This window comes from Hyaena hyaena, unplaced genomic scaffold, assembly GCF_003009895.1.
Source record: "Hyaena hyaena isolate Hyena2069 unplaced genomic scaffold, ASM300989v1 scaffold_52, whole genome shotgun sequence".
NCBI lineage: Eukaryota > Metazoa > Chordata > Mammalia > Carnivora > Hyaenidae > Hyaena > Hyaena hyaena.
In genome coordinates this window covers 1,651,605-1,776,600 of record NW_024080684.1, presented here as the reverse complement: position 1 = coordinate 1,776,600, position 124,996 = coordinate 1,651,605, and the positions used below count along the sequence as shown (strand labels likewise).

The following is a 124,996-nucleotide window of genomic DNA, read 5'->3' as shown; positions in this document are numbered from 1 at the left end:
CACTGGGAGAAATTGAAGAGACCATCGTACCCGCCTTTGACAGCAGATGACAGTTAAGGGACATAACCAAACATCTGAAGATTTAAAAAATTCTGGAATTAAATTAGTAAACAGTTAAGTGCTCTGGTTAGACCCATAATAAGTATTTACTGAATTGTGCTAAATTTTTTACTATGTAAAATGTTGGTGCTATTAAAAAGTAATGATTAAAGAGGATTAAAAAGTAATGATCTCTTGGGAGAACCTATGTAGCTAAAGAGTTTTAACATATAGTGCCGTATAAAATGTTAAAGGTAAAACCAAGTACCTGGAAAAACACAAAGGGTAGCTATAATTTTTGCCTGAGTTGGGGGAGTGGCTTGGGGTGGGGTATAAAAAGTGAGAAGGCATTTTGAGCTGGGCTCTGAAATATGTAGGAATACTTATCTGTCTATTTATCTACATATCTATCTCTATCATCTATCTCTTTATTTTTATTTTATTTTTAATTTTTAAACGTTTATTTATTTATTTTGATAGAGAGTGGGAGGGGAGGGGCAGAGAGAGAGGAGGAGAGAATCAAGCTCCATGCAGTCAGTGCAGAGCCTGACTCAGGGCTCAATCTCATGAACTGTGAGATCATGACCTGAGCCGAAATCAAGAGTCAGATGTTTAACTGACTGAGCCACCCAAATGCCCCTATCTATATTTACATTTTTAAATATATTTAATATTTTTATTCATTTTCTAATTTACTTTATTTTTAGTTCAACCTAGGACACAGCACAATTGAATGGAAAGTCCATATACACCCATACACACCCTGGCCCCCCACATATATAGCCTTCCCCATATCCACGTCCCCCATTGGAGTGATACACTTGTTACAATCCATGAACCTATACTGACACATCATTATCATCCAGAGTCCATCTTTACATGAGGGCTCACTCTTGGTATTATGCATTGTACCTGTTTGGACACATTTGTAATGATATGGATTCACCATTGCAGTATCATACAGAATAGTTGCACTGCCCTAAAATTCCCCCGTGTTTCACCTAGTCATCCCTTCCTCCCTCTGATCCTGGGATCCACTGATCTTTTTGCTGTCTCTATAATTCTACCTTTTCCAGAATATCATATATTGGAATCATACAGTCTGGAGCATTTCAGACTCATTTCTCCCCCTTACTAAGTGTGAAAAGCTCTATAGCTCATTCTTTTTAGCATGGAATAATATTTCCCTGTCTGGATATACCACAGTTTTATTTATCCATTCACATGCTGAAGAACATCTTTGGTTGTTTCCAAGTTCTGGCAGTTATGAATAGAGCTGCTGTGATATCCACATGAGGGTTTCTGTGGGGACACAGCTTTGAACTCCTTCAGGTAAATGCCATGGAGGACTGATAGATCAGACTATACGAGTAGGTTTAGTTTTGTAAGATATCAACAAACTCTTCCGAAGTGGATGTGCTAGTCTGCGTTCCTGCCAGCAATGAATCAGAGTTCCTGTTCCTTCACATCCTCACCAGCATTTGGTGTCAGTTCTGGATTTTGGCCACTCTGATCAGTGTGTAATGGTATCTCACTGTGGTTTTAATTTGCATCTCCCTGATGACACGGTTGTGGAGTATTTTTCATATGCTTTCGCCATCTCGAGATCTTCTTCCGTAAGGTGTTTCTTAAGGTCTTTGGCCCATTTTCAATGAGTTGTTTGTTTAATTACTGTTGAGTTTTAAGAGTTCTTTGCATATTTGGATATCAGATGTTTCTTTTACAAATATTTTCTCCTGGTCTGTGGTTTGTCTTTTCATTCTCTTGACAATGTCTTTCACAAGGCAAAAATTTTTAACTTTAGTGAAGCACGTCTATTAATTTTTTCTTTTGTGGATTGTCCCTTCGGTATTGTATCAAAAAACGCATCAACAAACCCAAGTTCATCTATATTTCTCTTATATTATATTCTGATAGTTTTAGAATTCTTAGTTTTACATTTATGCCTGATCCAATTTGAGCAAATTTTTGTTAAGTATATAAGATCTAGGTCCTTTTTTTTTTTTTTTTTTGTATGTGGATGTTCAATTGTATCAATGCTATTTGTGGAAATTTCCGACTATCCAGTTAGAGTATGGAAAATAAAAGGTTTCATTTAGGCATAATTCTCATCTGATCCCAATTGTCTCTAGTGCTTGAAATATACCAATATGTTGTTGACAGCAGGTGAGCTAACCCAACTCTCTAGTTTACATATGAGGAAGCGGAGAGAATCACTGTTTTGTTCGAGGAGAACTTGCTTGTTAGTTATGATGTCAGATCAAGTCAAGAGCTCACATAGCCTTACTCCAAACTGATGTGCTGTTGGATATATTCAAAGGTAAGTTAAAAACAGGGTGTGGGGCTAGATGGAGAGTTAAAGAGTGGAAATAAAAATTAGGGCATCATTTATAAATGTTATTTATAGCTGAAGCTGAAGCCATAATTATAAGACAAAGCCTTGATTAGCAGGAATTAGTCCAAAAAATTAGAATCTATAATATCTAAAGTGTATCCCATATTCTACTTATGGAATAAGTTTTTTTTTTTTTTTAAATCTAACCGTTTCTATGGGAATCCTTTAGAACAGTACTAACTCCATCTATAATATGGTAAGATGAGACCTTATTCATTCATTTTTCAACATGTATCTATTGAGCTCCTGCTGTTTACCAGGTGCTGGGCTATAGCAGTGAACAAAATAAAATTTCAGCTCTTAGGGAGTTTATTTTCTATTGAGGAAGACAGAATATATAAAATGAATATGTCAGATGGTGATAAGAGTTTGGGGAAAGTTAATAGGGGGATAGAATAACAGTGGTGGGCAGGAAGGGTGCAAGTTTGTGTAAAATGCTCAAGAAGTCCTCACTGAATAGCCAGCACTGGAGCTGAGGCTCCAAAGAAGTGAGGCGGTGGGCCATATGAGCATCTGGAGCAAGATTATTATAGGCAGATGGAATAGCCATTTCAAAGGTCCTCAGGAAGCGTCTTTGGCATGTTCTAAATACAAGAAGCTCGCTGAGGATGAAACAGAGGAATAGGGGGGTGGCGTGAGTGATGAGGACACAGGCCACAGAGGCTCAGTTCAGCACGGGCCTCCAGTCTTCATGAAGATTTAGGTTTCTGAGTGAGTTGAATAATCACGAGAAGACTTTGCAGAGAGCTGGGACATTATCTGCATGTTTTAAAAGGATCGCACTGGTGGCTCTGTTGGGAAAAGAGTCTAGGAGGCCCTCACAATGACCCAGTTAAGATGATCATGGCAGGGATGAGGTGGTAGCTATGGAAGTGATGAAAGTGGTTGTAGTCCAGGTGCATTTTGCAGGTGAGCTGATGCCTTAGAGATGAAGGGTGAAAGAAGAAAAAGACATGAAAAAGGCTACAAGGGTTTTGGCTTGAGCAAGGGAAAGATGGAGTGCTATTTGTTGATACGGAAAATAGTAGTTTTATTCTTACACTATTCGTTAACAAAACTCTCAATTAAAAAGTATACTTTAGGGGCACCTGGGTGGCTCAGTTGGTTAATGTCTGACTCTTGATTTTGGCTTAGGTCATGATCTCATGATTTGTAAGTTTGAGCCCCATGTTGGTCTCTGTGCTGACAGTGTGGAGCCTGCTTGGGGGTCTCTCTCTCCCTCCCTCTCTCTCTCTCTGCCTCTCGCCTGCTCACTCATGCGTGCTCTTTTTCTCAAAATAAATAAACATTAAAAAATTTATAAAAGAAATGTATTTTGTTTTTTGAAAGTTCTGGGAGAGGACTTTACTACTTATGATGTTACTATTCCTTAAAAAAATTTTTTTAAATGTTTTTTTATTTCTGAGAGAGAGAGAGAGATAGGCAGTGTGAGCAGGGCAGGGTCAGAGAGAGAGGGAGACACAGAATTGGAAGCAGGCTCCAGGCTCTGAGCTAGCTGTCAGCACAGAGCCCGATGCGAGGCTCGAACCCATGAACCAAGAGCCGAAGCTGGACAATAAACTGACTGAGCCATCCAGGTGCCCCTGATGTTACTATTCCTTTAGTGGGCATCTGTAGCCAATACCATGGACATGAACTCTGGAGAGCATTCTTGGTAACGCCTCCCATCCTGCTATTAGGAGATGCTAATATGCCCAGGCTTGCCTGCAGTGTGATTATAAAGGGTGGGTGGGATTTCAGCCCTAGTGTCTCAGTGATGTTTGTTGAAGGAGCAAGGAGGGAAGGAAGGAGAGAAAGGGTTGGGGAGGGAGGGAGGAAGGAAGGAAGGAAGGAAGGAAGGGAAGGAGGAAGGAGGGAAATTTAGGAACCATTTCACCCCATCTTCTAAAAGACCATCAGGTCTGTTTATGGTCCTCTTGAGGCAGGTGAAGACTTTCAGTGGGAAAATGTATGTCACAAAGTGCTATTATATTAAAGTTACGATATATTAAAATGTGTGGGCAGATGCCATCCATACTATCATTTCAGAATGAGGTAAGCTCATCTTTAAAACCCTTGAAGAACAATGTATCAGAACTTAAATGACAATGTTCTTCATTCTTAGGTGATTTGATTAATAGGCTAAAAAGAATGAAAGTGAGTTCTGCCATGCTGAGTTGGCATCCTTAATGATAAAGACTTCTAGTGTATTTGCAAACCCTCTGTCAATAGATAGCGAATCTTTCACTGTGTGGTAAAACTGATTATAAAATTACATTTTTGGTTTTTAAAGATGTTTCATTTATGACTTTCCGAGGGCAGTCTTTTACTACAATACAAACACTCATTCCTTCTGTGGCTCCAAGCTGGCATTTCAGCATTGGATTCAAATTTAGATCAAAATATGACAATCTTCCAAATAAAATTGGCAAAGAATATGGTCACCTAAATTTAGTAAGATCAACAGAACTGCTTTTTATACAATATTCTGGATATTTCAAATCAACAGAACTTATAGAAGTAAAGTAGAAGTCAAACGGAATGTTTTCTTTTGGTACATGATCCGTGTTATTACCCTGAAAACTCAGTATCCTTCTTTGACTTCTGGCAGTGGTTCTCAAATTTGCACCCTAGGAAATACTTAGTGATGTCTGGAAATATTTTTGGTTGTCATAACTTGGGGGGTGGAGTCTGCTACTGGCATCTAGTGGGCAGAGGTGAGAGATACTATTAAAGATCTTATAATGCACAAGACAGCCCCCACAAGAGTCATCTGGCCCAGAATGTCAGTAGTGCTGAGGTTAAGAATCTTATTTATGTCATTGTTCACTGTTCATTCTATAGCTCCTATGACAATTGCATTCCTTATTGAACTGTTCAAGTCAATATTTGAATATGAAGGTATATTGGTGCTATGATGTATTCCTGGAATGGGACAGACAGTCCAATAATGTTACCAATAATCAGGTAACCACCATTATCTGATTATTGGGTGGTCATTACTTGAGTTGAAAGACCACATGATTCTTTATTAAAAACTGGCAAGTGTTCCAGATTATGGCTTTTCATAAGCCTATCATAAAGGTTAACAAATTTTTGAAAGGTAATAGCCATCTTGTTTCATGTCTAAGAACTTAAATCAATACATCGTTTAGTCATTACACTTCCATGGCTATTTCTTCAGATGAGGGGAAACTACAGTCAGTAATTCCAGGTGCTACATTTAAAATATTTATTTTTGGAAGAGCACAAGTAGGGGAGGGCCACAGAGAGGGGGACAGAGGATCCGAAGTGTGCTCTGCACGGACAGTCTGACAACAGTGAGCCTGATGTGGGGCTTGAACTCACAAACTGCGAGATTATGACCTGAGCTGAAGTCAGACGCTCAATTGACTGATCCACCCAAGTGCCCCTAAACTGTGGCTTCCAGGTAGCAATGAGATTTACAGGCCCACAGCACAATATTCTCTACAATGTGTGCCTTATAATTTGAAGACCATCTGTCTCATTTTAATCTAGAATAGTCTCTGCCGAAGATCTGCATGCCATAAGACTTAAAAAAATGCTTTATGCTATGTTAAAAGGTTTTAAAATATTTTTTTGTTGAGAAAGAATTCACATGCCACAAAAGCCATAATTTAAAGGGGAGCCTGGGTGGTTCAGTCGCTTATGTGTCTGACTCTTTCTTGATTTTGGCTCAGGTCATGATCTCACGGTCGTCGAGCCCTGCGCTGACAGTACACAGCCTGCTTGGGATTCTTTCTCTCCCTGCCCTTTCCAAGCTCATGTTTTCTCTCTCAAAATAAATAAACTTGAAAATATATACAACTCAGTGTTTTTTACTATATTCAGAGTTGTGTAACCATCACTGTGACCTAAGTTTAGAACACTTCCATCATACTATAAGGAAACCTCATAGCCATTAACGGGCACTCCTTGTACCCCAGCTCCTCTCCTGGCCCTAGGCAGCCACAATTGTACTTTTTGAGTCCATAGATTGAACTACTCTTGTTGTTTCCTGTAAATAGAAGCATATCCTATTATATTACTGGGTCTTCCACTTAGCATTACATGTTGACAAGATTCACCCTTTTGTAGCATGTATCTTTTTATATCTAAATAATATTCCATTTTAAGTATATACTACATTTTGTTTGTCCATTTACCAGTTGACAGAGATTTGCCTACTGTAAATAATACTGGTAACAACAAGTTTTAGGGTGAGGTCCTTCTCTAAAATGACTAGTGTCCTTAGAAGAGAGATGTCAGGGGTGCAGGCACTCAGAAGAGAGACCACGTGAGAGACAGGGAGAAGCCAGCTGTCTATAGCCAAAGGGAGGCCTCAGAAGAAACCAGACCTACCAACACCTTGGTCTTTCTAATTCCAGCCTCTAGAACTGTGAGAAATAAATTTCTCTCGTGTAAGCCCGTCAGGCTGGGGTATTTTGTTATGGCAGCCATAGGAAAATAATACCTATGAGGGAAGTGCTGGGTAACTGTGTTTAACAATGTGTAGAACTGCCAGACTATTCATATGCCAGTCTTTGTATGGATGGATGTTTTCTTTCTTTTTAAATATTTTTTAATGTTTATTTATTTTGCGAGAGAGAGAGCACGAGCAGGACAGGGCCAGAGGGAGACACTGAATCTGGAGCAGGTTCCAGGCTCTGAGCTGTCAGCACAGAGCCTGACACAGGGCTTGAACCCACGAAACACGAGATCATGACCTGAGCTGAAGTCAGGCACTCAACTGACTGAGCCGCGCAGGAGCCCCAAGAAACTAGATTTCTAAGGAAATTCGGGCACAAATGTTTACTCCATAAGGCACTGGAGGGGTTGTCAGTGATCAGTTTTGTACTGGCAAACAAATTACAGACCTGAAAAGACTTCACACATACAAATTGGTCCTTGGACAATACTGTCTCTTGCCCAGGCTCTATCTGGGGTATGACGTGTAAATAAGAACAGGTTTCTGGGAGAAAAAGGTGCCAAAGAGCTTTGGAGAAAGACCTTTAAGAAAAGATTGAAGGGATCGGTTGACAGGAAGAAAGAAAAGGTTACTGAGAAATTTAATAACAATAGATACCTGTATAAAGGATCATCGTACAGATAATGGAGGCTAAAGTTTATTTCTAGCTTGCAAGGAAAAGAACCTGCATACATACACTGAAGTACAAGAGATTCAGTTTCAATTTAAAGATGTCAGTTTCAACAAGCAAAATCAGTTTTGAGTCCCTGATACTAAATAATGGAGCAGGATCTGTGGGATGGTGTGGGACCTACAAAGACAAGACGTATGTGTCCCTGAAAGGCTGGCTGAAGAGAAGGCTGAAGTTCCCGTGCTAGTTTCTGTATGATACTGCTTGTTCTCTAACTCAGATGCAACGCCGCATACCTATCATGAGGCCTGGAGTTCTCCCTGGGTTATCAATGATCCCCACAGTCCTCTAAAGAAAGGCTTGTGAGTGGTTCATATTCAACCCTTAATATGAGGGCACTCTTGTGAGCTTCATAATGTAACAGAGGTACATGGAGATTCTCATACAGTTAATCCCATTTTGAAGAAATTTTATTAAAGATTAGAATTCCTTTATCAGAGTAGATAGGTTCAAAATGAATTGTTTGCACTGGTATGCCAGTTAAAAACTATGAATTGACATATTACTGGGGGATTTTGTTTAAATTCTAGAAAAACTGAAAGATACTTTTTTTTTTTTAATAAAGTAGGCTCCACACCCAACATGGGGCTCAAACTCAAGACCCTAAGATAAAGAGTTAGTTGCATGCTCTACCTACTGAACCAGCCAGATGTCCCTGAAAGACACATTTTATTCAATTTAATTATGCCTGACGTCATTCAGCATTGGCGATTTTTACATTTCACAAACATTCTTCTGTAGTTTAATGAACATTAAGAACTCAAGCACACTAAATCTTTAATTTACTAAATCTAATAGATGAGAGCAGGAGATGACTTAAAAGATAATTTGTTCCTTTGTCCACCTGAAAGTGTTGCTTAAATCGATGGCTAATTAATCTTGTGTTGTTAAATTCCAATCCTAAATATTTTGATGAGTCCAGTTAGATAATTATTTGTGAAGTATTTGTGGTTATATGTTGAATTCTCATGTCAATAGTTTTTAGTCTGTTATTATTAAGATGACAAGAAAAGGATGAATTCCTAAAAAAACAAATGCATGGATCATTCTGCTGAAATCACATACAAAGAGAAAAGCCGAAGCTGCAATCAACATAGCAAAGCTATCTGGGTTGGAAGCAAATGATTATGGAATTAGGCACATGTATTTAACACCAGATGTCACTATACCTTTTCAGGCGTAAGAAGCTCACTTGGATTCATGCTTCCCCAGACCCAAATACATTTAAGCTTTAAGGATTGGGACAATCTCATTTTTTCTCTCTCATTCATTAGTACAGCACCCACTTAAGAACAACTATTTGTGAGCACAGTGATAGGTTAGAAAATATAAAATGAAAGAATAAGGAAGCAAAAAAGCCCTTTGTTTGTAGCCAAGAAGATGTGGGGATTAAATCTATATTTCTTTTGAGCAACGTCTGGAAGAATTGCCACACCTGTTTTGTAGAAGTAATAAATGTCTATAAAATATGGAATTCTATAATGTAAACAATTTTGACATCTTTTGTTGAGGGATCAAAACAAAAAAAAACATACTGTATATTCTGTGGCTTGGAAATTAATAAATCCACAAATTTCAATTTCCACTAAAATATCTATTTAATTAATGATATCTTACAGAAATAAATAAGAACAGTTTTTATCTAATACAGATAAGTATATTTATATAATTCTTTCGTTTTGTACAAAATCGAAGCATATCAAATTGTTTTCCCTAAAACTTTAGCTCAAAAAGGAATACTAGGAAACAAACAGAAATACTGAAACATGCTCACCATTAAATTACAACCATGGGCCTTCTGAATCTTAGTATGACACAAGATTTACAGAAAGACCATGAGATTTGGAGTCAGGGGACCTGGACTCCACTGTTTCCTTGCTACGTGTCGTAAGAATGGGTCTCTGTATTTCTGAACCTTGGTTCTCCAACTTTAAAACAGGAATGATAATATTTATATCAACTTCACAGGATTATTGGGCAAATTAAAGCTGAATGTGAATGTATAGGAAGGCTCTTTATAATATGTAAAGAGCTACAAAAATAATAGTTTTGTTTAATTTCATAAAAAAGAATCGATGCATATCTTCCTTCAACTGAGGAATAAGCACCAAAAACAAGTGTGTATTTTCTTCAGTTGAATTATGTCACCCTATAAACCTAGAATAAGAAAATGCACCTTAACTAAGCACCAAAGCTTCTTGGACAAATGTGATATAAGGGATATTTCTATTACAGTTTTCTGGGCAGCTGAGTAGGAGCTAATGAGTCCTGAGGGTCATTTAAAACTCTGAAGGCTCAAAGAATACAACACAAGAACCTTTGTATTACATCAAATGGCTAGGATAAAACAATCTACTCCTTCTTTAGTGATTTCAAAGTCCATTAATTCTTCACAGAAGAAGAAACACTCAGTTGTTATCAGTTGCGATTATTTGCTTATGTAAATATGACATTCTCTTGTTCCAAAGATCACATACTAGTCCTTGAGAGAAGTCCTAGTGAAATAAAATAACAAATCATCACAAAGTTAGTGGTTAAAAGTCTAGTTTCCCAAGAACACGGGAAAGGAAAAGAACCCAAAACATCAGTATAATAATGATTAAAAAAAAACAACCCAAAACAAAAGTAAGAAAACCCCACAAAACCCTGCCATAATTTCCACATTATAATGATCAAGAACTAAAATTATAAAACTTGCAATATTTACAGATACAGTGATCTGAAAACAAGTAAAAACAATATGAAAAATGAAAAGTAGAGAAACAGTTTAGATAATTTTATGGTAAACATGAAAACACTAAAAATGCTATTTAAAGTTCACTGCTTATGCTGACACTACCTAACACATCATAGAAATAAGAAGTGTTCAGTGTTTCAGTTTTTAGTAGCAACATACAGAGAAAAGAAATACTGGCCTAATATTAACCTACTGTTAGGAGTTGTATTACTGTAAAGTTACTATGCATGGAGTTATAGTCTAAAACTACTCAAATAACTAGGAGTTAATATAATTCACCATGTACTTAAAATATTACTAGCAAGATATTGGTGAGTCATGTGCTAAAGATACTGAAGGCCCTTCCAAAACTGAGATTTATGTGGGTCAAATATACTAGGTCATATAAAACTAGATCAGTTTACTTTCTCCCTTCCTCCAACTCTTTTTAAGACTGATCTTATCAAAAGAAAATTACATGTTACCTCTCTTAATTCCCTTGACTCATCAGATACAGATGTTCCTTGGAACAAAAATAAATGTCTTATTAGGAGTGTAAAATTAAAAATCTCTATAGATCTTTTGGAAACAAGATATTGGAAAGGACTCAGTAACTTCTAGGACACTGTACAACTAAAAAAAAGAAAAATTCATTCAGTGAAGAACAGTGTTTACTGACATCTACTGGATTTTTTACTTATAACTTGCTCTATAAGCTATGAAAAAATTTAAATACATTAAAGTCTGTGGACTGAATCAGGTGTACTTCATTCAAGTTCTTCAGTTTCTTTGGTAAACAGGTCTGCCAGATCAGCCAAGGTTAAGACAGAAGCTTCTGGATGCTTCACCGACGAGTTTGTGTGACTGCAAGATTTTCCAAGTGAGTAGTCAGAAAGAAACCAAGGGATAAATGATTACATTTGTCTTATATTTTGCTCCAGTCCTATAATAATCTAAGACATAATGAGATAAAAATATAATATTCTTACAATATAAAAACATATTTGTTGATAAGTGTTTGTAAACTCTGAGTAGAAAGTTGGTGAAAGATCATTATTACTTCTTGTCAAAAATCAGTGAAGACTTCCATATAGTACTTTCAAGCTTTGTTATAAAATGTCCTTTTTTCTCCATGATTAATAAAACAAAGAAATAAAACCCATGCCAATAGCTACCAAGGCTCTCACCTTCTTACTAACCAAAGTTAGTGTTTTTCAAGAGAATTTCAACAGCTCTTCTAATTGCTACGTCATTTAAATGGCTTAACTATAATCACTGAGTTCTGTTACACATGGAAACAACATTAACAAAAAGCCTTCATGTCTGATGCAAACAGCTTTCGTGGTAGACTCTTCCCTTCCCATTAGACCGCAGAAGGAAGGAGATTTCTGGTTTTAAATTGCTTCTTTGCTATGCACAGTACCTCTGTAGAGACATCCCTTTTTAGGGCAATTATTCTTTTGCATTTTCCAATCATATCTATTTTATAAGGCTGTAGTAAGGCATTAGTTTCTATTTCAAAATGATTTTAAAAGAAACCATAGAGTCAATATTAGAAAGTTTTATAATTCTAAAGTTAAGTTTTTAAAATTAAGGCTACTTTGGTCTCTCTGGTTCTGTTGTGTCTTTGGAGCCGATATCACAATTCCCAGCTGAGTTTTAAGTCCAGATCTTCCTATGTGTATGTAACTAAGATGTGTGATGTATAAAGCAACTCTCTAATAAGTTTCCTTTTACAGATACCAGACTATGGCTGGGGCATAAAGATAGATTTCTTTAAAAAGTAATCCAATATGGCAAAGAAAAATAGGACAGTTTAAATATTTTTATACATTATAATCCCTATTAATAAATTAAATCAAATATAGGATGCCCAGAGCATTAACTGGGAACGTTCACATGGGTAATATGTAATATGTCTCATCTTGCTTTAAAAAAGTATTTGCACTTAACAGTTTTTGGTTGACTAAGTGGTCATCTAGGTGAAGAAGTCCCAAACACTCACACAACTTCATGTAAACAGGAAGCACCCATTGGCTTGGATAAAGCATTACCTACCTCTTCTCAGCAGTTTTCAGCATGGCTTGCATTCTCTCTTCTATTGTTGCCTTAATTAAGAATCTGTGTACAATAGTAGGTCTAGAAGGTACATAACAATGATATGTTTAAAAACATCTTAAAACTAATTAGGACAAAGAAGACTTCGCATATCACATACTACATCAGTCACTTGGTGCCGACTGGCAGGTACTCAGTGTGCTGGTGGGGGGGGTTGGCAGTGAATAAAACAAACTAGTCTTAATGAACTGACATTCTAACAAGGGGAGACACACAATAAACACATAAATCAGATGGTACAGATAATGCCATGAGGCAGCTGAGACACAGGAGTTAAAACATGACTGATGAGAAGGAGGTCACTCAGCAATGGAGAAGCAGGAAGAGCATCAAAACAGAAGAAACGATAATTAAATGCAAGCTCCTGAAACATGCTTGAAACAAGCCTAAAATGTTTGAAGGGCAGAAAGGAGGCTGACGTGGTGGAAGTGTACTGTAACGTAGGGGTAGAGTGGGCAAGGACCAGACTGTGTGGGGCCTGGAGGGACATAGCAGGAATCTGGATTTTACTGTGGTTGTGGGGGGAAGCCATCCATGGGTTTTATGCGTAATTCCATTTGTACTCGTTTATACTTTAGACATCTCTTTGGCTCCTGCATGGGGGATGGACCATTAGATAGCAAAAGTTAAGGAGTTCTGTAAGAGTCCAGGAAAGGGGGTGGGCTGTACTCTGGTTGGATTAGTAAGTAGCAGAAGATTTGGAATTTCTGGCAAGACAGAGCTGGCAGGTAGAGCTGGCAAGACCTCAGTGATGGTGTGCACATGTGGACAAAGAGACAAATCTGGAGGAGTCCTAGATTTCTGGTCTGAAAAACTAAAGATGAGAGAGGCAGACTATAAGACGGGGAGGGTTTGGGGTGGGTGGGAGCGCAGCCCATGGTAAACCGGAGGTTTCCATTAGCTAGGTATCCAGGGGAGGTGGAGTCCAGGGATGTGTGAAGCTGCAGAACTAGGTGTATGGGTCTGACATAGGAGCTGAAGGGGCATGTCTGGACCAGGGACATAGGTCTGAGAGTCATCCACACAAAAATGCTTCTTTAGAGCTCTGGGACTGGATGAACTCATCTAGGAAGCATAGATGAGAAAAAAAGGGCCCCTAGGGTACCACTGGCAAGAAGTAGGTCATTAATAGCATTATAGAACCTCATTTGGGTGGCACCGTGAGGACCAAAACCTCACCAGAAAGGCTGAGAGCGGAGGGGTCAGGAGGTGGAATGTAGGGGAGTGTTTCTACAGATGGGTGAGATTAAGACATATTTATGTGGTCATGGGTTACAAGAGGAATGTCCTTGTGAATATGAGAAGGGATTGCACCCACGACAAGAGGAATGGCTGGCTTTTGAAAGAAAAGGGACACTTCTCCCGCTGTAATAGAAGGGAGGGAACATACTGTGTCTTCCTGCTTCTTGCTACAGAGGAAACATCTCATCCCAACCCACCCCACCCCCTCCATGACCAATGCCTGCACTTGAGCACTGTTCTACACTCTCTCTTCTGCTTTACTAGTTGGTTCTGTCTTTAATGAACCATTCCTTTATTTCTCCCATATGAAAAGAACAACAACAACAAAAAAACCCCTCTTGATCTCACACTCTTCCTCTTCTCTGCTCTTTGCAGCAAAACTGCTCAAAATACTAGTCCAACCAGCGATGCAGAGGCGGCCATGTATTGTGCTTACAAGCAGGCACTGGGAAGGCAGAGCAGCTGTGTTTGAAACCTGCCACCACTTTTGCTAGCTAATGTGATCTTGGACAAGTGACTTAACCCCTCGCTGTTAGATAAGTGTTTGTTAATAAATAAATAAAACCCTATTCTCTCTTATACTCAAATCAGACCATCGCCTCCCCTACTGGCTCTCTGACTTCATCTCCTACTTGTCTCCTCTTTGCTTATTCTACTTCAGTAACTCTGGCTACTCGCTATTCCTCAAACGTACCCGGTATACTCCTGACTTAGGTTCTTGGCACTGAGTGTGCTTTCTACTTGAATATTACTCTCTATGACATCTGCATGACTTTCTCATCCCTTTCAACTCTTTGTTCAGATGTTAACTTCTCCATTCAAATCTTGCATGCCATCCTGCGCAGTCAAATGTCCTCTTAATTCTCCTACCCTGCTCTACTTTTCCAGCTCCTAACTTAGTAGATATTTTCTTCTTTTTGTTTTTTACCATCTCTTTACTGGGTGTCTCATAACTAGGATTTAAGCCCCACAAGGGCATCTCAAATACTTGAAACAGTGCCTGGCACACAGAAGGTGCTCAATAACAATTACTGAATGAGGTATATGGGTACTCATGCAGGTAGGCTGCTCAGGCTGGTGATGGAGAGGAGATGCTTCAAATCTGACGTATCTGTTTTTAACATGTAAGGCAAGACTGCCATCAGTGGGGGGCAGGAAGATACAAGGGACATTTAAGATCATCTCTTCAGAAAGTGGAACAATCTATTTACTAGGGAAGCATAGTAAGATTGTCGGGTACTGATGAATGGCCTTTTTAGACTGTGTCCTTCCTTACATCTGAGCTGAGTCTAGTCTATGCCTTGGAAAACACTGAAAAGATGAGAAGTCAATGTTTAAAAGTATAAGAAAAAAACAAACCAAAAAAACAACCTAATAAGATATAATTGCATTTTAAATGATACTCGACAGCACTTGGAACAAGCGTGCATTTATTATAGTTATGTTACTTTGCCATATTTTACTAAGGGTTTATTTGATGAACATGTCTCTTACCTGCTGAAAATTAAAAGTTCTCATTTGTTCTCTTGGCTATTGCTTACAGAGCCCTTCAGGACTTTGAGTAGCACATGTAAGATTGGATCTCCTGACACTTGTCTTCACAGGCTCTATACCCCACAATTCCAAACTCCTTCCAGTCCCTAGGAATATCATGGTGCTTATCTGTTCCGCGTTCCTCCTACACATGCAGCTCTCTTTGGCTGTGTGACCACCCTTTTCGAGCCCAATTTTGAAATGATTATTTCTTCAGGACACAACCCAATGAAGCCTTCTCTGACTTTCTAGGCACAAGCGATCAGCCCCTTCTTCTGTTACACAGTACTTCTGTTGTATTTTTGCACATTCTACTGCAGTATGTCAATTTTCTATTTCTGGTACTACACAGGGATCTCCTTGGGGGAGTAGGTTCTGTCTTAGTTTAAGTCTTCAGTGTCTAGAACAATGTATGACATCCAGTTGCTGCTCAATCAATATTTATTTAATGAGTAATCAGTATGGATTTTTTCTATGCATTCAAGGTATCTAATATCTAGGAGGCAATACATCTAAGAGGTCTTATGAAGGATAATTTTCTGTTCTGATATTTGAATAAAAGTAGCAGATATTACATAGTATTCACTATTAGGTTTGCTTGGGTATAAAATAAATCTAATTATCTCCTAGAGTGGACCTAAGGGACTGTCTTTTCCTAAGGGGAAGGATTTAAAAAGGAGTCATGAATAAGATATGCCTTCTTTTAAATACAGGCTACTTTAGACAATCAAAAATCAAATTTTCTCAACATCACAATGGATATCTTCAACTCTGCAGCTGTCTTAAATATTTTAAGAAACTGTTTTGGTAAACTGATCAGGGTAGAGTCTGAAGATAAAAATCTGGGAGAATTTGGGATTTTCTCATGGAGGGCGGGCTGGAAATCTAAAAACGTCTGTTGGCCATATACTAATACTTGAAAATATAATACATAAGAACATTATTAAAAATGAGTAGGTTCTTAGGAACATAAATGAAGAGCTTAAACACTGATTTGCATCTTAGAAACTTGAAGCAAAAGTAAGTGATGTTAAGTTTAGTCCTTACTTGGTTTGTCCGATTCGGTGCACCCTCCCAATGGCCTGAAGCTCGTGGGCAGGGTTCAATATGGGCTCCACCAAGAGAACATGAGTTGCTTCAATGATAGTTAATCCGTTAGAACCTGTGTGCAGGGGCAGCAGCAAAATATTGATTTGGGGGTCATGTTTAAATGCTGAGAGGTTCTCCTAAAAAAAGAAAGGTACATTTACATTTTAGCTGCATCAGTTAAAAATCAGAGTGGTATATTATAGCTTGTATTAAAAAAGTGTAGTCGTATCCAGGTCATTGTGAAATGTCATAATTAAGAAAAGTAAATGTAAAGTTACCAATTTTAGAAAATGTAAACTTGTTGCTTGACTTCATTAGGAAAAGTATCACACAAGCCCTCTTATTCATTACAATACAATGGAGGTGCAAGATACATGTATGTGATGGATGCAGATTAAACTACATGAGTTTGGAGGAAAAAGAGAGAGAGAAGGAACGTGTTAAAAGGGAGGATGAGGTCAGAGACATGAATCTGCTACATTTTCACTTGGTCTTTTTGTTTTTTGCCTCGTAGGCTCTGTGCCTGTCGTTGTGCTGAGTGTAATGTAAAGACTTTGGCCACACAGTTTTGCCTGACACAGAGTCTTGAGAACCTAATCCTAACGTGATGGCCCTGTCCATTCAAAAGGTGAATCACAGAACGTCTATTCCTCTATTAAAGCTAACAACCTCAAGGCAAAAGATCTTTAAAAATAAATGATCTTGCTACAGGTATAACTGAATAGACAGAATATTAACTACAGTTTCTCCCTTTACACAAGACAATAAATGAAAGGAAGCTAGTTAACAGTAGTTTAAATTTGCAACTAAATCCCTGCCTCCCCAAACACAAGTAAAATCTTCTTGACATACCTGAAATGTCTTAACACGGCTAATCTGAGCAAATTCCATGTTGTTGTCAGTGAGGGCTTTTGAAATAATATCTAATACATCTTGCCACTAGAACACATAAAATAATAAGAAAACGAATATTTACACATAGCTTTCACATAAAAAGGAGTTGAAAAGGGACTAACTGAACATAACTTTTGTACCTCAGAATTAAAAAAAAAAACCCTTCAAATGTAGTACCATCAATATTATTTAGTTCTATCAAAATGGTAGTGTTTTCTTTTTTTTGAGATCCAATGCTGGTTAAAGACAGGGTAAAAACATGACTGTCTTTGGGAACTGAAGGAAGCTAAAGAGAAATAATAGAAAATAAATAATGGAGTGCTTAATGGATGTAGCTGCTTACCATTTAGAAATGAAAACTAGAATTTTACTCAATATATATATTTTTTAATGAGCAGCAGGCAGAAATTTAATTCTTAGAGATCACAAAGGAAGAACAGTATGAATGTTCTCTTTACAGAGAAGGGACATTCAAAACTCAAAATTTTATTCAGTAGATTTTCTTTATCTTAAACAACCAGTTTCATTTGTGAAATGAGACATCAAGGCTATAGGTTCCAATTTTTAACATATTAATATTAGAAATCCCCATAAAACATTAACAGGACATGTAGCTGTAGAAATTGTCTTAGGAAGCATTACCAAATTCCTCTAAAAATAATTCTATCCTATGGACATATGAAAAAAAAAAAAACACAAACAGGGAAATCTAATAGTAATTCTAAATCTCCACTCTATGAGGGTAAACATCTAACATGAACTCTCAGATATAAGCCGATTAGAGCCAGAAAGCTAGTATGGGTCAAGACCAAGGAGGGACATGGTGACTGTACCGTTGAGAAGACGAGTGCTTTAGCCCCTGGGTCTCTATGCTGAATTCGCATCAGAGTTCTGACCACAGCTTCCACTTTTGTAGAATGGCTACCCTTTGAACACAAAGATGAAAACACGTCACTACCATATTAAATCTAGTTTATAATGGAAAGGAAAACCAATATAATACACGTCTATTGCCAAAACTACAGGTGCATCAAAACAAACTATCAGATACTTATGTGTTTACTTCTTTATTTTGTATTTGCTCGAAGTTTTCTTTAGCCTCAAATTGTAGAAGTCATAGAATTTACACCCAGGGAAAGTCGGAGTATGAAATATATCAGAAAGTTACACAGTGACAGACCTTGAAGAGAAGATTCTTAGGTTATAGTGGTTAGGTTTTGTGGTTGCAAGATTTTGTTATTTTAGATAAGCAGAATTTATATAGAAAACACTCTTTGCTTCAGATACTACGGCATTAGCAATGTTAAGAATACAATGAATCAAAATTCTAATGTAAGCAAACTGTGAAGAATCCTTTCTTGCAAGGGACTTACAAAGGACAGGGACAGAGGTACAAATGACAGCCACTTGGACAGGAGCTGATTTCTACAAAGTTAGATAAACATTTAACGAGTGGTTTTTGTATCTTCCATAACCATTTCCATCATAAAAGTATGAAAATGTGAAAAAAAAAAAAGAAGTAACAAAATGAGGAAATGAGCCAGTGTTTTTGTGGCCTTCATAGAGAAACTTTTTCTCTTGGAATGCATGGGGAGATGGCATGACATGAAGAAATTAAAGTCATGGGATTCTGAATGAGACAAATCTAAATTCAACAGCTAGTTCTGCATTTTGCTAGTTATACAGACTAACCTTTCTAAGTCATAGTTTCATCATCTGTCAAGCAGGGATAGTTTTATCTACTTCCAAACATTGTTCCATGAGAAAATACATGTATAACATTTAAGTCAAAGCTGGCAAAGAGCACTCAATACCTTATTATCTTTCTAAGACATTACATATGAGCACTATAATGACACAGATAACCCCATAGTGGCGCAGATCTAACCAAGAAGAAGTAAAAACTTTCCCATAGCAGTGTTATTCTTCTCCTCAAATTGACTCCACTTGCTACTTTTACACAGAGACACTCAAGAGTAAAATGTGTGAACAAAACAAGAAAGAAAGGCATAGCATTTTCAAGTTAGCAAGATAGAATTATGAAAGAAATTTTAAAATTCTAATATTAAAATCCTAAGTCTACACATGCAGATTTTTAGTTATACTTAAAAGTATGCAGATTTTCAATTATATATGAAGGGTTAAAAAAATAGAAAGGAACTGTTTCAGTCTAAAAATTGTCTTAAATAAGAGCAAAATTATCTCAAATAAGAGAAAACCGGGAATCAGCATAAAGCAATTGTTTAATGAGCTTAGACAGAAACATCCATATCCTTGCAAGGTCTCATTTTCAAAAATATTTTCGAGTGAGATATCATGATAACTATTAAGCTGCTTTTTATGAAAAGGTTCAAAAGAAAACAGAATAATCTTCTATGAGCAACATTCCAAAGTAGAGTGCTAACTCTCTGAAGGAAAAGACCAGAATATTCGCTTTGATCAAAGTTTGGCCAGTTCAGTGGTAGCGCTCAATGAGCCCCTGCAAATGTCACAGCATGGAACTATTTGGTCCTAGTCCAGTTACTCCCAATGAAAGAAGAATAATAAGAAAGTCTCAGAAATCCAAAGCTCTGCTTGGCAAAAAACTACATGGGGAGTGAGGCTACCTTAATACCCTTTTCTTCCAGATGGACAGAAAGTGGCTACTGACAATGAGAACAATAGAGGAAGTAAGAGATGGCCTACATATACTGGCAGGTCTTGGTTTGAGCATGCAAGCTCTGCATAATTAAAAAAAACAACAACAAGCCCAATAAATGCAAAATCCTTATGTAAGGCCAATATGTTAAGGTAGTTTCTGTCAAGACAAGAAAGATTCATGTTTTAGATTACTTGAAGACATTTATCATAAATGGTCATTAAAAATGCTGCCTCAAGTTGAAGGATATGTTGAGTTTATTTTAATAACAATTCCTAACTTGTTGCTAAATGAAAAGAAAATACTATGCACAAGGAAGGATTACCAATCGAAAAAGTTAACAGAGAAAGACAATAAGCTGTAGGAGAAAAACTGAATAGAAGTTACAGAAGGATCTGGTTTCTATCTTACTAAGTTTTAGATAATTTACACATATTTTAGACAATTTAGACCTTCTTGGGCATTTTAGAAGCCTACATAAATATGCATACATACTCCAAAATATCTGTAAATATGTTTTATAAAATGGCCTTATCACTTAACATTGATCTTAACAATCTATTCACGTAGGACCTTTCTATTTACCTGACCTCAATGGCTGCACAATGTTTAGGGTACAACAATTTATTAAATATTTGCTTACTAGTATACATTTAGACTCTTGCATTCTTTTTTGCTCTTACAAACAGTACTTCAGTGATACTTCTACTTACAGCTTTGGGTACATGTGTGAGTACTTTGTTGGATAGACACATCAAAGTAGAATTGCTGGTCAGAGGCTCAAAGAACTTATTAGATATTTGGATTTTGGTAGATTTTGGTATATCAAGTTACCCTCCAAAAATGTTGGAAATTTTAACTACCAGTAGTTAAAAATGCTTCCTTCTTTGTACACTTGTTAAATTTTAATTTTTTGCCAGCCTGATAGGTGAGATGAGGGGTCGAATTTTCATTTAGTCTACATTTCCAAAGGGTGAATTTGAATACCATTAATTGGCTATTTAGAATTCCTCTTCTGTAAACTGTATTCATATCCTTTGCCAGTTAAAAAAAAAAACTTAAGTTTTCATTTCTTGCTGATTTATACGACCTCTCATATACTGCACATGTTAAATTTATGTTGTAAATGTTTTCCAACCTCTCTGTATGTAGTTCACAGTTGTGTTAAATGCACTAATGTCTGCAAAAGTGCTATATTAATACATATTAGTTACAGTAACTCACAAATGTTTGATGAATGATAACTGGATTTAAAAATGAGGTGTTCTTTGATTTATTCATTAGATTCTTCTGTGCTTGACATTTACTTGTCTTTCATAAGGGAAAGATGAGAGAGATTTTATTTGGAGAAGAGCAAGTTTTCCCTCAATTAAATTGCCCAATTAACTTTAGTTTTTAATTTATTTTAAGAAGGCTCCATGCCCAATGTGGGGTTTGAACTAATCACCCTGAGATTATGAGTCACATGCACTACCACCGAACCAGCCAAGTGCTGCTGTCATGGTTCTACCTAGTATGATTTCATATAATATTATATCATATTTCAGAGTATAGTACACTTGTCATCAGTCATGTATTGTTTGAAGACAAGGACCAAATGGCATTTACTTTTATATCACCTACAGCCTGGCATGATCCTTTGTAAACAGTGTACACTCAGCTTATGTAATGCAAAATTAATAATAATACTAATAAAAATATTTACATTTAGGCTTCTCAATCCCAAACATGCTTAGTAAAAAAATGAATAAAATTAAAAGGGGGTTAGAATACAATTTAAAACTCCCAATCTATTTTTTTATTGATTCAGAATGATCAACAATAGGCAAATCAAATCTTGTGATTGACCTCTAGCTTTCCTACCTAAACTAGCTAGAGACTCAGACAAGAGCAGACATGAAAGACAGGGGGATTTGATCTAGCATAAAGCAAGCTGTAGGTGAATTCTGTATTAAATACTAGGTAATGAAATCACTTGAACTGGTCTTAAAAGAAGCCTGCAATTGGAGAGTGGTGCCATTTCATTATATATAGACTGATATATATATATGTATTTTTTTTTAAAACCAAACTATCAGGAGCTACAGGAGAGGATAATAAAGTTGGCAAACCCAGTAGGCTTTTATTTTCAATCTTTAGAATCTTAGATTCCCACCACATTGTGCCCTGATTCATGAACTTTTCTTTTCTTTCCTGCTTGTGCTTTTTACTTCCAAATGAAAAAGCAAGATTCCCAAAATAATACTGAAAAGACCACGGTTGTTCTTAGAGCAAAATCAATGGAAGTGAACAAAGAGGACAGACTTTCTTCTCCATTTTCCTCATCACTCAAGTCCCTGCAACATTTAAAGCCAGTTCATAGTGGATTATTCAAATCATTCATTTATTTATTCAACAAAATACCAAGAACTATATTAGGCACTTGATATACAAAGATCAAAAGATACACTTTCTTACTCTCCCAAATATACAGTCTAGTGCAAGTTACAGAATACAGAGAAAAACAAAAACGATGGTTTATACTGATGGCTTGTCCTGGGTGCAATTTAAGTGAATGTTTTATTATGTCCTCTTAATGAGTTCTACATACTCTACTACTCCTTTTGTTTTTTACTTATTTTTAAAAAATGTTTATTTTTGAGAGAGAGAGACAGAGCATGAGTGGGGGAGAGGCAGAGAGACAGGGAGATAGAATCTGAAGCAGGCTCCAGATCAGAGCCAATGCAGCACAGAGCCCAATGCAGAGCTTGATGCCACGAACTGTGAGATCATGAGCTGAGCAAAGTCGGACGCTTAACCAGCTGGGCCACCAAGACACCCCTCTACTACTCTTTTTAATGTTTCTATATTAAATGCATAAATGAACTTTGGCTCAAATCTGTCAGTTTCTGAGGAGACTATTCAACGTGGCCACAACTACAGAAAATAAATATTTGTTAAAAAAGGTAAAAACAGGAAGGGGATGCGTTACATGACAGGCAAGTCTGAAGGGATCAGAGAAGAGGCACAAAAGAGATAAGGATGAGGAAATGTGGACACAAATCTATCTCTACGCAAGGTGTTACCAAAGTAAAAAAGCATGACTATTCTCAACACAGGTAAAATGGTAGCCTCATTCCAACTTGGCTTTTTTTTTTTTTTTTTAAGCTATATCAGTAAATAAACAGATGCAAAGATAGGCTGGAATGATATATATTCATGAGGAGGGTACATGGAGATGGAAATCCCGCAAGACTGCTAGATCACTTCTTCATATATTAGGTTGGTAAAGTTATGTTTAATTATAAGCACCTTTGGCATCTTCTGAAATTTTTCTCCCTTTCCTCATTCCCATCCTTTCTTGATAGTCTCTTCAGTTTTTCCAGATACATATCCACCAAACCTGACTTTGTGATCAATGCTTGGCTTTTCTTCAAGTTTCTGAAACATCCGTGATAAAGGCCCAGCTGTGGAGGAAAGACACCTTATGTGTCCTCTGCCTTCCCTTGACCGTATCTTCATGGTTGTTCTCCCTAAGGCACTAGTTCTAAGGCCAGCTGGAGAACCAGGATGGGAGGTGTGTAAAGTGTCAGCAGTCAGATCGGGCCAGTACCTCTCCTAGTGTTCCACTCGTGAGATAAGCAGTCAAGAAGACTGTAACAGTTAATGAAGAAAAAGGATGGATTTTTCCTTCTTTATAGCAAAAGAATCACAAAATGTTCTTTATGAAAATCTTTGCTCCCTTGCTTGTAATTTAATCAACAAAAAACAAATAAGGTCTCTAAGCTACATATACAGCAGGACTTTCATTTTCTGGAAAATAAGCTGCAAAGTTAAAAGCTCTAGACTTATGGGTAGGAAGCCAAGGCAAAAAAAAAAAAAAAAGCAGATACCCATCTGCACCAAAGGCCAACAAAGACTATTTTTTTTATTTACTTTTTTAATGTCTATTTATTTTTGAGAGAGAGAGAGAGAGAGACAAAGTGTGAGTGGGGAGAGGCAGAGAGAGGGAGACACAGAATTCGAAGCAGGCTCCAGGCTCTGAGCTGTCAGCACAGAGCCCGATGTGGGGCTCGAACTCAGGAACTGTGAGATCATGATCTGAGCTGAAGTCAGGCGCTCAACAACCTGAGCCACCCAGGCGCCCCATATTTCTTACAAAGTCTGGCTTACAGGTTGTCTAGTAGCATAACTAAAGATCAGAAATGTCATCCTCCCTCTTAATCTACTTTAAGTAGGTGCAACTAGCTATTTTCATCACAGAGTTGAACTTCATTGGAGGTAGGTAGTCCTATAGTCTTAGGTTCCTGTAAAATTCTGAGAACCTAAAGTTTGAATTAAAATTTGTTAAATGTGTTAAAAGGATGGAAAACTCACTTTTGTTTTTGTCATATATTCACTAGATTGAAAGAATTCTTTTTTTTTTTTAATGTTTATTTTTGAGAGATAATGTGAGCAGGGGAGGGGCACAGAGAGAGGGAGACACAGAATCCATTTCCGAGGTGTCAGCAGAAAGCCCGACGCAGGGCTTGAACTCACGAACTGTGAGATCATGACCTAAGCTAAAGTCAGACCCTTAACCAACTGAGCCACCCAGGCACCCCAAAAGAATATTAATAATTAAGCAATCAAGTAGTATCTGATTTAGACACTGATCAACCCTTTCTGTCCAGAATGGAACTAAATATTTCACCAAGTCATTCTTAGAGTGAAATACTGCTTTTCATTCTCTGAAGTCTTATTATGGGGGAAAGAGGAGGGAACAATAGGTAAAATTCTTGAGTATGGTGTAGAAGATATGCAGTGGTTGGCTTTAGTCTAGTCCCTTCACATCCATTTCCTATTGCTGAGAATCCTTACTTAGGGAAGGTAGGAAAGGAAGGAGAACAGATATGAGATCTCCCTGCTTCAGCAGCAAAGTGCTACTTACACTTGATTTATATAAATAAAACTAGTGTTCTATGACTGGAGAGTTATTATTGCTTTGTATTATATTCTTTTGTTACCAGTTTGTCCTTTTTCTCTTGAGAGCCTCTATTTTCTATATTTACTTAATCTGTTCACATTGATCTCCCACTTTTTCTCCGCATTATCTATGGATTCTCATGGTCATGGTTTGCTCCACTGGTAGAATTAAGGGCTAACGTGGATGTTGGGTCCTGAAGAATGTCAGAAAAAAGTAAAAACAGTGGAGATGATGAATGCACTCAGTCTTATTTTTCATCAAACATTAGAGAGAATATTCATGTTTAGAGACTACTTTATGTCCACACACAGGCATATCTTTATCACAGGCATGAGATTTTACATGTATTGTATGTATTCCATATATGTGAAATACATACACACTAGTTTATGGGAAACATTTCAAATCATGTCTTATATCAAAGGGGCTGTCATTTTTTGAAATTTGCCATTCACACACTCATCATGCTAAAATTTCTTGAAGCAGGATAGCACAGTGAAAAAAAGAATATAACAATGAAGATTACAAGGATATTGGTACCAGATGAAGTTGACATAGATATTAAGGAAGCTTTCTAAAAAAAGTTCGAAGTTCCATTAGACTGGGGTTCTTGGAAAGTTTTTCTTTGAAAACCAAGTTTAAATCTACAGGATTAGAATTATATTCCCTTCCATATGTCTTCAATCACTCTACCTGGTTCTACAGAGAAAATATCACTCACTATTTACTGGCTTTCTGCAGATATGGAAGACATGTCTATAACTGGGTAATAAATAAATAAAATAAATAAATAAAAAGTGCATACTATAAATATAAGAATGATACCATTAACAAAAATTAGGATGTGGAAGAGAGAAGAAAGTTTGAAAGAGGAAGAGATGCACTAATTTCCACATATTTTAAAGTGAGGGGACAGCACATACTGCCTACAGCTAGTATTTTAAGAAACCTAGTCTATCTGTATTACTGGAAGTCATAGAGGTGATCTTTACAACTAACAATACAAACTGATCATCGTGGTAAGACAAAGAAGGGAGAATGGAGGACAGCATTACTTTTCATTGTGTGCCATTCCATTTGACTCTGAATTTAGTTTTCTTTCTTTTCTACCCTTATTTATTACAGATGGACAAGAGATTTAGGGGACTGGGTGGAAGGTCTGTAATTCTGGGACATTTTTAACTTGTTTGCTCCACGGTACGACAGCACTGTGTTTATCCAATTGGACTGGCTCTCTGAATTGTGTGAGTCCTCTAACGTAGCGTGCTCTCGCACCTGCAGTGCCTCTCCCTGCTCTAGGGTCAAATGGATGCCTAACCTATGCTATCTGCCGCAGACGAGGAGTTTCAGCTCTGGGGGAGGTGAGACAATCATGTCTGAAACAGAGCACGGACTTTATTTTCATTTTCCAGTTACTAGATAGATTGATTTTTGCAATCTTTACAACAGTCTACATACATGAGTCAAAGGTCTTGAGATTAGAGGTGTTTTGAAGATTTCATTTGACCAAGAAACATCACTTTAAAGATGACAAATTTACACAACCTAGCCACCCTCCACCCCCCACGAAAGGGAACTATGTTCTCTCATCAGTAATATGACCAACTAGGATTATAACATGATGACAAATAATACAGTTTTTTTGTTTTTTTTTTTTAGGTTTCCTTGATGGGACTGTAATTTGCAAATAACTTGATAATTCAGTACAAAGAAAGTCATTTCTGTCTTGATATTGCCTGACTTTGAGTACTTTTATTTGGGACCTTTCTTTTTGAAAGAGAGCTAACTGTTTGAGTGTGCCTGTCCTGTCAATAGTAGTTTCTGCTGAGTAAGATCAGTTAACATTGTTTTATTTCTGTCTGTACCTGTTCACCATGGTAAAGACCCATGTTGGTAGTGACAGATACAATTTAGTGCAGTTACACAGTTTGGTCTGATTGGTCTCATGAAGTAGTAGTGTTTCTCAAGCATATGTCTGAGGCAAATGTTGGGGTTCTTTAAGCATTCACATATTACAATCAAGTTCAATGGAAACAGCACCTATGCTGTGGGAAATCTTACAAGTGCACTAGGCCACCAAAATATCATTGCGTCCCTTTAAACACTTTGCATAAGGATTTCAAAGGTAGATTAGCAACTGCTTTAAAAAAGTTGAAAATCTGGGGGCTCCTGGGTGGCTTAGTGGGTTAAGTATCCGACTCTGGCCCAGGTCACAATCTCACAGTTCATGAGTTTGAGCCCCGTGTTGGGCTCTCTATTGTCAGCACAGAGCCTGCTTCAGATCCTCCTCGGTCCTCCTCTCTCTCTGCCCCTCCCCTGCTCATGCTCTCCCTCCCTCTCAAAAATAAACATTAAAAAAAAAAGTTAATAATTTTGTTGTATCCAAAGGCTTTTCGGGATATTATATGTAAATACTATTCAATTGTTTATGTCCATCTGTCTGTCCATCCATGACACTATCCACCTACATACTCAGTACCTGTTACATACAGGCATTGTTCGAGATGCTGGGGATATAGTAGTGAATAAAACAAAGTCCCCACCTCATGAAAAATGTCCTTTACACATTTTAAAGAAGCATATACCCTCCAAAGTGCAAGTTTTTCAGAACTTGCAAGTAATTTCATTATGAGAACTTATAGTTTGTATCTTAGAAGTCTCTATTGTGTGCTTGATGTTTACAAGCTATTGCTAACTTTAACATGAGATTCGCAGTTCAGAATCACAAGTGCTAATTTGGCCAGTAAATATAAATTGTTTTTTGTGATCATAATTGTACTTTGTCATGACATTTTCTAACAAAAATACACAAATACATTCTAAAATTACCAGTTAATATTGATATGCAAGTCTCTTATATAAAAATATTAGGTAAGTATATTGAAATATAATTGCTTGTGGATTATATTCATCAAATTATTTTAGGATCAGTCAGAAACCTGGAATCAGTTTTTTCTCATCCAGATGTTTAATTACATTTAGGAAGTATTAAGACAGATTTCACAAATCACCCTTGAATCAACTGAACAAAAACTCAAAAAAGAAAAGGGGTGCCTGGGTGGCTCAGTCGATTAACCGTCCTAACTCTTGATTTCGGCTCAGGTCATGATCTTACAGTCCTGGGGATCAAGCCCCATGTCAGGTGTTGGGCTCTGTGCTGGGTGTGGAGCCTGCTTCAGATTCTCCTTCCCTGTGACCCTCCCCAACTCACACCTGCTCTCTCTCCCTCTCAAAAAAGAAAAGAGAAAAGAAAAGGAACAACAGAATTCTACACAGTCTCACACATGGTATTGCTAAAATTCCCTGGGAATCTGAATGTAGAAATATAGTTATTTTGGTTTTCTCTGCAAAGAGGCTGTGTAAAGACATCTCTGTTATCAATGAATTTACTTGTTAAGAATGCAGATTCCTGGACCAGATTCCAGATCTAATGAGTTAAAATTTCAAGGGGAATGGGGCAGGATAAAAACATCTTTCTTTTAAGAAGCAGGCCAGCTATTAGACACTCAAATGTCTGAGAAGATGCGCCTGTGCAGGATGGTGGGAAGGCTCTTTCACTGTGACTAAACCCATGTAGTGTATTTTCTCCTGGGCAGAAACTTCTTATGACCTAAGAACCCTGTCCATCATATGGACAGGATTTCTACTGACCAAAATGCTTTGTATGAAACCACTCCAAACTTAGAACACAGGAACATGCCACGTGGGGCATATGTTCTGCCAGGAAGCCTGCTTCACATCCAAAATGCCTGGCAGTTGTCAGAACTTGCAAGGGGAATTTTGTTTACTTTGTGAAATGTCCAGTAGGTTCCAAGGGTCATTCAGGAATACTGTCACACAGCCATTAGGGTAGATACAGTCTTTAACTTAAGTGCATCCACTAAAGGAAACACTGATTCAGTTTATTTCTCTGTCCACCAAACAGATTCCTTATACTGTGAAATACCAGTAGAAAAAAAGTCATATTATTTAATATTTTTTGTTTTCCAAATATCTTTTATCCAAGACCAGCTATATGATTAAGCATTATGTATGATACATTGTCTGCTTTGTTTGAGAGTCTGGACATGAATAGAGTGAAATAAACATTTCAAATACAAAAATTTCAATGAAATAAAAAAATACTTCTCAGCATTGTTTAAAATTTTTTTTTTTTTTTTTTTTTATTTCTAGGAGAGAGAGAGAGAGAGAGACAGCATGAGCAGGGGAGGGTCAGAGAGAGAGAGGGAGACACAGACTCTGAAATAGGCTCCAGGCTCTGAGCTGGCAGTCAGCACAGAGCCCAACGCGGGGCTCGAACCCATGAACCGCGAGATCATGACCTAAGCGAAAGTCGGACGCTCAACCGACTAAGCCACCCAGGCGCCCCATTCTCAGCATTGTTTAATAAAGGCCAGAGATTTGATAATCCACAATAAAAAAATGCCTAGGTTTAGCAATGGTTGGATGTAATATTTACAAAATTTCAGAATAATGCCATAATCATTTACGTAGCCATCTTTATTTTATATATGTTACAACAGATGATGTGACTATTTAGTAGGGTGGTTTCAGATGCAGTGAGTCTGAGGAAACAATAGGCAGATGCTTCAAAGAGAAGGTGGCAGACAGTAGGGTAGAGATGTGACAATAGTCAGAAAAGGGGGCAGGGAGCAGAAGGCAGAAGTGGCAGACACAAATGGTGACAGAAAAGGCAGTGAGAAGCAGAAGGAAATGTGGCAAGAAGCAAAACCTACAAGCATAACAGGTCCAATATACAGTCATGTGTTGAACAAGAAGGGAATACAAGTCTTTATGCATCTATGATAAAAGATAAATTAACTTTAGTAAATTCTGTAATCTTATAACTTTTTATAAGATGCTTCAATTAATTCGTGTGTTCATCAGTACCTAGCTAAGAAAGGAAGACGTCAGAGTATAATAAACAGCATTTGTACACTGATCTTCCTGTCCCAACAGGACAGCAAATGTAACGGCCTTGATCCCTCTCCTGTGTATCTAGGAAAGGTGCCATAATACGAACAGGTGTTTGGGTTTGATGGGCTCAATGACTCGGTTTCATAGAGGCCGTGCTGTTTACTGGTAGCTACAGCAATCGCTTCCTCAACTTCACGGCACGAAGCCTGACACAGCACTTCTTTCTCACACTCATTCTTTACACTGTGACGAATGCTTTTATCTAAGGGTGGACAGCCCTTCTTAGCCATGAACACCATCTGTGGTCTTGGGATGCCTAAGGCCACAGGTAGAATTAGAAGAGAAAGAAGGGCTAAGAAAGACTATTTTTAAGGGAAGAAGGAGAAGGAAACTGTAGGATTGGGAAGAAAGGGAGAGAGGGAACCTGGGAAGAAAGCAGTTCTTTGGGAGGGGAGGGTCAGGTCTAACCATGAAATGCCTCAGGGCTGGTCAGCAGACTGCAGCATAGACTACCTTCCTCTTCACTCAGTAACCCTTTGGCATTTGGTTTAAAAATACACATTTTTCCAGGGGATTCACAAGGATCAGGGATACATGATGCCTTTAAGTCATGATCCTCTCATCACTCACTCTGGCCCATTCTGTTAACTCCCATACTGCTCTGCGTTCTCTCCCACTCCCCACCCTTCCTTGTCTCTTTCTACTCCCAAACTCTGGTGGTTCCCCAGGAATGAGTGCTTTATGGTCAACAAACTCTTCTACACTTTTAACCTTTTGTGGACATGTTGCTCCCCATTTCCTTGCGTTAATTAGAACCCAGCTGTCCTCTGAGCACACCCCTCTCCCAGCAGGCCTCCTGATGCAGACAGCCACTCTTCCATATTCTTTGCACTATGAGCACTGGTATCCTCTGGTCCCGGATGCAGGTTTCAGGTCATTATTTCTCATTTTTGTAAAAATTTCCATTCTTTTGGGCCTCATGAGGCCCAGTTGCTGCCATCATTTACTGAACACTATCTCTCATTCACGAAAGGATTCTGGTGCCTATCTCAAAATCGTTAAATCTATACCTCAGCTGACGATAGGGTACACAGTCCACGTGGACAACCCTTCAACACTGAAGCCTTACACTGCATCTTCTGGCACCTTTTCTCCTGACTTGCGTCACTCACTTCTGCAGCCACATCTGGAGTACTGAATACCTCTCCTTTCTGAAATGACTATAATATCCCATCCACTGACAAGTACCCTTATAGCTTGTTTGCTCAGTAGTAGCCCAACCTCTCTGTTATGTAATTCCAATGGGATCTCCTTTCTCTTTTTATGTCAACACTGTCTCTTCAAGAAACTTACACTGCAGATTATCCCTTGTCTCTTCAAACTTTCCTTCTTTGCCAGAGATTAAACATACTCAAGAATCTTTATCTTAAAAAAAAAACCAAAACCCTAAAACAAAACAACCCCCCTCCTGCCACAAACCCCCTTTCTGCACTTTGTATCTCCTGTTGGTTACAATTCTCTTTTCTACTTCAAAGCTAAATTTATTATAAAATATCTGGGCATTTTCTTTATTACTCATTTCTTATTCATTCCTCATTCCCTCCCAATCTGCTTTCTGCCTCTACATTTCCAGGGAAAGAGCTCTTTCTGAAGTTATCAATGACCTTCATCAGCCAAAATGGTCCCCAGTGTAGTTGAGCCACCTCCAACATCACCGATACAGCTGATAACTGCCTCGTGACTGAAGTAGTTCTTCTGTGGCTTCTGTTGACAGCACACTCTCCTCAGCTGCCTGTGTCCCCAGGGGTTCCTGGTCTCCTTTCCACTCCTCCCCTTTTATTCTACCTTTAAAGAGCCCTAGAGGGGCGCCTGGGTGGCTCAGTCAGTTAAGCATCTGACTTCCACTCAGGTCATGACCTCCCAGTCTGTGGTTTCGAGTCCCGCGTGACACTTAGTGCTGACAGCTCAGAGCCTGGATCCTGCTTCAGATTCTGTGTCTCCCTCTCTTTCTGCCCCTTCCCCACTCACGCTCTCTCTCTCTCTCAAAAAAAAAAGAATAAATGTTAAAAAAAAATTTAAAGAGTCCTGGAGTCCTACAGGACCTGGTCTGAAGCTAACTTCTGTGTCTTTCCTCAGGTAATCTCATTCACTTCCATGGTTTCAAACATCACTTATGCCAGTGACTCTGAATTTTCAATCTCCTGCTCTGCACAGCAGTACTTTGCTGCACAGCTGTACTTGGGTATCTTAGACATTTCAAACACAGTAGGTTTAAATGTACCTTCTTCCAAATACCTTCTACTGGTAACTGTACTATTGTCCACCTGAGTTTTCACTTCAGAACCCAGGGGGGTCACCTACGAAATCTGTTTCATCAATTCCTCCAGCATTCTGTCTTACTACTCAACCTTACTTCAAATATCTCATGACTAGATCTGCTTCTTTCTATCTCCACGACCAGAAACCGAATCAAAGCCACCATCACTATGGCTGTGGCCCCCTGAACTGGTCTCTTCAACATTTTCCCATTCCTTTCTATTCTTGCTAATCTAATTTCCACACTGCAAGGAAAGGGATCTTTTAAAGATTCAAATCTAATCATGATATTTTTCTGCTTATAACATGTAATGCATTTCTGTTTACAAGAAAAGAAAATTCTCAAATCTTCAGATGTTCCTTCAGCATGTGGCCCCTTTTTGGTTTCCAGACTCAATTGATCCCATTGTCCCTTGTGCCATCTACGCTGTAGCTATTGAGTTCCACTGAGTTCTTTCTTGTCTCAAGAATTTCTACTTATTGTTTTTGTTTGCTTTTGTCTGCAGACTCCTCCCACTAGTTCACTTCTCTCAGCCCAGCTGGGTTAATTCATTCACCTTTAGACATCCACTCAACTGTCATTCCCTCAGGGGAGCCAGGCTTGATTTTCTTTTGTAGGACTTATCACAGTTCTAATATAGTAATTATTTGGGTACTGTCTGTGCTTTCTGCTCCAACTCAAATTCCTTCCAACACTGCCAAACTATAAAGTCCACAGGGACAGCAATCATATGTTTTGTTCAGGAGTGTATGATGTATCGGTGAGGCCCAGTATACTGCCTGACGCCTACCATGTATCCGATAAACATGTATGGAATGAATGAATGAATGAATGAATGAATGAAAGGAAGTTCATTTCAACTTCGGGATTCTGTTTATCTCGTAACACTAGAGAGCAATGTGATTGGCATTTTCAGGTTTTACTCAAATAATAGTAGGAATAAACAGCAATTACATATTCTTTAATTCAACCACACTTTTCGCAGGAAAGGGAGTAGTAACACCTGCCAAACTCCTGAAAGTTTCAACCGTAGTTAATTTTCCTCAAAAAATACAATCTTTAAAAGTAAGGAGTTTTAACTCTCAACTGCTCCTTCAGGCCTATATTCCCTACTACAATCATATATTGATTTGTTCTTTGTCTAAGTTTGGTTATGGAGGAAAAAGAAAGCATGTTTAAGGAAGACAGAGAACAAAGAATTCAAGTAAAGGTTGGTCGCTAAACAGATGCTGCTTAGACAGAAAATCCAAGTATAGATCCTATTTGGATTTCAAATTCTAGTCACTTTCTTAAAATTTTGAATGAAGCATGGGAAAAATTAGGAAAATAAAGCCAAGTTTTGGCTATACCATGAAATATGAATCCATGTCAATTAAAAGTATATTATCTCCCTCTTGGGGCACCTGAGTGGCTCAGTGAGTTAAGCATCTGACTCCTGATTTTGGCTCCTGTCATGACTGAGACCCCAAGACAGGCTCCCACGATCAAGGGTCGTGGGATCAAGCCTAGTGTGGGGCTCTCCCTCTCTGCCCACCCCTCTCCCCCAAATAAGGAAATAAACATTTAAAAAAAAAAAGTATATTATCTCTTTCTTGTGACAGCCTTAATTTTAGTAACCACTGTATTTTTTTTCTCCACTTAGGAAACCTCTAATTTAACTACTAATTGTAGTAGACAAAAATATTATCAAAGGTGATGGGGAACTGAAATTCTAAGTTGTTACTTTTTTGCCACAGTGGACCTGATTATGGCTAGCCGTGTCTGAAAAAGTGTTCTTGTGTTCCTCCCACACAGAACGTAAAGATGGGGAAGCCGAGGCTTTGGGGCAGTGTTCCCACAGACAGAACAGTGGTTTCCACATATTTATGGTGCTAGTCTTGTTCTGATTCTGTTGCTCTCACTGCTAGAGACTGATTCCTACTACATTGCTCTGACTATGCTTCTATATGTTCTTCACCTCCTTTACCTTCACAGGGATGTCCTCTTCCTGGCTGGCTTTCTCGGAGGTGAAGACGTAGGAGATTTCTTTGTGAGATGTGGTCTGGCGGCAGATGGCACACTTAATGGAGCTCCTGTGAGACCCCACGCTGTACTGTTCAATAATAATTGAAATGCATTCATTACAGAAACAGTGTCCACAGGTCAGTACTGCCCACTGAAAAAGAAAACACATAGAACATACCTCAGTGAGATGCTATCAAAGATGCCTTCCAATCTATAAACATATTAAAAGGAGAAGGAAGTCATTTCACTTCCTAAATGTTTTAGGACATTAATATTCTCTAACTCAAAAACGCTAAGTTGTACTCTAACTATTTTTCAGTCTGACTAGAGTAAGCTTTCACAGTCTTTAGTTCCACTCACACTAACCATGAGCATAATAGCCAGGCACCATTATTTTCTAAGTTGGTGTTCTCATTTCAGTATTTAAGAAGACTGAAAATTACTCTTAAAAAAACTTTTTAAAATGTTTATTTATTTTTGAGAGAAACAGCACGTGAGCAGGAGAAGGGCAGAGAGAGGAGACACAGAATTGGAAGCAGGCTCCAGGCTCTGAGCTGTCAGCACAGAGCCCAGTGTGGGGCTTGAACCCACGAGCTATGAGATTATGACCTGAGCCAAAGTCGGATTCTTAACCATCTGAGGCACGCAGGCACCCCTTTAATTATGTTTTTAGCACTGTAATAGCAGATATAATGGAAGGACTGAGAACACATTAATTTGAAGATAGTATCATCATCAGTATATTCTATATAACTCATTAAATGGATTTACATCTTCACATGTTACAGTATTCATTATATTGAAAATGAGATGGGCTAGTATCTCAGATTTATTTTAAAAGCAGTTCTGGGGGACAGCTGGGCAGCTCAGTTGACTGAACATCTGAGTTTGGCTCAGGTCATGTTCTCTCAGCTCATGAGTTCAAGCCCCACATCGGGCTTTCTATTGTCAGTGCAGAGGCTGCTTCAGATCCTCTGTCCCTCTCTCTTTCTCTCTCTCTCTCTGCCCCTCCCCACTTGTACTCTCTTGAAAATAAATAAAACACTTATAAAAAAAAAAAGCTGTTCTGGATACATAAATAAAAACAATAAATAAATAAAAAGATATTTTTGAAATCCCTTTGTCCTATTTCAAGAAAAGTACAATAATTCTGACTCTTGGAATATACCATGGAGACACCCTGTGTTTGGCAATGAGGATGCATAAGAGTATCGGTTTTAGGTGATGTGTCAGTTCTGAAAGCTAGGCATGTTAAGGAAATTATTTAACTCTTCATCCCTTGTTAACAACAATTGAGTGGTGTTATGAGTGACTAGGTCCCTAAGCACTAAGCTTTATTTTTCTAGGGTTTGGACGTGTATGGACGTGCATGGAAAGTAGGTGTATGGCTGGACCCACCTGACGTACTTGGCAGGACAGACTAAGAAGCCCCTTAGAAAAGAATTCACACTCAAGGAAGAGAAAAATGAGGCACAGCAACTTGTTTTGAATATAATTTTTGCAAAGGGGAAGGGGCTGTTTGGGGCTTCACTGGCTGATGCTGCTGATCTCATTGTTTAGCTGCACATAGGCTCTCAAGGACTCGTGTCAGTCGTCAGGGGTTGAGGCTACAGTAAAATTAAAGAGCTGTTTCATGAGCGTTTCTGCAGACACAGCAGTGCTCTGCTGCACCTGTGTACCTTCAGTGCCAGTGGGGGTGAAGGGCACTTCCTCCGCTTGAGAGAACTTTCAAGAGAGCTTTGCACGGACAAGCTGCCCAAGACAAATTCCTCTACATCTGCAAATCAGGAGACACCAGAGACACCTGGCACCAGGGCCTCAGGGGTGACTGGAAGTTAACGGAACCAACCCAAACCCAAGGCCAGACAAATGGCAAAGGCACCAGGGGTGTTAGCCAGTTTCTCTGATTGACTGTCTAAATTAGGAGGGGAAGAGGAACTGGGAAGCTAAAAAGGATCTAGGTTTCCTAAGATTGTGGTTAGGAACAGAATTTAAAAAGTAAAGTTTTGTTACTCTTATTAGAATGCAGAATGTTCACCTAAGTGGAAGAAATATGGGTTATACTACAATATAAGTTGTGCTAAAATTGATGAAATAATGTATATGAAAGCACTTTAAAAACTGGAAATGTTTAAGACATAAATTAAACAAAATTTCTGATTTCATTCCAGTTGCATGAATTTCATGAACACTAAAAGTAGCAGAGATATTACTTACATCATGATTCTTCCCAGTTTTATCATTTTTACCACATTTTTATCAGTGATTTTTCTCAGAAATCACCACTGTCTATACATTTCTATTCTCAGTTTCCAAAGTAGCATCTATCTGTTTAAGATTTATTATCAATAAAATGTCCTTTAAAAATCTCACTCTTTCCATAACTTGTGGAGACTAAAAGGTACTTTTTTTCCTGATCATTGCTGGTCAGAATGTGGAGCTCATATATTTAACTTTTTACTTCTCAATTCCATAGAAAAAAGAGCCAAGAATACTTTTACTCATTTCAAATTTTGAGAAGCAATTAAAATTAATACTGTATATATTGATTTATCATACAAAGCAGAAATTTATAGTTTCAAAAATCATGGTTGGTAGAATAAAATAATCTGAGGAGAGCTAATATGGTGCCATTAATTTTAGAGACATTTGTACACCAATATTCAAAAAGAAATATTTACTCTTAACAACTGACATAATAGCCTTGTAAAAATCACATCTAAATTCCCCCAGGAGAGATATTATTTATATTTAAAGCCTGGTAGTACTAGGCATTAATAATCCCAAGTAAAAGCCATGTAACTATACCTTTGTAATATCTTCTTTAGTAAATCTACATATGCTGTATTTCTGTACAATTACCAAATAAACATGTTAAACTGACAAATTACTTAGACTTGATCTTGTGGCTGGAGATAATAAGCACAACTATGCACCTTTAATGAAAATCATGGGGCTATTCTAGAAATATGTTTTCACCCATCATTTGAGGAGGAGCACTGCTCAAGCATGTGTAGCACTAAAGCATGTCACCTAACCGTTGGCCCTATTTTTAGATGGAGGTATTTGTGCCTTGGACATAAAACTGTAATGAGAGAAAAAGAAAGATATTGTAGGTAAATTCCTTTGAAAAGCATAAAGTGTTTTATAAATGCATATGATATTTATTATTATTTCACCTGTTTTCCCAGCTGCCGAGCACAGATTGGACAAGGTTCTGGATTAATGCCTCCTGATGTTTTATCTTGAGACTGTTTGAAAAAATAAAAACCAGATTAGTTGCATTTTAAAACCTGATATGCATTTTATAACTCATTTATAAAAGTAAATGCTGGCAATTGGTATTTAAATAACCTACTAATTAATGTTATTTAATAATATATTACTTAGGGGTGCCTGGATAGCTCAGTCAACTGAGTGCCGACTTTGGCTCAGGTCATGATCTCACAATTCATGAGTTCGAGCCCTATGTCAGGATCCGTGCTGACAGCTTGGAGCCTAGAGCTTGCTTCAAATTCTGTCTCGCTCTCTCTCTCTCTCTGCTCCTCCCTAGCTCACACTCTGTCTCTATCTCAAAAATAAACATTTAAAAATTAAAAAAAAAATTACTTAATATTAATATTCCCAGGATTTACAAATAACATGTAAGGAACAAAAACAACAAAAATGGAACTAACTTACATTAGAGTTTGTTAAAAGTTATCATACTACTCCATATGCAACTACTGTGGCAGGCAAAATGAAAAACAAAATGTGATACAACAAGTAAATTTTCAAAATTTTATTTTCAAGCTAAATTTTCTTATAAAGAAATATGTGTTATTTTAAAAAAATGTTATTTGGAACTTTGAAATAAAGGCTCCTTAAAAACTTATGATCACAGACTTGGGAAGAAGCAACATTTATTTACAGATCTGCTTAGGTTTCTTCTCAGTATGCTTTTGTAATCTTATTAGGGCAAAGCAAATAACTAGAAAAGCAAAATATCTTTGATTTGAGACTTATTTTTACCTGAAAATTATACTGAAGTATAAGACAGATCTCTTCAAAATCTCTTTATAAGTATTTCAAAAATTTCTGAGCTTCAAAAACTCACCAAATTGTCAGGTTTTAATGTTGAAGAAAACAGAAAGTAAATTAAACTCACAGATCACTGAAGCTTTAAGTCTGTGGTTTCACTGACCACCTAGAAAGAGCTCTTCCTTCCCTACAACATCATTTCACCTCAAACTTTTTGCTTCTACAAGTCTCTGCTGTCTTTAAAAACAGAATGTTAATAAGATAATGGCAAGACATCACTGCTATTGCCATAAAGAAGTAACAGTCCTCAAATCAATAGACTACTAAAGATAACATGTGGTTGTTTATTCAGAAAATTTCTTCTGAACAACTTATTTTTTTAACTGAGATATAGTTGACACATATTAATTTCAGATGTACACATAGTGATACAACATTTATGTACAGGACACCTTCTTTATGCTTTGAAATCTTATTGGAAATTTACCAGTTTTTCTCTTACTTGATACTGAAAACTGCTGATCAACAATATGACATGTTCATCTTTTAAATTTCTTCAGAGCTCTTGAATGTATGCCACTCTGCTTTAAGTGATGAATTTACATTTTATTTCTCAAGTTTAGTTGACTCGCTAACATCTTATTAAACCACTATTTGATCAGTGCTTATGATCTGTCCACATCAAATTGTATCAAATTACATACATTAAGTTCCTTGAAGCTAAGGACCAAGTCTGTCTATCTCAAGCTCCTACTATAATGCATATACATCCTAGGTGCTCAATAAGTACCTGGTGACGGCCAGAAAATTTTAAAAACTTGCTTAGTTTATTATTTTTTATTTACTTTAACTAAACAGTCACATAAAATTAGGATTATACTCCATTCATAGTTTTATTTTTTGTTTAATTGTGTTATTTTTTTCTCTCAGCTTTTTTATTTTAATTTGAGAGAGTGATAACAAATGTAATGTTGCAATATATATCCTCATATCTAATTTACTCCCCAAATTTCTATTTACTTAGAATATTCGGGAAAAGTTCTAAGAATTACTGAGTCAAAGGATATGAATTGTCCAAAATTGTTAATATCTGTCAAAGTATTTTCAGGAAAAGACTATATAAATTTATATTCCCATTGGTAATACATAAAATATCCATTCACTGCCCTTTCACCACTGTGGAGTGTTAAAGATTTTTTTTTGGTTTATTTTTGAGAGAGACAGAGCGGGAACATGAGTGGGGGAGAGGCAGAGAGAAAGGGAGACTGAGAATCCCAAGCAGGTTCTGTGCTGGCAGTGCAGAGCCCGATGTAGAGCTTGAACTCATGAGTCATGAGATCATGACTGGAGCCAAAATCAAGAGCTGACACTTAACCAACTAAGCCATCTAGGCACCCCTGTAAAGTGTTATTTTAAAAATCTTTGCCTATTTGTTGGCAGGAAATGGTATGAACTTAATTTGATTTTCCTTTGCTTATAGATTAAATGTTTTTTCCTTATATTATTAGCTGAACTGGATTTTCTAGGTAGATTATATATCCTTAGATTTTTAGTTTTTAAAAAAACAATTCAACAAATACAGGATATCGATTTATATCCTATAACTAAGTTATTTCTTACTTTTGACTTTCACATTTAATGTATAGATATCTAACATTTAAAAAACTCACATTTAAGAATATTAAGAAATTTTTTCCAAATGTTATTTCTCTAATGCTAGCATTTTGCATGAGACTGACTTTTAAGTTTTTTCCCATCTTCTTCTCCTGCCAGGATAATAGTAGTCATCATAGTAAGATCAGTAACAATATAATAATATTAATAGCAAAGACCTAGCAAGTGCTTAATAAATTAGGAAATTTTCCTATATGAATTTATACAGTCTTCAAAAGAGCCCTGCAAGATAATGTTATTATTCTTATCTTATAGATGGGGCAAAGAGAGGTAAATAACTTAAATAAAGACCTGTATGTAGAAAATAGTGGTGTCAAGGTCCAAACCTGAACTGTCTGGATCCCAAAGATATCTTCTTAACCAATGTGCTGTTTTACTTATAATGAATGTTCAACTTTTCATTTTATCGTCACTGGGATTTATGGATCCACTTACATGTATTTTGTATCAGTTTTCAGGACTAACTCTAGTCTACTGCTTTCCTTCACTTGTCCTATCCAAAAATCTATTATATCTCTTTCTGTAAAGCACTGCCAAAAGCCATTTATCCTCTCAGTAAAATGGAATTACATTCATCAATGTCCAATATATGTTGCTCACAACTCAGAAAATATGTTTTGAATTACATTAAATAATTGTTATATTTTCTGATTTAGTAGTCTTCCAAACATTTTATAGTTCCAAATAACAAATTAAAAATCTATTTATGTATTAAGGAACATACACACACACACACACACATACACACACACACACACACACACACACACAAACACACATACAGAGAGAGAGGGAGAAAGATTATACAATGTAATCTTTGCCTAGAGGTATGTTGTAATACTTTTTACTATTTAAGGTTTTGAACTACAATCTGTTTAGATTCTTCCATACTCCACAGTATATACCCTTTCTGTGGGAGCCCGACAGTGACCACAAGAAAGCGTGGTTAGGGACGCGAAGAAGTGCCTGCAAACGGGATTCTCTGCCTGGGCAGATCATGCCTGCAAACAGGATATTCTGCCAAGGGGCCTGCACACAATATCCAAGGTTAATGATCCGCTCGCATACGAGGGAACATGCCCTCCTTAGAAATAAGGAGGAGGCTGGAATTGTGAGCAGGCCTCTTAGTAAACATGTTGTAGTCGCTTCCTCCCTTTGCTCCCCTCTGTCCTTGAAATGTGTTTGGCGACTTGCCCTTATTTGGTAAAGGAATGCATCTTGTAGATTTCAGTATGTATCCAGCTACTGGGGTATAAAATAAACCGCAAGAAGGGCTTGCGTGGAGTTTGCTCCCTCCGGCCGGAGTTGTGTCTGTGTCTGTCTTTTGTGTGTGTCTTGTCTTTGTGTCATTTCGTCTGCAACACTTTCTATAATTTGTATAACACAACATCATCTGTTGTGATATGTGTAGCTAGTGTAAATATAACTAGTGTTTTGACAGATATAATTAATACAAACAAAAAAAACTGATTAAAAAAACAACCCTGTACCATTAATTATGGGACTAATAGATTAAATGATAAGAGTCATGAAGGTTCACTGATGTACAGTATGGGAAAAAGGAGCATCTTTTAAACACAATACCTTCTCCAAGTTAGTTAGGTAAAGAAGCTGCCCAAGTTTCTTCTGAAGTTGTGATGTAGCAACAGCTTTATCATTTAGTAGTTTTATACGATTTTGTTCTACCTAAAAAACAAAACAAAACAACTTCTTTATTCTCTCTTAGAGATGGTAAAATTATATTCAACATACACAATTCTTCCTCAATAATTGTGTCCTGTTTTAAGGAAACCCACTGACATATGAAAACTCAAATTTGCAAAATAAACACTAGATATTTCAAAAGGAAATATCTATCATCTATCTATCTATCTATCTATCTATCTTGCTCTACAGAAGACAAACTTCAACAAATATGAAGTTTCCCTATAAACCTGAAGTTGGATAAAAATCAACCCAAATTCTATTTATGTACCATTTTCAGTAATACCCATGAGATAAAGAAAAACTAAGTGATTTGCTGCTTTGGTCAGAGTGATTTTATGAAACCCAGGAAGATGCTCCCTGTCCACACACACTTACATTCCCATTCCCACCCCATCCCTCCTTTGCCCAGTAAAAAATAGCAGACAGAAGATTATTTTAAAAAAGAGGAATTTGGTTACATAGGAAAAACTTACAATTCATGGTTTAAAAGTTGAGATAGAATAAAATGAGTATTTCTAAGTTTTTCTAAAGTAAAGTCTCCAGGCTTTAGAGAAACAAAGATTTAAAAGATATAGCACATACAAGGAATAAAAGTATAAGGGAAATTATATTTTAATATGGGAGAGAAAAGGTTGGAAGAGTCATTTTTTTATTCCTGGGATATAAAGGATTTATTAGAAGATAAGTTATCAATATCTGTTCATCATTGGTAAAGGAAAATTCCAAAAGAAAGTTTTTTTTTTATGTTCATTTTTAAGAAAGTGAACGTGTGTGTGTGCCTGGCTGCACACCTGTGAGCAGGGGAGGGGTAGAGAGACAGGGAGACAGAGGATCTGAAGTGAGTTCTGTGCTAACAGCAGAGAGCCTGATGGTGGGCTTGAATTCAAAAACCATGATATCATGACCTAAGCTGAAGTTGCATGCTTAACTGACTGAACCACCCAGAAGCCCCACAAAAGAAAAAGTTTTTGATTGTTCTTACGGAAGCTTTTTCTATTTCTGAAAAAACTGGCAAGAAGGACTTAGGTTTAAAAACTGATGAGACACTTTTAGGTTCTGGCACACAGAAGGTGCTCAAATAAAACCCACAAATATGCAATATGAAGAGAAACAAACCAAAATAGTGAATTCTACGCATAGGTTAGATAGGATATTGTTCTCAATAACTATTTTAACCTACAAAACCAATCACTTTTATATGGCTTAAACTAAAAGCAGAGATTAACTACATTCTTATGGAAAAGATTACTGCCTTGATTCTCTCTTCTATGGACCCTGGATTTCTGTGACCCCTATTGGCACAATTGTGCTCTTTTCTGTGATTTTACTTGCAAATTACCTCATGTGGTTCAATGATATGAAGAACAGGTGGACTGGGCTTTGGCTCCCTAGGATGGCGCACTCTCAGTCGCTCTGTAGCCATTGCAAGTTCGTCAATAGCAGACACACGATTCCTTAGAGCCATCCAATATTCATGAAGCAACTGGAAAAACAGAAAACACCAAATCAGTGGTTAATTAATGCACATAATTAAAACTGGTTAAAACCACCGAAATGTGCCATGATCAAAAGTCTTCAGGGGTGCCTGGGTGGCTCAGTCGGTTAAGTGTCTGACTTTGGCTCAGGTCATGATCTCGCGGTTCGAGCCCTGCATCGGGTTCTGTGCTGGCAGCTCAGAGCTTGGAGCCTGTTTCAGATTCTGTGTCTCCCTCTCTCTGCGCTCCTCCCCTGCTCATGCTCTGTCTCTCTCTGTCTCAAAAATAAAATAAAAACTATAAAAATTTTTTTTTAAAAAGTCTTCGGTGAAGACTAAGACATTCACATTTTTTTCAGTAAGTGTCTAAGACACAAGCAATTTGGGGGCCATTTTTTAAGGTGAAAACACATGACGCAATAATCTCCACAGGCCACTGCAGAATACGTTATCTTTAGAATCTTAGGCACAGAACACCCACAAATATCTTGGTGGGACCACAGATCTTTGTAGTTCATTATTAGTTTGGTGGAATCTTTATTTTTTTAAGAAATATTTTTTAATTATAAACTATTTCACATTTTCAAAATCATACATGTTTGTATATCTTTATGTTTGTGTGTGTATATATATATATCTTTTATGTATATATATATAAAAGATCATGAGAACACTAAAATACACAACTGAGCACTCAACATCCAATTTAAGAAAGAGCAATAACAATGTCCTGGCGGGTCCCTGTGCTCCTTCCCAACTGTATCACTCTTTCCTCACATATTCTTCCCTCACACCTTCAGTAGACTAACCACTGTTCTGAACTAGACCCACTATTCTGTACTTTTCACTGGAACTAAACTAATCTATATATTCTTAATAATTTGGTTATACATTTTTCTGAAATTTACAGAAATGTTAATCAGTCAGCATAAAATCTTTGATATGCTTTCTTCACTAACATTATGCTTTGAGGAAGATTCCAACTGATCCATCTAACAGTAGCTTATTAATGTGCATTGCTATTCAAGAGTTCAGTCTGCAGTGTTATAAAGAAAACATTCACAAAGATCTGAGAAAACTGAGACATAGAAGGTCATCAAAATAAGCCAGAGAAAAAATGCAGGGGCAACTGGATACTGTACAGAGTACTGTCCTCTTCCAATCACTTGCTGTAATTAACTGGGTTAATGTGCTTTTGCATTTGGAATAGTAATGTGAGAAGAAACAATTTACTATGAATCAAGGATTTCAACTTTAAAGGATAATTCCCCCAATTTTTCAAACATATGAAATGATATTACAGATAGCATACTTTTAATTTGTGGATATTTTTATCTTGCCTTAAAAGTCAAGAACTTCAGATTTTTTAAAAAAATATATAAAAGGAATTATAATATTATAAATAAAACAGTTCTTTCATTTCCTCACAGATTTCACCTTCAAAGCAGGATAAGGGATAACAAATCCAAATATAAAGAATAATTCAAAATCAATGAATTTTGGAATCTCACTTCAAGTAAAGTTGTAATATGATAAAATTATCAAAATATAAAGGGTCATGTTCTACTTTATTAACTGCAATGGTTTCCAGCGTTATAGGTTGAGAAATATTTACTGTATTCTTCAATCTTTGAAGTTATTGGTGTTTGGTTGTTATTCACACAGAGCAAAACAAAACACAACAAAAACAAACAAAACTCTAATTTCACAGAACTGCAGTGTTAAGATCAAGCTAATAATAGAATGAAACATTTTCACAGCTAAGTTAAAAGGCTTCATATCAATTTCATTTTAATAACAACTTTCTTTTAGTAATTTAATACATAGAAGTTCCTTATTTGTTCAGTATTATTGTATTTATTATTCTTTACTATAATCATTACATTTTAGGGAAAGAGAAATTATGATACTTCAAGTCTCAAAAGCAGATTTTTAAAAAATAAAGAGAGAAAAGTAGTAATAAAGCAAAGAAGAAAAATTCTTAAAATTGGAAAAAATATTAAAATACCATACCTTATATTCCTTTTTCCAGGCCTCAAAAAGATCCATTGAAGTACTTCCTTCATCAATGAATTCAACATCAAATCTATGTGATTTTGCAAATGATAGCAATGCTTTCATAGATCGCTCTGTCTCACTTACTGCCCACAAACCACGGCTGGTGGTGGGTATTCGATCATCCACCAGTCCTTCTTCATCTTCTATCATCTCCTCAAATATTGCAGTCTGGCCTTTGACTCTGAGAACACATGAGAACAAAACAAGAGTAACTACTGTTAGGGGATAACAAGCATGGCAAAAGTCCTACTGAGAGAGCCAACAGAGAAGCAAGGTCATTAACTTTTCATCAACAACTTTTAATATCTTGTCTACAAGATCATTCCTGCAAGTCTTCAGAAAACAGCAGCAATTCTGAAAATGCTAGAGGCATAATGATAAATTTGTCCAGTGTCTTGACTAATAATCTGACATAATAAAAAAAGACTATAAATTTCAGGCTAAAATCTAGCTATGAGAATTACCATAATATAAAACACTACCACCAACTATGGAAAAAACAAAACAAAACAAAACAAAATGATAAGATGACCTCAAAGTATACTGTTGATGTCTTTTTTTTTTAAGGTGATCAGAACTTAGCTTTTTCTCAATTTCCATGTTTGTAAAATAGGAATAATTTTGCTAATACCACAGCTGTTATGATTCACTAGGTATCTTAATTCTTGACATGGATGAATGAAAACTTCAAATTTGTGTTGGAGAAAGTATATTGAGAGCTAACCTTTTATAGAACTCTTACCATGTATCACACACTATACTAAGGAATTATGTACATTTTAAATTTAATATTCATAAAAAACTCAATGAGGTAAGTGTTGTTTTTATCATTTCATGAATGAGGACACTGACACTTAGAGAGATAATTCACCAACAGTGAGAGGAGGGACATGAGTTAAAATGTGTTGGACTTGAGAGTCTGTCACTCCTGTAAACTGTCCCTCCATTACACATCATGAGATGACATGAGCATTTGGGAATAACTTTTACATAAGTGAAACTGAGCATGTTAAATGATCACATGCTCAAGTTCATTTAATTGATATAAAGAAAAAACACAGGAAGGCCACTGTGAGGAAAACACAGTCTTATAAATCAAAACACCAAGTCTTGTAATAGTTTCACTTTCCTGATGGTAATCAATCAGAGAACTCACGTGTGGGAAAACAGCTTTGATTCATACTCTGTGAACAATTCATCCGCCTTACAAAAGACACAGCTGAAAGAGAAAAAAATGATCAGAGAAATATTCGGAAACATAGCAATCAGGTAATTTCTAACAGAGTCTTATTAGTATTTTAAACGTTTTTTTTTTTTTTTTTAATGTTTTTTTTATTTATTTCTAGGAGAGAGAGAGAGACAGCATGAACAGGGGAGGACCAGAGAGAGAGGGAGCCACAGACTCCGAAACAGGCTCCAGGCTCTGAGCTGGCAGCCAGGACAGAGCCCGACGTGGGGCTCGAACCCACGAACCGCGAGATCACGACCTGAGCGAAAGCCGGACGCCCAACGGACTAAGCCACCCGGGCGCCCCAATATTTTATACTTCACTGTTTCTTTACAACAAATATGCCATTTAAGAAAAAAATTACATACTTTTCAGTATGTGGTTCTTGAGAATTTTTTAAAAAGTACATTAATAATGTATCTCTTTCCATTTCTGCCTGAATTTAAATGAAGAAACTTTTATTAGATGAGCCATTGTCCATTGTTTCTTCTGTCAGAACTTTAGCAAAATGGAGTAATGCCATTTCACTGCATGACTTCTCTGGTCACCTACCAGTTGAGAGGAAGTCTGGTTGGTCGGAGGTGGCAGATTGTTGCGGATTCAATAACATTACGAGATGGAGGTCCCTCCAGATTTTTTACAGCCTCTCTTACTAGTTTCTGGAATTTGTTCAGCTCTTCCATTTGTGTTGTAAGTAGGAACTGAAGACCTCTGCAGTCATGGAACCTGATTTCCATCACCAGCATCACACACAAGGCAAACAAGAGAACAGTGAGTCAATTTCCTCAAATTCAGAAAAATATTGGAAAACATCCTCAAATTCAGATTGCCAAATAAAGTGTTAAAGAAATTGTGCAACATTTTATGTAGCCTACCTATGTTCAATCTACTAGGAGACAAGGTAGAACACTGGGTTACTTATTGTAAAAGATATCAAAATTCTGATAGTCCCCGACCTCAGGAGCTAAAACAGTCTGTAAAATCTCTCTTCTCAGCTGTCTTTGAAAGACCAAGATTGCCACATTCTTTCTTTTTTCATGCTGATTTACTACAAATGTCCCTTCTGAAATCCTTGCTTTATATGGAAAGGGAATTACAGGATGAAAAATAAAGAGAAAAATTGAGAAGAAAAATAGCCAAGAGTTATAATCCTGGCTACAAAGAGTTTATGAATACATACATGTGTAAATGTATGTATACACATACTATCACATATATTTTATAATATATATTATTTACACATATATACATTTTATTAAGCGTTCACTATATGATGCCAGGCACTTTACCGAGCTCTTTCCCTACATAATCTCAAAGATAAAATTGCGCTCATGTTATGGGTGAAGCCTAATGAATTAAAATAATTTAATTAAAGTTACAAAGTTATTATGTACCAGAGTTAGGAGTTAAACCCAAATACAGTGCTCTTAACTGTTTTTGATAAACTGAGTAAAATGTGCTAAGGAAAGAAATACATGGGTGTGTGTGAATGGGTTTATCAAATGAGAAAGAAAGCCTAGAATAATAAGAATTAGAAAATGAAAATACAAATGGGATTTGTTGGCTTTATAAGAGTATATCCTTCTCCTTCCTAAAATGCCATGAACACTTTTCTCCAAAAAGTTCAAAAGAGTTCACTCTTCTTCCTAAAGGCTTTCTCAGTATTTTACAACACTAATCTATGTTTCTTTCTGTCCTTGAAGTTTACTGAAAATATCATTCATTTTAGTACATTGTCATCTTCAAGTTTTTATACATACTCTTATTTCTCAAATTGTTCACAGGTTTGTCTTCTCATTAAGTTAGTATTTAGAAGATAAGAATTAGATCATATCTTTAAAAAATATGTAATACTGGGGTGCCTGGGTGGCTCAGTTGGTTAAGAGTCCAACTTCAGCTCAGGTCATGATCTCACAGTCTGTGGATTTGAGCTCCGTGTCGGGGTCTGAGCTGACAGCTCACAGCCTGTAGACAGACTGCTTCGGATTCTGTGTCTCCCTCTCTCTCTGCCCCTCCCCAACTCATACTCCATCTCACAAAAATGAATGTTAAAAAAATGAAAAAAGAAATAAATTTTAAAAATATGTAACAGGTACAACAGATGCTCAATAATTTGAATTCTGAAAGAATTTGCAAAGGGATACAAGAACACATTAGGTTGGGAATTAATATTCACATCAATATTATTCACAAATTATGTGATTCGGGGCTAAAAAGTGATCACAGATCAGCATTTAACAGTCTAAGCAATATTCTCTCCTGTAGGTCCTTTAAGTTAAAAAGAACACGTAATAATTAACACTATACTAAATGGTATGCACTCTTCTAAGTATGAAAGCACCTTGCAGATACTAATTTAGTAATCCTCACAATGCTGTGTGGTTTTATAGATGAGGAAACTAAGGCACAGAGAGTTTAAATAACTTTTCCAAGGTCACAGAGCTAATAAGTGGGGGAGTTGGGATATGAACACATGCAGTCTGACTCAAGAATCTCCCTGTGCTCTTAATCCCTAAGAGTTTCCTTTCTTAAGAAGTGTTAAGAAACAAACATGAATAATCTGACTTCTGAGATCCTGATCTCACTGAAAAACACAGCAGCAGTGCTAAAACGATCTCTGAATGTACATGCAATATAGAAAATGTTAACTCACCTAGATGTAAGTTATACATTTAAAAAATTTTTAATTTATTTCCAGTATAGTGAGCATACACAGTGTAAGTTACACCTTTTGAAAGGGTTTTGTTTCGTATTGATGTCTCCTGTTTCTGAGAAAAATGTATAATAAATGGTGTGTTTTACATTACCTATAGGTCCTATTATAGCCCTGGGACCTACTTTTAACAGGACTACGTTCACATACACAGGAATTTGCAACTTTTAAGTAGTTTCTATGTGATTAAAAAAATAAAAACCTTCAAAATAACTTTAATATTTTCTTATCAGCTAATTCCATAATTCTGGCAGAACACATCAGTATATAGCTTTAAAGCTAGGTAACATGAATCATGACTTAAATGACAACTTATCCTGCAATGGTGACTCTGGGGTTTAAGAGAAAAAGGAAGTGCATTCAAGAGTATAATGTACTGCATATATCTCAGAAATGAAGCCCGCCAAGTTCTGTATGGTGAAAACGAGGATGACTGCACCTGTGAATTAATAATGACACATGGAATATGTAGCAGATCTCTTTAGGGTTTTAGTAGACATTTGGAAAGGTTTTTACAAGAGTAAATGCAAACACTTTACAACATTGTAAAGATATTCTTATGCTGAAAACTAACATTAATCCCAAGGCTGACCTTATACTGGGATATGATCTGAGAAGCAATAAAAGATCCTCTCTCTGTCCCCTCCTGCCACACCACCTCAATTTGCCACATTAGACCAACATTCCTTTGGGTTAAACCAGTGAGTTATTTTTGAAAAAAATACTTCTGGACTTATAGGATTATTCACCATTTCTACATCAAGAGCAATAATCCAACTTCCCTACAAAGACCCTGAAGAATACTGAGTGTTGATAAGAAGAGAGAAGGATGGGGGAGACAGCAGAAAACCCTACAACACAAACTTGGGCCCCTGTGGTGCCCTGATACTTAGCTCTTTGGGTGTGAGTTACACAGTGGAAGCATTAATGCCTTACTTCAAGGACAAAATTCTCCAAAACGAAGTTTATTCAAGACTTTGCTGAGAGTTGGCTTTGGGTGTATGCAACAAAGATAGAAAAAATATACCTTAAGTATATTTTTTAAAAAGCACTAAAAAGGGAATATTTAAAAATGACTCCTATATAGAAAACAGGTTTCCTTTTTCAGACTTATACGTAATGTTTTAGTTTGAAATGTACTCTTGAAAATATATAAAATCCAGATGTTCATAAACACAGCATGTTCTGATATTTAATTGTACCTTTTAACATTAAATGATCTGAGTATTTGAGGTCACTACTTATAAAGTTATTTTATTTTGTACTCTTTTCTTACTTCTCTGACATAGAGAGCTTGCTAGTTTGTTGCTTGTAGTTGCTGGTTATTTCATTTCGTACTCGCTGAACAAGTTCCTCATCAATAGAGAATTCCATTGCTCTGTGGATCACATTCAGCCACCAAGGAGAATTAGAATAAATCTGTAAAAAAGACAACAGCTGGCAGTTCATATTTTTTCAATACTATGATTATTTTAACATTTAATTATTTTTGAAAGACAGAGAGACAGAGCACTAGTGGGGGAGGGGCAGAGAGACAGCAAGACACAGACAGGATCTAAAGGAGGCTCCAGGCTCTGAGCTGTCACCCCAGAGCCGGATACAGGGCTTGAACCCTCAAACTGTGAGATTATGACCTGAGCCCAAACTGGACCCTTAACCGACTGAGCCACCCAGGTGCCCCATTACTCACTATGTTTCTATCACTAGGAAACTTGCTGTGAAAAATTCAAAGGAAGCAATAAAATGCTACTCTTGAAGGGACTGTAACAGTGTATACGCTATAGATACAGGAGTATACTACTTTTGTATCCATAAATGAATACTTACCTGTTTCCTGACTACGGTGGATAAATGAGAATTTATTGTATATACTTGTGTAACAAAGTCATGCTAAAAAAATACATTACCAAAGTGAAAACTCAGTAATCACTGTATATATTTGAAAAGGTGGCAGGTCTCTTTCTCAGCATAATAAAGACATCCTGCTAATCTTCAGCCAACAGAACGAGATTCTATTCCATAGTACTCCATGATACCTAGCAAAATTATATGCCTGAATACTAAATAATTAATGCACTAGGAAGAATAAAATGTGGAGTAACTGGTTAAAATAAAAAAGACAGTGTGTTCTGTGTAGCCTCCTCTTTAGGCTTGCTACTGATTTCATAAAAAATATTTGAGAAAAGACAAATGGCACGTATTCCATAAGAAAAATACCCATGTTTCTAATGTTCTGACATCTTAAAAAGATTTTGTAAATATACATATCTAAGATCAGAAGTAGGTTACAGAAGTCTTTACTTTCTTCAAAAGACAATTTCTCGGGGCACCTGGGTGGCTCAGTCGGCTAGGCGTCCGACTTTGGCTCAGGTCATGATCTCACGGTTCATGGGTTTGAGCTCCACGTCGGGCTCTGTGCTGAGAGCTAGTTCAGAGCCTGGAGACTGTTTCAGATTCTGTGTCTCCCCCTCTCTCTGTTTCTCCTCTGCTCACGCTGTCTCTCTCTCTCAGAAATAAATAAAACATTAAAAAAATTAAAAAACAAAAACAAAAGACAACTTATTGTCACAAGATAAGAGAATACCATCAGAGCTTAAAAAAAAAAAATGAAAGGGAACAACTTCCAAATGGGGATTTATCTATGCATCTGCTCAATCCACAAACACTGCTAACAGCAAATACATGTTTGTTATGGGACAGGCATCACACAAGGTGCTAAGAGTTACAAGGTGAATAAGAAAGTTCAAGTTCTCCAAAGCAAGACACAGCCCGAGCTCCCGGAGACCAGCACAGGTCGGGGAGCCCTTCTGGGGCCAAACCTTTTTCTGCAGCTCCCGTATGGTCTGCTGCACAGGCTGCACAGCTTGCTGGGCTTCCGCAACTTCTGTGTTACACTTGCTCATGTAATGCTCTCGCAGTTGTTTGGCCTGTGTTGAAATAGGAAACAAATATAAACTGTCATTCCAGGCCTAAAAAAGAATTCAGTATAATGCTGCAAGAACAATGTGGTTATTTTATATATGTAAAGCTACTTAACACAGTTTAAGTATAAAACTTCCAAGTATACTGTCAAAAACATGCTAGTAATTCCTATGGTGTGTGTGTATATATATATATATATATGTGTATATATATTTGTGTATGTGTGTGTGTGTGTGTGTGTGTATATATATATATATATATTTTTTTTTTTTTTTAAATTTCTGAGAGAGAGAGAGAGAGAGATAGAAAGGGAGATGGCATGAGCAGGGAAGGGTCAGAGAGGAGAGGGAGACACAGAATTGGAAACAGGCTCCAGGCTCTGAGCTGGCTGTCAGCACAGAGCCCGATGTGGGGCTTGAACCCACTAACAGTGAGATCATGACCTGAGCCGAAGGCACATGCCTAACTGACTGAGCCACCCAGGCGCCCCACCTATGGTATATATTAAAGAGACCACATTTACCTGTAAGTCACAAAATTTAAGAAATCCCAAAGGTTTGCTTCCCAAACTTCTATCTAATTTTAACTGGAAAAAAAAGGGAACAGGAAAAAAGTAGTATTTCTTTATGAGAAATTATGAGACAAAGCAACCTTTTAGAATTTGTCTGACTTATTTATTTCAATGTCTTGGAATTACTTCAGCTTAGAAATAACACTTGAGTATAATATACAGTAACATAGGCATTGTGGACTAAACTGTGTTCCCTCAAAAACTGTATGGTGAAGCCTTAACCCCTAATTTGGAGACAGGGCCCTTTAAGGAGGTATATTAAATTAGTAAATATCGTTAAATGAGATTATATAGGTAGAGCACTAATCAAATATGACTAGTGTCCTTAAGAAAAAAGAAAAAAAGAGAGAGAGACAGCAAGGATGCAATCACACACAGAAAACGTCATGTGAGGACACAAATTGAAGGCAGCCATCTACAAGCCGAGGAGAGGGGCCTCAGGAGAAACCGCCCCTGCTGGCACTTTGATCTTGGACTCACAGCCTCCAGAAGTGTGAGAAATAAATTTTTCTTGTTTAAGCACCTAGCCTATGGTATTCTGTTAGGCAGCCCTAGCTGACTAATACAAAAGGATTTAAAAATTCTTCCCCTTTCAACTTTCCCAGGTAAGAAGGATCACATTACTTGCAAGCAAAAAAAATACAGAAAAATTTTATCCTTATTAATTCCCATTAGGAAACTTATACAATTCTTCACTTTCTTCCATTTAACTGAAATATTTAACTGGTTCTTGAAACTACTTTACGAATAAACAGAGGGGATTAAAGGTGATGTGGGATAGTGGGAGGAAGAGCAGAAAGGCTACTGAACAGGAAATCCTAATGTTTCCATTTAGAATTGGGTTGAGCCATGTGAAGTTGTCAACACTAGACCCTTGGACTTATAAAAATAGCAATTTCATGAGGTTCTATTGAACAGATACATCTCTTTGGATTAGCTGTTTCACTTCCCTGGGCTTCTGTTATATCATTTACAAGTGTTGAAGGCTGAAGTAGAGAATTCCTCAGCTGTGGCTTTATATTCTACGGGAGTCAGGCAAAAGTGATTATATGGTCTCCTTGGAAATACATCTATACAGTGTGATACACTTTTCCTTTCCTTCTCTCATGATGCATTCTCTTGTTCCTGTCACAAACTTCTAATTACTTTTTTTTTTTTTAATATTTTTATTTATTTCTAGGAGAGAGAGAGAGAGAGACAACGTGAGCAGGGGAGGGTCAGAGAGAGAGGGAGTCACAGACTCTGAAACAGGCTCCAGGCTCTGAGCTGGCAGTCAGCACAGAGCCTGATGTGGGGCTTGAACCCACAAACCGCGAGATCATGACCTAAGCGAAAGTCGGACGCTTAACCGACTAAGCCACCCAGGCGCCCCAACTTCTAATTACTTTCTACTAAAATTCGTTGGCTATAATTATTTGATCATCACAGCTATCTACCAACAGGCTGGACGGTCTCCCAGAGCTTTCTGTTGCTGAAGGGATTTAAACAAAGAACGACTGATTGTATGTAAGATGAGATGTCTCCACAGGGAAGAAGATTCTACTCTAAAATTTCTGACACTCAGACTGCTATCTAACAGCAAGAAAGGGCTGTAAACACTTCTGTAATCTCACTTTGTATCTTAATTCAAATAAAAAAGGTCCCATTTGCAGGTTCAATTCATTTCAAACATTATCTACTATTCTTTTGATTTTAGCTTTGTCATCTCTCTTTGACTTTTAAAAAGGCAAAAATCCATGGGGGAACTAGTATATGAGGCTCGTTAACAATTTACAGTGAAATAATTTTCACCATCCTTTCTATTGAGGCAAGACTCACTGCAGAAGGAACTTCTTTGAGAGGACATAAGAAATACCACTGAAATACTGAATTTATTTATGTGTTAGGTACTATACAGAAAGGTGGAAGAAACATGAGACTTTTTATTCTTACTAACCCATCTCTTTCGCAGGTCTGTCACTAGATCAACAAGGTCTCCTTCCTTCCTTTTTCCTTCCATGTGCTGCTGGCTACCAACAGCCATATCTACAAAAGCAGTTACCATATATCTGCGAGTGGCTTACAAGAGAGACAAAATAACATGGAGTACTTCAATTCTCTACCTCCAAAATTTCTATTGCAATTCTCTACCAACCAAAGCAAAGTTTGGAACACAAAAGCAGCAGGAAAACATCTGATTACTTTGATTTAGATGTTGTATACCCTAGGAAATATTAGCAAGATGGATTATTAATATTAAACGAGATGGACAAATACTGAGATGGATAAAGTCTGAAAAAAAATCTTTTATAGACCAAATAAAAAAATTATTACCTCTTCCTCAAGTCTGCAATCTCGTAAGGTAGGAGGTATTCCCGGGTGCTTGGCTACCAACAGTTCCATCAAGTTATGAGTAGCATGAAGTCTCTACAAACACACAAAAGGCAGTGATTTTGAAAGCCAATGCAGTGGACTCTAAAGGACAAATCTACTATTAATATGGCATACAGAATACTAACACATAAAGATCAGGTCACTGAAAACTTTTCCTCTAACACAATTTAAGCACCAACTTCCTCAGAGAAACCCAAAATCAGTTTCATAGTAAAGATCTTAATTCATAATGACATAAATTTTCTTCATTTAAAAATATGCAGTCTTATGAACTATGTCTATGCATTTAGCAGAATGTCTGATATAGGTATATGTCTTCTATTACATGTGCATATGTCTATATATGGAACTATGTATGATTATGCCAAGTAAGCCCAGCAAAGTGGGAAGGCTGACTGCACAGACTTGGTTCCTCTTCTGGGAAATGAGTCTGCATGAGCCTAACAATTACATTATGATAAAAGTAAGGATAATGAAATACATAGGAAAATAGGGCTGTGACCTAGATCTGTTGAACTGAAGGGTTGGAAAGGGGAGAAGCTGGAGGTAAAGATGGTATCGGAAGAAGAAGATAATTATCTTTTATCTCTGTATTCAGTAAAGCCAGGCTTCTCACTATGACACTGAGACTGCAGCTGGTTAGAGGCTCCCCCTGGAGTCAAGGGTTGTGAGAAGAAATAAAGTGAAAGTAATTTCTATCCTGTGAACTTGACTCTTTACTTGGGAAGACAACTAAGAGCTAAAGAATTATCAGGAAAGAGTCCTGGTAAGTCCTGACTTGGTGCCAGTGAATTGAGACTATAGAGGTTTATTCTGTCTGTCTACAGATTACAGGTCATAGTACAGATCTTTGTAGAGTTAATCTTTGAAGAGTCACTTCAAATGTCTTAGGGCTTTTCAACATGGTCACATGAATAATACAATCAGCAACACTAACAGATTTAGTAGCAACAACAAACTTGTGAATAACATTACGGAAACAAAGTGGTAGAAACTCAGCTCCTCTTCTCCCCGTGTGCTTGTGGAAGGACTGCTTCCTAAACAAGGTGGAGGAGTGGACTGGGATGAAAACCAGTCTCTTTCCACCCCCTTAAACATTTTATTCCAAGGGAGGAGAGTGGCTAATCTGACTGAATAGAGCAAAACATTCAGTGGGCCATGGTTTACCACCAGCAGATGGGATTAACTGAAAGGAAGAAACATGCTGATTGCTTCCTCTTCACTCATGAACACTGGCACACTGGACTTATCTGTCTTCTTGCTCGGTTTTCTATTTTTATTTCTTTTATTCAGGAGCATGTAATCTTTGTACTTCTTTTTTCTTCCATGAGGCAAATACATTTGCCCAAGGTCTAAATTCTATAATTCTGATCCATACAGAATATACATAGGCTTTTATTTAATTTCCTCCTCTCCCCCAAAACTTCCTAATACTCATTGAGGCACATGTGAACATGTGGGTCCCCAGGTCTAGATTCTGAATGATAATGAAGTTCCATTAGGGACTCAAGTCTAAACTTACTAAGATTAAAAAGTAGTTCTTATTTACCATTTAGCTAGAGAGCCTTGTCTATATGATCCACTGGAAAGAGTTAAGAAAGAGATTCAATATTTAAATAAATGTTGAAATTCAAATATCCAAATCTTCCTAAAAGGCCTCCGAAAATTAAATCAGAAGATTACTGGAAAGGTTTTATTGCAAAGTTCCATTGCTTAGTTTATAGCATTTTCTTCTTTCACTAAAAACTGTATTGATGTGTTGACGATTATATGCAAAAGTGATAAAACTCATCCCATTCTTTGAAGCACAAATACTTTAACCTGTTTTTCTATTGTAGGTTAGATGTATTCAGTCAGCCTGTGTCAACAGCAGCCTGAGGTATATGGAATAGTAGTGATTTTCAAACTTTCATCTGCCTACAAATCACCGTGAGTGCTTATTAAAAGCACTGAATCCAAAAGTTCATCCCCAGAGATGATGACTCAGTCCATCCATTTTGTTACCCTTTATCATCTTAAATATTCAGAAAAAATATTTTGTAAAAAACAAATAGGTTATATAGTTGAAATGGTTTAATTTTTACTTACCTGAAGGGAATCGGTTTTGAGTTTTCCTTTGTGTTCCTCAGATGAACGCAACACTTCTCTGTACAGTTCTGCTGCCAAGGCATACTCACCTGAGGAATTAAGGTAAACTTAAAGCATAAGAAAGTCCTCTATTTAGCTTCCAATGTGATCTAGTTATCTGGTATCTAAAAATATCTACTATAAAAATGTAATGATTAAAACTCACTTTTTTTTTTAAAGAAAAGGAATTTGACTTAATAGTAATATGAATGCCCCAATAAAGAAGCTGCTTTTGTTAACTCAGTAAGCACAGAACACAAACCAGATATGTTTATGCTTTAAAATTATACGGAAAAACAAACGGAATTAACTATCAATTTAGACAAATGATTTTCCTCTTACTAAAGTTAAAGGGTACCAATTAGCAGTCATTTTCATATTTGAAATTAAGGACAAATTTATTTTTTTTTTATTTTTTAATTTTTAATATTTTTATTTATTTCTAGGAGAGAGAGAGACAGTGCGAGCAGGGAAGGGTCAGAGAGAGAGGGAGACACAGACTCTGAAACAGGCTCCAGGCTCCGAGCTGGCAGTCAGCACAGAGCCTGACGCGGGGCTCGAACCCACAAACCGCGAGATCATGACCTAAGCGAAAGTCGGACGCTCAACCAACTAAGCCATCCAGGCGCCCCAAGGACAAATTTATAAATAAATATTCAAAACACTATGATCAACTTACACAGAATTCTCAGATGAATAAAACACTCTTCTTAATAGGTACTGTTCTTCTTGGTGGCCAAAACGATTTGCAATGAAAAACCTATTTCCAAAACCAAGGGATTCTTCTTTCTATTTCTGGTCACATTAATCTAAATCAGTCTGAGATTAATGATGTTTTTTATTATTCATAACTAGCAGCTCTTCAAATAAAGTAACTTAAAAATATCAAGCAAAGTACAGGCCCATGGGTCAATCTAACCCTCTGCATTTTTCTAGGGTCCATGGGTTAAGAATGGTTTTAACATTTGGGGTCCATGAATGAAGTTTTATTGGAACTAGGCAATGCTCATTTGTTTATGTTGATAGCGGTTTTCGCATTACAACAGCAGAGTGGAGTAGTTGCAACAGATCTTCTAGCTCAAAGCCTAAAATATTTATTATCTGGTTCTTTCAGTAAAAGTTTTCTGATGCTTCAATAAAAGGAGACAGGAAATATTTTAAATGACTTGAATAATAGAACTTATATATGCTGCCTGGGGAAAAACTCAAAACTGATTATTTATAAATATAATTAAAATAAATACCTAACAGTAGTAAAATCACAAAATACAAAAAAAGAGGTTCTTGCTTTTGTTTGCTGAGAAAACGTTTTTCATAATTATCATATATATGCTTTTCTTTTCTCAAACTAGTTTTATTAATATCGTGGATTTAGGACTTTGTTCACAGCCACAATGAGACATATATAAATAAATAATGTTGGTTCTCTCTCTTTTTGTTAAAGCTGATTATATACATAAATATATATACTCATTTTACATAAAACTTACCGTATCAACCACTCTTAAGTATGCAGTTCAGTGGCATTAAGTACATTTATGTTGTTGTGCAAAACATTTACTTTTATATCATTGCTTTGTATTTATTTCTATGAGCTTCCAAATACAAAGTTTTCTAAAGCACACATTTCATAGTATTTTACAATCAATTTCTATTCACTTCGATAAAGAACAACATTATTTTTGCAAAAATAACATCACATTATAATGTAGGATTAACACTCAGTTATCTTCACACAAGAAGCTCTCTCTTTTTAGTTTTGAAGATTCTTCTGAAGGTCTTCAAAAGACTACAGAAGATTCTACTAGTATTTATGCGATCACTTACAGAGAATAATTCATTTAACAATTCTTTCATAATTACTATGCTTTTTAAAGATGGTTGGCCTATAATATAAACAATTGAATTTTAACTATTCCGTATAATGCTTTTTAAAATGTTTATTAAAATAATATATGCTTTCAGGCACCTGGGTGGCTCAGTTGTTAAGTGTCTGACTCTTGGTTTTCGCTTGGGTCATGATCTCATGGTTCATGAGTTTAAGCCGCACAATGGGCTCTGTGCTTTGGATTCTCTCTCTGCCTCTCCCTTCTCTCTCAAAATAAATAAATAAACCTAAAAAACATATGCTCTAGGGAAGACAAAAAAATATGCATGTTCAAGAAGTTATACAAGTTTAAACCAAATTTAGAAATACCCATTCTTTGCCACTTGATGGCAGTAGCCTTTTAAGTAAACAAAGAGTATTGAATTTGATACTTGCCAAGCTAATTTTCTCCAAAAAAATATATGCAGAGAAAACACTGTATAAGATTGTAATAACACCATGTTTTTATTAACAGCATGATCAGTGAGGCCCTTAGAATATGCATTGCATATCATACACATGTCTGTATATAATATAAGCAAATCCCTCGAGTTTGCAGTTAATTTCATATTTCGTTTAGAAGTCACATCTTCACTGTCTGATTTTTATATTGGAAAATATGAAAGCTTTTTGAAAAGAGCAATGAGGTACCTCCTACGTTAGGCCCTAGTTTGGTATTTTGCCACACAGCCCACTGCACACTGACCCTTCCAGAGTGCTACATACAGTGCTTAGAAACGATCAGATGAATAGTTCTTTTTAAAATCCTCTACCATATATAACTTCATAGCAGGGAAAAGGGGGTAATAAATATGAAAAGGAAACTAGAAAAGAGGCCAAATGAAGAAATCCATTCACTCCCTGAGCTTGAATCATAAAAATATAGAATAAAATTAAGATTACAGTTTTAAAATCAAGATGGGAAAATGAAATTTATTATTGTGATAATCTGCAAGTAATATATTACTGCATTTTAGAAATTTTTGATGAAGAGCTTTAACGTACTATAGATAGCATAATATTGAGGCTGAAAATGTCTATTTGATAAAAAAGCAGACATAGTATAATAAAAAATTAATTTTTAATCAAAAGATTCAGGGCAAATTCTCTGTCACTTATTAGCCATAATCTTCAGACACTAACTAAGCCAGAATTCTGAACACCACTTTTCTTATGTAAAATGGGACTAATACTTCAATGTTTGGGCAATAATGAGGATAAAACAGAATATATACATGAAGGTGTTAGGTATAATACCAAATGCTTATAGAAAATGATCATTTCTCAGATATGATGCTAGATTTTAATGACTTGAAAATATTTTAAATAGTACATTCATTATTCACGTATTTCTAAGAAGAGGCATATTATTTATCTGTGACACTCAAGTATTCTATAGATTTTACTCACAATTATCCCACTCAATTAATTTGGGATTGTGACAGAGTGTTATTAGTAGGAGACATAACTTCCCAATTTGTGCCTAATTATTTCTTAGCTGAAATAAAGGAAAGTTTAATTTTTTGAAAAAAATTTCCCATTAAAAAGTTGTATGGTTTAAGATGGTAGCTACACTTGGGATGAGCACAGCATCGCATATAACATATAGAGCTGTCCTATTACTATATTATACGCCTGAAACTAATGTAACATTGTGTTTCAACTACAGTTCAATTAAAACAAACAAACAAGCTGCCTGACAGCCTTTCATTATGCATTTTGAAGGACAGATCACTTAAAATTTTAGATTGAAGCCAGGAAGACTACAGTCACAGGCACACTTAGTAATTGAGAGGGCAATGACAATGATGGTGATGATTAAGAATTATTTGAGAAAATCTAAATTTGCAAACCCTGCTAGCTACAGTAAGTATTTCCTAGGCAATGTCCTAGAGAGAAGATTTGCACATAGAGTTGCATGTACTATATTTGTACAATTTATCAAGAATATATAATAATGTCTTTTTCCTGTTATTAGTTACTGATAATAAAAATCTGTATATGAACAGGTTGAGAAGTGGTAAGAATCTGAGGTTACTTCATATTACCATAGTTAGTAATACCACTCTTCATTTATGTTTCTATTAGTTTTCAGTGTATATCCACACTTCACATTAAGAATACTAATACTTCAAGGGGGCTAAACAAGTGGCACTATCTGTATTTTATTGATAAGGAAACTGAGATCCATCACTTCACACAACATACACAAGTTCAGAGTGCTACAACTATAGCAAACAAGAAGCCCCATCTTCTTCACAGTTCTTGTCTAGAGCTACTTCTACTCAGTTTCTGTGAGTCTTCTGAACTCTATGCCAGTCAGGACAAGAGACACTTTCTAGTTCTGGTCCTGTTATTCTGAAAAGCTAATAACCAAAGACAGACCACTCAGTTCAAAGAGGCTTAGAAGATTTGTTTGTATCAGACAAAAACACAAATTTCTCTGGGCAACTAATTTCTTTAAGGTGTTATTAGGTAAATGAGAAAAATAGTAAATTCTTTCCAAGAATTTACTTGGAACTGTGTGTGTACCCAAGGAGACTAATAATGGATTAGTAATCTTTGTGGGAAGGTCAAAAGAATTGGAATTTATCACAATATGCCTTTCTAGTTCTAACAATGAAGAGCTATATACACAAATTTTGTGAGGAATGTAGAAATAAAGTAGCATTTGCATATCTTGAGTTATCAAAGTGGTTAAAACTGTACTTCAGCATTATGAAATACTTATATGATTTCAAGAACTATATTCCACTGACTTTTGGAGAGACTAAAATCAAATGATCTAAACCAAAGCTATTAGAGAAGGTTTTAAAGGTCATTTTTTAAAAAGGCACATTTACATCAGTAATTTTCCCATTATTTAAAAGAAAGCTCTTAAAAGTCATTATAATACAAAAGCTATAAAACTATGCAATATTATATTACAAATGCAGTAACAGACTAATAACAATAGATTCTGTCAAAAAGAATATTCTGTGATTCACTACAGTTGCAAAAAAAATAACACTTTTTAGGTAGCCAGAAAAGTTACCATAAAAATTTAGAATAAATTTCTTCAAAGAATGGATGCTTCTAACATAAAGATGGAGGTACTGTGCTTATTGCAAATTAAGTATAAAAGTCAAAGTCATGGAAATGAAGCTACTGAGTAAATGAAATAATAGAAAGCCGATGTACAATTTTATATTCTCAATAGGACTGTATGAATGAGAATTCCAGTTGTTTCTACATTCTTGCAACATGTGATCTGTTTAATTTAAGCCATCTTAATAACGGCATATAGGGGTGTTCTTGTGTTTTGAATGTGTGCGTACCTAATGACTAATGATGATGAATATCTACCTTTTCCTATGTTTTTTGGCATCTCTATATATTCACTGCAGTCTCTGTTCAAACATTTTGCCTATATGCATTGGCTGTTTTCTATTATTGGTTTTTAATAGTTCTTTTCATATTCAGTAGTCCTTTCTCAGATATGTGATTTGCGAATATTTTCTCTATTCAATGACTTATCTTTTTATTTTCCTTTTTTTTTTTAAGTGTTTATTTTTGAGAGAGAGAGCAAGCATGGGGAAGGGGCTGAGAGAGAGAGAGCAAGCATGGGGAAGGGGCTGAGAGAGAGAGAGAGAGAGACAGATGATCTGAAGCAGACCCTGTGCTGACAGCAAAGAGCCGAGCATGAGGCTAGAACTTAAGAACTGAACCATGAGATCATGACCTGAGTCAAATTTGGTCACTTAAACAAGTGAGCCACCCATGAGCCCCTATCTTATTTCCTTATGCCTTCTGAGGTGTAGAGGTTATTAATTTTGATGAAATTAAATGTATCAATTTGGTGTCATCCCTCAATCTTTACCTACCTAACCCCAAATCATAATTTTTTTTATCCTTTGTGTTTTTTTCTAAGTTTTATAGTTTTAGGCTTTAATTTCAGTTTACTATCCTCTGTATTATGAACTGTTTATATAGTGCAATGATGAAGTTTAGTTTTTGAGTATGGATATCTAATTGCTCCAGCACCATTTACTGAAAATATTAACTTTTCTCCACTGAAATACCTTTGCATCTTTGTGGAAAAATCAAATGATCATAAATAAGTGGGACTATTTCTGGACTCTATTCTGGTCCATTGGTCTATTTGTCTATCTTTATGCCTATGTCGTACTGTCTTGATTACTATAGTTTTAAAATATGGCTTGATTCAGGTAGTATAAATCTTCCAATTGTTTTGTTCTTTTCTAAAGTTGTTTTGATTATTCTAGATGAATTTCAGAATCAGCTTCTCAGCTGCTAGAAAATAGCCTATTGACATTTTGACTGGAAAATTCTGATTGCATTAGCTATATATTAATTTAGGATGAATCAGCACCTTAACAATAAAGTTTTCTGATCCATGAACATGGTATAATTAGGTGTGCTTTAATTTCTTTCAGCAATGTTTGCAATTTCAGTGTTTTTGTGACTTTTGTAAACATCTTACACATATCTTTTCAAGCTGATACTTAAGTATCTCATATTTTTTTGATACTACTAAGAACAGTATCATCATAATTTCTAATTATTCATTCCTAGCATATAGGAATAAAATCAACTTTTATATACTAATCTTGTATAATGCAACTTTGTAGAACTCACTTATTAGTTCTAGTAATTTTCCTGCTGGATAATCATATTAGCAAATAAAGACAGTTTTACCTATTTTTCCTATTCAAACTGGTAACTTTTATTTCTTTTAATTGTCTTATAGCACTGGAGAGAATTCAGGTATCATTCTGAACAGAAATGGTGATGGGACATTCTTGATTTGTTCATGATCTTAGAAAACATTCAGTTGCCAACAATAAAGTGTAACATTAACTATAGGTCTTTTATAGATGCCTTTTATCAAAGTGAGAAAGTTATCTTTGATTCCTAGATTGCTAGAGGTTTTTATCAGGAATGGATGTTGAATTTTATCAAATACTTTTCTTATATTTATTGAGAGGTTGACAAGGTTTTCCCTTCTCAGTTAATTTCATGAATTACATTAATTAATTTTTAAACATTAAACCAAACTTAAATTCCCAGAATAAATTCTACTTGGTCATAAAGCATTATTTTTTAAAATGTATTGTTAAATTCATTTTGTTAAAAAAATTTTAAAGAATTTTCTATGTTCTTGAGTGATACTGATCTCTGGTTTTGTAATCAGGATAATGGTGCCTCAAAATAAGTCGAGAATTATTTTTTCCTTTTTAATTTTCTGGAAGAGTTTATATAGATCTGATATTATTTCTTCCTTAAATGTTTGGTAGCATTCACCATTGAAGTCACCTGGGCCTAGAATTTACTTTGTGGTTAAGTTTTCTAACAGTAAAATTAATTTCTTGAGTAGATGCAGGGCTATACAGTTTACTTCTTATTGAGTTGGTTTTGGGAATTTGTGCCTTCTAAAGCATTTGGTCATATATGTAAGTTGTCAAATTTCTGGCATAAAGTTGTATATCAGATTCCTTTATGATTTTTTAAAGATGTGTAGACTCTGTAGTGATGTTACCTCTCTCACTCACGATTCCTGATAACAGTAATCTGTGTCTTTTCTTTTCCCCTAAAATAGTTTGACTAGAGGTTTATAACTTCTCACTGATCTTCTCAATTAACCAGCTTTTGATTTTATGGTCTCTTTCTACTGGATTTGTTTTCTTTTTAATTGATTCCTGCATTGCTCTTTATTATTTTCTGTCTTTTCGTGACTTGGTACTTCATTTGCTTTTTTTTTTTTAGTTTCTTAAGGTATCAGCTGAGGTCAATGATTTACAATTTTTTCCCAAGTTGGTGGTCAGTCCTATAAATTTCTCTTTAATTACTGATCAAGGCTCCACAGCTCTTGATATTTTCATTTTAACCCACTTAAAAATATTTGCCAGTTTCCCTTTTTATTTATTCTTTAACCCAAGGATTACTCAGAATTATTTTAATTAGTTTCAAATTATTTGGGGACTTTCCAGTAATCTTTGATATCTAATTCCTTTGTGGTCACAGAATGTACTTTTTAAGACTTGAATCCTTTTAATTTTTTTTAACGTTTACTTATTTATTTTCAGAGGGAGAGAAAGAGAGCGATCAGGGGAGAGGCAGAGGCAGGGCGGGGGGGGGGGGGGGGCAGGCTCCAGGCTCTGAGCTGTCAGCACAGAGCCCAACGCAGGGCTTGNGGGGGGGGGGGGGGGGGGGGGGGGGAGAAAGAGACTCATAAGAGGGCTCAAAACAGGGCTCAAACTCATGAACTATGAGATCATGATCACAGCTGAAATCAAGAGATGGATGCTTAACCGACTAAGTCACTTAGGTGCGTCAAGACTTGAATCCTTTTAAATTGCTTTACAGCCCAGAAAATGCTCTGTCTTGGTATGTAAGCATTCCGTGTGCACATGAAAAGAATGTGTATTCTTTGGTGGGTTAAAGTGTCCTATAACTGTTGACTATGACAGTTAGTTGTTACTGTTGAGTTTCCCATGTTTCTATTTTCTGTCTTCTTGTTCTATCAATAATTAGAAGCAGGATGTTGAAATCTCGGACTAAGATTATGGATTTATCTATTTCTAATTATAGTTCTATCAGTTTGTGTTTTATTTATTTTTAAGCCTTGAGTTTTAGTGCATAAACATTTAGGTTTATTTTCCAGGGTAACACTATATCCTTAGTAATACTCTTTGCCTGGTGATAATATAATCACTCCAGCTGTTTTTGATTAGTGTTAATATAGTATATCTTTTTTCATCCTTTTACATTTGCATCTTTAAATAAAAAGAGGGTTTCATATAGATAGTATATTATTAGACACCGCTTTTTTAAAAATCCATTTTGAAAATCTCTAATTGGGGCATTTAGAACATTTGCAGAAGCAGCAAAGTAACAGAGAATGAATTTACCCCTCCTTTCTGACACAAGTAAAACTAGCATACAAAATATATGAAACAATAGACTGTAAACCACCAGATACTGGCAATAAAAAGCAGTAATCCCTGAGAGATGGGAAATACCAATTAAACATCTTTCCATGAAATATAAGATTCTCTATTAACATGCTTATTTTTGTGCATAATGGATAACACCATAACTATGTCTATACATATTGTGTTTGTGTATTTGTCTATCTCTCCTTGCTATGAATTTAAGGTCCACAAGATCAAAGACTTTACTTTGCTTTACTGTAGTATCTTTAATACTGAGATCATACCTGGTGCAGAACAGACACTAATAGTTGTTGAAAGAATGAATTTACAAATATTATTATTGTGTAAATTGATGACTAATATTCCCTTGAATATGTCAGAATTTAACCATTCTTCTATTTCTAGGTATTTTGGTTGTTTTCAGTTGTTCACTACTATAGACTAAGGTCAATAATTTATTGCCAAATCTTTGTTTACATCCTAACTTTCCTAAACAACAACAACCACCACCTTCTACAAGTGGAAATGCTTGGTGAAAGCACACATTGACTTTGAAGGTTTTTCAAATGTTTTGCCTAAGTGCTCTCCATTAGGTCGAGCCTACCTTACCTAAGATCAGTAGTGTGTGAGAATGCCTTCCTTGGGGGATTTTGATTTCTACTACACCAAATCTGTCTCATTAAGTATTTAGAGGAATCAGAGATAACAAAACAATCACCTTCTACCTTTAATGATGTGGATGCCTGCTAAGCCATTGAGAGCGCAAACTAGTTGCCGATGTGCTTCTTCACACTCCGTTCCACATTTCTTCTGCAGAGATGTTAGCAGCTCTTCCATTGTCATGGTGCTACAAGAAAAGGGAGATTATTCAGAACGGAAAAGAAAATCCTAAGTGACAATATTATATCATATAAGATCAAGAGTATCAGACTCTTACAGAGTCTTTGTTTATCTTCAGGATCTTTCCTTTCACTTCCATTTTTAACACTATCACTTTCAACTCAATTACTTTTTACTAGAATGACAAGTTTGGTTTTTGTTTTTTTTTTTTAACCTGATTCCATCATTCTTTACCTTTTCCAAGTTAGGTAAATGGAGAAGGGAACTAGAAAATCTTCCTAAAATATGAAATACAACATGGTATGTTTGAAACAGTCTGGGTGTTAGAAGATAAGACTATTCTGAATCTCTAGCATTATAACTAATGAATCTCCATGAGCCTGAATTTTTTTTATCTGTAAAAAATGAAGATTCTCCAAGGATCATATCAAATGCCATTTCTGTCAAGGCTGTCTAACATTAACCGTTTATATAAAAATTATTTCCATATTCTGTCTATAGCCATGTATGTATACCTCTTATATTTGTTTGCCTTATTTTATAGGAATCTAAAATCTTTGTCATCTCCCTTATTTGTCTAGAAACTGCTTAAAGGCAAAAATATAATTCCTCTTTATATATTCTTTAATAACACTTCAACTTTTTAATACCGGGTACTAAAAAACAAAACAAAACAACACAAAAAACACACCAGTTGCTGAGTCACAGTCTGATGAACAAAAATTTCTGGGACAATAATGCACTGGATACTGTGGACACAAATAACTCAATGTATTAGGATGAAATAATCAAACAGACAGAATTATTTAGCACAATTAAAAAGAAAATACAGTAATCTAATTCATCTAATTCCCTGATATGGGAACCAAAAAACAGAGTAAGAACAAAAGCCTTTCATATCTGAAGTGCGGCCAAAAAAAACCCAAAACAAAACAAAAACAAAAAAACCCAGACTAAAACAACAAAACCCCACAACAGTCCTAAATTTAAAAGAATTGTCAAAAACCACAAAAAAATAATTTTGGGAATGTGACTCTTTCATAAATGGAGTTCCATGCCAAAGAAAAACCACACTGCTAAACTAACTGACAACAGCTCAGTTCTAAGACCCTGAATGAACCTGGGGGCTAGAAAGCTAATAGCTTCAACACTGTCTATGACTACTACAGTATCAATTGCAGTGTAAGGAAATTGACAATAAACCTCTTCTGGAGCGGCAAAAACTCCCCACGAACGGCCTGCGGGTGGCAGCAGGCCTGCCTGAGCCTCAGCAGTGGATACAGGATGGAGGTGACCGTCCTTCGGTCCAGGCTGCTGAGCTTCAGTGCCCAGTCAGAAATCTTCCTGAGCTTTACTACCGCATCCTGGCAGCACACTTCATGCTGGCGGTGATAGAAATGTCTTTCCACTGGAGAAAAGTGAAGCCAGTGGATTTCTTCTGTCTGAGGGGGTATTTGGATCTGTAGGGAGAAGAAAAAAAGGATTTCACCTGAAAATTGAATTTTCCATCTCAACTCTTGCTCCTCTTTTCTTGTAATGTCCTTAATCAGTAAAAACTTATCCTACTGACTTGGTCAATCACATCTTTCTTTGCAGACCTCCATAGTATCTTGGCAATAAAGCTGTAGAGGAGCTGAGGATTCTTCCTGCAGTAAGGGCGATAGAGAAGTCGAACCCACCAGTGTTTGACACAATAAGGTTCAATACCAAGAAACACCACCAACCCAAAAAGATCTGAGAAGAAAAAATAACAACAACAACATATTGAGAATAACTGTTTCCATATTTCTTTATTACTATTTTGAATAATCACTTTCAATAACATTACACAGCACACATTACTTTCCATGAAGTAAAATGCAGATTGTATAGACTCTTGAATCTGAAAGTTAATTCCACTTTGACTTACTTTTGTTGATTACTTATATTGCTCTAGGTTTTGTGCTAGTAGCTAAAAGGTTCCACAAACCTTGTACTTAATTCAAAAGTCTGAAATTTCCGTCAGAAGTAAACTAGAAAATGACTCACTTGTATGCACCTGATCAAGAGATAAATAAGAAGAATCAGGCATTGAGACTACTGGATTCAGGACTTGCAGGATTAGAAAAAAGTTTGAATGACACAGGTGATATGAAGAATATTCACTGATCCAATATTCGTTATACTTTTTGGTCTAACTCTACTTTTGGGAAATAAGACTAAAACAATAATAAAAAATAGAGACAACCTTAATCTACACAGTGATATTCATACCAACAACATATAGAAAAAAATGACCCAAATAAAGGAATGGTTATGTAAATCATGTATTACTTTCCATAAGACAAAACCTTTCTTTTCATTTTTCAAAATTTTAATTTAAATTTTAGTTAGCAAATAAGGTTATATTGATTTTAGGAGAATTTATTGATTCATCATTTACACAGAATACCCACAGTTCATCACAATGAAGGCCCTCCTTAATGCTCATCACCCATCTAGCCCATCTCCCCACCCACCTCCCTCCATCAACCCTCAGTGTGTTCTCTATAGTTAAGAGTCTTTTCTGGTTTGCTTCAGCCCTTCCTTAGTTTCCCTCCTTCCCTTATGTTCATGTGTTTTGTTTCTCAAATTCCACATATGAGGGAGATCATATGATATTTATGATGCAACCGATCTTCTGATCCAGCAGGTCTTATGTTTGTTAGATTTACTTTGTGGTACTTGTACATTTTATGATTGGGCAATTCAACATTATATTCCATGTTTTGCTCACTTAACATTATACCTTACATGGTTTTTGTATTTATGATGTAGTTAAAAGTTTTTTTTAATATTTATTTTTGAGAGACAGAGACAGAGCATGAGAAGGGAAGGGGCAGAGAGAAAGAGAGGGAGACACAGAATCTGAAGGAGCCTCCAGGCTCCAAGCTGAGAGCAAAGAACCCGACGTGGGGCTTGAACCCACGAACTGCAAGATCATGACCTGAGCTGAAGTCGGAAGCTTAACCGACTCAGCTACCCAGGCGCCCCTATGATGGATTTTTAAAACATGAAAAACTGCTTAGGATACAATGTTAAGTGGAAAAAAAGGTATAAAATTATGCATGCAGTATGAGGACAAATATACAAACATTTATATAAAAATGATTGGAATAGCGGTTATGTCTTTAAATGAAGATTGTGGCTGAGTGTAATTTTCTTTATATATTTTTTGTATTAAACATGTTCATATTGGGCTATATTCTCTTTAGAAACCATAAATTTTCTTTTTTTTACAAAAAGGCCATGCTCCTACCTACAACATTTATTCTGAAGATTCCTAACAAATATTTAGGTTAAGTTACTCTGACAGCTTCTGAGAGTTAACATCTAAAAAAGAAACACTGCTTACATGCAGATATCGATTGAGTGTGCTTCTGTTTAAATCAATCCAATTACCTATGTGCTATCTCTTCTTTGAGGTCCAAAAGGTGCCTCAAACTCAACGTGCCAAAATCGAATTCATAATCTTTTTGCCCAAACATGCTTCTCCTCCAGTGTTATTCACTGGGAGAGAGTCGCTGTACATGGAGTTACGCTACTTAGAAGTTTTGGCATCTCCCCATCACTGATTAAGCCTTACTAATTTTTCTCTTATCCATTTTTTTTTCCATTTCTTCAGGACAACTGTAATTAAAACCCAGAGTGTCAGTATCAACTTGCCTAGATTACTTACTGTAGTCATCTGATATTCTAGTATCCACTCTGTCCCACTTCTAAACGATTCTCTGTACTGCAACTAGATTGAGTTTTTGAAATCCAAATCTAACCATGAGATGATCCCCAATCACTTTGTTTAAGTCCTTTTAATAGTTCCTACTATTCTTAGGAAAATAAACAGATAAAATTATTCATCACAGCCTATAGACTCCTCCATGGTCTGATCTATATCCACCTATTCAGTCTCTTAACCTACTGTGTTTTCCTCAGCATTCTGTATTCTAGTCACACTAATATCCTTCCATGCTCTTCCTGCCAGATTATCTTTGTATTTTCTGTTTCCTTTATGCTGGAGAATTCTTCCCTATTTACTAAACGCATATTAATATTTCATATCCTGGCTCACCTGTCCCTTCCTTCTGGATCCCTATTATGTGATGTCACAGAACCAGACATCTTTTCTGAAGCCTATTATACTTTGAATTTTACATTTATCTTATACATTAAAGTTACTTTTACAGCAATCGTAACATTTGAGTTAAGAATAAATACATCTTCCCCTCTAAGCTGTAAGCTCAAGGTCAGGAATCGAGCCTATTTTTTTTTATTATACTTCACAAAGAATAAATGAACCAATAAGTGCACCACAAAGTACTTAAGTAATTTAGAGTCAACACTTTTGAAAAAGCTAAAATGAATACACAAATATACAAGTGGAAAATAAGAATAACAAAAGCAGCAGTGGAAGCAGCTACCACTCACTGAATATTTAATACGTGCCAGGTACTGTGCTAAATGCTTTGCATACTTTATTATAATTAATCTTAAAACATCTTACTTTACAAATAAGGAAAATAAAAATTTGAATGTTTATGTAATTTCTTTACGGACATACAACTCAAAAGTCAGTATGTCACCACGGTTCATATATCCTGAAAAACCAGTGCTTTGCATATACTATGCAAACAAGTATGTTACAGACATGGAGTGGGGAGGATGGGAAGAGAGGGCAGCATTCTTGCTACCTGACTTTGTTTCTGCCTGCCTGTAGAAACATACTAAAGGCCTGGCAAATTATGGAATGAAAACATTCTAGCCTCATGTCCTTGCTCAGTATGTAGTCAACCTGGGATTTACAAGATCTCTGGTTGTTGCTAACTAACAAATCATCAAATTTGATTTATCTCTATCAATCTAGCATAGTGGTTCTCAATGGAGGTGGAGGTTGAGTGGTATGATTTTGTCCCCCAGCGGATAACAGGCAATGTCTAAAACACATCTGTAGGTGTCACAACTGCCATCTAGTGGGTAGAAGCTAAATATCCCAAGATGCATAGGACAGCTCCCAACAAAAAAGAACTATCTGGACCCAAATGTCAATGGTCCAAAGTTGAGAAACCTTGCTCTAACACCAAAAGAAAACCAATGGGACTTCTATTTCCAGACATAATAAAGTAACTATGCACCTTTCCTTCTCCTCTCTCTCTTTCTTGCTACATTCTTTGTTTTCTACCTACCACTTTGGACCTCTGAGTTCAGTTTAGACCTGCATCTACATTGCTCAGGAGGGCACAATGATGGTTTAATTTAGGACAATGGGACTACTTACAGTCTATGCATCCTCATAAAAACAAAGACCATCCAATTCCATTTAAAAAGACAAATGCTTAAAACTACCAGGTGTGAAATACAAATATATGTACAATCATTTATGTAAGGATTTCAACAAAGTTAAAAATACTTTTTCCTCAAAAAAACCCCAAGTTTTTCAAATATACACAAAATGTGAGGAAACCATACACTACCCTCTAATCCTCTTTGTACTGGAGTGCCACTGATACACCAGCGATTAATCCCACTCAAACGCTGAGCCATTTCTGCAGCCTAATGATAGAGAAATATGCAATAAAAAGAGAAAAAAAAAGATAAAATTAGGAATATTTTTACTCCTGAGAATAGCCCATGAAAAGCTATGCTTCAGGACAGGCACATTTGCTCTTACGCAGTTATCAAACTCAAAGTTGAAGGTCATATTCAATGGGCCATCTTCTAGTACAGTGGTTCTCATTAGCAGAAGGCTGCCATGAACAGTCCTCAAAAGAGGAGGGATAGTTCAAGTACGTAAAGAATGAAAAGGCTCCCTGAATGACTGATACATTCCTCATGCTACCACATCCACATGAGTACCTTGTAAACCAATGTACTAAGAGATAAGATTCATAAATTGAGTGCAGATTACAAACTGGCCAAAGAAAATGGAATAAAGACATATGAACAAAGGCTAAATCAAACTCTATCCTCTAAAGTAGCATTCTCTGTTATGATATGATCTCTCTGATAAAAAGTTCAACTTTGGCCCAAAGCTATCAGAGCCTATATGATGAGCTTTCCACTTAGCAGAAATGCTACTAAAGTCCCTAAACAGAATTTACTTTGATCTGCATCACACATAAACTGCCATCTTATTCAAATACACATGGACATTGCATATAAAGCAGCAATTTACATAGTACCAAAATAATTCCCAAGGGCTATGTAGTTCAGAGCACAAGGGAAAAGCAAATTACTAGTTTAACAACAAACTTTTGGCCAAAATCAATACTGTGGGTTAATTATACTTAAATTATTAATATTTTTACAGACAATTTCCTCAATCTCATTCGTTTTTTTTCTCCCCCAGCCCTCAGAGGTTGTGCAGAAATTCTCACTTTTACAGCAGGACATTCAACCATCTGGGCTTCATCAAGGCAGATCCTCCACCATTCCACAGCTACGAGGGGGCTAGGAATGGCCATATAGCGCTTCTGGTTCCGTAAACGACGTCCGTCCTCACTGTTGCTGTGTGGGATATCTACATAGTTTAGTTCTGAACGAAGGACATCATAGGTAATGATAACTATATCCTGTTCAGCCAAAAAATGAGGTTGTAAAAAACCATCTTTCTTCACTCCTTGATATACCTAGGAAACAATCGCAGACAGTTACTGCAGAAAGGCTCATTAAATAACTGAAATATCTCATCAGATAACTGAAATATTCATTCTCCTGCATGCTTACTGAGCCCTTGCCATTGTTTAGTTTAGTACCAAACATGTTATGAGATACATTCCATACATGTCTAGAGAAAGACACATTAGGGTGGAAGACCAGCAACATAAACAATGGGAAGGGAAACGTAAGAGACAGCACAGTGGAAAGACCAATACTATGGCTAGAAGGTAAATTCAGAGGAGTTAAAATTTAAGCTGGATCTTAAAAAACAATTTCGGAGTTCTCACAGGTGGAGAAAGGCAAAAAGGACTTAAGGGTAGGTAGGTAGGTAGGTAGATAGATGCAAAAGCACAGAGGTAAAGAACTAGAACAAGAAGAGCTATAATTTCCTGAATGCCTTTTATGTTTCAGACACCATGCTGCACTCTATCTCCTATCTTCAGCAACAATCTTGTTAGTGGTTGTTATTCCTATCCCACATATAAGAAACAGGAAGTGACCTGCTCATAACTTGCAGAGCTTAGATTCAAACAAATCAGAGTTTATCTACCCAACAAAACTGAGCTCCTTAATGGCAAAGAGGAGGTTTTACTTATTACTGTACTCTCTCTTCCTGTCTATGATAGTAGCTGAAATGTTGAAAATCTTAAATAACATTTGTGTGGAAAGAAGGAAAGAACAAAGGGAGTGAAGAATACTAACATTACTCAACAAAAAGGGTTTAGAGGGAAAATATCTCAACACAGTAAAGGCCATATATGACAAACCCACAGCTAACATCGTACTCAACAGTGAAAAACTGAAAGCTTTCCCTCTAGGGTCAAGAACAAGATAAGGCCGTCTACGCTCACCACTTTTATTCAATATAGCTGAATAGTCCTAGCTGCAGCAATCAGATGAGAAAAAGAAATAAAAGGTACCCAAATTGGTTAAGAAACGTCTGTCACTATTACCAGACGACATAATAGTATATATAGAAAACCCTAAATATTCCTCCTAAAAACTATCAGAACCAGTAAGTGAATTTGGTAAAGTTACAGGATACAAAATTAATATACAGAAATCTGTTGTACTTCTATACACTAATAAAATAGTTACAGAAGGAGAAATTAGGAAAATCATTCCAATTACAGTTATACCAAAAGAATAAAAACCTAGGAATAAATTTAACCAAGAAGGTGAAAGACCTATACTCTGAAAATTATATTGATGACAGAAATTGAGGATGACAAATAGAAAGATAAACCATGCTCATGAACTGGAAAAATTAATATGGTTAAAATGTCCATAGTACCCAAGTAATCTACAGATTCATGCAATCCCTATTAGAATACCATTAGCATTTTCTCATACAATGAGAGCATGTACTCCTAAAATTGGTATGGAACCACCAAAGACCTTGAATACCCAAAGCAATCTTTAGAAAGAACAGAGCTAGAAATATCAGAAACCTAGATATCAAGATACACTACAAAGATGCAGTAATCAAGAATATTGCACTAGCACAAAAATAGATACACAGATCATGGAATAGGACAGAGAGCCCAGACACTCATGCTTAGACAGTTAATTAATCCATGACAAAGAAGGCAAGAATATACCATGAAGAAAAGACAACAAATGGTGCTGGGAAAACTAGACAACTATGTGCCAAAGAATAAAAGCGAGCCACTTTCTTATACCATACAAAAATTAACTCAAAATGGAACAAAAACCTAAATGTGAGACCTGAAGCCATAAAATTCTTAAAAGAAAACATAGGAAGTCATGTTTCAGATGTTGGCCTTAGCCACATATTTATGGATATGTCTCCTCAAGCAAGGGAAACAAAAACAGAAGTAAACTGCTGGGAACAGCAAAAATAAAAAGCTTTTGCATAGCAAAGAACACTATCAAAATTTAAAAGCAACCTAGTATATGGGAAAAGATATTTGCAAGTGATATATCCATTTAAGGGTTAATATCCGAAATATATAAAGAACTTATAGAGCTCAACACCAAAAACAAAACAACTTATTAAAAAATGGGCAGAGGATCTGAATAGACATTTCTCCAAAGAAGACATACCAATGGCCAATAGACACATAAAAAAATGCTCACCATCACTAATCAGAAATGCAAATCAAATCACAGTGAAGTATCACCTTACACCAGTTAGAATGGCTGGTATCAAAAAGACAAAAACAAGTGTTGGTGAGGATGTAGAAAAAAGGAAACTATCATGCACTGTTGGTGCGAATGTAAACTGATGCATGCACTGTGGAGACAGTATGGAAGTTCCCAAAAAGATAAAAAATAAAAATTGTATATGATCCAATAATTCCACTACTGAGTATTTACCCAAAGAAAATGGAAATGCTAATTCGAGATAGTCACCCATGTTTACTGCAACATTATTTACAATAGCCAAGTTATGGAAGCAACCTGTGTCCACTGATGAATGGATAAAAACGATGTGGCACATATATATATAGTGGAATATTAGTTATAAAAAAGAACGAGATCTTGCCATTTGTGAACCATGGATGAACATACGGGTATTATGCTAAATGAAAGAAGTCAGACAGAGAAAGATAAATCCCATATGATTTCACTTATACGTGGAACCCTAAGAAACCAAATAAACAAACCAACAAACATAAAACAGTATTATAAATACAGAGAACAAACTAGTGGTTGCCAGAGGGGAGGGAATTGAAGGGGTGGATGAAATAGGTGAGGGGATAAGAAGTACAGATTTCTAGCTATAAGATAAATAAGTCACAGGGCTGAAAAGTACAGCATAAGTAATACAGTCAAAAATACTGTAATAACGTTGCATGCTGACAGATAGTAACTACACTTGTCATGGTGAGCATAACATAATGTACAGGATTGTCGATTCATTGTTAGTCACCTGAAATTAACAGAACATTGTATGTCAACTATACTTCAATTTAAAAAAATACTAATATTAGTAAATTACAATGTACTATGTGCCAGTACATTATCAATTCATTTAGCCTTCACAGTAAGACTGTGAGGGGGTATTACTTTTAGAACTTAGCATAGTTCCTGGCATGTTAGGGGTGCTCAATAAATATTTGTTGAAAGAGGAAATTCTTATTTTACAGATAATGTGACTGAGGCTTCAGAGGATGACTCTGGATCTAAGAGGCAGAGATGAGACCAACAGCTACTATTACACAGAGCTGCCTTTCTGAGAGTATAAATGGGTATATGAAGTCTTTTTGGTTAACATGATGAATTTTTTCAAAAGCTTCCACATCTTCTAACTCAAAGTGCTTTAACTTCTGAACTTCTGACGTCAGAAAACAATACAGAGTCTACTGTTTTATTTCTCATTCTCAATTTCCTCTTCAAGTTCTGATTTCATAATTACCTTATTAATTTTGGGGATAAACAACAAAGTGATAAAGATTATAAAAATTATCACAGGGAAGCAAAAATTGACATTTTCCTATCCATTTAAAGAGTCCAAACTGCCTTACCAAGACTCGAAGAGATGATGACCTCACATGCCTGTTGATTTCATCCACCCACTGATGACAGATGGAACTGGGTGAGATGATCAGAGTTGCTCGTGTTGATACTGGCTCCATTGCAACAAGACAATGGGGGCAGTAGAAAGGCTTAATCTTCAGATTCTTCTCTTCATAATTCACACATTTTGCATGTTGCCACAGGTGGCATTTCAGGCACTGAACACGAGGTTTATGGTCTACCTGGTCAAGTTCACCGCATATGCACTCAAAGCGATAATCAGAGGAATTACAGGGACTCACAATATTAGATTGTGGCACATCACGATCAGTAGGGTTTATAGATTCACCTTGGTCCTTTGTTCCATGTTCTTCCTTGATTTCAAAGATACATGTACTTTTAGTAGTGGTAACATCAGTAATTCCAGAGTCACTGGTAGCTGGACAGTGATCTTGTGAATTGAGACTGATGTTAGGCTGACTTCTTCCCTTTTTTGTGGTTAGAACAGGCTTTTTCTTGAATTTACTACGATTTTTCCGAGGCTTATAGTAATAATAATAAGGATCGTCATCATCATCAGATGTGTTTGATGGGAAGTATTCAGAATCTGTGTCTTTGTTCCCTGATTTTCTGGATTCTTTCTGTATTTTCCTTGGACTCCCTACTGCCTATGAAAAATATTATTTAATTAATTTATATCAATATAATTATTTTTCTGAAATTAAATCCCCAACCTTATTTATGATCTTTCCATAAAAATCCAACAGCCACTCTTTGCTACCATTTTCCCAGTAGAGAATCACTCCTGATCACTGGCTTTCAGTCTGCCCTCTGTAAGTAGCAGCTCTGTTGTCTACAGGTCTAAAAAGGAAGGCTCTACTTCTGTATAAGTAAGATTTGAAGAGAATAAAAATTAGAAAGATAGGGAGCTACTAATACTTTGACATTAACATCTTATAATTCATATTTTGTCTAACCCAGTAAAAGACCAATAGTTTATAATACATAAACATACAAACTTAGGCAATTAACATCAATTGTGCGAAAATACAGCATTTAAATAAAGTGAAAATTAATCTATTTGTTACTGCAATTAGCAAATAAATTCCTTCTTTCTCCTTTCTACCTGTACCCTCCTGAAATTATTTACTGGGTAACAATTCTGTGAAAGGCATAGTGTTAGATGCTGGCGATACAAATATGAGGAATATTGAGCTCCTGGTCCCCACGAGGTCTGTTGGAAAAAGTGAAACAATAGTACACGAATGCCTACGAGGAGGACATAACAGAGAGGGGCTGTGACGGGGAGTTAGGTGCCAGCATAAGCTTCCTAGAAGCGATGTCAGAGCTGAGGTTGAACAGAGGAGTTGGGACACTTTGAAATGAATGGTATTAATTGAAGATTTTCCTTTCTTGGTGACAGAAGGATTATTGGAAGCACAGAAGTTCACTGCAGCTTTCTACTCTGGCTGAGGAAAATGTTGGATACCTCCTACTCCAGAAAATGAACTTTTTAATCTGTCATTTCCTTCACAATAGACAAGCTGGTAGCTCCACATTTTGACTTACTGTCATTAGTCTTTATCTGATTTATTTATTTTAAAGTCTACTTATTTAAGTAATGTCTATACCCAATATGGGGCTCAAACTCACAACCCTGAGATCAAGAATCTCATGCTCTTGTGACTGAGTCAGTCAGGTGCCCCAATTACCGGATTTATGTTTGTACAGCTATGTAATTATTTTTTTAAAGCAAATTTGAAATTAATAGCCCCCCCCCAAAGTAGTTTAATAACAAAATCTAAAATTTTATAAGATGACACAAGAAAAATGAGAATATATATAAAAGAAAATGTATATAAAGAGCTATGCAAGACATCATTAATTATTTTTAAACTATAGAACAGATTTTTTAACTGACAACAGCGTGATGAGGACAGAGTCATTTTATTTTTTTTCTCTCTTTTCTTAATGTTTATTTTTTTGAACGAGAGTGCTCGTGCACGAATGGAAGAAAGGGCAGAGAGAGGTTGAGAGAAAATCCCAAGTAGGCTTCTGCACAGAGCCCAATGTGGAGCTTGATCCAATGAACTGTGAGATCATGACCTGAGCCAAAATCAAGAGTAAGACACTCAACCGACTAGCCACCCTACTTTTTCTCTTTAAAAAAGATTTTTTTTGTGTTATTTTAAACTCTTTAATATGCTTAACCCATTAATATAACTCGTAGAAATATATATTGAGTACTTGCTATGTGCCAAGCACTCTTCTCTGGGATTAGTAAAATATAGTTTCTACTCTGATGAAACTTATATTAAGGAAGAAAAGGTATTTTACAGCCATATGTGATTTTCCTGGTTTGTTTATCGTCAGTCTCTAAAAGCGTCAGTGTCAAGTGGGATCTGTCAACTCCTTCTGTAAGGCATCATATAGAGCAACTTAAATGTTCTGTTACCTGCTTTTTTGTTTTATCATATATATCCTCTTCCTTGTAATTCTTCCCCAATGTAAAAGTCCCAGAAAAACCATGCCCTTTAATCTGTTTCACAAGACCTTCAAAAATTAAACATTTCAGCATCCGTTTCAGAAGACTCCTGTTCCGCTGAACATCATATCTATATATAGAACTGACATACTTATAGATGGAAAGGATGGAAACTCCTTTTTTTCCATTCATTTCTTTCACAGCTGTCAGGATCATCACACGTGTAGCTATATGCAAAAGGATATGCTAACTTAGTCAAAATAATTGAAATTAAAAAAACAGAATACAGTTATTCTTAATATGCACAGAGAACTAAGAAAAAAATAAAAGATTTTTATTGAAGATATCCTGTCTGTATATCATCATTTTGAAGAATATGTAATAAAATTTATCTCAATGTAATAATAATTTCTGTAATAGAAATAATCTAAAGAATTACTCATTAATTGTTAATCTTCCAAAGCAACTATCATTTAAAATTACATTGAAAACAAAATCTCTCACAATAATCTATGTATATGCTACCATTAGTAAAGGAAACATTTGCTGGCTAGCAGGCTATCCTGGAAAATAAACAAAGCCTGGTTTAAACTGTAAGCTTAAGAAGTTTAAATATAACAGACAGAACAAGATTTACACCAAGAAAGACAGAATCAATCAAATGAAAGAATAAATCTTTACTTTTGTTAAGGTAATATGGCTTGCAATTGACTCCATTTATACAAAGTATAAGCTATGAAAACAATTATTCATAACAATTACAAGATATCTCTCTATAAGAAATATAAGAACTATGACAAAGATGACTGTAAAAAGGTATTTTCTTTCAGAGATTTCATACTTACGGGGACACTGAACTTTTTCTTTTGGTTCAAATTCCGTATTCTGGGTTTCTGTGTTTTTTACTTTTCCTCCAGAATGATGGGATGGAATGAAATAATTCACCACTTTTCCCTGATATAAACAACATTCAGTAGTCACATAGTGTTTTGCTTTCGGTAATTGGAGCTGCTTGTTAAAATTAACCCTTCTATTAGGAGATGCAAAAGAGTTGTAAAAAAATGATGAAAGAAAGAGCTAAGTATGCTATTCATATATAGAAACCTTATTTTTATTTCAGGGCTACTGCTAGCCATCACTTTTTAAAATTGTGCATATTATCTTAAATTACCTAAATGTTACATGTGGAACTTCTGACATTAACTTTTTTTAATGTTTATTTTTTTAGAGAGATAGACAGAGCATAAGTGGGGGAGGGGCAGAGAGAGAGGGAGGAGACACAGAATCTGAAGCAGGCTCCAGGCTCCAGCTGTCAGCACAGAGCCTGACGTGGGTTTTGAACCCATGAACTATGAGATCATGAACTGAGCTGAAGCTGGACACTTAACCGACTGAGGCACCCAGGTGCTCCTTCAGAAACTAACTTTTTAAAAGCTTATTTAAATATGGAATTAATATAGAAGTTACCAAGAGTTAAATCATAAAAATATAGAAGTTACTGTAAAACTGGGGCACCTGGGTGGCTCAGTCAGTTGAGCATCTGATTCAGGTCATGATCTTGCAGTTTGTGAGTTTGAGCCCTCCATCAGGCTCGCCGCTGTCAGTGTAGAGCCCGCTTTGGAGCCTTTGTCCCCCTCTCTCTGCCCATGCCTTGCTTATACTCTCTCTCTCTCAAAAATAAACATTAAAAAAATTACTGTAACGCTATATATTCCAACTCATTTTTTTAAACAATGAAATAGGTATTATTCCCTACTCAAATCTATGAGGTTGGTTTTGCAAACCTGACCCTATCAGAAGGCCACATTATCCCTAAAGTTGTGAGCACAGTGAGCCCTGCACGTAATTATACTCTTACCTAGTGTGTTGATTTTAGGTTTTACTTCTGGAAATTATGAACTATGAGCTGCATTTGCTTCAGTGGAGCTGTTTTTTTTTCCTCCATAAAGTCTAAAATTCATATTTCTTTTTTTTCATTTTTTTAAACAATTTTTCATTTTTGAGAGAGAGAGTGTGAGTGAGGGAAGGGCAGAGAAAGAGGGAGACACAGAATCTGAAGCAGGCTCCAGGCTCTGAGCTGTCAGCACAGAGCCTGACATGGGGCTCAAACTCACGAGTGGTGAGATCATGACCTGAGCCAAAGTCGGATGCTTAACTGAGTGAGCCACCCAGGTGTCCCTAAAATTCGTATTTCTAAACACAATTATATATTTTAGAACAAGGACTTTGAGTTTGATTCATTTAGCAATCTAATTACAAAACTACTTACTCTTTAACAAAGTTTTAAGTATTAGATTCTATGACTTACATATCTGAGATCTGTACAATTAAAAAACATTACTCTGAAAAACATTTAGTGGTAACATGGAGGTTTGTAGCAGTGACAAAACATCTGAGGGAGTAACAGTACTTTCCTATGAGTTTCTCTGCCAACTAGAAGGAATCGCGGTGACAGCATATACCCCTTCCTAGTTGGGCAACATCATTTACAAAAACCCTGCCAGGTCACAAACATCTTATTTTCTGTGCCCACTTGAAGTTACCTAATAACTACTACAAATCATTAGCCTCAGAGGAGACTTAAAGTGTTGGCTTAAGTGCCAAGCAAATGTTCAACATATGATGCTTTTTGAGAACATATGTCCCCTGCTTTCTCAGCCCTATGGTACTCCTCCTACCTCAGGAAGAGTGAGAGCATCTTGTTTGACATCTTGTCGAGTATGTGTCAGAATGAGAGCCAAAACCTCCACTGTCTTTCCGAGACCCATCTCATCTGCTAAGATTCCGCCAAGCAACTGTGGCCCAGCATTTGGGTAATCACGGATCATGCTGAAGGAAAAAACAAGAAAAACATATCACAGGATTGCAAGTAAAAATTACACTATTCCTAAAGAAAACTGTTTTAAAAGTCAACGTTTTCTTAATTTACATTTTAGTGTGAAACAATTTGAAACGCTAGGTTATTGAATAAAGAACTGTGATAATCAAAAAACTGCCTGAGCGGACAACTGAGTCTGCAGAAACTGGAGTGGTACAGGTAAATAACATCATTTTTTGTCTCTTCTTTAAGTAAAAGGAGGCATGTCTGCCTTCTTTCTGTGTCTGTGAATAAAAAAATAAGCACAATAACTACTGATTCACCTATGATGTTACTATGTTTAATGATTCCTATAACTTTTATAATAGAAATTACCAAATTTAATGAAAATGAGAAATGGTCCACTTACGATGACATTTTTACTTAAAATTATAATCTCTTTAAATATGAATAACTAAGCATCTTAAGTCTATTATTTTGCATTCATTTATAGAAAAATGACAAGTAGTATTAATTTCATGTTTGTCTTACATATAAAGGTGGTAAAAATATAAAGTCTAATTAGACTTCAACTTAGTATTTCTTCTTGAGGTACTACCAAGGCTAAAGACATATGCTCCCAATCTCACACAGGTTTTTATAAAACTTTTAATATCTAGCACATAAAGTTTGCCTTACCAGCCTGTATATGGATTGTAGTAGAGTTTCAAGCCCTCAGGTGTAACAATCTCTCGCCATAAGAAATGCAGGGCATTTTCTAAAGAAAAATATAACCATAAGAACAAGTTTTGTTTGTTTTCCTTTCTGTCAGAAAATCACATTAAAATAAAAATGTTATTAGTCAAGAGACTCTCAGAAGCCACATACACATCAAAAAAGCCTAGGATCTCATTCTTTTCTTTCAATATTATTCTTATAATTATTCTTCCTTTGCTTTGGGCACCAACATTTTCCACATAAGTAACTTATGATCGAAAAACAAAGGATAGTAAATCATAGAGGATTAGCAGGAAAAGAAAACGAATACAGGAAAACAACTCCTACCCAGTGAAGGAAAATAGCTTATCCTTTATAAATCCTTCAAAAAGTTGCCTAAAGTCTTTAAATAACTCAACAGACATATGCTCATGGGCTAATAGATTAACCCAAATCAGACCTAACCTTTTACAGGGGTCTTGGAGCAGAAGGAAAATCTTATTTAACTGAAGAAAAATGTCTTAATACTTAAACTTAATACCTAAAACACTGAAGTACTGAGTGTATTTCAACCAGAATCTTCCACCATCCTTTCCCTTAACATTTTAAGTTGTTTAAACCAACTGCCAAATTAGGAAGTATGTCTGAATCTACCAGTGAAACAGCAAGTAATTTTGTTGCCTGCTTTAGAGATTAATAGGTGAAGTAGGAATATAGATACATAGGGTTTATAAAATGAAAAAATTAAAAGACTAAACAGCTTCAATTTATGGGAACCACAGGGAACAAAACTTATAAATGACACATGGGACTTAATCAACAAAATCCGTTCTGTAGTTAAAAAAGAATGAACTACTGCTATATGCAGCATGAATGAATCTCAAAAACATCATATTCAAAGAGGCCAACTTCTCCCCGGCCTCGAGTGCCCACATCTTGCTATTCTATTTACTGTTTCAAAAACAGGCAAAACTAATTGATGGTGATGGTAGTTGCTTAGTTGCCTCCTGAAGGGGTTGAAGTAGGAGAACTGACTGGGCCATGAGGGAACTTTCTGGGGTGATGGAAATATATCATATTAGCACCGTATCATAGATATAAAAGAAACAAGTAAAATCAGTTTTAACAATTTTATTTAGCCTAATATAACCAAAATCTTATCATTTTAATATGTCATCAATATAAAAATTATGAATGAGATATCTGGGCATCTTTTTTGTACTATTTGAAATCTGGTATATATTTTAAACTTATAACACATAATCTGGACAGCCATTTCAAGCCTCAAGAGGCATGTGTGGCTAGTACTTTCTGAGAAAATCCAGTTCTATGTCTTAATTGGGTTACTGGTAACACAGATACATAGATTTGTCCTAATATATCTTACTGTGTCCTTAAGAGCTGTGCATTTTACCCTAAATAACTTATACCTTAATAAAACTACTTAAAGAAAAGTTACTTAAAAAAAATTTTTGGAGAAAAAATAATCCAGTCTGTGGGAAACTACAGAGCTAACAACTTCCTCAACGAATAAATTATAAGAAAAAATACAGAAGGTGAAGAGATAAAATCTATGAATTAAAGAAATTTAAGTGACTACAACTAATTCCAATGTATGAATGTTATTTGGTTTCAAATTTGAATAAACTGTAAGACAGAAAGAGAAACAGAGAAAGAGAGAGAGAGGGGAGAAGAAAAGAAGTGAGAAAGGAGAGAGATTTGGCAGTATTAAAGAATTACTGGCTTTAAAAAATCCATCGTAACATACATATTTTATATCTGTTTAAAGGAACACTTTCTTTTATTAAAATAAACTGTAATGTTACCAGATTAAATGATATGACATGTGAAATTAATTGCTTTAATACAATTTAGAGTCTGGGATGAGGGGGAGTAGGATGAAATAATGTTGGCTATTTTTATTTTCCAAAATTAAAAAATGAATTTTGCTGGATAAAAAAGTATAAACTGGAATCTATGGGAGAAACAAGTATGAGCTACACCTCATTAAAATAAATCTATACAGAATGGAAGAGAAATAGTCAATACTTCACTTCTTAGAATCATGAAAAAATCTCCTTCTGCCCATCCCTTTAGAGATCGTGATAAAAAGGCATAAATAACTCCCATAAATTTGTTTTTACAAAAACACTTAACAGATAACATTTTATTATTTACTCTGTGGAGTTATGAAAATAAATGCAAACCTAGGAGAATCAGTCACACACCAGTCTCCCACTTTTGTAAATTTGCTTTCTGTTGCTAATATTCATCATTAAATTGTGAAGCCTCTTGCAGATATCAGCAAGATTCTCATTTGATCAGGTTCCAAGAGCAATTCTTAGTTAGAAAGGCATGTAAAAAATTTATTGGCTTTTAAAAATTCCAATCAAGGCAGTCTTTATTCTGGCAGGAAAAATCAATTTAAACACTTATCGTTGAGGGAACTTACAAATGACTTTCTCTGGCTTTCAATTTCAAAGAACTTCTTAAACTACGATTTTGTTCATAGGAAAACTCACTCCATCATAATTAATTCCTAATTATCTTGCCTGTAATCCCTCAGATCAACTTGTCTTTAAGCATCTTATACTTGCCACTAGCAGGAGCGCTTCTGAAATGCTCTTGTTGCAGCATCCAATTGACAGCCTCTCTTTGGTATGGTCTCAACACAGGAATCAATGCAGGATGCTGGACATCCACTTGGATGGACCGTGTCTCCTGTTGATGTGTTTGCTTCACAAACTGGTAGAGTTCATCGATGTCCTGTCCCTCTGGCTCACTCTCTGAATCTTCTTCATCCTCTTCCAACACATCTGTACATCCAACAATAAATGTACTCAAAACAACCCAATCTACTTTATATAACTGACAAACAATTCTTATTCTAAGAGCATACTATGCATTTTTCAAACTCTGGGGCCTTGCTCAGTGTGTTTTGGGACTAGAAGGCCCTATCCTTAATTCTTCGCTGATGGAAAATCTACCCTATCCTTTAAGATAGTTCAACTTTTTCCATGGCATTTTCTTTTGTTTTCCCTGGTTAGAATTAATGTGTTCCCCTGTGTACTTGTAACACCCTTCTATTTGGATATAGTGATACACTGCAATCTGTCTGGTAGTACAATCATTTATGTGTATTCTTTCCTTGTGAGCTCAACTGTAATGCGAAGGCCGTCTTCTGTATTTACAGCTCCTCAGAGAAGCCGGCACATGCTTTGCTCAGTGCAGATATTTAATAAACATCTGCATATGAGTTATCTTTTGCAGTTTATAAAAGGATAATTTATTTCACTTTTACATCTTAACATAAAAAACTCCACATGCAGACATAATTTTTCTATGTCTAGTAAGACAAGGGTTCCCATTTTATTTCTATGTCAAAAAAGGATAGACATTTGGTAGCAGCAGGAGCCAACTAGGGAAGAAGTGCTTAAGCCATTAATACAAATCTATAAAAATACCAGATTCACTTGTTGGGCAAAACTGCCCTGTGAAAGACTTTTGTGACTATTAACACATGAAAAAAACCCTCAAAATCATGAATAATGTACAAACCCACTTTAGCTAATGATTTATTTCTGAACTGTTCCAGAATATGCCCTAGAATGAAGACTATGCCACAAAATACATAATTTACTTTTTTCAATAAAAATATGCCATGTGAGATTTTCAAAATTTTATAATGAATGTCCAGTTATAAGTGTGGTAATTTAAAGCTCTATTGTTGTGTAATCTAGTATTGACAACTAAATTGGAAGTTTTCCTTGGAAATCCTTTAATACTTTCCTTTGAGAAGTTCAACTTGTATTATGTTTAAAAGGCAGAATAATTGTCACCATAACCTTAGAAATTCTAAATGTACTTAAAAGCATCCCTTCCAATCATGAAACCAGAGATTGTTCTCCTTTTAAAGTCTTCAACATGCAAAATGATTTACTTTTATTAGTAATTTTTTTTTAATTACATAGGGTTCACACCCAGCACAGGGCTTGAACTCAAGACCCTGAGATCAAGAGTTGCATGCTCTATCGACTGAGCCAGCCAGGCACCCCTACTCTTATTAGTATTCTGAAGCTTTGCAAAGAATGTACTGCAGAAACAACTCAACAGTCAAGCTTAGAAAGTGACTTCCCAAACATTCCAGTATGAAAATGTTCTACAATTTGCACCTGAAATAATGCTGACCCACCATGAGCAGGGCTTGGAGAATTTGAGCCGTTTTTCCAGTAGTGCTGATGGGCTGCACCAAGCCATCCACACTCTCCCCTTGGGAACCAATGGCAGACAACTCTGAAGCTGCAGTCCTGACCAAGGATGCAACATCTTGGCAAGAAACAGTAGCAAAGATAACTGGTCTTTATGGGAAGCAGGCTCTTGAGATTATTTGTCAGACTGCAAAGGAGAGGTGGAATAAGGCCAGCCAAGAATCTCTGGCCATAACAAAATAAAAGCACAAGAATAATGCAAAAATTCCAATCAGCTCAGATCTTTTTAGACTCTGACTATTGACTCTGCAAACATTTCTTGAGTACTTACTCTAGGCTAAGCACAGTATTTAGCAAATAAAGACACAAATTAGTGGGGGCATTTCAGATATGTATAATTTTGTCACACATTGATTTTAGAGGCTGCTTAATTTTATTATGGTTTTATCATTTTTTTGGTTTTTATGTTTAGGATTTGGGAAAAACCCACAACTCTTCAAGTAATAATCAATTTTTTAAAGTTTATTTATTTATTTTGAGAGAGAGAGAGAGACAGAGCACGCATGTGCACATGCACAAGTGTGGGAGGGGTAGAAAGAGGGAGAGAAAAACCCAAGCAGGCTCTGCATTGTTAGCACAGAGCCTGATGGTGGGGCCTGATCTTGCAAACCATGAGATCATGACCTGAGCCAAAATCTAGAGTTGGACGCTCAACTGACTGAGCCCCCAGGTGTCCTAAGTAATACCAATTTTTAAGTTTACCTGGAATAATAAAATTGTACAACTTTTCCATCACTCTTTTCATAAGTTGATTAAACTTCTTCATTCTTGAATTTGCATCACTCAAAAAGTCTAGTTTTGCTAGGCCACCTTCCAAAAGATAAATTCCAACCTACAAAGGATTAATCAACATAAAAATAGTATTAATTATACCATTACATTCTTTATGAGGACATTAAAAAAAGTTTTTTATACTGTTTTTTAAAAGTATTCACAATACATTCCCCACAAGCATTAAATATATACCTACCAAACCTCCCTTACAGAGTTTTACTTTCAACAACAAATTCATTTTACAAATGCAGTGTCTACTATGTGTAATGCACCATTCAAGTTGCTAGAAAAAAAATACTTCCCAAACTGGAACTGAACCTGGGAGAATGTGATGAGAACACCAATTCCATCTATCAAGTCAATAATTTCCAAATTTGATGAGTATCAAAATAATCAATGAAATTGGCTAAAGATGCAGATTTCCCCCATAAGATTCTGATGCATATGCCAGGATTCTTAAGCACAGTTAGGTTTGGGAATTGCTATGACTAGATCAAATACTAAAATGTATAGAAAAACAGGTCTTGATTGATATAATATATATATCTTGATTCTGGCAAAACAATGCAGTATGAAGTTCTGCAGTCAAAAGACTTGAAGTTGAATACTAGCACTGGTATTTAGGAGCTAAAAAAACAGGCAAAGTAATCGATTTATTTTGATTCAAGCTCTGTCATTTGCAAAATGGAGAGAAGCTTATTCTGAGATAGCCTAGATAATACAATTTTGAAAGTTTCTAATGGTATGTTCTCACTAAATGCATTTTCTTTCTTTTCCCTACATTATCCTGGACCTGATTCCATAATCATGGAGAGTCTCATATTCTACTAAAGAACAAGAATGCAAGTCAGCATTATATGGGAATAAGAAACAAGAATATACTTTTGTATGTATTTGTACTCTGCCTTGTATCCACCTAGGGTTAGCTTACTATGGCAGCAATAAATGTTTAAATATTTATGCAAATTGGGATAAGAAGACAGAAGAGATCAAGTCTATGGGGAATTTAGACAGAACACAGATATATAAGCCACGAATTCTTACATACTTGCTATCACCAAGCCACAATTTTGGCATTCATGATCAACAAGGAGACGGAATACGTGGCTGCAAAGTTTCATTGCCCAGGGAAGAATTAATTACAATCTAGCACTTCTAAATTTTCCCCTTTCCTTCTATCAATTCTGTAACTCTAGATAAGGGTACCAATGCAATCGTTTTTTAATGTGAGAAAGACACAAAGGATAGTTTTCAATTGAACAAAGGTGAATTTAACATTTAACGTTTTTAATCTTTTTTTTAATGTTCATTTATTTTTGAGAGAGAGAGAGTGAACATGCAAGCGGGGGAGGATCAGAAAGAGAGGGAAATGCAGAATCCAAAGCAGGCTCTAGGTTCTGAGCTGTCAGCACAGAGCCTTACAGAGGGCTTGAACATGTGAACCATGAGATCAAGATTGGAGCCTTGAAGTTGGACACTTCACTGACTGAGCCACCCAGGTGCTCCTGAATTTAACATTTTAGAATTTCTTATCCTTTGAAGTTTTGGCATGAAGGCATATTAACCTGCTTTATAGTTTATAAAGTACATCTACTTATATTATCTCACCTGTCAACACAATTATATGAGGTAAAAAGAATGATTATTATTTACATTTTATACAGAAAGATGCTGAAATTAAATGATTCACATAAAGTTACCTGGCTAGTAAATAAGAGCCTGAAATGAATTACAAATTTACTCATTCATTTGCTGAAAATCTGTTTAGCCTCAGGCATTTTACTAGGCTGTGAAGATAAATGATTTCATAGTCTACTGAAGGAAGAAAATCTAAAACATAAGTACACTACAAGTAGCCACGGAAAAAATAAACATCTGTACAGTGTTATGAGGGAAGGGCATGTAACACCATCCATGAAGTTTAAGAAAAGATCTCCCTTGAGAAGTAAACTCAGCTGAATCTTAAAGAATGCCCAGGAATTATTAGGGAAAAGGAAGGGAACAACCCAGACTGAGGGAACTGTGAAAGCAAAAGCAAAGATGCAGAAATAGAGCCAGAAAATGTGCAGGACAGAAATCAGTTTGGAATTTATGGGACAAAATAAAAAGCAGAATGATAAAGGATGAGGCTGGAGAAGCAGACAAGAGTCTATCAAAGAAGGGAGTTATACACCAGATTATACTTAATTCTGTAGGCGGTGAAGAGCAGAATTCCATTTCATTTATATTATACCATTCCAGAGACAAAGCAGATGAAGCTGAAAAGGCCAGCAGGGCAATAAGGAGCCTGAAGGAAGAGGAAGAGATGATGAGGACCAAAGAAGACACAGGGAATAGAGCTGGAAGGGAGGAACTGGCATATCTTGAAAGAGGACAGCTTGGAAATGATCAGTTGTAAGTATCTATTTCTTATGGTTACTGAAAGCCCAAAATAAAATACACCCGGAAACTTTATGATGAAAGGTTTATTGCTGGAAGGTTTATCTACGTTAACTTCAAAATAGGACTGCCCAATGCAGAAGAACCTTAAAACACACCACGAAAACTGAGTACCTTGATAATGTGATTCCCTTCTGGTTTTTGGTAAAGTTTTATTCTTCTCTTCTTTTGTAGCCACCCCAAATCTTCGAGCATTTCACCACTGAAAGATGATTCCACTCGAATACCCTTATCACAAATATCGATTGGCTCACTGAGTCCTTTTTCTTGTTTCTCTACATCTTCATTTTCTGAATTAACATAAATCAGGAACTGACTGCTTGACTCTGAACTCATCAGTGTAAAACTCCTTTCTGAAAAATGTTCAGTTAAACTCTGTTTGGGAAGAAGCTGAAGAGTTAATTCTCCTAGAAATGCCTTCCAAGAATTATCAAAATGAGAGGGAGAAATCACAATATTCAGCTTTATAGACAAAGGAGAAAAAATGCCACCAGTCTCTTCTTTATCAACTGATTTTGAGGTGCTCACCGCCTCTGAACACCTCTTTTTATCTCTGTGAGCCACTCCTTCCTGTAGATCATCATCTAGGATGATGCAGTGAGCAGAAGAGAAATCTGAACCTGAGCCGGGGTGCTCGTCATCAGTTAGGGTGAGAGGTTCATTCCTTCTGTCTTCATGCATATTCCAATGAAGCTGCTGTTGCTTTTCTTCATCAACTTTCACTGGAAGAGCACGTTTCCGTCGGCTGCTCATTTTCAAGTTTTCTTGGTTGGTAAATGTGAACTCTAGAAGACAAGGGCAACAGGTAAGCATTCCAAGAGAGGATTCTAGTATTAAAGTGCTCCCAGATTAAGAATTCACCATGGACTAGTAAGCCCACATACATAATATGAAATCTTTGGAGAGATACATAAAGCAATAGGTAAGTTTTTTTTTAAATAAGTCAAATACAGGTAAGGACCACACTGGCCATAATTTCATGTATAATAGAAAGTCTAATGGTCATAATAGTCTTTTAATGGATACATTTAATAAAGTTAACATGTTGTATAAAATACAATGAATTCTAAAAACACATTTAATGAGCAGCATGACAGTAAGGTAAATCTCTCAACTATACTGGAAACACATATTTGAAGAGTTTTAGTAACATTTGAACACATAATCATCACAACAAAAGTTCAATCTTGTTTTATAATTCAAAGGAGTTTACAGAATTTGTAAAATTTCCAAAAAGAATATTTTCTCTTTCAAAAGAGGAAGATGAAATACAGAATGTATTTCTTTTTGGGGATTACCAGATAAAAAGATAACAGGAATAGTTGGGAAAGAATAAGGTGGTGATGGCAACCAGGGGAAATGGAGCAGAGACAATAAAAGAAAGAGAAGGAAAAAATGTAGGAAAAAAAGAAAAAGAAAGCTTTGTCACCTTAGAAGAAGAACTGATCTGATAGCAGCCTGTATTTTGTAGGCCCAAACTAAACTTTTCCCAAAAAAAAAAAAATAGCCAATTCCTATATGAAACACAAAACAACTCACAGAGATTAAATCATAAAGTTGTAATGATGGTTGATGCCACCTGTTCCAACAATGTAGTTGGAAAAAGAAAAAGGATGTACAAACAATTAAAATTTAACTTCAGGACAGTTTAAGATATATTCTCAATTTGGAATGTTTCTGGACTGGAAGACTTAAGATGTAGAAATGTCAATTCCTAGATACTGATCTACAAAGTAATCCCATTCAAAATTCCAGTAAGCTGCTGCTGCTTTTTTTTTTTTTTGCAGAAACTGACAAGTGATTCTAAAGTGTATATTAAAATGCCCAGATCTAGAAGAATCAAAATAATTTTGAAAAAGAGTAAAGTTGAAAGAGTTACACTGACTCCAAGACTTACACTGATGGTAATCAAAACAGTGTGGTAATGGTATACAAACACAGTAGTCAAAACAATATGGTAATGGTATATGATAGACATATAGATCAGTGTAAGAAAATAAAGTGTTCTGGAGCAGACCCAAACACATATGGTTAATTGATTTTGAGAAAGAAACTCAAAGGCAGTCAATGGGCAAAAAATGTCCTTTTCAATAAACAGCCATATGCAAAAAAATGAACCTTTACCTTTACTTCATATCACATGTAAAAATTAACTTGAAATAGACCATCAACTGAAATACAAAAGCTAAAACTAGAGAACTTCTAGAAGAAAACCAGAGAAAATCTAAGTGACATTAGATCAGGCAAAAAAAATTAAATAGGTTACAAAAGGCAGTGAATATAAAAAATTGGTAAAGTAAGCTTCAACAAAATTACATACTTTGGCACTTCAAAAGACACTTATAAAAATGAGAGGGGAGCCAGACAGGACATAGCATTTGTGAAACAACTATCTGATGAAGGATTTGTATGTGGAATAGAAAAAGAACTTTTACAAATCAGCAATAAGACAACCATATGAAAAAATGAAAAATTTTGAACACATACTTCACCAAAGATGATCTACAAGTGGCAAATAAGCACATGAAAATATCTTTACCATGGTCAGTCATTAAAGACAATGCAAATTCAACCTATAAACCACAATAGGAAACTATGTATCCACTAGAATGGTTAAAATTTAAAAGACAGGCTGTAGAGCAGCCAGAACTGAACTCTCAAACATTCTAACAGGAAATGTTTGTTAATTTCTTATAAAATTAAATACAAACTGTTCTGCACTGCCTAGTAATCCTACCCCTTGCTATTTACCAAAGAGAAATAAAAACATAGATTCACAAGAGATTTAAATTTGAATGTTAATATCAGTTTTAATAAAAGCCAAATATTGGAAACAACCCAATTGTCCATTACTCAGTAAATGGATAAACCGGTGTACTACTACTCTGTGATAAACTACTGATAAAACATAGATGAATTTTTAAAGCATTATGCTAGGCAAAGGAAGTCGGATGTGTAAGATCATACACTGTATGATTCTATTTACATGAAATTCTAGAAAAGGCAAGCACCTACTGATAGAAAGCAGGTTAGTGGTTAGTATCGGCAAGGAAGTGCCTCAGCTCTCTGGTCCCCATCCTGCCACATTAAAGTTGGATTATTGTAATATATAATTTATAGTTCTAAGGGCAATGATAATAGTAGCTACCACTCACTGAATATATGCCAAATTTCTGTTAACTGTACTATTGCACTTACATTATTTTTTAAAGTTTATTTTATTTATTTTGAGAGAGAGAGAGAGAGAGAGAGATTGAGAAAAGAGAATCCCAAGTAGGCTCTGCATAACCAGTGCAGAGCCCGATGCAGGCCTCAAACCCAGGAAGAACCATGAGACCATGAACTGATCCAAAACCAAGAGTCAGAGGTTTAATTAATTAAGCTACCCAGGGACCCCTTAATAAAGCTGATGTTAAACGCACAAAATGTAAATACAGGAAAGATTTAAAATTATAAGAGATTATTAAGAATAGCTTTATTCTAACAAACTTGAAAAAACTAGATAAAATGAGCAATTTATTAACAAAATACAAATGAATAAAATTTATTTTCTTAGTAGCCATGCCACATGTGGCTTTTTAACTTTAAATACAATTAAGTAATACCATAACCTCAGCTCCTCAGTCTCACTAACCATACTTTAAATGCTCAATAGCCACATGTGACTAGTGGCTACTACACTGGACAGGGCAAATATAAAAAACATTCACAAAACTGCAAAAAGCTATCAAGCATATGATCTAAGTCAATCATGAGAATTCCATTTCCTTAGGTAGTGACTGCTTAATGAATGTGCAGGTAATAGACTAAAAACCAATCTCTTACTATGGTTAACTATAAGCATCTTATCTCCTCTATTATCTTGGAGGAACAATACAGGAAGCCCCTAATAACCTATGTGTTTATCTGTGCCCAATTCTCATCAGAACACAGGCTAGAACACTCGAACTTGGTCATTTGGAACCTTGAAAAGTTCAGCTAATCAGCTTATTAGTTAACTATGACCACACACATGTGGTATAACACACCACCTCAAAGCTCAGTGTTTTGAGAGGGCAATCATTTATTCTCATAGATTTGCAGGTTAGGTGACGGCTGGCTGACCGAGGCTAGGTTTCTGGAGGAGCAGGTCAACTCTGCCCAAAACCTCCTAGGACCAGCAAAACAACCCACAAATGTACGTAAGGCCATGGCTGAGGTCTAACGGTGTGAATCCAAACATACAAGTACTCTTCAAAGTGTGGTCACAGCAAAAGAACAAGGTTCCACGAGCTAAAGCAAGTCACACAAATGGACCCAAAGTCAAGAGGTGGGGAATGTACCAAACTTCTTCACTGGGTGGAACTATTCACAGCAAGGGGTGCGGCTGTGAGGTAGGGGGTTACACAATCTATTACACCAACCATAATATTAATAACACGGTAATTATGGAATTGTTAACACGGAAAGCCCCAAAACAAATGGCTATAGAGTCTTACATCTGCAAAACAATGTGGAGAAAAGAGTCTAATTCTAGCTTTGGCACTGAGTGACTGTGTGACAGAGGAACAGTTATCTACCCTAACCTCTCTGTGCCAGGTTTCTCATTTCTAAAATGGGAATGATAGGGCTGTGCTTAGAAATAATATTGGGGGGCCTGGAAGGCTCAGTTGGTTAAGAGTCCGACTCTTGATTTTGGCTCAGGTCATCATCTCGTGATTTGTGAATTTGAGCCCTATGTTAGGCTCTGAACTGGCAGTGCGAAGCCTGCTTGAATTCTCTCTCTCTCTCTAAATAAATAAATAAATGTAAAAAAAATGTAAATGCAATAGTATAGTTAACAGAAATCTGGCATATATTCAGTGAAGTGATAGCTGTTATTATCATCACCCTCAGAACTACAAATCATGTATTACAAGAATCCAACTTTAATGTGGCAGAGACCATCAATCTGTCTGTCTCAAACTTCACTACATGTTAGAATCATCTGGGAAAACTTTAAGAAAATCCTGATGCTAATGTACATCCCAGCCCATTAAACCAGAACTGAGCATACATTCATGATTTAAACAAACAAACAAACAAACAAAATCTTGTTTTGGTTGACTCTTTTCTAAGGGATTTCTATCTAGGGATTATTTCTTGAACCAAAGAAGATATTGTTTGATGAAAACTACTTACAATCATGTCAGCTGGAAGCTAAGGAGTCAAGTACTGGTAAAATTCTATAAATCTCTAATCATATTCCAAATCCTTCTGGTTTTCTTCATACCACATGCATCCCATTTTTGGTCATTCTATTTCTTACCCCTCCCCCTTAAATATCTGTGTTTGGGTAAAACATAATTATATGCAGTTTTTAAATATGGACCACGCTTTATTTAATTGTCCTACATTTAAATGTAAAAAGCCTGTTGCTCAAAATGCCCTTTTACACTTTTCTGCCTGTTGCTGTCCCAATCTTCCCCAGAAAACCTTCCATACTGGGCATGCTGAGTTAACGACCTCCCCTCCTTGATCCCAACTGCTACCGTGCTCTAACTTGAAGGACTTGAAGCTGGGCAGAAACAGTATCCTATTCACCACTGCACCCCCAATGGGGTCAGTGCCAGAATGGAAAGGACATACCAAATAAGGTGAAACAAGTTATCTCGAACTCCCCAAATACCGAATAGCCTCCCTCTTTTTTAAGTGCCATGTTTCTTTTTGGACAAGAGTCTCTTAACCACGTTCTAGAAGATTATAAGTGACGTGAAACTATTCTTTACTCTTTCTGGCCCTGAATGAGACAGAGAAAACTGACTAACCTGTATCTTCAACAGAAAACAAAGACAGCTGTTAGAAAAATAAGCATAAAATGTTAGGTTACTAAGACATTATAACAAATGATTACCAATTAAACTTAAATTCAGATTTTTTTCCCCTCCAAATTATTATCTCTTCATGAAAAGACACCTACAAATCCTAATTATAACAAATCCACTGTAGACCTGGATTTAGGCTATGAGAAGCAAAAAGTATACATCTGTCACCCTGCTGCCCAAGGTGAGCCTTGTGTAAGCAAAGCCCAATCATTACTGATTAGTGAAAAGCTCTTAATGATCTAGCATTACCACAATCTTTCTGGAGTAGTCACTCCAGCAAGATGAGAGTGTTTTAATCTACTGAACCCCCAAATATATGTCAGTCACATAAACTTGAAAAATGACCCTGTAAGAAGCTTTTTCACCAGCACATCCTGTCCCTCCAAATCTTTGTAGGCTGAACTCGTAATAAAAGATTTGTTTTAATAATCCTACAAGTGCAGTTCTTTTAGGCTTGGCCAAAAAGAGGACATATTGTACAATAGCATCTTTCAAAAGTAAACTATTTTATTCTCAACTGTTAGCTTATTGGCTAACTCGACCTGGGAAGCTCTAGGAAGAGCAGATTATCCAGTACAGGCTCATTTAGCTCACTAATGCTCGATAGTGCTCAGCTTCCAGCATGGGTTCTGATCATAAACCAAAGACCCTTTGTGGTGACAGTTCAGATATTATGGATCATTTCTATTCCCGAGAGTGTCCTCATGTTTGCTATTACTCAAAGAAATAATTTTCAATACCTGTAATGACTTGAAAGTTATTGTATTTTATTCAATTAAAGCTTTAAGGTAATTTAAATACAAGTAAGAAAACATCAAACATCTAGGATTTCTACCTCCTGGCTAATACCCAGTCACTTAGAAAAAAGTCACGAGATGAATGGCCATTATTTTAATAAAAGTTTATAGCTGACAATGACAGTCAATCATCAGACAACAAATCTTTGTTCACAAACCTAGCAGCGACCACGGAGGCAAAATGTACAACGAACAAGGGTGGTTTTGGTGCGAATGTAATTAATCTGACTGCAAAGGTAACTGAGAACTTTCAGACTAACTTAGAAACCTCGCCTCCCGTTTACCACACTGCAACCCAGCGCACCTAGAAACTAGGCGGCTGCCCAGGTCCAGCCTCCAGGGGCGTTTCTGTTAGGAATGGCGATATCTACTCAGTTTTCCTCCCAAACTCAAAAGCGGTTCAAGGAGTCAGAGCTGGGCTGTCACCGCCAGATCGCTCCCAGCAGGCCCGACAAACCAGCTACCGCGAGGCCGAGGAGCGCGACAGTCCCTCGGGCGCTTGTTCTAAACACCGCTGACTGGCCTTAGCCCCGGGGGAGAAGCACAGCCTCCTTCCCCACGGCCCTACCTTCTCCCGGGGGAGCCGTGGCGGTCCAGAGGCCCCCAAGACTGGGATGGGAAAGGGTCGGGGAGACTCGCGGTGGCGCTCCCTCTCAGCCCTCTAGCTTCCTAGACTCTAGACAACCAAGTCTTCCTTCCCAGGGATCTCCGTCTGTTTGGAGAGGTCTTCCGTCCCCGACCTCTGACCCCTGACCCTCCATCACCCAAGCGCGTACCTAGGTTGGTTCTCCAAGCCTCTTGAGACTCTGCACCAAAGCTCGGGGCTCCACTTAAAGCCCCCAAAGGTCCCGAGCACGCATTCACCATTCACCGAACACCCGTATGAGACGGGCACGCGCGCTTTACGCTGGTTTGTGTTGGGGTTCCCGGGGGGCCCAGAAACCACAGCTCCCAGCTGCCGGGTGCGCGCTCGAGCGTAAGGTCAAGGTGAACGCGCACGTCGGAGCGCCCCGCCCCTTTTCTCCAGCAATAGCTTCATAAGTCTCTTCTGCGCAAGTCCACATGGTTAAAGTCTCGCAGAGTGTACAGTTGGAATCTCGCGATAGCTCTGCCCAACGACATTTGGAGTACAGAATTGGCTGGAACCTCTAAGGGGGAGGCGACGTTCTACGAAGATATTAGATGTGGGCGGAGCTCCTCGCTTAAGGGGCGGGACTCCGCTTGAAGCAAGAGATGGGAGTGATTTAGTAGAAAGGCAGAGGAGAGTTCTGCAAAGGCACCTTTGTTATTGCTTCTAGAAAGCAGCCGCTGTCTAGGTATGGATGAACCTTATCTCTGTCAGAAAAGTTATTTAAAAGGCTTCTCAGGAAAAGTGAGGGAATAGTTTAAGAGGAGAGAAAAACTACATGGATTGTACTGAAGCAGGCCTTCCAATATCTTAGTGGTTTTTTTTTTTTTTTCCTTTTCCTCTTAAGAGGTAGACTCTCATGAATGAAGGTTTACGTTTAGTTAACTTTGAAATAACTCTTGAGAGGCTTCGGGGCCAAGAGCTTGTAAAATGATCAGCAGGAACCATCAGGGACTCAATGATTAGTGAGTACCTAATGAGGATTCAGCATAATGCTCAAAAAGGGGAGTCTCGGCATGTGTGGTCAGAAGCACAGAAGTTAAGTTCTTGTCTAAGAAAACATCTGTTGTAGTTGATAGTTCAGAGTGTTGGTATCCTACACAATACAGAACTTCATCTCAGACCTCTAAGCCTGAAAGAAGCCATTTACAGAAAGTAAACCCTGTAAAATTTGGTGGAAATCAGTTACCTTATCCCAGGCTTCTTGAGGCAAGTTGAAAAAGGAGTCCAGAAAATGCTGGAGTGGTGGGCAAGCAGAGTTCTTCATTGGAGAACTGATCATTTTACTAAACAAAACTATGGCTCTTTCTTTTGGAAGTACAGCTTGACTTAGCATTTAAAATGTATATTGAGCTGAAAAAGGTTATCTTTGATATTTTTATGTCACTTCTTACTATTGGAGCAGAGAACTGAGGTCATAGTTTGGCTAAGTCCAACTGGCTCCTGGCAGAAGTATGTAAAAATAAACACATATTCATTTCATCTTGGTTCACATTAATTGGGGTAATTAATCTCTGCAGACATAATTATTGTTAGCCTGTACAAATATTAAACTACAGAGATTCAGTTGTAAGCACGCAGAGATGCAGTTTCAACTATAGAGATGGAATCTATACACTATCACTCAGTAGTTAACGGTTAAGCAAAATTCTTCCTGTTGAATATTCCAATGGTATATTCAATCCTATATTTGCAGAGTGCCCTGTAAATTCTTCAAAAAATTTTCTCTATGGAGTAATGTGTTTCAATATTAGAATCACCAGAGCTAATTTTAGAAAACATGGTTCATTTTTGCACTTAGGTATCTGGAAGCTCCCAGCTGTGAAACACCTGTTTACCTCTCACAAAACTGAGTTCATCCACCTTTTAGATACTAGTGATCTAATGTCATTTCATAAGTATAACCATGATATAAACCAATAAGTGAAGTACCCAGTGTTTGTAGAGTTCAACTGCTTCTTCTTAAAACTATAAATGTGATGGCAGTCAGAACATTTACTTCCTGTGCAGTCTCACTAGACCAAAGCTATACATCAAGTTCCTTTTCGGGACAGTAGCTTTAGTACAGCCATACCCCTAACTCAAGTCGTCTTTTTTGGAAATTAGTAAGTTGTTCTTTCTTTTTTAAATGCTTATTTATTTTTGAGGGAAAGCACAATTGAGGGAGGTGCAGAGAGGGGGTGGGGGACAGAGGATCCAAAGCTTGGCTCTGTGCTGACAGCAGTAAGCCCCAAGTAGGGCTTGAATTCACGAAGGTGAGATCATGACCTGAGCCCAAGTTCGATGTTCAACTGATTGAGCCACCCATGTGTCCCCACCTTTTTTTTTTTTTTAAATAAAATGCTTATTTATTTTTGAGAGAGAGAGAGCGAGTGAGCGAGTGAGCATTTATTTTTGAGAAGGAAAGCTTAAGTGGGGGAGGTGCAGAAAGAGAGAGGGAGACAGAGGATCTGAAGCAGGCTCTGTGCTAATAGCAGCGAGGCCTATCCGGGGCTGGAACTCACAAACTTGCGATCATGACTTGAACTGAATTTGTATGCTTAGCTCACTGAGACACCCAGAAGCCCCTGAATAAGTTGTTCTTAAGGAGGAGGACTTGTTGAGAGAGAATAGATGAGTTAATGCAAATTTAACTCCCTTCCTGGATAGAAACAGGGTAACTGATGATCTATGAGTAGAACTTTCTATTTTGTAAAGCTCTTTCATGTTCGTTTTTCTATTTGATTCTTAGAATGATAATATGAGATATTTAAATTTTTTTTAACGTTTATTTAAAGATAGAGAGAGACAGAGTGCGAGCAAGGGAGGGGCAGAGAGAGAGGGAGACACAGAATCTGAAGCAGGCTCCAGGCTCTGAGCTGTCAGCACACAACCTGATGTGGGGCTTGAACCCATTAACCGGGAGATCATGACCTGAGCTAAAGTCGGACGCTTCACTGGCTGAGCCACCTAGGTGCCCCTATATGAGATATTTAAAATTCTCATTTTACAGAAGAGGAATCAGAGTCATAGAAATTTGGTGATTTGCCTCTGTTTAGCTCTGAGAGACAAGAGCACATAGAGCTCCTCTTGACTGTTCTGTGTAGGCTGTTGCCTCTTATTACCGTCATGTATTTTGCTATCAGATAAAAATAAGCAATTATCACTAGACTTCCTGGGTTGGCCTGTGAAAAGGCCAGAAGTTTGTAATTATTTGCTGACACAAGGCTATATATATCAACAATAAGGATCATTCAGGTCCAGGACTGTTTCTCCTTAATAGATCACTAATAAAATTGCTTGAGAACTTTATTCCATATTCTACTTACTTTTGCTTGCTCTCTGAAGTGAAGATAAAGGCCACTCAGTATGACTGAGGATTTCCAAAGATGAGTCTTTTTTTTTTTTTTTTTTTTGCCATTTCCTCCACTACCAACCTGTCTTCAGACAACTTTTCCTCCTCCTGGCAAAATGAAAGTATTAGGGTAAAAGTTACTATTCCAGAGTGAATTACAATGCCCAAGGCCACTGTTAAAATGTGTGTAGTTTTAACAAAGAGTGGGAGAAAGAAACACCATCTTGCAAAATTGGTGCTGGCAGAGGTGATTAGCTGTGGCCAAGGGAGTGATGCCCGCTCAAACAAATGAAAACTGGCATCAGAGGGATTATGCATGCTTTGCTGTAGTGTGAGCAGGATATGATGAAGGACAGGCAGTATGTGACCTGAACACAAATCTTCATGCTTAGAAGTTCACAGCTTTTCCTCAGGCTAGCAGTGGATAGGTTTAATTATTAACTTTCAATTTAATTTTTCCGTGGTGATTTGCAGGTCGGATTTATTTCAAACTCCAAAGTTTGTTCTGTCTCCCCTGCTGAAAACTCAACCTGAAAAATGAAAATGCAAGCAGTGTCCCTTCTGCTTCTCATAATTTGTAAAACAAAATTTGTAAGCTGCACACAAAAAGCTGCACTGGACATGAACTTATGACTTAAGGAGAAGGTAATTCATCATTTCTTTTTGTTTTTTTTTTTTTGTTGCCAATAAAGCAATGCTTATAAATTAAGTAAAAGCAGGGAGCAGGCTGAAGCTGAGTCTGTTGGCTAATGAAAGATGTGAGATTGTATTCAGTGTTTCTCAATGAAGATGACATAATCAGTACCATTGATCCCTCTCTTGGCCCTTTCCATTCTCTCCATTGCCCATTGTTACTTTATTCTAATATTTTTTCCAACTGATTTTTTCAATATGGCCTCTGGGCAATAAGCAACAGGACTATTGTAGATGATTCTATTGATGCTTATGACTTACGTAATATTTATTATGGAGTTTTGGAAAAATACAAGTAAAAGTCTTTTGAATATTTCAAGGGTTACTATCAAGTTTCATACTAGGTCAAGATCAAGGTTGGTCATAGTAGGATTAGCGTAAAATGATACTTACCAGAGAATAAAGAGTCTTTCCAAAGCTTCCATCCACTAGAAGGGCATTACCATGCTCAGACCTTAGCATTGGTGTATTGTTTAGGTCAGATCAGTTTTGAAGGTAATGGCAAAAATTGATCTGAGTTCCACTTCCTTTAAACCCTGTTGAATTTTGGGGCGCCTGGGTGGCTTAGTCGGTTGAGCATCCAACTTTCGCTTAGGTCATGATCTCACGGTTCGTGGGTTTGAGCCCTGCGTCGGGCTCTGTGCTGACTGCCAGCTGAGAGCCGGAGCTTATTTCAGAGTCTGTGTCTCCCTCTCTCTCTGACCCTCCCCTGCTCATGCTGTCTCTCTTTCTCTCCTAGAAATTTAAAAAAAAAAAAAAAAACCTGTTGAATTTTTATTTTTTATTTGAGCCCTTAAATAAACTTAAATACTTAAAACCTTAAATACCACATGGTAATAGTTATAATGATCAATCATGTCCACATGCTGTAACTGTTGACTGTTTGTTCTTGTGTTGACTGTTTTGCTCCTGAGAATTAATTTTTAAACAACAAACTAATCCATCTAACCATATAATCCTAGTGAAATCTATTTAAATAAAGAGAGATATTTAGGAAACTAAATGTTTAGTTCATTTAGGATAAACTCCAACATATGACCTAATTGATTTCTGGATGATTAAAAAGCAATCTCAGATAAATCAAACCCTTGGTTTCTATAGTCATGATGTTATAAACTGGGACTTAAACTACAGAAACCCATTTTATACCTTAGAAATACCAAAATTGGGGTGCCTGTGTGTCTCAGTTGGTTAAGCAGCTGACTTCTGCTCAGGTTATGATGTCTAGTTTGGGAATTTGAGCTCTGCATCATGCTCTGGGTTGACAGCTCAGAGCCTGGAGCCTGCTTCAGATTCTTTCTCCCTGTCTCTGCTCCTCCCCCGCTCATGCTCTGTATGTCTGTCTCTTTCTCTTTCAAAAATAAATAAACATAAAAAAATGAAATAAAAAAACAAAAAAGAAATACCAAAATTACTTTTATAAAAATTAACTCTCTATGAATCACAGACCTAAATGTAAAAGGCAAACTATGAAACCTCTAGAAGATAACATAACAGGAGAAAACCTAGATGACCCTGGGTATGATATTGACTTTTTAGATACAGCAAAACATGTACCTGAAACAAATAATTGATAAGCCAGACTTCACTAAAATAAAAATCTTTTGCTCTGGAAAAGACAATATCTAGAGAATTAGAAGATAGGCCATAGCCTGGGGAAAAATATTTGCAATAGACTCATCTGATAAAGGACAATAATAATTAAAGGATACTCAAGATAAAAAGAGATAAGATATGACATCAAATATGTAAAACATTGGGGGGCGTGGAGTAAAACTGTAGAACTTTAGAATGTGATTAAACTTAAGTTGTTATCAACTTAAAATAGACTGTTAGAGCTATAAGTTGTTATATATATGTCTCATGGGAACCACAGAACAAAAACCTGTATTAGGGATGCAAGAGATAAGGAGATCACTAAAGAAAGTAATTGAATCACAAAGGAAGAAAGCAATTAACAAAATGACAATAAGTACATAGCTATCAATAATTACTTCAATTTAAATAAACTAAATTTTCCAATTTAAAGACATAGAGTGACTGAATGGATGAAGATGTAAGACTCATCTATATGCGGCCTACAAGAGAGACTCACTCACTTCAGATATAATAACACACACAGACTGAAAGTGAAGGGATGGAAAAAGATCCTATTTGTAAATGAAAATTAAAAAGTTGGGATAGCTATACTATCAGACAAAATAGACTTTAAAATGAAGACTGTAATAAGAGACAAAGAAGAGCATTACATGATGATTAAAGAGGTCAATACAGCAAGAGGATAGAAGCACCTAAATATGGAAAGCAAATATTAACAGACCTAAAGGGAGAAATGGTAGTAAAATAATAGCAGGGAACCTTAATACCCCACTTATATCAATGAATAGATCATATAGACAGAAATCAATAAGAAAATATTGACCTTAAATGACACACTATACCAGATGAAATTAAAAGATATATACAGGAACATTCCATCCAAAAGCCACAAAAAACTCCTCCTTCTTAAGTGCTCATGGAGTATTCTCCAGGACAGATCATATATTAGGCCACAAAAGAAAACTTAATAAATTAAAGAAGATTGAAATCACATCAAGCATCTTTTTTTGACAACAATAATAGAAGAAAACCAGAAAATTCACAAATATGTCACATGCTGCTGACAACAAATCTTTCAAAGAAGAAATCAAAAGAGAAATCAAAAAATGTTTTGAGACAATTGACAATGGAAATGTAACAAACCAAAATTTAAGGGATGCATCAAAAATAATTCTAAGAGAGAAGTTCATAGTAACAAGTGCCTACATTAAGAAATAAGAAAAATCTCAAGTAAATAACCTAATAACAATATATAGTGCTACTACTACTACAATAAATTTATAGTATAATTTGATGTCCTCAATAGATGCAGAAAAAACATTTGACAAAGTCAACATCTATTTATAATTAAAGCTCTCAAGAAAATAAATACGGAAGAAATTTACCTCAACCAAAAAAGGCCATCTGAAAAAAATGTGATAGTTAACATCACATTTAATGGGGAAAAACTAAAAGCTTTCCCTTGAAAATCTAGCACAAAGGCAAGAATGCCCCCTCTTACCACTTCTATTTAATGTAGTATTGGAAATCCTAGCCAGAGCAATGAGACAAGAAGAGAGAAATAAAAGGCATCCACATTGGAAAGGAAGTAGTGAAATGATCTCTCTTTGCAGATGACATGATCCATATATGTAGAAAACTCTAAAGACTCAACAGCAAAAAACTATTAGAACTAGTAAATGAATTTAATAAAGTGAAGGATACAAAATCAACATACAAAAATCAAGCACACTTCTATGCACAAAACAACAAACCATTCAAAAAGTAAATGAAGGAAACAATTCCATTTGCAACAGCAAGACAAAGAGTAAATTACTTAGGAATAAACTTAAAGAGGTAAAAGCCTTGTAAATTGAGAAATATGAAACCTTGATGAAGGGAGTTAAAGAAGACACAAATAAATGGAAAGACATTGTGTGTTAATGGATTGAACTTTGTCAAAATGTCAAATGTCAAAATGTCCATTCTATCCAAAGCCATCTATAGATTCAATGTAATCCCTATCAAAATCCCAATGGCATTCTCTATAGAAATGGTAAAAACAATCCTAAAATTCATATGGGACTGCGAAACCAACCCTGAATAGCTAAAGCAATCTTGAACAAGAATAACAAAGCTGGAGGCATCACATTTCCTGATTTCAAAATGTACTACAAAGTTATATTAAAGTTATATTAATATATTATATTATACTATATTATAATAATATTATATATTTATATATAATATATTATATATTTATATATAATATATTATATATTATTACATATTATATATATTTATATATAATATAAATTTATATATATTATATGTTATAATATAATAATTAGTATAATTATAATATATAATAATATAATATTATAGTAATATAATATAATATATTAATGTAATATATTAAAGTTATATTAAAACAGTATAGTACAGGCATAAAAAAGACATGTAGACCAATGCAACAGAATAGAGAGCCCAGAAGTAAATCCATGCATCTTTGGTCAATTGATCTTTGACAAAGATGCTAAGAACACATAATAATGAGAAGATAGTTTCTTCAAAAAATGGTTTTGTGAAAACTTGATGTTCACATGGAAAAGAATTAAACTGGACCCCTCTTTCACATCATATACAAAAAAATCAACTTGAAATGGATTAAAGAATTAAACATAAGGCCTGAAACTGTAAGACTACTAGATAAAAGCACAGGGATGATTTTTGTTGGCATTGGTTTGGGCAATGATTTTTTTCAAGATGTCACCAAAAGCACAGGTAACAAAAGCAAAATAGACAAATAGGATTGCATCAAACTAAGAAGTTTCTGCACAGAAAAGCGAATAATCAAGAGTGGAAAAGAAACGTACAGAATAGGGACAATATTTACACACCATCTATCAGATAAGAAATTAATATCCAAAATATATAAGGAACTCAAACAACTCAACAGCAAAAGACCCAAATAACCCAATTTGAAATGGGTGGGCTAAGGACCTGAATAGGACCTTACTTCTCAAAAGGACATAAAAATGTCCAACAGGTATATGAAAATGTCCTCAACATCACTAATTATAAGATTAATGCAAATCTAGCCCACAATAAAATATATTACACTTGGTAGAATGGTTATTATCAAAAAGATAAAAGATAGCAGGTGCTGGCAAAGATATGGAGAAAAAGGGACTCTGGTACACTGTTGATGGGAATGTAAATTAGTACAACCATTATGGAAAACAGTATGGTGGTTGCTCAAAAAATGTAAAATAGAACATCCATATGATCCAGCAATACCATTTCTGGGTATAAATCCAAAAGAAATTAAACTAGTATCACAAAGATACATCTGTGTCCCTACATTCATTGCACAGTTATGCACAATATTTGATATATGAAAACAATCTAAGTGTGTGCATACACAGCACAGAAGAAAATCTTCCCATTTGCAACAACATGGGTGAACCTGGAAGATACTATGGTAAGTGAAATACACCAGACACAGATAAATACTGTATAATCTTAGTTATACATAGAATCTAAAACATTTGAACTCTTAAAAGCAGAGAGTAGAAAGGTGTTTTCTAGGGACTGGGGGATGGGGAAAATGGGGAAATGTTCAAAGAGTTTATAGATTAAGTTATGCAGATGAATAAGTTCTGGAGATCTAATGTACAACATGGTGATTATAATGAATAATATATTGTATACTTGAAATTTGCTAAGAGAGTTGATCTTAAGTGTTGTCACTGCCCCAAAATATAGTAACTATGTAACTATGTTAATTAAATTGATTGTAGTAATAATTTTACAATGTATATGTATAGTAAATGATTAGGTTGTACACCTTAAATATGTATATTATATTGTCAATACCTCAATAAAGCTGAAGAGAAAGACTGATCATTGAGAAATTTTAACGATTTGAACTGTTCTCATTTGTAATCAACTAGGTGTTATATATTTCATTATATTTTTTGACCTTTTGAAAACTAATTATCTATGTGGAAGAAATTTTTGCCAGACAATATGCTAATAGCTATAATGCATTGCCTGCGCCTAATATTTTGAACAAAAAGCTGTTTTCTATGACTTCTTTGACAAAGGGGTGGAAGGTAGTGTTTTCCCTGTTTTTACCAGAGACCAGTGAAGGAGTCTTATTACTTTAATGTCTTTTTTCTCCTGTGCAGAATATTTCTTCACTTTCCAGATAAGTGTGATTTTATTAAACTAAAAAGCACAATTTTTTAAATCATTATCAATATTTTTTATCAAATATCAATATTTTTTATCATCATTAAGAAGGGTACTTTATAATGGATGTGTTGACAGAAGTGAGATATATAATCAAGTATTTAAAATAAATTTAAATCCGGGCACCTGGGTGGCTCAGTCGGTTGAGTGTCCGACTTCAGCTCAGGTCATGATCTTGCGGTTTCTGGGTTCGAGCCCCGCGTTGGGCTCTGTGCTGACAGCCAGCTCAGAGCCTGGAGCCTGTTTCTGATTCTGTGTGTCTTTTTCTCTCTGACCCTCCCCTGCTCACGCTGGCTCTCTGTCTCAGAAATAAATAAAACATTTAAAAAAATAAAAAATAAAATAAATTTAAATCTCCATGCTCATGGGTTGGAAGAATGAATATTGTTAAAATGTCATTACTACCCAAAGCAATCTACACATTCAATGCAATCCCATCAAAATTGCACCAGCATTCTTCTCAAAACTTGAACAAACTATCCTAAAATTTGTATGGAACCACAAAAGACCCTGAATAGCCAAAGTAATATTGAAGAAGAAAACTAAAATGGGAAGCATCACCAGCCCAGACTTTAGCCTCTACTACAAAAATAAATAAATTTAAATCATCTCTGCTTATTGCCCTGATTACAAAAGAGACATCTTTTTTGTTGTTGTTGTTGATTGCTTTTATTTATTTATTTTTAAATAGTTTATTGTCAAGTTGGTTTCCATATAACACCCAGTGCTCATCCCAACAAGTGCCCTCCCCCAGGCCCATCACCCCTCTTCCCTTCCTCCTCCCCCTCCCCCTATCAGCCCTCAGTTTGTTCTCAGCATTCAAGAGTCTCTCATGGTTTGCCTCCCTCCCTTTCCCCAACTATTTTTCCCCTTCTTCTCCCCCATGGTCCTCCGTTAAGTTCTTCCTAATCCTCCTATATGTGCAAATATATGGTATCTGTTCTTCTCTGCCTGACTTATTTCACTCAGCTTAACACCCTCAAGTTCCATCCATGTTGCTACACATGGCCAGATTTCATTCTTTCTCATTGCAATGTAGTATTCCATTGTATAGATAAACCACATCTTCTTGATCCATTCATCAGTTGATGGACACTTAGGCTCTTTCTATGACTTGGCTATTGTTGAGAGTGCTGCTATGAACATTGGTGTCCATGTGCCCCTATGCATCAGCACTCCTATATCCCTTGGGTAAATTTGTAGCAGTGTTGTTGCTGGGTTATAAGAGAGTTCTATTGTTATTTTTTTTGAGGAACCTCCACACTGTTTTCCAGAGGGTCTGCACCAGTTTACATTCCTACCAACAGTGTAGGAGCGTGCCCATTTCTCCACATCCTCGCCAGCATCTAGTGTCTTCTGTTTTGCTCATTTTAGCCACTCTGACCGGCGTGAGGTGGTATCTCAGTGTGGTTTTGATTTGTATTTCCCTAATGAGGAGAGATGCAGAGCATCGTTTCATGTGTGAAAGAGACATCTTCTTATGTAAAATAGACATTTATGAATGTGTGTTTTCAGTAATTTTGAATACAGATATGCATTCAGAAAACTCTTCAGGTTTATTGAAGTTCTTCTGCTCTAAAGGACCCATTTTAGTTAACAGGTTTTTCATCATCTTCATCCTTCTTATGGCGCACACTTAAAGGAAATATAAAGGAATTTTTCTTTAGTGACTATTCCCTGTACAGTCATTAAAAAAAACCCAAGATATTGAAATGAATGATGGAAAAAAACTATGTTTGAAGATGTAAATAAACCTTGCCTCTAGAGTCTCTGTATCATATGCTTTAGTCTCTAATTAGAGATAAATATAACAAAATGGAAGCAAAGTGTTTTATTGCTGTTATCTGTTATGGGTTCTTTTGCTGTTTCAGAGTGTTTTTTAAAAACATTAAAATCATTTGTGGCAGTTATCAAAAAGTCAATCTCGACAGGTTTTGTAACAGTCTAAACTCCGTACAATTTAATGACATGAGTGCCTTGCTACTGTGGAATCAAGTCATAGGAAAACTGTCCCTACCCACACTTTGAAGGGAAATGCTGTGGCTTGCTAGAGACCCTGCCTGAAAGTTATATGAAGCTTTGCTACTTTGAATGAGGTTTCAAATAATCCACAGAAAAGGTCAGGACAAAGGATAATTTCTGTACAGAATTGACTTCTCTGCTACCTTACTGCCAATATATTGCGAAGGAAAATTTATGAAGTCCATGAGGCAGATGTATCCTGAGCAGACACAGTAGGAGCACTAGTAATGTGAGAATAACTTAAAGGGTATAGAAATCACCACCTCCTACCCCAACTCCTCTATGTCTAAAATGTCTTCTCTGCCTTGGTTCTTAAGAGTATATAATTCAATATTTATTTTTTTGGATAAAGATGCTACATATGCAAGAATTTTTTTAAAAAAAATTTACATGTGATAAATTTTGCTTAGTGAAATTTTTTACAGAATTGTGTATCAAAAGCTTTGCAAACTATTGGAAATACAAAGATGAATGAGGTAGAATCTTTGCCAATTTTCTCAATGTCTAGTAAGAAAAGATAGACATATGTTAAAAATAGTGTGATGAACTTTTACATGTACTGTGATAGAGTGTAGATTATTGTGAGGACACAAGTGAATGAATGACAAACTCTACTCATTGGGATGCTTAGAAATTGCTTCACAAAGGAAAGGATATTAGAGTGCTTAAGAATTAATGGATATGTCCCAGGTAGACAAGGAGATAAGGTATCCTCAAGTAAAACGAGCCCCGTAAGTATTGAGACCTGGAAATGTAAAGCAGATTGGGTTATTTGAAGAAATTGCAGACGGTTGGACATAGATGGGATGAAAAGAGAAAGTGAAGAAGTGGCTAGGGAAGAACAAGAAGTGAAGTAAAATGGGGGAGTAGCCAAGAGTTTGCATTATCAGAAACATTCTGTACCTGGAGAAGGCATTTGGAATTTATTACATTATCAACATGGGCATGTAATGATTTCAATCAGGGAAATGGTATGGTCCAATTCGTGTATTGGGTAATTTTAGACATGCTATTTATTTAGAATGGAATGGATGGGGGACTTGAGATAGAAAGGCCATTAGAACACCACTACAGCTGGTGAGTGCAGATATGGGTAAGGCCTTGGACAAAGACAATATTAGGAGGAATGGAAAGGAGAGGACTATCTGTGAATTAGGTAGTGTCTTTTATAAAGATAAGGAGTACATCAGCAGGTAAAGTTTGAAGAGGATGATTTAAGTTTCAGTTGTTGAGTTTCAGATGTCTGTGGATAGATATGCACATGAGGGGCACTTAATTTAGATGAGCTGAATGATTAAATGAATGATCACGTGAGCATGGGGCTAGAGAAAAAGTCTGGCCTGGAGACAGAAATGAGCACATAGGTGGTAGATGAAATCAAGGGAAAGGATGGAGTCACTCCAAAATAGCTTGTAAAGGAAGAAGAGATAAGAATCAAGATAAGAAGTCTGGAGAACACCACTGTTTAAAAAGCAAATGTAGGAGCAAGAGCTGCAAAGGAGACTGAGAATATGTGGGCTGAGTGCTAAGGTGGGGAGCCCAGAAAGCATAAAGTCACAGAAACCAAGTGAGGACAGTTTTATTGTTGGGAGAGGAGCTAGCAGCCCTGAAGTGCTAGAGAAAGATCACATATGCCGAGAAGTAAAAAGATCCTCTGAATCTTTTAAGGGATCTTTAGTGACTTTGCTTGAGGAATTTAAGTAGTGGTGAAAGGGGAACTTGCTCTCAGCAGGCTAAAGAGTCAATAAAGTGACAAGAAATGATCATTCAGTGTAGTTTATTTTTAGGAGTTGTTTGTTAAGTGGAGAGAGATACTCTAAGAGATGGTCAATGGAGAAATTTTTATTTACTCTTATTGTTTATTTTTAATGGCTTGAGGTATGAGTGACATATATGCATTGTGTATGTTCAAAGTGTATGGCTTATAATCATTCTTGCCTTGTGTTTGGTGTCCATCCCTGACTTCAGCACCACTATCTTCTCAAATAGGGATCCATTCTGTACTACTCATTCTGTTCCTCTACCAAGTCTACCCAAAACAAGCACCGAATTAGGAACAAGGAGACTTGGATTCTAGTCTCATGTCTTGTCCCAACAAGTTTTATAAACCTGTACAAGTCACATAATTTCTTTGTCTCTCAGGTTACTTAGCTTTAAACTATAACAGCTGAGAAAAGGCCCCTTCCAGTGCTTTTTTCCCGTATTTCTTTGATAACTTGGGCAAACAAAGCTATAAACATACTTGTTGATTGATAAATGACTGTCTTTGGGGTCATTTGTGTTGTAATAGTATTCAAAACCTTTAAGAAGAGTTCTAACTGTAGATTCCAGATATAAACAATAGGTAAGGGATTTTGGAGGACACTGTAGCTTCCTCTCACTCTAGAAATTATTTCATGTTGTTGCATTTTCCACATATAGGATTGACTCTTCCTTATGTTGTTTGAGATGAGAAGCTATATAAGAAACAATAGCCAAAATTTGTTCCAAACCCTGGTAATGAGGCAACTTTTGAAGCCTGCTAGGAGTAACTGTTGAAAACAGCTCCGTCCTTTCTAATATTCCTTGTCAAGCCAAAGATCATAGACTCGTCCTTGATTTTTTTTTTAATTCTACTCCCGATTTGCTCCTTCAGAAAATCATATTGGCTCTACATACATCAAGAGACTGATAATTTCTTACTATCTCTATTGCTACCAGCCTGGTCTAATTCAGCCACCACTGTTTTTTGTCCATATTATTGCAGTAGTCTCTTAGCTAGTCTCAGTGCTTCACTCTTGCCTCCCTACAGTGTGTCCTCAAAGTAGCCACAGTAATCTTATTAAATCATAAGTCAGAGCATGCCACCTCTCTGCTCAAAACTGTTCAATGACTGCCCATATCATACAGAATTAAAATCAAACTCCTTATAAAGTCCTCTCAGGCTGTATATAAACTGGTTCCCTGTTTGTTCTCTGACCTCATCTGCTATTTATCTCCCCCTCATTCACTTTTTTCCCCAGGCATTTGTGTCTTGAATCATACCAAGAACTCTCAAACCTTAGGGCCTTTGCTGGACGTTTCCTCTGCTTGTAACACTCCTATGTATCTTCAGGGATCATCTGCTTCAAACCTTTGTTCAAATGTCACCTTTTCAATGAGGCTTGATTATCCCATTAAAAAAAATAAGTTTGTTTTTCAGACAGAGACAGAGACAGAGAGAGAGGGAGAGAAAGAGAAAAAGAGAGAGAGAGAGAGAGAGAGAGAGAGAGAGAGAATCCTAAGCAGGCTTCACCATCAGTACAGAGCCCAATATGGGGCTCAATCTCATAAACCATGAGATCGTGACCTGAGCTGAAATCAAGAGTCAGATGCTTTACCAACTGAGCTACCCAGGCACCCCTGACTATCCCATTTAAAATTAAATCTCGGGGCGCCTGGGTGGCTTAGTCGGTTAAGCGTCCGGCTTTCGCTTGGGTCATGATCTCGTGGTTCGTGGGTTCGAGCCCCGCGTCGGGCTCTGTGCTGACTGCCGGCTCAGAGCCTGGAGCCTGTTTCAGTCNCTGACTGCCGGCTCAGAGCCTGGAGCCTGTTTCAGTCTGTGACTCCCTCTCTCTCTGACCCTCCCCTGCTCTCTCTCTCTCTCTCTCTCTCTCTCTCTCTCTCTCTCTCCTAGAAATAAATAAAACATTAAAAATTTAAAAAAAAAATAAAATTAAATTAAATCTCACTCTTTAGTCTTCAGTTTACACTTCAGTTCCCTTAATCTGCTGTTCTTATTTTCACCAGGGCATTTGTGATGTGCATAATTTACTTGTTTATTATCTTTAATATTGATTTTGTTTCTTCCTGGTAAAAAAATCGGAGATTTAAAAAAGTATTTTATTTTATTTTTTTAAAATTGAAGTGTAGTTGACACACAATGTTACATTACCTTCTGATGTACAACCCAGTGATTCAATGGATTCATATGTTATACTATGCCCACCACAGGTGTACACCATACAATATTATTTTAATATCACTGACTATATTACCTGTGTTGTACCTTTCACCCCTGTGATTTATTCATTCCATAGCTGGAATCCTATATTTCCCACTCCTCTTCACCCATTCGCCCATTCCCCCACCCCTCTGGCAGCCATCAGTTTGTTCTCTGTATTTATGGATATGTTTCTGTTCTTTATTAGTTTGTTTAGTCATTTGTTTTGTTTTCTTAAATTCCACATGTAAGTGAAATCATATAGTACTTGTCTTTCTCTGTCTGACTTATTTTACTTAGCATAATACCTCAAGGTCCATTCATATTGTTGCAAAATGGCAAGGTAAAATCAGAGATTTTTTTTGTGTAGTTAGTTCACTGATGTATTCTAATCACTTAGAAAAGTACATAGTAGTCACTCAATAAATATAATTGTTGAATTAAGAACAACAACAGTGGCTGCTATGGTCTGAATGTTTGTATGCCCTCAAAATTCATGTGTTGAAACCTTCCCCCCCAAGGTGATGATAGTAGGAATTGGGGCCTCTGGGAGGTGATCAGGTCATGAGGCTGAAGACCTCATGAAGGGATTAGTGCCCTTTTAAAAGCCGCTATGCTTCGATCTCTCACTGCTCTTCCCATGTGAGGATACAACCACAAATCTTTGACCTGGAAGAGGGTTCCTACCTGGTTGTGCTGGCACTCTGATTTTGGAATTTCAGCCTACAGAAGTCTCTTATAGTTTGTTATAGAAATCTGACAGAATAGGACAATGGCTGCTTACATTTCCATAACAATTTAGAGTTTTTAAAATGCACTTATTTTGTTTTGAGGAGGTTCTAATAAATGTGGAAATGGCTTGGGGGTTTTTCCAATAACCAGTGTCAACCAGATTAATATGAGATTCTCCAGGGACAGTAGACTCCTAAGGGACTGGGAGAGAGGGCATACACATTTGATGAACAGTGACCCTGCGGAGTCTGTTATACTCAGGTGCTTTTGTGAAAGTGGCCAGTTAGATTAATGACTTTTTTGGTTGGGGCTATAGAAAATAGAAAGATTTCAGAGATGAGGTAAAGGAGGCATTAAAAAATGACCATTGCCTTAAGTCACAATTTAATCTTTATCTGTCTTTTTAAAAATCATTATAATCAGAACGTAGTATTTGATTGATTAGGACACCAGTTAAGGAACAGAAAAATTGGTTTATGTTTTGAGTCAGGCCCAGATTTGTGTATGTGAGGTATATGCATTGAGTGTCCCATAGGGAAAATCCCATGCAAGCAGTTTGAGAATGACAATAAACAGGAATATATATCCTGGAAGATGAGGGGCATTTCTTTTGGAATGTGCACATTTACCCTGTGATACACAGCCTAATGATTCCTTAGTGGTAACGGAAGAAAATCCCAAACCAATTTTGTTTTTGAAATATTAGCAAATTTAGCGTGAGATTAGTAGCATCAAAAATATATGTCTTATATATCTGTGGGAAACAAAGCTATTGAATCAGTGTAAGCAAATAAATATTTTATTTCTCCCTGAATAGATCAAATCTCCCACCAGGGAATAACCATTTATTTTAGCTACAATAACTAGACTAGATTATGGAGCAACTGAAGGACATGGATAACTCCCTTGGGCAGAAAGGGAAGGAAGCTGTGTTTTGTAAATTCTACCTATGGTTATCTATAACATTTAATCAACTTACTGTTCAGCAAACAACAGCAGCAATTAATGCCATATAGCAGTTTCTCCCAAATTTAACCATCTCTATATCTCTTCAAGGACAGATGTTCAAATTACAGAATTTTTATTTTATTTTATTTTTAATATTTTTTTAAAATATTTTTTGTTTATTTCTAGGAGAGAGAGAGAGAGAGACAGCGTGAGCAGGGGAGGGTCAGAGAGAGAGGGAGATACAGACTCTGAAATAGGCTCCAGGCTCTGAGCTGGCAGTCAGCACAGAGCCCGACGCGGCGCTCGAACCCACGAACCGCGAGATCATGACCCAAGCGAAAGTCGGACGCTTAACCGACTAAGCCACCCAGGCGCCCCCAAATTACAGAATTTTTAAAATGTGATATGTTTATCTAAAAGTTTGTTTAGCTTTGGGGTATCTGGCTGCCTCAGTGGTGAAATGTGTGACTGTTGATCTTAGGATCTCCATGTTGGGCATAGAGCCTACCTAAAAAAGATAGATAGATGATAGATAGATGATAGATAGATGATAGATAGATAGATAGATAGATAGATCTATAAAGTTTAGCTCTAATTTTTCCATTTGTAACACCCTTTAGAACTTTACTTCATTTTTTTCATTGCATATCTAACTCCAACCATAGGAACTAGATGTCTCATAAGTTGACAAGAAACTGTTTATTTTTTTTTAAAGAAAAATAATGCTTTATTCCCAATACCTTCAAATCATAGTTATTAAAAAAATTGAGACCAATGAATAATTATTCTAGAAAGCAGTGTTTAAAAGCCCCTCACACTGGTGGAGAGATTGTCATCAAGACAGACAGTATAATACCTGGAGGAAATTATCTGGAGGTAAATATAAGTTTTTGAATAAAAAATTCATGGCCATTAACAATTTGTACCTTTTTTAAACATTAATTTTTATCAGATAGGAGGGGTTTGATATACAATTAATAATTCCTGATGGATTGTAGCCTAGGTTAAATAATAAAAGCAAGAAATCTGGAAAAAGTGATTACAGGTTGGCTATAGCAGCTACTGCAGCTCAAGGATAACCTTGCACAATGGAACATGTCCATGCTTCCATTGGCCTTCCTTTCATGATCTCAAGATGGTTGCTGCTGCTTTAGGCAGCAGGGCCACAAAAACCAGTATCCTGAGTAGAAAGGAAGAGGCTGGGATACAAACTTTCTTCTTATAAGGACTATCTTTTCATCTGGGAACAGCATTTTTGGCGGGGGAAGAGAGAGAGAGAGAGAGAGAGAGTGAGAGTGAGCAGGAGCTGGGAGAGCTGGAGAGAGGGAAAGAATCCCTAGCAGGCTCCATGCTGTTAGTGCGTGGAGTCTGATCCATGGCTCCATCCCACGGACTGTGAGATCATGACCTGAGCTGAAATTAAGAGTCAGATGCTTAACTGAATGAGCCACCCAGGCACCACTGAGAACAACATTTTATGTCAATGCTTTCCAGAAGATTTTATCTTATGCTTCGTTAAACATGGCTTTTGTCATATGGCCGCCTCTATCTCCAAGGAATATAGGGAAGAGTACCCAATGAAGGAGAATGAAATAATGGGATTTCTGTGACAAGTTTATATTAATTAACCCTAAACTTTTTCTAGGGTTAGCGAAAAGGCCTATCATTCCTGAGATTAAGGAATCTTAACCAGCTACCTGAATACAGCTAAGATTCTGTTAGGGAAGACTTGACAAGATATAGAGAAAGAATTTTTTCTGCCATCTTGGAACTCTGGCTAAGACCCAATGCTGACAGTAAAAACAAAAAGTGTTCCACTTATTACAATCCATACTCACCAGCAGTTGGCGCTAGCTATAGTTCTTTAGGACTTGTTGATATGTGCCAGTTCTGAGAAGAGGCTCTGATGCCACCCACCTGTCCTATCACTCATAGTCATTATAAGGGGGTAGGTAATGGGATTTGGAAAAATGCAATGATTGTGAAGAAAAGCTATCCTTCAGTCTCCTCAAGGCTAGGGGAAGGGGGCGGTCCCCAAGAAATGACTGAAGACTGTGATGACAGAAAGAAGGAGCTTGGCATTTAGATTCCTGAATTTCCACTCACATCTGCTTCTTTTAATTCTTGAATTATTTGGTAGCATGTACACAAGTGATCAGGTGAACTCACAGAAACGACTTGTCATTATTTACTTATCTCTGCTCTTGTTGCATAGATTCTTATTATGTAGATTTGTTTTGTTGACTCCTGTGCCCAATGGTTCTGAATAGTTGTATGAACAGTGCTAGGGGTTAATGGTGCTATTTTGGTGGTGCTTCAGCTAGAGACTGCAGAAAATCCAGATTATCTCTTCTCACCTCTCCCCTTTCCCTTCATTTCTGTGCAAGCCACATGTCTAAGAAACATTAGCAGAATAGGCATCCAAGAACCACATTATCATTGAACATACAGGTTTTCAGTAACTCCTGGTAAAGTACAACTGGAACATGCATCTTAGACTCAAGCCCTAAGCAGTGATCCTGTTCGATTTGGCTCCATTCCTCACCTAATTCATATATACTCAATAATGGAGGAATCAACACAGTGAGGAGGCCAAGAGAAGTGAGAGGCATGTGAAAAGCAGATACCTCTCCTTCAAATCTAAGCCTCTAGAGTCATTGATCTAGCTTGGGTTAAGATGAGGGCATTAGAAGGTCGTTGAATCAGATATGTAATTAAAAATTTAAAATTAAGAAGACTAAGTCAACAAAGCAGAGATTAGAGTGGTGCCTGGTTGACTTAATTGAGTGTCCCACTCTTGATTTCGGCTCAGGTCATGATCCCAGGATCATAGGATCAAGCCCTGTATTGGGCTCTGTGCAGAGTGTGGAGCCTGCTCAAGATTCTTAATCTATCTCTCTCTCTCCTTCTACCCTTTCCTCCCATTCATTTGCTCTCTCTTTCTCTAAAATAAAAAAGTTAAATTAAATTTAAAAACCTGAGAATAGACTGTTATAATAACTAAAATAGCTTTAAAAATACATAATCTGGATATGATGGTGAGGGAGTAGTTCCTCAGGAGAAAAAGGAAGCCTAGTGGGAGAGATTTGGTATAGCTTTTTGGAAGAAAAACAAAAACAAGTATTTCATCTTGTAACTCAATGAACTCTAAAATAAACCAGACTCATATATGTTTGTGACTGTATATCAAGTATGCAGTTATCATGTCTGCACTGTAATGTGTGTGTATTTATGTAAGTATATAGATACATATGAATTAATTTATTTTTAGCTATGGGCTCAAAATAGAAAATAGAAAACTTATATTAAAGTATAGCAAATTATTTTTTTTTAATTTTTTTTAAATGTTTTATTTATTTGTAGGAGAGAGAGAGAGAGAGGCACAGCATGAGCAGGGGAGGGTCAGAGAGAGAGGGAGTCACAGATAGAAACAGGCTCCAGGCTCTGAGCTGGCAGTCAGCACAGAGCCCGACGCGGGGCCCGAACCCACGAACCGCGAGATCATGACCTAAGCGAAAGTCGGACGCTTAACCGACTAAGCCAACCAGGCGCCCCTAAAGTATAGCAAATTATTTAAAACAAGTAAAGATCAATGGTAAAAACAAGGTACCAGGGAATTTAACTGGGGAGGACTCATGTAGTTAGTAGGATACCAATGTTTATCCAAATACTCTAGAACATTACTCATGAAATAAGCATTACTCTTATGGAGGATATATTCTCTTTATATACTTGCTATGAGTCAATCACAGATTTAACTTTGAGTTTTTTTTAGAAGCTAGTGCAAAGCAGAAGCATATTTCTGTTTGTGATTCAAGGAAATATAATCCAGGGGCCCGTGGGTGGTTCGGTTGGTTAAGTGTCTAACACTTAGTATCAGCTTAGATCATGATCTCATGGTTCAAGGGATACAACCCCCACATTAGGCTCTGTGCATTAACAGCATGGAGTCCACTTGGGATTCTCTATCCTTCTCTCTCTGCCCCTCCCCTACTTTCTCGTTCTTTCTCTCAAATAATAAATAAACCTTAAAGAAAAGGAAATACAGTATAGAAGTTAAGTAGTTGCTTGAAAATATGGCCATCACCAATACTAAAACCACAAAGAGATGTCACCTGAGTGTCTCAAAAAGAACACTGTGTACTATAGCAACGATATCCTCAATATCCTTGCTGAAGAGCCAATGACAAGTTTCCTGAGGTTTTTTTTTTTTTTTTTTTTTTTTTTCAAATAGTGTATTGTCAAATTGGTTTCCATATAACACCCAGCGCTCATCCCCGCAAGTGCCCTCCTCCATGTTTTTTTTTTTTTTTTTTTTTTTTTACAAATAGTGTATTGTCAAATTGGTTTCCATATAACACCCAGCGCTCATCCCCGCAAGTGCCCTCCTCCATGCCCATTCCCCCCCTCCCCCCCACATCCATCTGAGGTTGTTTAAAAAGTGAAAATTGGATGAAATAAAGTAACAGTAGTCATTTTGATTATAAAAATAAGTATATTATCTATGATAAACATTAAACTATTTTTTTACAAGGTACCCTTGGGATTTTTCTCATGGTTCCTAACTTTGTATTTGAATGTAAGGGTTATCTGAGAATAATGCAATCATAAGTAAGTTGACATTTCCATTGTGGTTTCCTGTTTTGAAAGGGAATTGTGTATATTGTTACTATAATATATAATCTAATTTTGAAAGGAATGAAGATCAACTGGCTTTTATTCAGAGTTAAATACCCACTTATTTGCTATTTCTAGTTCTTCAAGATTAGCATATTAGAAACTGAAACATCTGGGTTGATAGTCAATGATCACGGTCAAAAGTTTGGAGTATATATGTATGTGTGTGAATATGAGTGTGTGTGTGTGTGTGTGTGTGTGTGTGTGTGTGCCTTCAACAAATATTTGCTGAAAGAATAAATGAATGGATGAATATATTCCTTTTAGTCATATCCTGGACTGATACCTGGAATTTCTGGTGGTATGCTTTATTATATCTGAGACAAAATTTGAACATTTCCTATTGAAACAGACATTTAGCAATATTAGTAGAATGCTTTGAATCATGGCTCATAAAAATGACACAATTTTTAATAACTTGGATACAGGATGGATATGTGAGTGCACAGTAACCCTTTTATTTTTCAGCTTAAAAGTGAAATCAATAATTACAATAAGGACTTGACCCAAAATTAAGATCTGAAAATACTTAGTAACCAGTCATTAAGAATAACATATATCCACAAGCTCTTTTCTTTAGCAGGCTCTTTCTGTGTTGAAATCTGTAATTGGCAAAAAACAAAGCAGAAAAAAATTACATGTATAGGGGAAAATAGCCAACTTCAGCTCCTTTGTACCTTAGAGACATTCACTGCCTTTTGTTATATACCCTGGAGCAGGCTACTAGCATATTGTGAAACTTGTGATTTGGAACTCATAAACAATAAACAAATGAGGAAGAAACAAACAAAAGCAATTATGATGATTTAGGTATAAACTTTCTGGAAAGCAGTAGAGTACCTATCCAGTCATACCAACACTTGGTTTTATTCCCAAATGTATGTCTTCTTTTAATTCCAAGCTAATCTTATTTTTCAGCTCTGTAATGCCTTTTTGCCCCCAAGCATATTATGTTTCATCTGGAAGGCATTTCTGTTATATCTTTTTACTGATTTGTGTTCCTTTTATCCTTTCAAACCAAAATCTAATTTTGCCCTCTCTATCAAAGTAGTCTCTGAGTCCTTGACCATAATCCACTGTTAGGTATCATCTCAGTTCTTACGTGTTTAGTGATACATTGTCATTCATGGTGATGTTCCTCACATTGTTCTTATACCTTTCTTGTATTCTTAAATTGGGAATCTTTACTTATTTTTGAATAGCAAACCTCGAAAGTTTTAAAATAGAGTGATGGTATCACTTATGTAATTTGGTTTTCTAGAATTATTTTATCACTTTGTTAGCACTAAAATGATTTGATTTTGCAAGGCATGCTCCTTAGAGTTTATTAGAACAATGGTTCTTGACCAGGGATCCTGGAAACACTAGAGGATTCTCAAAAATTATTTCAAGGACTCCTAGAAAGTTGAATATTTCTAAAGAACTCTAATGGAATTTTGTTTCCCTATGGTAAGGCCACTTTAGCTAATAAAACCATCATCATTATTTTTATTTGGCTTTGCCTAGGTTATATCAATTCCACAGAATAATTTTGCATTGTTGTCAATAAAGCATTTCAATTTTTTGCATCTATGAGGAGAATATGAAAGAATTGGTTACCATTCTGGATGATGAAAGAATTGATTATGATTTGCATAGACCCTTTTTAGGACTTGGTTAAAGGTAGAAGATACTCTATACTTAGGTATTCTATATATGATAATTAATATTAAAGAGGTACTTCAATCCAATTATTTTTTCTATAAATATAACCATAAGAATAAAATAAACTTTAAACATTTTCTCTTATATAACAATGATCACATCTTTAGTGTCTTCTATATGACAGGCAGTCTGAGGCACTATTCACTCAGTCTCATTAATCTTGAAAATTATTTCATTCTGTGTTTATTTGTACTTTAATGTTGAAGAAATGGATGCATGAGTAACTTGCTCAACATTACCTAGTAAGTCAGCAGAGAATCTAGGATTCAAAAACAGAGCTGCCTAAACACAGAATGCATACTAATTTGTTATTTTCTTTAAAAAAATTTTTAACATTTATTTATTTTTGAGAGACAGAGACAGAGCTCAAACAGGGGAGGAACAGAAAGAGAGGGACACACAGAATCTAAAGCAGAATCCAGTCTCTGAGTTGTCAGCACAGAGCCCAGTGGGGCTCAAACTCATGAACTGTGAGATCATGATCTGAGCTGAAGTTGGACACTTAAGTTACTGAGCACCCAAGCACCCCTTATTTGTTTGTTCTATATTGCCTTTCTGTTTACTGTTTCATTGCCAGACACTAGGTAATTTTTGCTTTTTTGTGTGTGTCTAGTAATTTTTTATTGAATATTTGACATTGTCTATAAAAGAACAAGAGAGGCTGAGGTAATTTTTTTTTTACCCAGAACAGGCACATTTATTTTTCTGTTAATAGAAGATTGAGTTAAATTAGTCAGGAGCTGATATAGATTTGGGTTTTTGTTATTTGGGTTTTGTTATTTTGTTATTGCCCTAGTTATCTTTAGTGCAGTACAGTTTTCATATTGCTCAGTGGGAATTGGTCTTTTTTTTTTTTTTTTTTTGTGATTGTTGCGAGGCCTTGAATGAGGGAGCATTTTTCTCTATATTCCTGCTGTCCCGTCATATTTAAGCAGGCCTGAAACACTTCTGTCTTTGGGGAGGTCACTCTCCATGCCCCCTCCTCAGCAGTACACTGCTATCTCTTATTATTGATGCAAGGCCTATGGTAACTGTTTTTCTTCAGTTCTCCTGGATCATCCTCAGTCTTAGGTTCTGTGTGCCTAACCTTCAGGAGTGGGGCTTTATTTCTGCATGCAACTTTCTTTTAACAGAGTTGATTTCTTTAAAATTTCTTTCTCCCCCTTTTGAAGCTTTAAATTGTATAAATAATCATTATAAATAATTATTTTTATGTGCTTAGCCTTTCATCCTCATCAACTATTTGAAACTAAATTCCAATCTCTCATCTTTCATATCATTTTCAATTATCCTGAGTGGCTTCAGGTAACACATAAAGTTATTCCTGTACTTTTTAAAAAAGTTGCTCAATTTTACTCATCTTATTCTTCTGGTACAAATAGACACCACAAATCAGTCAATTAATTAATTGATTAATTATTCAAATATACTTGACATATAATGTTATTTTAGTTTCAGGTATACAACATAGTGATTAAACAATTCTGTACATAACTTGGAGCTCACCAAGATAAATGCAGACACCATCTGTCACTGTACAACATTATTACTATATCATTGACTATACTTCCTATGGTGTAAATCCTGTACATTTTTAAATTCTTTATTTTCTCCATCTGCCTCTCTATTTTCCTTTTCATCATGTTCACTTAAATTGTTGGCCAATAATACAGAAAAACATGTGGATTGGTGCCACAAATTTCAAAAAATTTTCTCTCAATTGAATCCCCATTTTGTCTTTAAATTCCCCTATCCAGCTCCTTCTCTGTTTATCTCAAGGGTATTTCAACTTTACTTATGCTCTACTTCCACGTTTCCTCCGAGACATTTTGCTAATGTCTGGGAAATTAAGGATGTAACCAGACATAGTGATTGACCTCACAGAATTCTCATACCAGTATAGCATCTCATACTTGATGTATCTTAATGTGAATCTTCCTGTGTTTATCTTCCTTGGAATTTATTCAGCTTCTTGGATATGTTGACTTGTGTCTTCTATCAACTTTGGGAAAATTTTTACCACTATAAAAATTTTTTTTCTGGCCCTTTCTGTCTCCCTTTTGGGACTCCTATTGTTCATATGACTGTATACTTGATGGTGTTCCATAGGTCCTTGGGGCTCTGTTAATTCTCTTTCCTTCTTTCTTCCCTCCCTTCTTCCCTTCCTCTCTCCTTCTTTCCTCTCCTTCCTTCTTTCCTTCCCTCCTTCCTTCCTTCCCTCCTTCCTTCCTTCCTTCCTTCCTTCCCTCCTTCCTTCCTTCCTTCCCTCCCTTCTTTTTTCCTTTCTGTGATCCTCAGGCTAGATAATTTCAACAGAGCTAACTTTAGATTTGCTGAATTTTTTCTTTTGGTTGCTCAAATCTGCTGTGGAAACCCTCTTGTTAGTTTCTATTTGTTATTGTGCTTTTTCGCTCCAGAATTTCTTTGGTTTCTTTTTAGAAAATTTCTTTCTCCATTAATATTCTCTATTTGTTAAGACTTTGTTATTAAGATTTCCTTTAGCTTTTTTTTCAATTGTTCCTTCGTTCTTCAAATGTATTTAAGACTAGTTGATTAAAAGTTTTGCCTTGTAAGCCCAAGGTCTATACTTAATTCTTCTTCTGATTAAGTCATACTTTCTTTTGCATACTTTGTAAATTTTGTTGCAAACTAGACATTAAAAATATTAATATGTGATAGCTCTGGGGATATTTCCCCCTCCTTAGGGCTTGCCATAGGTTGTAATTGTTCACTTGTGGAATGAATTTTCTAAACTATTTTTGCAACATCTGTATTCTTTTATGTGTGTAGTCTCTGAACTGTTTAGCTTACATTTAGCTACTGTGGTGGCAGAATTTTCCTTGAATGCCTGGAGACAAAAAAAGAAGGAACAAAAGAAGAAAAAAAAGGAAGGAAGAAAAAGGTAAAAGAAAGGAGTGAAAACAAAAGAATAGAAAGTCTGAGTTCTTGCAGATTTGGTTTGTGTTGGGGATACTACTTCAAGTCAACAAAGCTGTTTACAACTCAGCCTTCACCTTTTCTTCCTGCTTGTGCTATGTCTAAGGATCAGTCAGAGGTGAAAGCCTAAGGTCTTCTTAAGTTTTACTCGAAGTATGTCTGCTGTCCTGGTCATGCATAAAACTTTCTATATTCCCCTGTTTAGATGGGTGCTGTTCAGTGCCCTATTATTTTAAAGAAACATTCCTGCTTTTCTTCCCAGGAATTCAGTAGGTCTCTTGTTTGCCTCTATTGTAATCTCTTGCTTTTGGTCACAGTGGGTTGCTCATTTGCCTTACAGTGGTTTTAATCTCTGAATACAGTGCTTTTCAGCCCTCTGAGTAGCTGCTTTTTCACTCGAAGGAGTTCTGAGTTAAGTGAAACAAAGTCAAACACCTTGCATCACCCCTTCTGGGAGCCTCCAGACAGGTCAAAACAGGCAAATGTAATTCCTTGAGAATGAGGTCTTCTTTACTCTTTCACAAACCAGGGACCAAATTCCCATAGTGGGAATGTAGGCTATCTTCACTATCACTGTCAAGCTGGGGAGGGGGACAGGGCAAGAGCAAGTATAAATGACATAGGGCTTTCCTACCATTCTAAGATTCCTTTTTTTCTTGATTCAATATTTACTAGATTGCCATATAGCTTTGATTAATTTTCAGAGTTCTGACAAAATTGATTTGGACAATGTTTGCTTTTTCTTTGGTGTTTCTG

The 124,996-nt window shown here is 36.3% G+C and overlaps 1 protein-coding gene across 3 annotated transcripts; it reads right to left on the bottom strand.

Moving 5' to 3' along the window:
• Positions 1 to 9,219: 9,219 nt before the first annotated feature.
• On the bottom strand, positions 9,220 to 97,692 carry SHPRH (SNF2 histone linker PHD RING helicase). 3 transcript variants are annotated; one of them, XM_039230901.1, is made up of 31 exons: positions 97,546 to 97,692; positions 90,244 to 90,914; positions 87,619 to 87,748; positions 85,246 to 85,464; positions 82,631 to 82,709; positions 81,813 to 81,963; positions 79,980 to 80,088; positions 79,105 to 79,361; positions 76,658 to 77,317; positions 72,884 to 73,135; positions 71,981 to 72,059; positions 68,065 to 68,228; positions 67,698 to 67,954; positions 66,380 to 66,501; positions 56,814 to 56,902; positions 54,666 to 54,758; positions 51,679 to 51,786; positions 50,136 to 50,278; positions 46,699 to 46,872; positions 46,075 to 46,137; positions 44,874 to 45,099; positions 42,726 to 42,869; positions 41,264 to 41,365; positions 37,165 to 37,236; positions 33,948 to 34,136; positions 17,998 to 18,090; positions 17,123 to 17,209; positions 16,229 to 16,407; positions 12,347 to 12,427; positions 11,025 to 11,152; positions 9,220 to 10,067 (listed from the first exon to the last, which is right to left on the bottom strand). In XM_039230901.1, exons 1-30 carry the CDS (start codon positions 97,634 to 97,636, stop codon positions 11,056 to 11,058), a joined length of 5,181 nt encoding a protein of 1,726 aa, XP_039086832.1. In that variant the 5' UTR covers positions 97,637 to 97,692; the 3' UTR covers positions 9,220 to 10,067; positions 11,025 to 11,055. The 3 variants fall into 3 exon arrangements, with proteins under 3 accessions (XP_039086832.1, XP_039086831.1, XP_039086833.1); XM_039230900.1 differs by having other exon boundaries at positions 9,220 to 11,152; XM_039230902.1 differs by lacking the exon at positions 97,546 to 97,692 and adding an exon at positions 97,338 to 97,418 and having other exon boundaries at positions 9,220 to 11,152.
• Positions 97,693 to 124,996: the final 27,304 nt, after the last annotated feature.

What these genes read in the sequence shown, in the direction of transcription:
- SHPRH (XM_039230900.1), bottom strand. Translation starts at nt 97,636, where the DNA reads ATGGTGAATGCGTGCTCGGGACCTTTGGGGGCTTTAAGTGGAGCCCCG. An exon ending in CCTGGAAAAAGGAATATAAG is followed by an intron (nt 42,870 to 44,873) that starts GTATGGTATTTT and finishes CTGTTTTTCCAG; the next exon opens with TTGCTTCATGAATATTGGAT. An exon ending in CTCGGCAGCTGGGAAAACAG is followed by an intron (nt 34,137 to 37,164) that starts GTGAAATAATAA and finishes TTTCTTTTTCAG; the next exon opens with TGGGCAGTACTGACCTGTGG.